The sequence below is a fragment of the Vipera berus genome (genome assembly GCF_964194415.1).
Source record: "Vipera berus genome assembly, chromosome: 1".
NCBI classification, from domain to species: Eukaryota; Metazoa; Chordata; class Lepidosauria; order Squamata; family Viperidae; genus Vipera; species Vipera berus.
In genome coordinates, this window is record NC_138202.1 from 332,257,410 (window position 1) to 332,401,588 (window position 144,179).

The following is a 144,179-nucleotide window of genomic DNA, read 5'->3' on the forward strand; positions in this document are numbered from 1 at the left end:
CTCCATATTATAATGGAAGAATTGAGTCATTCTGTGCCATCAGGTTAGTTTTAATTCTTAGCAACAACCCAGATGGACTTCCACAGGAATACCATATTCAGAGTTGCAGCTACGAATCTAAGCTAACACAAAGATGTTCTGCAGATGGGAAAAAATGTACAGTGATGTAGTCTTATCAATTTGGAATCTATATGAATCAATCCTTATGCACACATAGAATCATCTTACAGATTTCATTAGGATCATGAAGGGACAAGATGGGTGACCTTGATGATAATGTACCCATTTCCTATATTGAGTGTTTGGAGATGTACAGACCAATACCCAGAATTCGGGATGGGGAATTCTGGCACAGGAAATCCACATATCTGGAGTCTGCCCTGCACAAAAGCACGTATGTACAATGTATGATCCTTTGAAACAACTGTGATAGTAATGGAAAATGAATCACAACTGTCAAACGTACCACTAGATGTCACCACTTATTAATCTGAAAGAAAATGATATAGTATAGGTAGTCCTGAATTTACAACTATTCATTTAGTGATCATTTAAAGTTACAACAGCAATGAAAAAAAGAGACTTATGACTTTTTTCACACTTACAACCATTGCAACATCTCCATGGTCACAATGATCAAAATTTGGATGCTTGGCAGCTGGCATGTACTTATGATGGTTGCAGTGTCCTAGAATTATGGGATCACCTTTTGCAACCTTCTGACAAAGAAAATCAATGAGGAAGCCAGATTCATTTAACAACCATCTTACTAACCTTAACAACTGTAGTGATTCACTTAACAACCTTTGTAAGAAAGGTCATAAAAGGGGTTAAAAACTCACTTAACAACTGCTCACTTACCAACAGAAATTTTGGACTCAGTTGTGGTCGTATGTCAAAGCTTTACAGCTTTAACATCCAAAAGGGGTGCACAGCTACCATTTGCAGCACCAAGTCATTCATGCTTGTGCATGTGTGTGTCTATAATTTCAAGGTACAAACTGATTTCTTCACTATCCGTTGTTTTCTTCACTGGTGTACAGATAGCCATATACTGTAACTTCAAAATTATAAGGATGAAAATATATTAGCTAAAAGTAATAAACTTTATTTATTGATTGATTGTTCACATTTTTGAACCACCCATCTCCCTCAGAGTGGGACTCTGAGCAGTATACAGATAAAACATCAAAATATAAAAAGTATATTAAATTTAAAAGATGAGGATGAATTAAAAATCAATGTGAGAATAAATTAAAAGGCAGCAAGGAGGTTTTTGGGCTATTAGCCAACCCTATGGCAGCATAGTCCTATGTGAGCCCCAAGCAAGGAGGGCCCCAGAGCCATATTTTACCCTTTTCTGGATGGCCAGGACAATGGAGGCCCACCTCACTTCTGGGAGAAGAATGTTTCACAGAGATGAATGAGAAGGTTCTGTTCTTGGACCCCACCAATTGGAATTCTTTGGCTGACTGGGTCACAAACACCTTCTCTGCCTAAGAGGACAGGACAAGTCAATGTAATGGGACAAAAATGGTTCTGCAGATAACCTGACCCATGAGCTTTATAACTCATAATAAACACCTTGAATTGGACGCAAAGCAAATGATAATGCTCAAAGTAAATTCTTAAATACAACTTTAGTTCAGTGTAGCAGTTTTTCTTCATCTCATGGATGAAAGATCTTATAAAAATAAAAACAAAGAAAAATACAATGAATTGCAGAAAACAATTAGAAGAAAAATTTGACTGGCAAAAGAAAAGTAGTTTACAAAGAGATGCAAGGAAATAGAAGAGACAGAATGTATGCATGATAATTTCAATTTACACAAAAATAAAGTGAAAGAAGCAGTAGGCCTCTACAAAAAGAAAACCAACAACTTAGTTGACAAAGAGGGGGAAATTATCTTAGATGAGGACAAAAAACTAAAAAGATGGAAGGAATATATTGAAGAAATTTTGAGGACACTAGGGATAATATAGATATGGGAAGTATAACAACTGGATCAAACATCACTATGGAGGTGGTTGAACATGCAATAAAAATAGCAAAAACAAGAAAAGCCACAGGACCTGATGATATCCCAGTAGAAATTTTAAAATTGCTGGAAGACAATGGGAAGAATTTTTTACTGCAGCTCTGCAAGTGAGTATATGAAACAGGAAAGATACCAAATGATTGGCTAAAATCAACATTTGTGACAATCCCCAAAAAAATAAATGCAAAGAACTGTACTGAATACAGAACAATAAGCTTAATGAGTCATGCCCTGAAAATATTCCTGAGAATAATTCACACAAGAATATACAACAAAATTGAGGAGCGGCTAGGTAACACACAATTTGGTTTCAGAAACAATTTTGGTACACGAGATGCGCTATTCAGCATCCAAGTTCTTGTACAGCATTGTAGAGATGTCAATCACAGTGTTTACGTGTGCTTCATTGATTTTGAAAAACACAGCAAACTATTAGAAATCCTGAAACAAGGGGGACTAGATGACAAAGACATCCAAATCAGACATCAGGTAGCAAATGTGAGGCTAGGCCAAAAATACTCAGCTGATGCAGACATATGAAGAGGGGTCAGACAGGGATATATTCTGTCTCCACTGTTGTTACAATAATAGGTAAGTTGGAAGGTACCTTGGAGGTCATCTAATCCAACCCCCTGCTCAGGCAGGAAACCCTACACCATTTCAGACAAATGGCTGTCCAGTCTCTTCTTAAAAACCTCCAGTGTTGGAGCATTCACCACCTCTGGAGGCAGGTTGTTCCACTGGTTAATTGTTCTAACTGTCAGGAAGTTTCTCCTTAGCTCTAGGTTGCTTCTCTCCTTGACTAGTTTCCATCCGTTGCTTCTTGTCCTGCTTTCAGGTGCTTTGGAGAATAGCTTGACTCCCTCTTCTTTGTGGCAGCCCCTGAGATATTGGAAGCCCCTGAGATATTGGAACACTGCTATCATGTCACCCCTCACCCTTCTCTTCATTAAACTACACATACCCAATTCCAGCAACCGTTCCCTACAGTATATGTTTTAGCCTCCAGTCAATATCTACTCTGAATCAATCTTCAATGAGGCACTGGAGAACATAGATGCTGGCATCAAAGTAAACAGTGTTTGGATCAACAATTTAAGATATGCTGACGATACAGTTCTGCTTTCCAGTAAGCATGAAGACCTTCAGCTCCTCATCAACAGAGTCACAGAAATATCTGAAAAATACGGCTTGAAGCTTAACACCTCAAAAACCAAGATCATGGTCATCAGCAAACAACCCAATAAATTCACCAATAAATTCAGAAGGAATACCATTAGAAAAAGTTGAAAGGATCCCACACTTCAGTTCTAATTTACATGAAAGCTGGGACATGACCACTGAAGTAAAGACAAGGATAGAGAAAGCTTGAACAATATTCTTCAAAATGAAAAAGGTCTTCTGCAGTCAGAACATAAGCCTAAGATTGAAAATCAGCCTTGTCAGATGTTATATTTTTTCTATCCTGCTCTATGGAGTAGAGAGTTGGTCTCTGACAGAAGGCCACCTGAAGAGATTAGAAGCATTTGAAATGTGGATTTACAGACGGCTGTTACGTATAAGCTGGATTGACAAGATCAGAAATGAGGGGGTGATAAGCCACCTGGAAAAGCCAAGGGAAATCATCAAAACAATTTAAAAATGAAAATTAGAATATTTCAGACATGTGATACCACACCCAGAAAAATATGGCATACTCCATTTAATCCTCCAGGAAAAGATTGAAGGCTAATGAGGTCCAGGCAGAAGAAGAACATCATGGCTTCAAAATCTAAGGGACTGGTTTGGACAAAACTCAGCAGCAGTTTTTTGTGTGCCTGCTGATAAAAACAAGATCGCCAACATGATCACCAACGTCCGATAATGGATATGGCACAAGAAGAAGAAGCCGTTTGTCCCTCCTGTACCCTCCCTCCATTCTGCTTAATGCACTCTACTATATATCATTTGCTAATCAAGGATCTATCATTATTTGATTAAGCTCCTGGAAGAGAACTTCTTGCCTTTCCTATCTAGTGGTAAGGTCTGCCAGGCAGACAGAAATACCAGAGTCAGCAAATAATTGAGGCAGGATTAAAGTAATCTTAGTGCCATAGATTGGCTTGCATTTATTTTAAAATAGAATTCTTTTAATCCATGGCCTGCTGAGCAACTCCAATTGTGTAGTTTGGACCATGGTACAAATGCAATTGTTGGGTTCACATCAAAAACATAACTTGATCAATCCATATAGAGCAGAGGTCTTCAAACTCGGCCCTTTTATGACTCATGGACTTCAACTCCCAGAATTTCTCAGCCAGGCATGCTGGCTGAGGAAATCTGGGAGTTGAAGTCCATGAGTTATAAAAGGGCCGAGTTTGAAGACCCCTGATATAGAGTAATGGTAAAGTGAGATTTGTGGTCAGACCCATATTGTGCTTGACTGCCTTAATATTTTGTTAATGGGCTATATCACTAAGATTGACCTCATCCACCTGATCTCCTAACAGGGACAAGATCTGGAATATCTTTGTAGCCTCTCAACCATCAATATGAAGGAGGAAAGCTAGAAGAGAGATGGACAAAGAGCTTTCAAATTTCCAAATGCTTTACAATAAAATATCATACCTACCAATAAGGCCCTGGTCACCATCCAGTTCTGGTTTTCAAATTTAGATTCCTGAGATCAGATTTTTAAAAGTTGAATCATGCGTCATTAACATCAAGGTCATAGATTAGGGTCTTGAGAAAGGAAGTAAAAGCAAAGAGAACAAGGCTAAAATCTGAACAGACTTTAGACAGGCAGTCACTGGGATTTGAGGTATGTAGAATAAAAGTTTTAACATGGAATTGGGTTTTGTTGGGTTCCTGTTCTCTCCCAATAGGTATTAGAGACATGGATATTTGTTGCTATGGTGTAGGTCTAAGCAGGTACAAGCAGTCTGGGACTCAAATCCATTCTCAACCACACAAAAAATAACTGGATGACTTTGAGCTGACCACCCATTTGATCAGGAAAATAATGGTGCTATGTATGATACCTTGAGCTCCTGGAGAAAAAGCAGAATCTAATATCAATCAATCAAATAAATTAGGAATATATTAAATCCTTAATAACAATAACAACAATAATAATACTATTATGATTTACTATTATGATTATAATAATAATAAAAAGTTGGAAGGCACCTTGGAGATCATCTAGTCCAACCGCCTGCTCAGGCAGGAAACCCTATACCATTTCAGACAAATGGCTGTCCAGTGTCTTCTTAAAAACTTCCATGTTGGAGCATTCACTGCTTCTGGAGGCAGGTTGTTCCACTGGTTAATTGTTCTAACTGTCAGGAAGTTTCTCCTTAGTTCTAGGTTGCTTCTCTCCTTGATTAGTTTCCATCTGTTACTTCTTGTCCTGCCTTCAGGTGCTTTGGAGAATAGCTTGACGCCCTCTTCTTTGTGGCAGCCCCTGAGATATTGGAATACTGCTATCATGTCACCCCCTAGTCCTTCTTTTCATTAAACTAGACATACCCAATTCCAGCAGCCGTTCCTTATATGTTTTAGCCTCCAGTCCTCTAATCTTCTTTGTTGCTCTTCTCTGTACTCTTTCTAGAGTCTCAACATCTTTTTTACATCATAATGACCAAAAGTGGATGCAGTATTCCAAGTGTGGCCTTACCAAGGCATTATAAAGTGGTATTAATACTTCACGTGATCCTAGACATTACACTGCATGGGAAAGTGGATGTGTACACATGCCCCCATTCTATTATCTTTACATTGGTCTATTTTTTTCTTTCCATCCCTTGAGAGAATAAAACAAAACATGCTTATTGCTTTTCTTATCAATCATAGCTGACTGCTCTCTATTTGTCCACACCAAAAAGTATGATTAATGTAATAATGCAGGCTTGTATCCCTCTGTAATACTGATCACAAATATATATTTTTTTGCTTTGCACACAGTTTGTGTTGGATTAGGCGTCAGTTATTTTAGTTATTTTTCTGATTCACATAGCTTCCCCTGTACCCAAAAGTACTTCTCAGAACTGCTGTGTTAGCATTGAGTGCAACAATGTCACAACTGTTAACTATTTACCATGGAGCAATATCTAAAGAACAAGTCAGCAACATTGTTGTCTTAAGCTGAAACTTTGTCAGCTGAGAGTGTCTTGTGCTCCAGATTTCTTGCTCTCAGTTCCTCTCTATAGACTTCAAAGATCTGCTTGGTCACCAAGAAAAAAAGAGGCAGGATTTATCAGCATTTATCTTCTCACAAGAGAACTCAGAAATGCAACATGTGTGATTGCAATACTGCCCATAAGTACTGAATGTCATGTTAGCTCTCCAGGAGACATTTACATACTGAGACACACTTTGTTTTGCCTTCTTGCCTAATTTGTGCTCTTAAGTAAAAACAGTCAACATGCTTCTCACTCGGTTACATTTCAAATGAGTTTTCCCATTTTCTTTCCAAAGAGCTCCTTTGAAAAGAAATCTGAAATCTTTTCCTTCTCCAATTTCATGATTCAAGCAATGCCTTGGACTTGAATTACTGACTAGAGGCCAGATTTCCTAGCTTGGGTGATGAAAGGTCTTCAAGAAAACAAGCAAGCTCAGAGAGAGCACCAAGGACCTCTCAGATTTCTATCTTACCGCTTCTCTAGTTGCACATGCCAGTTTACACGGGGAATCTCTCTTTTTTCACCCAATGGGAATTCTCTGAATTTTATTCCCAAAATAACAAACCTATGAATAAACTGGGATGAAAGGAAGTGGCTTACAGGGGCTTGCTTCAGTTCTTTTCCAAATAAAGGAAAGAGGAGGTAGAAGAAAGAGAGTTGCAGTTAAGGCTAGATCTAACTAAGCAGAGGAACCACATAGAAAATATGTAAAATGTGTGTTTTCAATTCCCTTTTAAATTCTGGCTTTTAAATTATCTCATCTGCTTTCATAATAGCTGTTGAAGATGAAAATAAACTTAAGGACAATAAAATAGAAAGGAAGGTAAATTAGACATGTTTTCTTTATGTTTCCAGAAGCTGAGCCACAATCCAAACCAGAATTAAATGCGCTAAACAGTGGCCTGAACTGCACTTTCTTCAGGGTTGAATCTGCAGTTGCCAACTGAAGGGGGCAAGGAGGGCATTTGTCATGTGCATCATGTCACCATGGAAATGCTGCAACTTACATACTCTGCTGTTGAAGGAAAAGTCTTCATCGTAGTTCAGTCCAAGCCAGGAATAAACAACATGGCGACTGCTTTAGAAAGAAGCTTGCAGTTTATTGAAGAGGAGAGCCAGACAGAAAGATGGCTCTGGAAAAAAGAGAGAGCACATGTAGGGAGTGGGTTTTTATACCCTCTGGGGCTTTTGTTTGGAGTTGTTTCCTGTTCCTGTTTGAGGCTTTGTATTTCCTGTGTCATGTATTCTGGACCTGAGTCTGGGTGTGCCCTTTGGCATCTGTGGGTTAATCCTATTATGTCCTGTCTTAGAGTTTGCTGGGGTATGTAGATTTTAGGTGTCTTTGTCTTCTTAATCTTTGAGCTGGGGGCCTCCAACCTTCCTGGATTTATATCTGCATTTGTACAGAGCTGGTTTCTGCTTGGGGGAGGGAGACTTGGGGCTATTAAGAAAACTGGACATGCTTTTCTGCTTCTTTAAGATCCTTCGAGGAAAAATAATAACAATAACAATAACAATAACAATAACAATAATAAAAGTTGGAAGGGACCTTGGAGGTCATCTAGTCCAACCCCCTGTTCAGGCAGGAAAACTTATACCATTTCAGGCAAATGGCTGTCCAGTCTCTTCTTAAAAACCTCCAGTGTTGGAGCATTCACCACCTCTGGAGGCAGGTTGTTCCACTGGTTAATTGTTCTAACTGTCAGGAAGTTTCTCCTTAGTTCTAGGTTGCTTCTCTCCTTGACTAGTTTCCATCTGTTGCTTCTTGTACTGCTTTCAGGTGCTTTGGAGAATAGCTTGACTCCCTCTTCTTTGTGGTAGCCCCTGAGGTATTGGAACACTGCTATCATGTCACCCATCACTTTTCTCTTCATTAAACTAGACATACCCAATTCCAGCAACCGTTCCCTATATGTTTTAGCCTCCAGCCCCCTAATCATCTTTGTTGCTCTTCTCTGTACTCTTTCTAGAGTCTCGACATCTTTTTTACATTGTGGTGACCAAAACTGGATGCAGTATTCCAGGTGTGGCCTTACCAAAGCATTGTAAAGTGGTATTAGTACTTCACTTGATCTTGATTCTATCCCTCTGTTAATGCAGCCTAGCACTGTGTTGGCTTTTTTGGCAGCTGCAGCACACTGCTGGCTCATATTGAAGTGATTGTCTACTAGGACTCCGAGATCCCTCTCACAGTTACTACTATTGAGCAAGGTACCACCTATACTATACCTGTGCATTTGATTTTTCCTGCCTAAATGTAGAACCTTACTTTTTTCACCATTGAATTTCATTTTGTTAGATAGTGCCCAGTGTTCGAGTCTGTCCAGATCCTTCTGTATCTTAAGCCTATCTTCTGGAGTATTGGCTATTCCTGCCAGCTTGGTGTCGTCTGCAAATTTGATGAGTTCCCCATCTATCCCCTCATCCAAATTGTTAATGAAGATATTGAAGAGCACTGGGCCCAGAACAGAGACCTGGGGCACCCCACTACACACTTCCTTCCATGTAGAGGAAGGTCCTTCCATTGAGGACCACACGCTGAGTACGGCCTGTCAGCCAGCTATTTTTCTGCCCTTTTAATATTTCCTTCTCGGGGAGGGGGGGTGACTTTCCACACTGCGTGATGTGACTGACACGTTTATAGAATTCCCACCATCTGTGAAATGTCATGATATATATGACAACATCATAGCTTCTATCAAAAGTCTGTGGCTGGCCTTACCTGCTTCTGCAAGCATTTGATTTCAGTAGAATTTTTTTTAATTTTAATCCTACTATCTATCTCCTTTAACTAAGGAAACTATTTAAAATGGAAGAGATTTAATTTACTTGCTAAATCATGGCATATTATGACTTAGAGTGATGTTAAAACCCAGATTCTAGATGAAAATATGACAGCCAGAGTACCTATATAGTATGGTGAATTTTATGTGAATTTACCAAACATGATTTCCATAGAATGTTCAGTACACTTCCTTTGATTATAGAGCAAGAAGGCAGGAAGACCTGCAGAATAGGACTTCTTCATTGCATTACTTCAAATGTTTTGGGCTTTACTTACTTCCCTCTTGTGGCAGAGCACCTGGCAGAGCATGTTTTTGTGATGTAATGAAAGATGATTGGGATGCATTAAAAACATATTTCTCTTTGCTTTGCCTTTTATAATCTGAACAAGCATCCTTAGATTGTTTCTTGCACAGAAATTACAACTATCTTAAAAATGCATAATTAAAAAATACTATCTATTCCAGAGACTGCTATAAAAACCTGAGACAGATAAAACGTGAGCCACCTGTTATGAAAATAAACACTATTAACAGATAATAGAGTTCAGACTCTGTCTATTGCAAAATTAGGATGGCCCACAGAAAAGGTTCTTTTGCCACAACTTCTTTACAAAGCATCTCACTGGGAATTAGTTGCAAACACTTCAAGAAGACCGAGAACCATATTGCTAAAGGCATTGTTGCAAAAAAGCCCAGTTTTGTTTTTGTTTGTTATTTACAAAATGTATATAGCTACCCATCTCACATACATGAGATTAGCTAAGAATTGGAAGGAATCATTTTATTATAAGATATAAGCTTTCTTGACATACAGTTCCTTTGTATCTGATGAAGTGTAACTTACTGAAATATTACGCCTTTTAATAAAAATTCTTACTCTATATTGATTAAAAGGGGAATGTTTTCTATCTCCCTCCCTTAACAAGGAGAAGGGGTCAAGCACTCTTAAAAGAAATCAAAAGAGCAAGGATCCAGTTTGAAAAACATTAGGGACTGGGGAGAAAGAGGGGAACCTTTAAATTATCTTACCTACAGAATTTTAGGATTCTCTAATTCCCTCCTTCAGTGCTGTAGGAACGGTGAACTTTGGCTGTTTGTTGGATGTTTGTGTTTTGAACTCTCTTGTGATATGGTAGATAAACAAAGGGTTGGAAAGCACATTAGCTGCATTTCAAATAGACTTCCTAAAAATAATGGGATTCAATTACTAACTTCAGTTGCATTCATTCAGCAGGTGTACTGTAACTAAGGCTGTGTTTGGATACAAAATAAATATTTCAAAATATCAAGACGTTTTCATTTTCTCAAAACATATGCTGCTTTCCATTCCTTTGGTTTATAAAATTGACAGTGATACTCTGTAGTTCACAGAGCAGGTATTTCCCTACTGTTCGTTGTGCTGTTTCCTATGGCATTTAGTCATACCCCTTCACTCACTGTGTTTTAAGATACTAAGAGAGCAGGATGATTTTTTACAAGAGTGTGTCCTAAAAATAGCTATACAGTAACCTGCATCTAAGGTACGCGGTGGCTCTAAGGGACGCGGTGGCTCAGTGGGTTAGGACACTGAACTTGTCGATCAGAAGGTCGGCAGTTTGGCGGGTCGAATCCCGAGTGCCGCGTAGCAGAGTGAGCACCTGTTACTCGTCCCAGCTTCTGCCAACCTAGCAGTTCGAAAGCACGTCAAAAGGCAAGTAGAAAAATAGGGACCACTCCGGTGGGAAGGTAACAGCGTTCCGTGTGCCTTTGGCGTCTATTCATGCCGTCCACATGACCACGGAGACGTCCTCGGACAAACGCTGGCTCTTCGGCTTTGAAACGGAGATGAGCACCGGCCCCTAGAGTCGGAAACGACTAGCATGCATGTGCGGGGGAACCTTTACCTTTACCTTTAACCTGCATCTGAAATTATTAAACTAGCTGCTACAAAGTGCTTTCCAATTTAACAATAGGATATTATTCAGAATGAATAACTAGAATGAAAGCCTCCATACCTCTTTTACTGACAAGGCACTGATGCTACACTGGCTCATTTGCAAAGATGGGGGCCTTATAAAGGATTTCAGAGCTGACCTTGGGGAAGATATGAAAGAGCTTTTAAAGAGAGACTTGGATAAGAGTTTGCAGGAAGAGTAAAAAAAATAAAAAATAATCCCATCTTGATTTTTTTTAATATGACACGAGGAAAAAAAAGAACAGATTTTCAGAATTTTTTTATTATACCATACAATAAGGTAGCATTCCTGAAATCTCTATTTTTCTTAACCTAGCTTAACCTGAAAGTCTGGCAAGCCTTCTGGAGTTAGGGTAGGGACACTTATGAAATGGTCTATTTCTGAGTTTGACACACACACACACACACCACACATACACATACAAATGTCTTGGCCCAGGTTGCCCATTGATTCAGACAAAGCATAGTGGTAAAGACATAATAACAGTGACAGCACCACACTAATAGGGCTATCATATTTGGATTGAAAGAATCCATATAGTCATAAAATGGCAGCAAACACAGGCTCCCAATTCTTCACTTCCATCAACTAATTTTATGTGAGATTTGTAGTGTAAGATACAGTACTTCTACAGGAGAGGAAAAAGAAGCCTAGGAAATTTTTTAAAAGGAGAAAAAAAAGTGAGTCCACCAGAGATTGGAAGTGGACAGAAGGCAACCTTTAAAAAATCCAGAATGTCAGACATAATTCGTAACACTACTCTGGTTTGCAAGATGCAATGGCTGGTTGCACATAGACCACTTAGACAAATCATACAAGAGCTAAAACAGTTGAGTCTTACTTCTGAAGACAAATATTCTTGTGCAGTGTTACAGTAGCTGTTGACTTATAATATTCTGAAACACTGTTCAAAACTGTACAACTTGGCACAGTTTAAACAAAGTATAAATAAAATTTAACAATAGCTCTGACTTTTTCTGTTACCAATAACTTAGTGGGGACTGAATAATAAAGAGTCTCATTAGGGTAGACAACCTGTAGTGGTACAAGGCAGGATTTTGGGGGAATGTTGTGGGACATTGTCTGTATGCCACATGAAATGACAACCCAAATGAGTGGGACTGCTGGAGTTTCTAGGTCACTGTTTCTTGAACTTCACAACTTTAAGATGTTAGCCGGGGAATTCTGGGAGTTAAAGTCCACACATCTAAAAGTTGCAAAGATGGAAAAAACATTGTTCTAAGGAGATGTTTGCAAATTATATATGTTTGGATGTCATTCCTTTTTTTGCCAAAAGAACATTGAAAAATTATGCCTCCATTTCTTAAAAAAAGTTCTGAAAACTATTTAAAAAAATAGAATCTGGGCCACATGCATCCTATGAGCTAATGAATATTCTGTTCTAAATTCTTAATTAATGAATATCATCATCATCCATTTTAGATTTCACAAAATCCGAATCCAAACTCTTAAGGGATCAAATTAGCTCCCATCTGCCCAGGGCAGCAAGAAGAGTCCCCCTATTACAAGCCAGGCTTATTCTCTGTATCCAATCAAGTAAAAACTGAATTCTCCTAATAATCAGTTCTTCTTTCTATTATTGAAAAAGGGAAGCAGCATCAACAATAGAGTTGCTCAGTCTAAAATTAGATTATCAGATACAGAGCAAAACCACCAACCAGCCCAAGCTTTTTCCACATTAATGACTTTTTCCCCATTCAACATCTGCATAGATCTGCACCTGACAGTACTTACAGACTGTAAATAAACCATCATCTAATGTAATTTAGCTGCCATGGACCCTGGGCCAAATTAGTGACCTTGTCAAAAAATCATGTGATCCATAAGCAATTTGAAAGCAAAACCAATTCTTACAGAAGAACTAGCAAACACAACATTATTTGTTTTGTACTAGTTCACAAACAACCTACCAGCCATTCCTCATGATGCCAGGACAATTAACTAAAAAGACATGAGAGTTCAAAAGTTTTACTGTGTTTTAAAATCCAAATTCTACTTTACATAAATAATCTAATTGATCTCTTGGGGATCTATCTTCCCTTGATACTTTATCTAGAGGCCAGTTATACCCAGCATGTTTCTGCAGAAGTAGTTGGTAGGAACAGATGTCATCTCTATTCTGCTTTCAAAAATTCTGCAGATGTTGAAATTCATTAAGAGGAAATGTATGCTTGGATGATGTTTTCTTAGGCTGTTTCAGTTCATATGAGTAAGAACATGAAAGTGGTCCTGTAGTCCAATTGCAGGATAACTACAAATCTCCTTCATTTTATCCAGTGAAATCACTTGTTTGATAATTAGGATCCAATTTACATTCTTATTTATTGGACAATTGTTAGCCATAGTTCAGGAGTTCATAACATTTCATTTTTAAAAAGTCACTTCTTCAAGACCGTGGCTACAGCTGGACTTTGATGGGCATGCTGGTGGCCTTATTATAAAATTTATGCAAAATCAGAACATTTTTTATTTAATTTCATTTAAATTTAATAAAATATTATTTACGTAATTATTCCCAGTTAAACACATTAAACTGTATTTAATATACCTTTCTTTCAGTCATATTAAACATTACACCTCATTAGCAAATTTCTGATTGGTTCAGCCTCTGGGGCATCATAAACAAAGGGATTATGAGTCATGCTGCCCTTTGGCTTATATGCTTAAAAGATATGCTGCCTTTTAAAGTATCATTCTCACAAGGTGGCTGATGTTGTAAAAGTATAAGATAACAAGAAGATAAGAAGATAAGAAACAAAGCAACACAATAGCATTTGAAAAAGAATAAAGTAATTCCCAATCAAATCAAAGGCAGAGTTGATTGAATCTGGACCTTAACAGTAGAAGAGGCATCAGGCAATGGACTGGGAGATAATATTACAAAATATTCACTTGTATTTTTCCTCAGGCACAGCCAAAGTATCATCAAAAAGATACTATATTTACACACAGCTTTTGTACAGCAAAAATGGTCATTGATTGAACAAAGCCATAGTGTCCTTGTCAGTCACACATTATGTAAACTAAAAGTAGACAAAGTATTGAATGGCATAACAGGATACATCAAGCAGGCTAGTGAGCAAGCATTGCTTAAAGTTCCCTCAAAGCTATGGAGCAGGGGAGTCAAACTGCCAGCCCGCAGGCCAGTTGCATCATGCGGAGGCCGCGCCCACCCCAGCTCCCGCAATGCGAAAACAGTCACGATATGTCAGGACACATCACTGCAGGCAGAATGAATTTGTACATGGTTTTTGTAGGCATCAGGTTACACCTATGGTTTTGGGACATAGGAGCAATGGCAAAAAATTTTTTTTAAAAAAGTAATAATCTGAGAGCATTTCATTTATTTATTAAGAGACCACACTCCAAAAACTAGGAGGAACCAGGATATAAAAGTGGTTGTGCCTAGGTCAGGGGTGTCAAACTGCCAGCCCGCGGGCCAGATGCATCATGGCGAAACTGCGTCCACCCCATTGCTGGCAATGGGGAAAAAGTCACACTATCTCATGACATGTCACATGACATTGGGCGTTTGACACCCCTGGCCTAGGTTAAAAACTAATGTTATTCTGTTGTAATTTAAAATGAATTTAATTATTGCCTTTGCATTTAATAATTTCCTCCATCCATCTTAATTTTAAATAGGTGGCATCTTTAGAAGACACCTGGATTCTCAGGCAGGGCAACTTTGCTACAGATTCACCTTGATTAGGCAGAAAAGGTGAAAGTATAGGAAAATGTTCCTTATATTATCAAAATATTGTGCCCTTCCCAGGTTTTCCTTCCTGAAAAACATGGTTGCCATAGAAGCTTTTGTTCAGGTCCTTGTAAAATCTCATGTCTCAGGGAAGGAAACTGTGCAATGAAAGCTTCGCTTAGCAGTGATACAAATACAGATGCTGGAGCAATCTGGTTAAGGAGTGCAGGGGTTAGAGCAATAAGATGGAAGAGATGTGGCTACATCATACATATGGGGTTTTCCTTGCCTTTTTTCCATTAAGAGATTTTTGAAAAACGTTTGTTCAGATGCTTGCAAACACCAGGTGTCTGTGGGTTTTCCATTTAAGTGGCTGCGATTTTTGTCAACACAGCAACATTTGGCAGAAATCAGATTGCACTTCTGTTGGTCATACACATTTCTCGCTTGCCACTTAAAGGAAAAGTTCACAAACACCCGAAAGGTTTAATAAAATGTTGTTTTTTCAAAAATCCACAAATCGCAAATTGGCTCACTCTTGTTAAAAAAAAAAAGAGAGACACTAAAAACCCCTATGGCAGCATTTATTCCCATGCAAACGTTGAGAGGACTGCAAACGGCAAACCGTGAAGCACGAAACTGCAGGAAGAGCTTTGCTTCTGAGTAAACCGGGGCCCGATCTCAGCCGCGCCTACTGCCCAGGGCAACGGGACTGACCCCCTCCCCCTCCCCGGTTAACCAGTGGAACAGCTTGCCTTCAGCCAAGCTGTGGGAGCTTCATCACTGGAGGTTTTTAAGAAGAGACTGGACAGTCACATTAAATAAATAAATAAATAAATAAATAAATAAATAAATAAATAAATAAATAAATAAATAAATAAATAAATAAATAAATAAATAAATAAATAAATAAATAAACCTTTATTGTCAAAGTACAACATGTGTACATTGAGATTAGCTGAGCCTCCCCCTGTGCTCTCTCCCCCCAACACACAGTGACAACAAACCCTCCATCCCACCACACTATGTGAACCAACTACACCACACACCGGCCTCCCAGTCACATGTCTGAAATGGTACAGGGTCTCCTGCTTGAGCAGAGGGCTGGACTAGAAGACCTCCAAGGTCCCTCCCAGCTCTGATTCTGACTCTTAGATTTACATTGGTCCCAGTCGGGCAAGGTGGAAAGCAGCACGATTGAACTTAAATTCACCATTTCCCCACCTCACCCGACCCTCGGCGAACCTCCCGGAAACAGATTTGCCGGGTTAAAGGAGGGGTGTGTGTGTGTGTGTGTGTGTGTGTGTGTGTGTGTGTTGGGGGGGTGCAATGGATCAGGTGATTCAGGGGAGTGGGAGGGAATCACGTGCCCCAGGATCAGGCGCTGCTGTTGCGGCTGTCTCTGGCGGAGCGGAGCAGCCACGTGGGGGTGAGTCAGCGCGGGGAGGAGCGGCTGAGGGCAGGGCTGTGGAGACGCGGCTTTCGGGGTGGTGGGGAGCGTAGATAAGGCGAGCAGAGCGGGCACAGCTGAGGCCTTTGGTGACTCTTCCAGTGGTGGAAGGTAAGGAAAGGAAAGGAAGGGAAGGGTTTTATTGTTATGGGAAGCCGGAATCCAAGGTTAAACTTAGTTAGAATCTGGAACGAAGGTTCTTCACGCATTTACAGGAAAGGGAGAAGGAGGGGGCGCGGCCGATACGGTGGCTTTTCCTCCCCCCCCCACTCCCAAGTCTGGTGCCCCTAGATCAGGGGTAGGCAACCTCGGCTCTTTTATGACTCATGGACTTCAACTCCCAGAATTCCTGAGCCAGCTTGGCTGGCTCAGGAATTCTGGGAGTTGAAGTCCATGAGTCATAAAAGAGCCGAGGTTGCCTACCCCTGCCCTAGATAAGTTTTTTTGGGGGGCGGGAATAGGGCCCCGTTGTTATCCAGAGCCAGTCGTCGCCGCCGCTGATTTTCAAAGGTGGCCAAGGGATGGACCGGGTTCGCACGTTGCGCTCTTCCCTGGCTTTTTCAAAATTGTTGTTATTCTTCTCACGATCTTCACCGCTAAAGAGGAGGTCTTCTTTTTTTCACGACCCTCGCGGCTAAAAACGAATAGCTTGTCTTTTTGCACGAACAGAGCCGCTTTCTGGGTAATTTGCTCGAAAAGGAAGTTCTTTGATTTCTGCTTAATAGGAATAGAGCAATTAGGGAAAGATTTCCTGTTCCTGGGCGAGCTGGGACGAAAGGAGGCAAGCAGAGTCCGTTTGGTTGAAGTGCAGACGAGATCTATTATGGATCTTGCAAAATCTTGGCCAGAATTTTGAAGACAGCCTGTTTTTGTGTCTGTGTGTGGGTTTGCATAGTCGCCCACTAGTTTTGCCCCAGATTCCACTCGATGGGCCTTGGCTTATGGGTTTATGTTTGTGGGTATAAGCTTTCAAGTACCTTCTTTTCTGCCCTGTTCAGATTATTTCAACCATATGGATTGACTCATCAAAGGGATTTCAGTGGAGGATAACCATCCCCCATCCTGGCCACTTCAGATGGGGTAGGAGTAAAACTCCTGTAGCCCCAAACCAGTGCAGTGATTAGTGTGTGTTTGTATGTGGGTGGGTGGGTCCCATGGAGGAATGAAGGAGGAACAAGTTCATTGCTATGTTGGACTCAAAATCGAAATCAAAACCAGTAATCTACTCCTAGCCAAGCTTATTTATAAGGAAATCCCCAATGACATCTATATGCTGGTAAAGTACCTTAAATTGCATCAGCTGAAAAAAGATGTAAGATGCTTCATTTATCCAAAAGGTTTTGGATCTTTTCGTGGTCAGAATGGCACCAGAGCTCAGAAGTACAGAAGGGGAAGTGGAAATGGCATCAGTTCTTCATGGCATTTCAGAAAGAGTTGACCCCTTTCTGGAGAAGTTTCGTGCATTCTTAAACTGGCAGAAAAATATACTTGGGGAAGAATTTGCTTCCTCACTATTGATACCTATCTTGCTTTTTCTGAATTGGTGCCAAATGAGATCATCCTTATTTACTATGTGTGCAGAACATATAAAAAAAACTAGATGGATGCCCTGCCCATGGCTTTGCTTCCCTCTCCTTCCCTCCCATCAAGCACCACCAGCCAATGGAAACCATACATCAATACATCAGCTGACCAGCTCAGATGGGGGGGGGAGAGAGAGAGAGAGAGAGAGAAGATGAAAGTAGATGAAAGGTGGATTGATTCCACCACTCCTTCTAGGGATCACCTGACTGCTGTTGACAAAGCAGGGAAGTGTGTCAATTTGTATTAGGTGTAAACACTATTAGGGAAATAGTGGGCAATATTTCTTCAACACTTAAACTTTGAAGTGTGAGTTGAGGATCAGATGAGCAATGCCATGTGGATGTGCCAGGAAAAAAAGCTGCTCAGGAACATTTGTTCTTTGGTTAGGTGCAAGTACTGCAAGGAAAAGTCCTTAGCACGACTCTAATAACAAAGAAATTTGTGTCTTTTGCTTTTCTACAGAGACTTGAATTAGAGATTGAATTGGTGCTTTGCCATATAAGCAAACTCTAATGCAATTTCCCTGAAATAAGAGACTCAACAACAGAAAGAGACTGGATATTTTAACAGTGTTCCTTTTTGAAGTGGTCTCCTAATAATATATGCAAGCATGTTATCCCTTTAAAATGAATAATGACTTGTATTTTTTATCATTATGGAAGCTGGAATACGACTATGGATGGCCTGGGGAAATAAAGGAAAATTGACTTCAGTGGTTTTAAGTATAGTAAAATGTAGGGAAATCCAATTGGAATGTTCAGTACTTGGGCTGTAAGAGTTGAATTCTGGGTTGACGTATACATCTCTAAGGGAATGTTCTTTCAAACAGAAATGTACTGTGGAGAAATAGGCCAGAGTTTATTTGGGAATGTAGGCACCTAATATTTTTTAGATTGCTAATCAAGCTCATTTTAAAAATACCTCTAGTGTTGTAACATGTTAAACTTCTTGCAATATCAATTCTGTCTTTGTTGTAAATATTGGTTTGTTTCTTATGGTCTGCAGAAGAAATAGTAATCTTAGAATGCAGGACTGAACATGCAGTATGGGGGGATCTCAAGTATTAGTCCAAAGAGTTCCAGCAATTAACATTATGCCAGAATTTACTCTTTTTCCCACTTCTTTTGCTAAATCCATGTCCTGTAGGTATGAATTTGGTTCTAATTTGTATGACCTCTTCATTATCAATCTTTTAGAGAACTTTAGAGTAGAAGTAGAGTAGGGATCTTTCGGTAAGTAAGTGTACAGCAGTGATGAACATATTGCATTCCACACCTGGTGCATGGATCCAGAAACAAGTGACATTTTCCCCCATTTTGAGGAAGGATAAACACAAAATATATAAAATATATCCTTTGTTGTTGTTAGTTGTGAAGTCATGTCCGACCCATCGTGACCCCATGGACAATGTTCCTCCAGGCCTTCCTGTCCTCTACCATTTTCTGGAGTCCATTTAGGCTCACACCTACTGCTTCAGTGACTCCATCCAGCCACCTCATTCTCTGTCGTCCCCTTCTCTTGCCCTCAACCTTTCCCAGCATTAGGCTCTTCTCCAGTGAGTCCTTCCTTCTCATTAGGTGGCCAAAGCATTTGAGTTTCAACTTCAGGATCTGGCCTTCTAAAGAGCAGTCAGGGTTGATCTCCTCTAGGACTGACTGGTTTGATCGCCTTGCAGTCCAAGGGACTCGCAGGAGTCTTCTCCAGCACCATAGTTCAAAGGCCTCAATTCTTTGGCGTTCAGCCTTTCTTATGGTCCAACTTTCACTGCCATACATTGCAACTGGAAAGACCATAGCCTTGACTATATGCACTTTTGTTGGCAGGGTGATGTCTCTGCTTTTTAGTGTCTAGATTTGCCATGGCTTTCCTCCCCAGAAGCAAGCATCTTTTAATTTCTTGGCTGCAGTCCCCATCTGCGGTGATCTTGGAGCCCAGGAAAATAAAATCTGTCACTACCTCCATTTCTTCCCCATCTATTTGCCAGGAATTGAGAGGGCCAGATGCCATGATCTTAGTTTTCTTAATGTTTAGTTTCAACCCAACTTTTACACTCTCCTTCTTCACTTGCAACAAGAGGTTCTTTAGTTCCTCTTCACTTTCTGACATTAGAGTGGTATCATCTGCATATCTTAGGTTGTTGATATTTCTTCCGGCAATCTTAATTCCAACTTTTGATTCATCTAGCCCTGCCTTTCTCATGATGTGCTCTGCATATAAGTTAAACAGGCAGGGTGACGGTATACAGACTTGCCAGACCCCTTTCCCAATTTTGAACCAATCAGTGGTTCCGTGTCCAGTTCTCACTGTTGCTTCTTGACCCGCATATAGGTTTCTCAGGAGACAAATAAGATGGTCTGGTACTCCCATCTCTTTAAGAACTTGCCACAGTTTGTTGTGATCCACACAATCAAATGCTTTAGCATAGTCAATGAAGCAGAAGTAGATGTTTTCCTGGAACTCCTTAGCTTTCTCCGTGATCCAGCGTATGTATATCCTAACTTAACTTAATATATCCTAACTTAACACAATTTTTTAAACAAAAAAAGGAAAAAAGCCTAAATTAGCCCCAAACCCAGTTTTTAAAAACCAGAAAATCCTGGTAGTATTTGCTTATCATCAATCTGCCCATACCCACTCACAGAATGTTGTTTTTTATCCCTACACATCAGATTGTTTGCCTACAACAGTGTTGCTCAAACTTGGCAATTTTAAAGCATTTAGACTTCCTACAATGAAGGCAAAACTTTCCTGAAATATATAGTGATTAGAGCTCAAGTTAACTGGATGGGATTCAACCAGCCTTTCTTGTCCCCAGATGTTTTAGGATTGGGGCTCCTAGAATCTTCAGCTAGTATATAAAGGATCAGAACTGGTCATGACAATTGAGGCTGTTGGAAATTGCATCTCAAGGTAAAGAACAGTTTTTCTTGTTAAAGGAAATCATGTTCTTGAAAGTCCAGTTTTGATGCACGAAAGACAAAACAAAATATAAGTTGCAGAGGCCTCTGACCCAAGCAACTTCCAGTATGTCCTGTTTTTGAAGAGTTGAAACATTCTGTGCATCTAAAAAACCTTATTCAAGTTATACATTGGACAAGGAAGAAATGACCCTTGGGTCAATGGCAAGCTCCAAATTGCCTCTTGCTGGGTGAGATTAACAAGCCCTACGATTTTAGAAATAAATCAGCAGTAATCATAAACATTTCCAAATCTTTTAGTGGTAGTAACTCCCAAGTTGGCAACTACTGTTTTATATTAAAAGAGGAAAGAGGTACAACCAGTTTCCTGTCTTTCTGTTTATCTAAACCAGTCTGTTGTCTTCCCCTCTCCATCCTATTGATTGTGCAACCAAGTGCTTTTTCTAATTCTGTCAGATGAATATCCAAGGAATATTCCCCCTTTCCATATCCCAAGGACATTTATCATGTAAAATTACTGCATGTCACATCTGTATCCTATCTTTTATTATGTTACCTCACTGTTTTATGTATGGAGATCCTTCTCTAGATACAGAACTGGAATCTCATGAAATAGATGAGCCTGTGGCACTGGCTGTTCAGATCTTTGTGGTTGAATAGGGCTTTGAATTTCCCTAAGATGCAAGTTCAACTAGGCAAGACTTATTGCTTTGGTTTTAGTAGTGAGATTCCAGCCCTCTCAAGGGTATGAGTGGGTAAGATAGCTAATAGAGTTTCTGTAATTGTGTAATAGTTTGCAGAATTGGAAGGCCCATTTTCTGCTGTTGTTTTTAACAAACAATAATAGATGCTTACTATAGCATCTGGTTTTCTTTCAGGCTCCCTCCCCACTCAACATGTCTATGGAGATTCTCAGTCATCCAAGTCAGGGTTGTCACAAAGGTCCTTTTCAGGAGGTATCTGGATTTTTTTTCTTTGAAGATGTTTTGCTTCTCACCCAAGAAGCTTCTTCAGCTCTGACTGGATGGAGGGGAATGGAAGGATTTATATTCCTTGCAGACAGCTGGTCATTTGCATTATTTTAGAGTCCTAGAGACCATTTGGAGGTCTGTCTGTGTCCTCAGCGTCACCTGAGTAGGGCAAATGTCTGTGGAGGCTTCCTGGCTGCAGGATGTTTTCTGCCCTGTGTTCCTTCAGTGTTGAAGACAGGCGTAGGCTCTTGGGGATGAGTCTGTGTTGTCTACCTCTCAAACTGAAGCACAAGTGGTTCCAGTAGTCTGCAATGGAAATCTGTTCATACTTCCACACCATTTGAAGGATGTTCATCCCAAAGTGCATAACGAAATGTCTGTGGAGATTCTTAGACATCCAGATATGGTTGTCCCAAAGGTGCTTTTCAGGAAGCAACTGGACTTTCTCAATACTCAACACACACTTCATTATCATGTTATGAACTGTTGGATCTATCCTGATAGAATTCAAGCAATAACAAACAATAGGTGGAAACAGGCAGAAAAGAAGGGAAGGAAGTAAGAATTGTAGCCGCATTCTAGCCCATGACTTGTTTAGTTAACTGTTGGCAGGGTTTTACTTTGGGAGGGTTTGGGGATTGTTTGGGGTTTTTTTGTATCAGCTGCCTAATATGTTGAAATGCAGGAATTTGGTAGAGCTTTCATGACAAGTTTCTGAAGCAAACAGCTAGTATAGCTATTTGAAATTCTACAAAAGAAAAGTCAAATATTGGGAACATTTGTCTCCCAGCAATAAGATTTTGCAAAGTTGTTTAAGATAACTTTAAGATCAGCCAGAAGATTGTATTTGCTTTCTGTTGTACCATCTGAAACAGGTTTCTTACTTCAGAGAGAGCTAAAATGTGGATCATATGTTGTACAAGTGAAGAGTGATATAATACTTATAGTGCACTGATACTAAAGATAGTCCTTGACTTACAACAGTTTCTTTAGTGACCATTCAAAGTTACAACAGCACTGGAAAAAATGACATTTTTCACACTTATGACCATTGCAGCATCCCCATGGTTACAGGATCAGAATTCAATTGCTTGGCAAGTGACTCATATTTATAATGGTTGCAGTGTCCTGGGGGTCATGTGATCCCCTTTTGCGACCTTCTGACAAGCAAAGTTAATGGGGAAGCCCAATTCACTTAACAACCATGTTACTGACTTAAAAACTGCAGTGATTCACTTAGCAACTGTGGCAAGAAAGATTGTAAAATGGGGCAAAATTCACTTAACAAATGTCTCAGCAAGAGAAATTTGGGCTCAATTGTGATTGTAAGTTGAGGACTATTCATATAATGACCTAAATAACCATTATTTACTGAAAAGACTACAAATATTTGTACTCTCATGGCATGCAAAACTATGAGTCATAGTTTACAAAGTACACTGACCAGGTTTCTGCAACATGTAGGCCTCAAAATGTCAAGTTTGATTTCACAGTCTGAATGTAACATTCAATAAGTTCTTGACGCATTGCCATAGCATGAATGTGCTAGCTTTCTAGAATGAAAATCATTCTCATTGACTTCCAAAGAGCATCTAATTGGTGCTATATGTTGCACAATTCTGTTTCAGATGCTGTGGTTTGGCCCTGGAAGAGAATAGGCCTATATTTCTCCCCCATCCTGAGTCATATCTAAAGTGAATATAGCAATATTTTCTTTTATGACTAATTAATCTTAATTTTCTGGCTTGGCAGATGGTAAGCTGATATATTGGTAAGATGGGCAGCATATAAATTAAATATAAAGCAAATTGCATTTCTATCTTGGTTAAGTTTTTCCCTTTGGGTTGTACCCAACAGTGTTTTTCTAAGCTTGCTGGCAGCCCAAATTTCTGTACTGAAACTGAACCAGGGGAACAAAGGGCAGGACCTCCACAACCTAGCTTTTAGGATGCAGGTTTAAAGCATTGGACCTTCTGTTTGATCCTCTGACATTTGAAAATGGGGTGGGAGAGGAAGATCTTTCATTATGAACTCTGGAGTGATTTGGACTTGGACACTTTCATGAGTTCACAGCCTTTTGTGTTTTTGTGGTGTATAACGTTAGACAGACAGATAGAGACTTCTTCATTCTGTGCTGGAAGCTTGGCAATTTTCCTGTTCATATAAGTCTGGCAGTGCTTGCACAGAGGTGGATTTGAAGTGCACGCAGCATCTGTCAGGAATATCTTAAATCCTCAGAACCAGCTGCCGGTAGTAGAAGGCATCTGCAGTAGCCCAGGAAAAAAACATGGCTGCTTTATTCATGTTGCATATTTGAATCGCTTTATGGGACTAATTTTGTCAACACTGCAACTGTGTAAATTACTAATCTCTCTCTCTCTCTTCCAGGTGGCACCTTAAGCATCCATTATCAAAATGTGGTGCTCTGTGGTAATTCTGGGCCTGCTGGCGGTCTTCACGAGTGCCCGTAATGTTCCCTACTTCCCTCCCCTCTCTCCTGACTTAGTGAACTATATCAATAAGCTCAATACCACATGGAAGGTGAGTAAATTTTGGGATAAGGGCCAGCTATGCAGGGTGGTGGCAAGTGGTGACTGCTGTCTTCCGAGATACAGCTTGGCAAACTTAATATTAGTGGATTGATTTCTCTTACAATTTGTTGACCTGGCATTGAATAGATAAGTTGTGGCATTTTCCTTTTTGGGTGATAAAATATCTTTTTAACTCCTTTTCCCCCTTCCCTCACTGTCCTACAGTCACAGAAGCAAGATCGTAATTGAGCTGGTACAATAGAGATGCTGCTTGCTGAGTGGCTATTCTGTGGTCATCTTCTTGGGACAGTATCTCTTGGCCTTGGTCATAAGATTCAGTTTCTGTTGGGGCCACCAATAGCCTTTCATTAGAGGACACTGACCAAGATTTTTAAACTTCCAGTTGACTGGCAAATACTATATTTCCACCCTCCCCCAAAGGGTCAGCTGACAGACAACTATTTTATTTATTTATTTATTTATTTATTTTAATTCCATTTATATCCCGCCCTTCTCCGAAGACTCAGGGCGGCTTACAAGCTTAGCAGTAGCCTTCATTCTATGTATATGCCTGCTTATTAGGGCTTTCACACACACACCCCCAAGCGGCATTATTACAAAGTCAGCTTAATTGCCCCCAACAATCTGGGTCCTCATTTTCACAGCCTTTTCACAGTAGCCCCTGCTCTGTGGAATATTCTCCCCCCACAGATTACAAGGGCCCCAACTCTGCTGGCCTTTCATAAAGCTTTAAAACGGGTGTCTAACCTTGGCAACTTTAAGATTTGGATACTTCAGCTCCTAAAATACTTCAACTCTTAAAATGTATATGTCATGGGCTGGGGTGGCTTTGGGCCAGTCACTCAACCCAACTCTCATTATATGTGGTTGGCATAGGGAAAATAGGAGGAGGAAGGCGTATTAAGTATGTTTACTGCCCTGAGTTATTTATAAAAATAATAAAGGCAGGATTAAAAAAAACTATTCTGCTTTAAAAGTAAATTGTTAGCAGTGGCAGGAAGAGAGAATCTAGCCTTTCATCCAAGTAAATGCAGCATTTACTGAAGACACTATCTTATCAGACATATATTTTATCTCTGCCTGCCGTAAAGAAATAGTGTGAGTGTGCAGATTGTGGGAGCATGAGTTCATAATCATAATCATAATAGTAAAGTTGGAAGGGACCTTGGAGGTCATCTAGTCCAACCCCCTGCTCAGGCAGGAAATCCTATACCATTTCAGACAAATGACTCTCCAGTCTATTCTTTAAAACTTCCAGTGTTGGAGCATTCACAGCTTCTGGAGGCAAGTTGTTCCACTGGTTAATTGTTCTAACCGTCAGAAAATTTCTCCTTAGTTCTAGGTTGCTTCTCTCCTTGATTAGTTTCCATCCATTGCTTCTTGTCCTGCCTTCAGGCACTTTGGAGAATAGCTTGACTCCCTCTTCTTTGTGCCCCTGAGATATTGGAAGCCCCTGAGATATTGGAACACTGCTAACATGTCACCCGTAGTCCTTCTCTTCATTAAGCTAGACATACCCAATTCCAGCAGCTGTTCCTTATATGTTTTAGCCTCCAGACCTCATTTGTACCAATGTGTTTAATTATGTTTTTAATTAGTAAGCAGTAGTTGTGGTTGGGGTGAAAGGTCTAGATTATAATATGTGTTGTTATTATTTTTACTTTTCTTAAAGGCTGGACACAACTTTGCCAATGCTGATATGAGTTATGTGAAGACTTTGTGTGGCACTTTCCTGCATGGCCCCAAATTGCCAGAAAGGTGGGATATTTATGTGCTCTGTTTCTAATCTTGCTGCATATGTGTTCTTGAATGTTTGGACTCTTCAGATAATGGCTATCTTGCTTTCTACTCTCAGGAATGGCTTCCTGATTACAGTTGTATTAAAGTTGCTATTGGATATAAAAGAAAAGACTTATTTTAGTAATATAACAACTGTTTTTATGGAGAAAACGTGCCTGGGAGACACTACTGCTGAAATTCTGAACTGAACTGTTGTTATTACTTTTATATTTAAAGATTAAGGTAGATGAAGGCCAGGTTGATGTATTTGTTAAAGTATCTCACTGGAAACTAGGAGACTTTGAGTTCTACTCCCACCTTAGGCACAAAGCCAGTGGATGACCTTGTGGCAGTCACTCTCAGCCCTAGAAAGGAGGCAATGACAAATCACTTCTGAGAAATATGGACAAGAAAAGTGCAGGGACTTATCCAGGCCGTCTTTAAAAATTTGAGCTAGGTAGATCCAGCAGTGTGAGTTGATATTAGACAGCTTTCCTATGTTTTTATTTAAAAAAAAATAAAAGAGCAAGGAAATAGTATGCCTCACATTAAAATAAATGTAGTTGGAATTTATATACAGTCATCCTTTTCAAAATTTGGGTGGCTATCTTGAAATCTACAACAATAATTTGTTGATAGTCTTGCTTTTTAGTGGAATGAATTAATCTGGACAGATGTAGTTCCAGATCAAAATATTACTAATACGTTCATGAGGAGTAAACTTTGACATTATTAAATAGATCCCTTTTATATACAGTGTCAACTCTGAATCATATGTATGCTAGTATTTTGTCAACATGCTGGAAGCAAAATTGAAGGTCTGACATAAAGAGATTAAATCCAAAGATTTTGGTTGAAAAAGACCTTAATTAGAGGATGATTCTGTCTCTTTTTCACTCAACTTCTTCCATATTGCTTGAAAGGTTTGAATTTGCTGGTGATTTGGTCTTGCCAAAAAGCTTCGACTCAAGGCAACAATGGCCAAACTGCCCAACCATTAGTGAAATCAGAGACCAAGGCTCTTGTGGTTCCTGCTGGGTAAGTTCCTTTCCTAAGTCTAGAAATTGATCCAAGAAGACAAGACATGGTGCCTTTGCCACAGGCCAGAATTCAGCAGATCTAGTAGTTCGTATCCAGTTCTCCAGCTTTAATAGAAGCATCTGATGCTTGAGAAAACGCTAAATTCATGCATGGCACTAATTTATGCTTGGTGTGAACTCAGTTGTAGTGGCATACTCTATAAACTACACACACACACACACACACACACACACTGCTCGGTGGTGGTCGGAATGGGCATTAGGATAGTCTACAGGTCTCAAGAGTCCCACTGACCAAACTTTTGGATTGTTTTTGTAGGCATTTGGTGCGGTTGAAGCCATGTCAGATCGTGTTTGTGTCCATACTAATGGCAAAGTGAATGTGGAAATTTCTGCTGAGGATCTGCTCTCTTGCTGCGGATTTGAATGTGGGATGGGGTAAGTCACTTCCTACCTTGTCACTTGTTTTTTCTGTTCATATATTCAGGAATGACACTGGAAAGTTCAGTGAGAACACCCACATATGTCTGATCAGAAGGCTTTGTTTTGGAAGGTTGATTTCTAGCAAGCCCTCAGACCGGTCCAGAATAGCTGGAACTGTGTAGTCTGAGATTAAAAATGAATGTCTTTAACATTTTTCAGATCATTCTATTCCCAACACAGTTTGTCTTCTACTTCATAGTAGGCAACAAGAAGACTATAGAAAGTAATCGGGAGTCAAGCTCAACTTGAAAGAATTTTTTGTTTTGTTTTGAGGCTGCATGATACCATGAGCCCAAAGATCACAGTAAACACTTTACTTGGTGCCTGTCAAATTTCTTCCCTATTTCCTTAAAAAAACCCTCTTTTAATTAAAAACATTGCAGAAGCTGTTTTGCCTTCTAGTTTTAGCTTTTAGCATTATTTTTATTTTCAGAATGCTTCCAGGCCCTATAGAAAATTTTAAAAGTGGGTGCCTGCTGCACAGTGCTGTATGGAGAAATCAGTATAGAGCAAAAAGAGGTGGCAACTAGAGATGAGAGCAGCCTCACCATTTACTTCATGGTAAATGGGTATTTTGTGAATGGGCCATGTCTGCTGTGTCACTTCATGGGAGCCAGTTTTTAAATTACAGTGTGTTGCCAACATTTTGGAGAAGTTGCCTTTCACATCTCTATTAAATACCTCTGGATATCACATGGATAATCAACACTCCAAAGACTCTTCAACCTTTCAGACTGTAACCCCCAGTTAAAATGCATTTCCCCTAAGGAGTTATTTTGTGATAGTTGTACATCATTTTCTTGCAGTTGTAATGGAGGTTACCCTGCAGGAGCCTGGAAGTACTGGACTGAAAAGGGCTTAGTGTCTGGTGGCCTTTACGACTCACATGTTGGTGAGTTTTCTTCTGAGCAAAATGCCTGGGACCAGCATTGAATGGTGACAATGGACCCCTCTAAAGCTAGTTATGACCAGATTTTGAAGTCCTGACATTTCCTTCCCTCTCTCACATGACCATATTTTGGACATTCGGCAGTTGCCTCTCATTTACAGCAGTTTGCAGCACCTCATGGTCGTGTGACTGTTATTTACAATGGTTCTGCCAGAAACTGGCATTTACTTCTGGTTTCCCGCAAACTCAGGCCATAGTGAACAATGTCTTCACTTTATGACCATTATATGTCTTCACTTTATGACCATTATGGGTGTCACAAAAAGGTCATAAAATTGGGTCAGTCACATGATGACTCACTTACAAATGTCATGACTTAGAACCATAGTTGCCAGGCTTAGTTAGTCATAAATTGAGGTTTATCTGCAAGCTAGTTCAGATTTTGGAGTGAACGCAGAGAGCCTGGTTCAAGTTCCCAATCAACCACGGTACTCACAGGTGGCTTTGGGCAGGTCACCAGTTCTAGCATTATATTTGATCTCAAAAGCTTACTGTGAGGATAAAATGGATGAAATAAATTGAACTCCCAAGAGAAAAGCAGGATGAGCCATTATCTAAATTAGTGGTTCATAAGAGGGAACTGCAGAATGAAATATTTTTGAATATAAGTGAAATTCTGTAGATTAGCATGGTTTACTTTGAGCTTAGAATAGAGACTTTACCCAACTGTCCCTTAAAAGATTATTTTCAAATGGCATTTTATTCTGTATTGAATCCAATAGGATGTAGGCCATACTCTATTCCACCCTGTGAGCATCACGTCAATGGGACTCGCCCCCCGTGCACTGGAGAAGGTGGTGACACCCCTAAATGCATCAAAACATGTGAAGCTGGTTACTCTCCTTCATACCACAGTGACAAACATTATGGTAATGCATATATGAAACTGCATGTTCAGGTTTATAAGAAACCTGCAGGCGTTAAGTTCAGAATGTTTAAATGATAAAAATTTAATATTCTGTTTTAGATACAATAGACTTTGAAATGTAAATAAAAAAATAGCAAACAATAAGATCAGTATGAATTGCTATTATTATGGTTGGTCGCATATGCAGCCACATATTATTTTTTATAAGAGGAAACAAAGTGGCTCCTATTGGGGGGAGAAGAGGCAAAGCTTTGCACATGGCCTTTCATATGGATATTCTGGGTAAAGTCTGCAGCTAGGATGTAGACCCCTTTTCAAGCCAAGTGTTACATTTGGCCTTTCAACAGCATAAGTAGGCAAGGGTAAAATTATTTGTACTTTTGTACACTTAGAAAATAAAATTATTTGTACATTTTTATTTTAAGTACCTCCCCAGGTACTTACTAATTTCCCCTTCTGTCACACTGTTACAAATCTGCAACTTTTTGAAGCTCGCTGACCAGGGATGTACTCAAGGCTTTGGTGGATATTGATTAGGCTGAAAGCTGTGAAACCATGGCTCAGGACCATATCGGTTTATAACTAAAATTTTATAATTAAGTTAAAGATTCCCTATTGCCACCCTAGGATGGTGTAGCAGAGATGGGTGGTATATAAATTGAATAAATAAATTACAAATCAATGCAGATACAAAAATCAGCTGTAGCATAAAAAGTACAATGTGCTGTACAGGCTGGATTCATCTACGGCACTGCCAAAATTTGTAAACCAGGGTTTCTTAAGTGGCTGTTGACTTTCAGACAACTTAGATCACTTCACATAAAAAATTTAAGTTAAATCAGACAGATTATATTCTTGTTATAAATTGATGTTTATTTTAAACGTATTCTTCTCTGATTCATTGAATGACTGTTAGCATCAGATTTGAAAACTGATCAAATCTTAAGTAAGCGATTCAAATGCTTTCTAATATAGAGATCACTTTCCCCTTTCCCTGCCTAGGAATGACTTCGTATAGTGTCCCTGGCAATGAGAAAGAAATAATGGCTGAGATTTACAAAAACGGACCAGTGGAGGGAGCCTTTACTGTTTATTCTGATTTTCTCATGTACAAATCAGGTAAGTGTTTTTTATGTAACTTCTTAAAGTAGACATATTTTTTAAAAAGAACAGTTTTCATTTTTTAAAAGTCTTGAATTACAGTTGTAATTTGTACAGTTGTAATTTGCTTTAACTTCAATTTCAATGATTTTGATTTAATGTTCTGATAGGACTGGCACTGCTTCTGATTAAATGTGATATTCGGAAGGTTTCGGGCATAAAAAGTTGCTTGAATTACCGTGTGTTTGCAAGGCTTAAAGCTTGAGATCTCAAGTATTCCCGAATATACATACATACATACATACATAAAAGGTAAAGGTTCCCCCGCACATGCGTGCTAGTCGTTTCCGACTCTAGGGGCCGGTGCTCATCTCCGTTTCAAAGCCGAAGAGCCAGCGCTTGTCCGAGGACGTCTCCGTGGTCATGTGGCCAGCATGACTAGATGCCAAAAGCGCACGGAACGCTGTTACCTTCCCACCGTAGTGGTCCCTATTTTTCTACTTGTATTTTTATGTGCTTTCGAACTGCTAGGTTGGCAGAAGCTGGGACGAGTAACAGGCACTCACTCTGTTACGCGGCACTTGGGATTCGACCTGCCAAACTGCCGACCATCTGGTCAACAAGCTCAGCGTCCTAACCCACTGAGCCACCGCATCCCCAATATATACATACATACATACATACATACATATATACATACGGTAAAGGTAAAGGTTCCCCCGCACATGCGTGCTAGTCGTTTCCGACTCTAGGGGCCGGTGCTCATCTCCGTTTCAAAGCCGAAGAGCCAGCGCTTGTCCGAGGATGTCTCCGTGGTCATGTGGCCGGCATGACTGGACGCCAAAGGCACACGGAACGCTGTTACCTTCCCACCATAGGGGTCCCTATTTTTCTACTTGTATTTTTACGTGCTTTCAAACTGCTAGGTTGGCAGAAGCTGGGACGAGTAACAGGCGCTTACTCTGTTACGCGGCACTCGGGATTCGACCTGCCAAACTGCATACATACATACATATAAATACATAATGGAAATATCAGCAACATTGTGTCATTGATGAATGAAGCCCAGCTTACCTTTCTTAAGGTTTTTCTTAGATCACCTCCTCAGAATTTGTTAAGTTTATCTGTAGTAGGTATTCCTTGAATTCACATTTTCCCCTTCCTAGCATTCTAGAGTTGGAAGGAATCTGGGAGATTAATTAATCCAATAATTTGGAACAAAGTTATGTTAGGACTATTGGACAGATAACTGTCCAGCTTCTGTTTGAGGACCTTCAATGAAGAACAATACAGACAGTCCTCAATTTATAACCATAATTGGGACTGGAACTTTTATGGCTATTTTGCACAATGGTTATTAAGCAAATCATCATGTTTAGGTGAGTCATGCAATACTTAAATGAATCCGGCTTCCCCCGTTGACTTTGCTTGTCAGAAGTCAGCTGGGGAAGGTTGCAAATGGCAATCCTGTGAGACCTGTAATTGTTGTAAATGCGTGCCAGTTTCAAAGTGCCTGAATTTTGATCATGTGACTGCAGGGTTGCTCCAACTGGCCATAGGTGCAAAGAGCAGTCATAAGTCACTTTGTAGGTGGGGCATGGTCAAGGCAAAATACAGGTAGTCCTCAACTTACAACAGTGACTGTTCAAAGTTAGAACATTGAAAAAGTGACTTACGACCAGTGGTGTGATTCAAATACCAGAACAACCGGTTCTCTGCATGGATGCAGGCCTGGGCCTCTGAGACCTAGAACAGACTTCTGGAAGTAGCATCCACACACTTCCAGCGGTCCCTTCTAGGCCAGGGAGGCCTCCTCCAGGCCTCAGAGCCTAGAATGGACTTCTGGAAGTGGCATCCACACACTTTCAGCGGACCCTTCTTGGCCTGGGAGGCCTCCTCCAGGCCTCCAAAGCCTAGAATGGACTTCCGGAAGGAGTATGCATTCAGCCGGTTCTCTGAACTCAACAAAATTTAGCTACCGGTTCTGCTGAACTGGTGCGAACTGGCTGAATCACACTGCTGCTTATGACTATTTTTCACACTTGTGACCGTTGCAGCATTCTCATGATCATGTGATCAAAATTCAGACATTTGGCAACTGATTCATATTTATGATGGTTGCTTCTAACAAGCAAAGTCAATGGGGAAGCGATTCATTTAACAGCCGTGTTACTAATTTAAGAACCACAGTGATTCACTTAACAACTGTGGCAAGAAAGGTTGGAAAATGGGGCAAAAATCACAACTTTCACTTAGCAACAGAAATTTTGGGCTCAATTGTAGTCATAAGTTGAGGATTACCTGTACGTTGCATTTGCCTTAGCAGCTGCATGACCCTCTTGACTCAGTGTGCATGATATTCCTATTACTGTGTAAAAGCTAGGAATATGGAATGCAATGAAAACCAATTATTTTGAATTCAGAACAGAATTAACAATTCCTGAATTTTTCAAGCTTAAATTGGCTCCATATTTCATTCTGCACTTGAAATATATATATTTGAGCTACGCCTCACAGGTTGCCTGAGTCTAAAATGTGAAAGTTGGGATTCAAAGCAAAAGGCTCTCACAAGCCATTTATATCTATGGTTTCTTCACAAGTTTAAATTCCAAGCAGAATGTTAACTGAGTAGTGATCTTAGCAAGGAAATCATAGCATTTATATTTGAGAATAGAGTTAATGGTTTTTCCCCTGCAGGTGTCTATCAGCATGTCTCTGGTGAAGCAGTTGGTGGCCATGCAATCCGAATTCTTGGCTGGGGCGTCGACAATGATACACCTTACTGGCTGATAGCTAATTCTTGGAACACAGACTGGGGTGAAAATGGTAGGTGATCTCTCTTCCTTTGATGGGTCAGTTCTCTTTCAGGGATGCCTTTGCTGTAGAACTCCCAGGAGCTGTGGATGAGCAACATCTGGAGATCTAACGTGCTCCTTTTCAGTTATCATGTGACCTGAGCGATCATGTTGTTATGCATATCAGTACAAATAATCCTCAAATTACAAATATAATACAGCCTGCCAATTACAGTAGTACCCTGAGGTTCACATTAAATGAATGCATTTGTTAATTGAATGCACAGTTTGTTAAATGCACGTGAAGTATCTAAGGATGGAGAAGACCATGGAAGAGCCTAGTGCTGGAACAGGCCATCTACTTCTGATCACTCAAGGCCTCTCTCTACCCAGAGATATCTCATGCTCCGCTTACAATCCCTTGGGGTTCCCATGGTTGCTTCCCCCCCATCCTCCCCTACCGGATCTCCACAGGCACTGGGCCTGCTTTGCTAGCCCTCCAGATTACACTTGCTCCTCCCCACCATTTCCAAATCGCTCATCTTTCGAAGATCTTCAGAGTGCCAGAACAGGCTGATCCACATGGCAGAAAAATGTCCTTCTTTTACTCAGGCTGATGAAGTTGTAAGGATGCGAGATCCAAGGAAAACAGCTTCCCCAGCATCTGAGTAAAAGACAGATGCTTTTCTATCACAAGGCCAGCATCCCCATAGGCCTCATTAGGTCCCAGCCTGGGCAGGGCTGTGGGCATCTTCTGCTTGCTGCTGGGGGCTGGTTTGAATGAGTAATTTGGTGGATTGAAGTGTGCAGGCAGCAGCGGCAGCCAATCAGTGTGGAACTTGTTTCATTTATCTCATTGGGCTGAAATCCGCCAACTGCAAGTCCAGAACCAAATGAGGCCTGCAGGCATACTGGCCTCGTGGTAGAAAAGCAGCTTTTACTCAGATGCTGGGGAAGCTGTTTTCCTTGGATCTCGTGCTTACCGCTTCACCAGCACCTGAATAAAAGGTGGCTACTTTTCTACCACGTGAGTCAGCCTGTTCTGGAACTCTGGAGATCTTCCAAAGGTGAGGGATTGGAAACAGGGTGGGGAGGTGGGTAATCCGGAGGACTAGCAAAGCAGGGCCAGGGCCTGTGGAGGAGGAGGGAGGATGGAGGGTGGGAATAGGCAGGGGCCATTTGCAACATCTCTGTGGTCGGTCATAAGAGAGAATGACCACTGGGGTGCTGCAACGTATATAACTTCAGGATCAGGTCATATTTTTTGCGGGGGCAGGTCGTAATTTTGAACCATTGCTAAGTGAACTGTTGTCACTCAAGGAATATATGTACACACAAAAAATAAATACAGACAAGCCGGTTGGCCTGGATTTGTTTCATTTTATTTAGTCTTGAGAATTTTTTGCAAGATTTTTCTCTCAACATCTTCTAGGTCTCTTCCGAATCCTCCGTGGGCAAGATCACTGTGGAATTGAGTCTGAGATTGTAGCCGGAATCCCTCGCACAAGCCAGTACTGGAAGCAGCTGTGAGAATCCTGCCAGTTGAGTGGCACATAATCATACTTATGAAGATAGAAGGCATGGTGGCAATCCTGTGATTTTTTTAAAGCCTTTAATATTTTTCATTTTTTTAAAAAATACAGAATAGATGTCTCTGGCAGGCTGTCTTTGTGTCTGAAGCATGAGGTTTTCTAATTTTCACTCAATAATTTTTCATGTTTGGCAAGACAGAATGGCAAGCAAGTTATTGAGATGGAACTGTATTAAATGAAATACCTCTAAAGGAATCAAAGTACATTTCACCAATAGATGGGCATGATTAGAAACAACCATCTTAGGATGTTGAGGATGCTACTTGCAGTGGTATTTAACTTTACCTTCCACATATTGATGGCACAATCCATGTAGGATCATGTATCACAGGGGAGGATTGTTGTGAGTTAAATCCTTAGTAAAAATTATTGTGCAAAGTGGTAAAGAGGATTCTCCCTCTCCCCCCTCCCCCGCTTACAACCACAAATTCACTTTCAGAAAATAGAAAGACTGAAATAGTAGCTTATTTACTGTATGGATGCTGAGGTCTATGCCTAAATTTTATTTTTTTAAAAAAAGATGTTCTCATGGCGGTAGCAGTCCTAATTCTTCTCTTCATAAATTCTCAATTTCAATGTATGCCTCCATAGTTAGGCATATATTAGAAAAGATAAAAAGTAGAGGGAGGGTCCTTTTGAAACTGAGCAAATAGACAAAACAGACAAAACTCCTGAATCTGTCATAACTCTATGCATTGAATTTCAGTTCTCTGATGGACGTGGCTAGGTGGGATTATAGGACATGAAATTTCACATTAAATTTACCTTGAATTTCAGAAGCAGAAACAAAAAAGTATATATAGACATAAAGAGAGAGGCTTTATGTGTGACTGTTATTTAAGCTTGATTCCTGAAAATATTTGGGCAATTGCACTAATTGGTCCTGCACATATGCATGAATTATTTCATTATTTTTTTATAACTGTGGAAACAGATAAGCAATAAGCATAAAAATCTTACATGTAAAGCGGACTATGAAAATGGCTCAACTCTAAATCAACCTCAAATTAAAGGAACTTCAGTTTGCTGTCATTAGTCTTTCTGACTTCAGTGGTTCTCACCTAGACGTGATAGAACTGGATTTGCTGTTATAGCAAGCCATTAAAATGTTTGCTTTGCCTAGGTAGGCTTAAATAGTTTCAGCAAACTTTTTAAAACAAAACATGGGTTATTTGAACCCAATCTAAAATTGAACCTAACCCATATTATGTGATTGGCTTCTGGCTTCAAATACAAAGTTATTGTTAAATGCAGAATATTTTATACACTTAAGACTTATGATTAGAATTTCATACAATGTATGCTCTCATTCTTCCCCCGTGGACAGAAAGGATTGCATTGGGGGAGGGGGGGAGGGTAGAACACATTTATTTCTGTATATTTTATAGTATATCTTCAGTATAACTGACTGCTTCAGTTTGGAAAATAGACCCAATGCATATTGTGTCATGGCTACGAGATAAAACTTTAGCTGGTGGCTGTTTCACACAATATATTTTACTGATCCTTGAAGTTCTGCATTCTTTGAATTTGAGAATATTGAATTTGTGTGTATTGCTGAGATCAAATGTAATGGCTTTGATAATATACATATATATATATAGGTTTGCATCCTGCGCTACAGTATCTTCACTATGTACCTTGAAGGTTTGATGATTAGAAGCAATAATGGTTTTATGCACATCAGAGGGTTCTAAGCTTGAATTCCATACAGCCTGGAGATACTTCTTTCCCAAAGTCTAGCTCCTATGTAATTCTGATTTCTGGACTGGGATTAGAATAATTTATATTAGTTTTGGGTTTAGTTTACATGCCTTAAATTGCTTTAAAGTACTTTAAAAAAACACCTAGGAATTGCATAGATAGATAGATAGATAGATAGATAGATAGATAGATAGATAGATAGATAGATAGATAGATAGATAGATAGATAGATAGATAGATAGATAGATAGATAGATGATAGATAGATAGATAGATAGATAGATTCCTTCTTGACCATGAAAGTGCCTAGCTGCCTAGAATCATTCTTCAAAATCCTCTATGGTTCATGACTCAATCATCCACCATGAAGCATTGCTTCAGTTTAAGGCAGAACAAAATTTTGCCTTCCATGGTCTTCCATTGTTTTAAAAATGCTTTTCTGTAGTTCATTGCTGTGGTTCAAAGGGTGCAAAATAGACTAAAATATACACTGTTAAGGTGTTCAGTATATACAGACTTAAACTGTGATGCCTTTGTGGAAAGCAAATCAAGAGCTATCTAGCTCAGAATTATTTGCAAAAATCCCAGTAATCCGATCCAGCTTGTTTGCCTTTTAGCCCAGGGGTCACCAAACTTCTTGGATTGGCGGCCCTGTGGGAGAGGGAGGAGCAGGAGCCTTAGGCGTGCATGCGCAAATGTGAATGTGGCCACACATGCAAACGGGGCTGTGAGCATGCACGCGAGGCTTTCGATGATGATGATCTGAGGCTTGTGGCGCTGCTGCTGCCAGGCTTGTGGCGATACTACCACCAGCGCGAGGTTCATGCTGCGGCCCGCAACAATCCACCCCGGCGCAAGGTTCACACCGCTACCCCTGCACAAGGATCACACTGCAGCCCGCAGCAATCCCACCCTGGCGCGAGGCTCATGCCACAACCCCTGCCAACCAGCCAACCTGCCACTTGCAGCACTGCCGCTGCCCACATGACGTTTGTGGCAATGCCACCTGCGCACCGCCACCCACCTGCCACTCGTGGCACTACTGCCCCCTATGCTAGGTTCATGGCAATGCTGCTGCCCATGTAATACTAGCAGCACTACCACAGCCTGCCCATGACAACAGTGGCATGGGGGGTGAGCATGCGCACGCACACACCCAGATAATTCACTTAGCCCGGTGGCCAAGAGGCCACAGTCCGGTAGTGTGCCGCAGTCCATAGGCTGGGGACCTTTAGCCTCTTGTCAAGTTGCATAGAACAAAGCCTCCAGAATCTGTTCTGAAGGTTATTCACCATATCCAAGAAATGGCTTTTAAGTATTAACTGCTGAAGGCCATTACAATAGGCCCTCTAACCTTCATTTATAATTCAAGAAAATTCTCAAGTGATTTCCCCTTCATATAATCAGGGCCTCAGGTTGCAGAGAAAACAAGAATTCCATGCTACAGGTGAAACTCGAAAAATTAGAATATCGTGCAAAAGTTCATTTATTTCAGTAATGCAACTTAAAAGGGGAAACTAATATATGAGATAGACTCATTACATGCAAAGCAAGATAGTTCAAGCCGTGATTTGTCATAATTGTGATGATTATGGCTTACAGCTCATGAAAACCCCAAATCCACAATCTCAGTAAATTAGAATATTACATGCAATCAATAAAACAAGGAGTGTACATAGAACAATATCGGACCTCTGAAAAGTATAAGCATGCATATGTACTCAGTACTTGGTTTGGGCCCCTTTTGCAGCAATTAATGCGGCGTGGCATGGAAGCTATCAGCCTGTGGCACTGCTGAGGTGTTATGGAAGACCAGGATGCTTCAATAGCGGCCTTCAGCTCTTCTGCATTGTTCGGTCTCATGTCTCTCATCTTTCTCTTGGCAATGCCCCATAGATTCTCTATGGGGTTCAGGTCAGGCAAGTTTGCTGGCCAATCAAGCACAGTAATCCCACGGTCATTGAACCAGGTTTTGGTGCTTTTGGCAGTGTGGGCAGGTGCCAAGTCCTGCTGGAAAATGAAGTCAGCATCCCCATAAAGCTCGTCTGCGGAAGGAAGCATGAAGTGCTCCAAAATCTCCTGGTAGACGGCTGCATTGACCCTGGACTTAATGAAACACAGTGGACCAACACCAGCAGATGACATGGCTCCCCAAATCAACACAGGCTGTGGAAACTTCACACTGGACTTCAAGCATCTTGCAGTGTGTGCCTCTCCATTCTTCCTCCAGACTCTGGGTCCTTGGTTTCCAAATGAGATGCAAAAGTTGCTCTAATCAGAAAAGAGGACTTTGGACCACTGAGCAACAGACCAGGTCTGTTTTTCTTTAGCCCAGCTGACGTTTGTTGTTCAGGAGCGGCTTGACAAGAGGAATACATTTGAAGCCCATGTCCAGGATCCGTCTCTTGTGTGGTGGCTCTTGATCCACTGACTCCAGCCTCGGTCCACTCCTTGTGAAAGTCCCCAACACTTTTGAATGGCCTTTTCCTGACAATCCTCTCCAGGCTGTGGTCATCCCTGCTGCTTGTGCACCTTTTTCTTCCACTTTTCCCTTCCACATAACTTTCTATTAATGTGCTTTGATACAGCACTTTGGGAACATCCAACTTCTTTTGCAATTACCTTTTGAGGCTTTCCCTCCTTATGGAGGGTGTCAATGATGGTTTTCTGCACAACTGTCAGATCAGCAGTCTTCCCCATGATTGCAATTCCTACTGAACCAGACAGAGACCATTTAAAGGCTCAGGAACCCTTTGCAGGTGTTATGGCTTAACTAGCTGATTAGAGTGGGACACTTTGAGCCTAGAATATTGCACCTTTTCACAATATTCTAATTTTCTGAGATTGTGGATTTGGGGTTTTCTGAGCTGTAAGCCATAATCATCACAATTATGACAAATCATGGCTTGAACTATCTTGCTTTGCATGTAATGAGTCTATCATATATTAGTTTCCCCTTTTAAGTTGCATTACTGAAATAAATGAACTTTTGCACGATACTCTAATTTTTTGAGTTTCACCTGTAATTCCAGAGCAGATGGGTGATCTTCAAAATGCTAAGTAGGGTTGATTGTGGTTGGCTATTGAGACCACCTGGAAATACTGGGGCTTTAGATTAGGAAGTCAACCATTCTAGAACAGACATGTGAAACTTGCGATGTCATGTGATGTCAGGCGGCGTATTGGAGCTTTTTCTCCATTGCCAGCAATGGGGTGGGCGCAGTTTCTTCATGATGCATCCGGCCCGTGGGCCGGCAGTTTGACACCCGTCTAGAAGGCAATAGTAAACCAATTGTGAGTTTGTTGCCAAGAAAGCAAATGCATACATTCCAGTGACACGAGGAGTAGAGCTCAACTTGGAGTCTTATTATCAGAACTTGTAAAAGCTCTGCATCAGTCCACATAACTATTCCTCACTGCCATGGACATATACTTTTCTAGATTGATTTCTTCATTTTTGAGATTTAACTTTATGAATCTCATTCTAAAGCATTTGAACAGATGCTTTGTAAAGCACCCTTCTTGGGCTTCTTTGGGACAGTGCTTTAGTGTTTGCATGCAGACAACAGATTATTGGGAGAACTAGCGAAACAAAATTGTAGGCCATGTGTTTGGGCAGATACCTGGGATGAAACTGCAAAAGGAAACAGCTATGTGAAGATATTGGGAGGATCTCTGGCCTGCATCTTCTAAAATTCTCAGCCCTATTTTACATGTTATCCCAGACTAGATCTAGAACTTCTCCAAGGTTGCTACAAAAGCTGTTAAAAGTATACTGATTCTCAGTGCCAATCTTTGCTTCAGGAGCGGGCAGCTTTACTGTAGATGACGCCAGAGTTTTGTCCTATCTCACAGATTTATACTATTTTCCTCTCTGTTGACTCCCCAAATCCCTTGCATATTACAATATAAAAACCTTTCCAAGAGGCACAATAACATTTATGGAAAGAAAAAATAACAACCATGTAATAAGACAAATATCTATCTTCAAAGTTAATTGTCAGGAGAAATTCCTAAATTAGTGCAACGTAGGACAGTACAGGCTTTGGAAATTTTTTGAACAGAAAATGCGGTGCTTGAATTACAGCAGGACTTAGAGGAGCGGTTTTATCACCACATTTTTACTGTCAAAATTCACAAAGACTTCAAAACATCAGAGTTAAAAACCATCCTACATCAAAAAACAAATGCAGATCAAACTGCAGAAAAGAAAATATTACGTAAGACTCAAACAAAATTGGCTGTAGCTAGTTTAGCTGGAAAAAAAGCAAATGTCTCCATGGGAAACTCTTTGTTAGAGGCTTCAAAACCAGCAGCAGATGCTTTCAAATGAAGGCTTCCAGTTCAATCAGCTTGCAATGAAACATTCGCCGTCTTGTTCCTTACATTCCTGAGACTCCAAAAAGTTCTCCCATTTCAAAATATTCTCCTTCCAAGCGCAGTACAAGAGAGCTCCACCCTCAGTTCTCACCAGTGTGCACATATTCTTCTGCTTTTGAGACAGTGTTCAGATACTGCCAGCTCAAGGCAGCCAAAATCATAATGCAGGAAAAATAGAGGGGTGAATAATGGGTCTGGGAGACCAGAGTACCACTGGGTAAGCTCATGGATTGGACAGTGTTGACAATCTGTTGAGTTTTGGCAGAGGAAGGGTCTGTACTTGGGACCTTCTGGTAGATCTAGTGAGAGAAAGAAGTCATTCAGGATAACATAGCTACAGAACGATAATAGAAACTAGAGATAAAACAGACTAATCGGTAAGTTAAAAGAAGGAATTTCAGTAAAACTTCAAATACAGTTGTCACAAATAACACATCACAGATTGATGGAACGATTCCAGGTGGCTTTTCTACTAAAAATACATTTATGGATTGTTTGACTCTCTGCCAGTTGGTGCCATCTCACAATCTAATTTGAAATAATAAAATATTAAGTTTGCCATTTTTAGATCATCGTTAGAGCCCCATTTTGGGTTTCCATAGGCAAAGCTTGGCATATTTATAATTTTGTTAAAGAGTGGAAAAAGAAATTGCATTACTAGGAGAAGAAAGAAAGGAGTTGTTAAACAAGCCTGTACACAGGGTTCTGTGGGTTTGTGGTACTCTTTAGTTTTTTGGCCAAGCCAGAGCTTTTGCTATGTTTCCATTACATGTCTGTGAAACAGTCACTCCCCTCCCTCTTCCTTAAAAACAATTCCCATGAAAAAACAGCAACCCTTTTCCATTTCTTTCTTTCTTTCTCTTCCTCTTCTTAGCTAGTAAAAAAAAAGAGAAGCTGCATAGGGAAGGAATGAACAGATAGCATGGAGGGGATTCAGGGGAAAGAGGACTTCATTATACCAGTTCAGCCCTTTTTGCTCAATGACTTTTCCAAATCCCATATATACTGAAACATTACACATTTTAGTTTGTTTTCCTTTGAAGAAATTCATAGCAGCAAATATATGGAATAGCCCAACAGATGGTCCTTGCTTAATGATTGCTTGTCAGCACTATTTAAACATATAATGGTGCTAAATCAATGGTGGTTCTGAGGAGTCCTCATATTGGAGCAGAGTTCCCAGTCACACAATCGCCATTTGCAACCTTTTTTGCCAGTTTCTTACAAGCAAAGTCAGTGAGGAAGCTAGCAGGAAGTCACAAATTAGATTCAGTTTCAGCATGTTATGCAAATCCAGCCATCTGAATATCAAAGCCAGATCATCCTAGACCAGGCATGTCAAACTGCCGGCCCATGGGCTGGATGCATCATACTGAAACCACGCCCACCCAATTGCTGGCAATGGGGGGAAAGTTGTGATATATCATACGACGTCACATGATGTCCTAGACCAAATCCAATCTCCTAAGCCTTACATCATGTTGTGCAAAATTTGCTCTCCCACTTCACAGTTTCAAAGTAAAAAGACAGGTCCTGGTGATTACCATACATCTGTATGGGAATACATGCTAACTCAAGTAACGTCTCCCACAAAAAGGCATTTACATCAGGAATCGAATATCTAGACTTTTCAAACTCACCTCTTCCATATATTGGTACATGATGGTTTTGACAGCCTGTATGTTAGTAGCATCCATCATCAATGTGACTGCTTGTCCCTTTCTAATCTTCACCACACCTTTGAATATCTGTTGGTTGTTGTAGCAAGCTGCCAAGGTGGCTATAGCCATCACCTGGGCAGGAAAGAGGATAATTAAGAACAGCAGGTATTTGTGTATTTGTACACAAGCAGACTCCAAAGAAAAACACAGAGCTATTTTTAAAAAAATAATTTATAAAGATCAGCATGCTGCTTAAAGGCTTTGAGTTTTATAAAATAGTCTAGTTATGTCACATATGTCAGAAGGACAGCAATATAAATGTGATAATTTTTTTTTCCTTCTGTTCAGTTGTGTCCAGTTCTTGGATACTGCCTGGATAAGTCCCTGCAATTTTCTTGGCAAAGTTTTTCAGAAGTGTTTTGCTACCACCTTTTTCCTAGGGCTGAGAAAAAATGACTGGCCCAAAGTCATCCAGTTGGCTTTGTGCCAAAGGTGGGAGTAAAACTCAAGTCTCCTGGTTTCTAAGCCTGATGACTTAACCATTACAACAAACTGGCTCTCGATATACATACATACACAGAATACCCATGGCAACAGTGAATTAATGATAAATGGCCCAGATGTTCAACATACAGAAAGGAAAGCTGTGTTCCTGGAAAGGGAACATGGGCCTGCATGGACAGGGCATCATCATCATCATCATCATCAAGTGCCTCAAGAGGAATGTACCTTCTTACAACAAACCAAAAGCCCATAAAAGTGTGTCTGGTTGTTTTGATATCACTTCCTAAGTAAGGCAAAACCAGGTCTTTTTCAGCAAGTTGTAGGAATCTAGCAACTTTCTTAACAAATTACATGAACCAAGTGTTATACCATACAAGGTTTTGTATAAGGTAAAGGTAAAGGTTCCCCCGCACATGCGTGCTAGTCATTTCCGACTCTAGGGGCCGGTGCTCATCTCCGTTTCAAAGCCGAAGAGCCAGCGCTTGTCCGAGGACGTCTCCGTGGTCATGTGGCCGGCATGACTAGACGCCAAAGGCGCACGGAACGCTGTTACCTTCCCACCGCAGTGGTCCCTATTTTTCTACTTGCATTTTTACATGCTTTCGAACTGCTAGGTTGGCAGAAGCTTGGACGAGTAACAGGCGCTCACTCTGCTACACGGCACTCGGGATTCGACCCGCCAAACTGCCGACCTTCCGATCGACAAGCTCAGCGTCCTAACCCACTGAGCCACCGCGTCCCTAGGTTTTGTATACACAGCAACTATTTTTAGTTAACTTAGTTTTACAAAGGTAATCCCAAGAATAGTGAAAAGCAGAAAAGACTATCTACAAGTGTCACTCAAAAATGTATACCCAATGCATTTTTGCATCCTTTTTCACTGTTTTAGACTATGACAAATGAATAAACTAATGGTTTATCATACTGCTATGACAATGGGTACCGATCACATGATGAATCTCATATTATCCAAGACTATTTTAAAATAGCTTAATTAGTCTTCTAATTCAGTGATGAACAAGCTCATTATCTACAAGTCAAATTATTTACTGCCTTTTTCCAGGATATTTCTCAACCTACAATCCTACCCTTTCCAGCAATCCTTCATTTAAAATACATTAACTAAGTTTGAAGTTCAAAGCTTTTTAAGATCAGCCAGGTTAGGCTTCATCTAGCATTCTAGGAGGCATTGTTGATTGGCGCTCACTCATTTGAAAATGAGATTAGTCCCCTTTTTTATTCATGATCCAGAAGATTGTTAAGGAGCTGTTCCTGAAGGCATTTAGTAATTAATTTTGGTATTACTCCAACTCATTATTACTTTATTTACTGTGATTATTTTAACTATGTTTTTTGAACTATTGTTGCTTTGTTAATTGTGAACTGCCAGGAGTCCTTGATAGATTTGACAGGGTGTAAATGTAATACATCACAGGTGTCAAACTTGATCACGTCAGTGGACGTATTGTGTATCGTGACTTTTTTGCCTTTGCAGAGCTGGGGTGGACGTGGCCTGCATGTGACGCATCTGGACCACAGGCCGCCAGTTTGACACCCCTGTAATAAGTGAACAAAAAGAAAAAAAGACAATACAATTTACCTGTGGAATAGCACAGAAATTGAACACACTTTGATTCTTCAAGTGGGACAAATATGTCAAGACATCAGGAACATGATGTAGGGCGTTGGTAATGAGCTCATTCATACACTGGACGGCTTTGTCAATGTTCTCTGGCTTAGCGAGATCTGACAGCTTCTTCACATACTTGCTCCAAACCTAGGAACACCAAGAGGTCAGGGTTGCTGAAGCCACTTTTGCAGAATTTCAAAGAAACTGTTACTGAGCAGCTGAAATTTGCTAGTTTTCACACATTAGTTTTGCAGGGATTATGCTTATCCAATATGTCTTGTAATGAAGGCTGTTTGAGCATATCACTGATGCTACTAACTAGCAATGAAAATTTCCAACAGTGTCCCAACGTTATGTAAAGTACAAGATTAGATCAGAGCAATGCAAAATCATCCTTGCTTTGTCTAACTGGTTATTCCACTCAACTAAGCACAAAACGTTATGCTCATCCCAAGAGCAAAGTTACTCTTTTGTTCACCCTCTAAAGCTTGCATGCTTTAAGTCAGGGGTCCCCAATCCCCAGTCTGCATCCCATTGGGAACCTGGTCATGCAAGTGGGAGGCGGATACACAAAGCTACATGCACATGCAAAATCATCCCCTCCCCCCTCCCAGCTATCAATTCGCAGAGCCAGAAAGGTTAGCGACTGCTGCTCTAAGTCAATGTTTCACAATTTCACCAATTTTAAAATGTGTAGACTTCCAGCCATGGGGCAGGGAGAAGCAGCTACTAAGAAGGCTGAGACTCCAGGACCGTGGCAGCTTAGCAAGCACTGGTGGCCCACCTGAAACAGTTGAGATGTGGGAGAGAAATGGGGGGGGATATTACAGCACTCATAGTTATAAGGGAAGGTATGCTGCCAAGTGCCCAAATTTTAATAAAGCGACCTCAGGGATCTTGCAGTGGCCATAACTGCTGTAACTCCCTTCATTCAGCACCATTATAATTTCAATCAGTCACTAAACAAATGGTCATAAGTCAAGGACCATCTAGATTAGTAGCCATTCTGGGAGGTATTAGGAGACCACTAGCAGTTCGAAAGCACGTAAAAATGCAAGTAGAAAAATAGGGACCACTACGGTGGGAAGGTAACAGCGTTCCGTGCGCCTTTGGCGTCTAGTCATGCCGGCCACATGACCACGGAGACGTCCTCGGACAAGCGCTGGCTCTTCGGCTTTGAAACGGAGATGAGCACCGGCCCCTAGAGTCGGAAACGACTAGCACGCATGTGCGGGGGAACCTTTACCTTTACCTTTTATGATCAATTACTGAGTTTTCACAAAGTGCCTGCCAGAGCAGCTTCTGAAAAAGGTTTCTCTGACTCTTGTGACTGTTAGAGAAGGCTCTATGATCTATCAGACTGTCAAAGCGCCAGTCAATATATCCTTCTCAAGGACTATGCAAACCTATTAGCAGCCATAATTTAATAACAAAAACAGCAGTAATAACAGTTATAAAGAGACAGAGGATATTTCCCTGCTGCAATTAACAATAGGGAAGCATTAGTTCTGACTGCAGGAGACAGAATTCAATTTTTCTCCACCAATCTTGGGGACAACTGGAACATTTTACATGTGAATGAGACCACCTTATGTGTAGATATATGCAGCCTCAAGCTATCACTGCATAGGATCCTTGGGCAGAAAAAATTGCCCACGCATTCCACATCAATTAAACAGTAATGATCAGGATGGAACCTAGCAGCTTTTGCATGCTGTACACATTCATACCACTGAGTTAAGATCTCTTTCTCACATCTACCATACTCTTTTTCGTTTACCTCTTTGGGCCAGAATTCTCTGCCTTCAAGTTGGTCCTCCAGATAATCCCTAATGATGTTGGTTTTCTGCAGAAAAAGTCCCATGGAGTTGGCCAGTTCTACGTCTTGACCGACAACAGGATCTTCTAATTCTGAGGCAGAGAAGAGCCGGGAGAGGCCAATTCCCACCAAGCCAGCAACGTAGTGGCAATACTATAGGTTGGAACATTCAGAGCTTTATTAAGATGTTTTTTTAAAAAAATCTAGTTCGCTCCATAAAAGCTGCAGCTACTGAACTTTACAATTTCTTTTCTTGAATTACTTTTGCTAAAGCAATATATATCATGAAAGAAAGAAAAAAAAACAATGTAAACTGCTAGGAACATTTTATAGCCACTGTTACAAATGGGGTTGTTTTGGAATGAGTTTAAGGGCCAAAAGTTCAGCATTTAAAACCCCAGAACCTTGACCATATAATTATTAGGCCTGTTCATTTTAAGAGCATGAGATTATATGTCACTCAGTCTGCAACAGATTTTGAATGATGAAATTCTTTATGCCAGCCTTATGGTTATGAGTGAATGAAATCCATACCAAAGACCAGCTCCAGTTCCAAGATACCTAAACTGCAGAGATCAGCTCCTCTGAGCTAAAGAAACATCCCTAATATCAGTCTGAGTACCACTTTTCCCTTATGCTATAGAAGCTATTCACTTTTACTGTTTCTTCTTAAATATTCTGTCCCCATGCTGATGGGCATTATACATTAAAAGCCTCATTGAACAGAAGTTTTTGAGGGTCTCTGTACTGTAAGCTTAATGGTTATAGCTAACATACAGGTTTTCCAGAATTCATACCTCCGCAACTCACTCACCTTGTCCCACTCTTCGTTAGAATTCACCTTCTTTTCCAAAAACTCTGCCATACCAAGCCCCATCTTGTGACAAATGTCAGCAATCACATCTTGATAGACTTTTGCCAAATTCCGAAACTCCAGGGAAATCTAAAGGCAAGAAAAGAAACAGGATTATAAAAAATGATACATGTGTCTCTTCCTGCCACCCCCACCCCCCAAAAAAAACTTCTGAATTGATAAGGAGCTCAAGAGTGCTAGCACATTTCAGGTTCCATGCATGTAAACTTAAAAATATGATTTCAGCAGTCCTTTAATCTTGAATTTACCAACAGTCAAATGTCATATATATGAGCAATACTGGAAATATCCTTAGAAGAAGATACTTGGGCAAGTTATTTCTATCCAGGAGGACCAAAATCAATGCACTCAAGTTTAAACAGATCGTATTACTTCCAAATAAATAATGGCGAAATGCTATGTGATTTTTCTTAGCTATATAATTAGTTCTGCAAACTTCACTAGCAAGGATACATAACTATTTGAAAGCTATTCCTTAATTGTTACTTCCTTTCCTCTTGAGCGCAATACATACAAAGCTTGATCACCTTCTGAAGGGCTACAGTTATTTAAAAGATTAAATGAGTGTCAGAGTTTAATTTACACAGAACACATCTACACAGCATGTTTTTGGCACTTTGCCATGAAAGTAAGAAACTGGCAGCTTCAGGCTAACTAAAAGCCCATCTAGCAACCAGCCACAAATATTCAAGAATCTCCTAAGTACAAGCATGTATTTCAGCTGTTGCCTCCTAGCAGTTGTAATTTAACATTTACCTAGGATTCTGAGGCTGGCAATAACCTTTAGATTAAAACCACTGCTAGCCCAATTCTTCATACATTTATCCTATTTACTTTTCAACTGAGAACCCTACTACACCAATGGTACAAATATCCACCTAAACCCTGTGATGAAATATCTGTCTCCTGTATCTTTTAGGACAGGAAACTTCCAAACAGATGTTACTATATCTGATTTTAAGACTGATCCCCTCCCTCTTACTAAAGTCAGAGAAAAGAGCCTTAGAGCTCTTTATACCTTAACTGCATAAATGCATGAAATTTGGAGAAGCACCACTCACCGTTGGAAAGTCTTCCAGCACCTGTCTGTCCTTCTCTTTGCTCTCCATAAATTTCCAGTCTGGCTGATATAAATAGGAGTGAAAATTGTGTAACATGGGGACCTTAGCTTCAAGATTGATAGTCATGTCATCTTCTACAGTATCCAGAGCTCGGAGAACCAAATAGAAAATGCACACTGCATGGCTACAGAGAAAAGGAAAAGGATTGTTTGTGACTTAGATGCCAGAGGAAAGAGAAATTTGTCCCGTTTGTGATAGCTGAATCGTATTTTTCCAGGCACCCACAAAGGATTAATAATAAGAAGCATATGTTCTTCCAGATCAATGCAATAGGTATGAAAGAAAACAAAGGAAACAGCCTGGCTCTGATCCTGTTAACTGTTGCTAATAGATTGTACACTAAAAGAATTGTAGCCTCTGCAATGAAACCTTTCTTTAAAGTTCTGTGGATCATAAACTATAATAAATACAGTGGTAGTATATTGCATATACTATATAATATAGTTTTATAATAAATGTGAACATCACAGTAATAATAAACCCTGAATTTGCTTTTTATGAGTTTTATATAAGCATTCTCAATTTAGAAGAACTGGGAAAGGGTGGACTGAAGTCCACTGACTACTTTTTGAGCACCCAAAAGTTACAGTTGATGAGGCTTCAAAATTCTAAAAGGCTTTTCTTCTTATGGGTAAGGTCATGGGAGACATAATAAAGTAATTTATTTTACAGCAGACAGTAGTGGGAAAGCTTAAAGTCGATGGATAATAACTACAGCCAGAGCTAACTTCAGGAGATGCACATAGCTTATGTTTCTGACTCTTATCCTAGGGCAGATATGTCAAACACAAGGCCCGGGGGCCGGATTCGGCCCGCGAAGTGGTTTCATGTGGCCCGCAAAGCCATCCTGGAAACAGTGAGGGAACGGCCCCCGCTGCCTTGGCCCCGGCCCAGGCTGGCCAGGAGCCAATGTACAACTTCATGGTGGTCATCTATGCTGAAATACATTCAGTCTTAGCTCCACAAGGCCATCTGGAAACAGCGAGGGACTGGTCCCTGCTGTGTCGGCCCCGCCTCCTGGGCGCACGCTGGGGAGGTATCACCCTTTGTTAGGAATGAAGAAATGAACCATCGCCTGGAAGTTGCCAGCACATGGCCCTGCCTACTTCAGGCAGGCTAGGGGCTGGGCAGCGTTGCACTTCTCTTCAGATTCGTGCCACCCAGCTCAACCTTTCGACACTATGAGGAAAGTGCCCTGCTTCCTACCAAAAATGGGCAGGCTAGTGGCTGGGCGGCATCGCACTTTTCTTTTGATTTGTACTGCCTGGCTCAGCCTCTTGGCGCAGTGAGAGTGCCCCGCTGCCTGCTGAAACTGGGCAGGCTGGGGCTGGGCGGCATCGCACTTCTCTTCGGATTCGTGCTGCCTGGCTCAGCCTCTAGGCATTGTGAGGAGAGCGCCCCGCTGCCTGCCAAAACCAGGCAGACTGGGGGCTGGGCAGCACTGTGCAGGTAACGTCACCTCTCACGTTGCTCATGGCATCCTCTCCCCCAGAGCCCACCAAGCCGGATATGTGAAGTAGGTGAGGGCCATGTGCTGGCCACTTCCAAGCGATGGTGCATTTCTTCATTCCTCGCGAAGGATGACACTTCCCCAGCTGCGTTTCTTGCCTGCTTTTCTCCCTCCCTCATCTCAAATATTTTCCCACCACTTTGTTCAAAGGAAGGAAGGAAGGAGAGGGAGGGTCTGAGGGAAGTCCTGCCTTAGTCCTGCCCTGCTGCCCTTTCACCATCCCCTTGCACCCTCCTTCTGTCCTATCCAGGGGGGTCTCCCATCCTATTGCTAAGGAAGCTTTGGATACAAAGCTGGGTCTCCTCACTTTGCCCTCGTACCCATCATGAGCAACCTGGCTAAGGAGAGCAAGCACAGCAGCTGGGCGCCCCCTTGGGGAAGTGGGGCTGGGCTTAGTGCTGCGGGTGCTTGAGGGCCAGTCTGGGCATTTGACCCCTGCGCCACTGTCCACCCCACCCCCCCACATGGCCTGAGAGGAACAGTGAGGCTCCTCCAGTGGACCATGCCTTGGCACTTGCCCTGGCCCCATCTCCTTCTGCCAGAGACCCTTAGATCTGTCCCACTCCTGCCCAGCCCCATAGGTAACCTTGACCTGAACCATGTAGAGCTGGCCACGCCCACCCAGTAGGCCACACGCACTCCAGCCATGCCCACCCTGGCCACACACACCCCCAGGGCAACCGCAATGCTGATGCGGCCCTCAATGAAATTGAGTTTGACACCTCTATCCTAGGCAAAAGCTCTAGCATCTCCAGTTGAAGCTATGCCAACACCAGTTAGCAAAAACAAAGCTGGTACAAATCAGAATGGTCCGATCTTGTAAAAAGTAGATGTTCTGCTTTTTGCTATGAGCAGTCCTTCCCAATTACAATTAAACCTTTTCAGATCATTTTCTGAACTGCAACTGGTTTAGCTTTCCTCCCCAGCCGTGGATTCTAAGTGATGAGAACCTCAGTATCACGTCGGTGAATAGTGTCCCAAATTTCCTAAAGTCACTCCGTTATTTCCTTTTCCCAGCAAGGAAGTAGGAATCACAAAAACTCACCGCAACTCCCCGTCCAGAGCTTGGATGACCGCGGCGAAGCTCCGGCTGGTTTGGTTCAAGTACTTGTAACATACCCGGAGGCTGTCGCTGAGCGAGTCCTGCAAAAGGAGCACAGGCGGAGGGGCAGCCTGAGCAATCAGAAAGCGAGGCCGCGAGCGCTGCGGGAGCCGAGGGGTGCCGCCGCCGTTCCGCAACCGGCCACTGCCAGTCCAGCAGGAACTCGACCCGCCGCCACCTGCACGCGGCGGAGAAAAGGCCAAGGTGCGCTTGAAAAGGGACGTGGCGGCCTTGGAGCTGCAACTGGCCATAGAAAACGGATTCAAGGCCGGAGAGGCGCACGGCTAACTGGCCGCCACCCCTTCGCCCCTCGCAGGACCCCCTGAGCCTGGGGGCTACGGGGCATTGAATTGGTTCCGGGGCGCCACCGAAGCGAGACCCGCCCACCGCCCTCTCACGTTTGGACTGTTTTGTTTTCTTCTCCAAGCGCGCAGGCCCCGCCCGCCAGGCAGGCCGAAGGGGAAGTTCCGCAAAGGATCTGCAGGGAGCGGGCCGCAGTCCAGATAACCGGAGCGAATGCCGTACGAGCGCATTGGGAGGGAAGGCTCGATACGCGCTTTTATCCATTCCTTTGGAGGCAAATCCCGCTAAGCCCGAAGAACCTCCGCGTCGGGGAAAGAAACCTTACCGCCTATTGAGTTCACATCACGTAGAGCAGCGTTTCCCAACCTTAGGAACTTGAAGATGCGTGGACTTCAACTCCCAGAATTCCCCAGCCAGCTATGCTGGCTGGGGAATTCTGGGAGTTGAAGTCCACGCATCTTCAAGTTCCTAAAGGTTGGGAAACGCTGACGTGGAGGCTTACTGAATATCGTAGTATTTTTTTATTGAATAAATGCAACGAGCAAGGTTTTTATCATAAAGCACGGTTTGCCAACCACAATGCCAGTCCTTGTGATGAATGCTAAACCATAATGTGCTTTGTTCACATTACTTGATGTGGGGTGTGAAGCTAGTAGCCATGATGGCCTTTTCAACAATGAATAAAACAAACCTATCTTAGCACGGTTTGTGAACTGTGCAGTCCAAAACGGTTAAGGACTGATCAGCAAGCCCAGGGGTCTTCAAACCTGACCCCTTTTATGAGTTGTGGCTGAGGAATTCTGGGAGTTGAAGTCCACAAGTCATAAAAGGGACAAGTTTGACAAAAACCATCGTCCTTGAACTGTTTGTAAAGGCATACTAGAGTATACAGGAATAGAGTAATATTTTTATTGTCACTTTAAATGTACACTAATCAGCATACATTAAAATGAGATTTCGTTGCATACAGCTAAATAGTCTAAAAAACAGGGGTGTCAAACTGCCGGCCCACGGGCCGGAGTGTCACGGAGAAACCGCGCCCATCCCATTTTCGGCAATGGGAAAAAGTTCTGATACATCGTGCAACGTCACGAGTTTGACATGCCTGGTCTAAAAGGTTGTGCGCAAGGAGATGAGCTGTTTTCTGTTGAAACTGACAAAAGAATAAAATGCAATCTGTTGAAATTAAAGGATATCACCATTGACTTTGGGAGGAATTTTACCTCGTTGCAAGTAATGATGTCTTTTATGTTTATTTCAGTGATTCTATTAGAGAAATCATATTTTCTATATCCCGCACCCCTAGAATGCTTCTGATATATTCTCACACCACTTACAAAAGTTCAAAATAATGGCAATGAATTATGCATATAGACTATAATTTTGAAACTTCTAAACCCAAGTTTTCGCACCCCTTGGAATATCGTCTCGCACCCCTGGTTGGGAACCTGCTCTAAACCCACCTTAAATAACATTCCAAGTCAGTATATTCATACTGCATTTGAAAGCATTTTCATTACCTCATTGTCTCTCAGTATTATCTGCTTATGAAGAGTAATGATCCTGCTATGGGATTGTTTTAATAAGAAATTATATTATGTTTATGTTATGTTATATTAATTACATTATATTATATATGTATGTAAGGACACGGTGGCTCAGAAGGTTAGGACGGTGAGCTTGTCGATCAGAAGATCGGCAGTTTGGCAGGTCAAATCCCAAGTGCCGCATAGCAGAGTGAGCGCCTGTTACTCGTCCCAGCTTCTGCCAACCTAGCAGTTCAAAAGCAAGTAAAAATGCAAGTAGAAAAATAGGGACCACTATGGTGGGAAGGTAACAGCGTTCCGTGCGCCTTTGGCGTCTAGTCATGCCGGCCACGTGACCACGGAGACATCCTCGGACAAGTGCTGGTTCTTCGGCTTTGAAACGGAGATGAGCACCGGCCCCTAGAGTTGGAAACGACTAGCACGCATGTGCGGGGGAAACTTTACCTTTTATATATGTATGTGTATTTATGCATATCAGCGAACTTGAGCCACCATGTCCCATATATATACATACACACATACACACACATACACACACACACACACACATATGAAATAAAGGAATGGTTGCATGAGAGGACAAGGCTGTTTCCCTTCTCATGCAACTATTGCTTTATAATCCATTGTCATTCTGCTTTATTTTTTCGTTTCTCCATCTGCCTTATCCATTAAAAAAAGAAAACCTCTTGTTCTTGTGCCACAGTAGAAAACAAAATGAAAAAATAACCAAAGGAATAAAATATTCAACAAGAAGCCCCACTCACTTGGTCCATCTTGGGCATCACTGTCTTGTATCCACCCATTTTAAACTTCACCAGATTGTAGATCTCCTCTGGGTGACCGAGCCATTTCTTTAGCAGCTCCATTGACTTTTGCGTCGACCTAACAAGGCAGGGACGGTGTTGCTGTTTCAAGAGAAGATTCCTTCTCCCTTCTCCTAACCTTTTTTTCTAACTACCTTTTCCACCTGCCTTTGCTTTTCCAGTAATTCCTTCCTCTCGCCCCCACTTCTAATTTTTGACGTGTCCGTCCCCGCTCAATTTATTCCCCTCTCTCTCTGTCTTTATATAGCTGCTTCTTGCTTCTTTCCCCGCCTAGGGGTTTTCAGCAGAGAGGTAATTCCCCCCTCCACGACACGCCACCTGTAATTTTATTCCACTTCTCCGGCCGTGGGGATACTTCCATACAAAGGCATCTTCCAACCCACACCGGTTCCACTTCGTTGCCTCTCTGCCTGCGTTAGTCCCCTAGCAGCAACCAATCAGCAGGCAGCACCCCCGATTCGGTAGGTGATAGGAAACTGAGTAGCCGCGCGGTTCTCGCACCAGGAAGACGACAGCCAATTAGACCATTTCGGGCTGGTGTGACGATCCGTCGCTTTCTCTTGGTTGGTCAGTGTTCGGCCATAGGCGACGTAAAATGGCAGGATTGATTTCGAATCGCCGGGTTTCTTAAAGGTGCCGTACGATCTTTTCTTTGTGCAAGGAAGCCCTCAAGGTGTCATCCTTACAAGTCCGGTTTGGTTACTGTTGTAGTAATAGCAATTATACCTCAAGGTGGTTAAGATAAAGCTCAAGGTTTTGCAGTCCAGATTTACATAGTACACGGAACAAGAATTTCCAGATACACAAGGAGCCGTCAGAAGAGGCAGGACCCAAGAGTTCATATTGCAAACATCAGTTGGAAAATCAAAGAAGCAAGATCATTCCACAAAGCGGTTTTTTTCCTGTATCATTTTTATTTGTGCATAGACCTCAAATGTGGATGTACCAAGCCACCTCATCTGTCTACTGAAGAATTTGTATAATGGCCAGAAAGTCGCAGAATGGAATCTAGAGCAACTAAGTGGTTCAAGATTGTATAGAAGAATGGACTTTAAAAGTTTCCAACCTGGCGGAAATGGCAAAGATCTCAGCGTATTTGAAAGACCATTCGCAACAGAGATATATTGTGGAGTGGAAAAAATGGATTGATTACATCCAGAATAAATATGGGACTAAAAAGTTTCATTTAGCATTTGAATAAGTATTGATGTGATATCTATATTGCTTGTAGTTATTTTATAAGAGTTAAAGTGCGATAGATTTAATAGTTTATTGTTGTTTGCATATGGTAGATTATGATTGTTTCTACTTTTATACCTTGTATTTAGCTCTGGGAAGTCGGGGAGGGGGAGGGAGGGAGGTGTTGGGGAGGGTTGGGAAGAGGGGAGGGGGTTGGGAGGGGTTTTGTTTTGTTTTGTTAAAAATAAAATGTACTGTAAAACTTCAATTAAAAAAAGATTACGATTAATAATAATAATAATAATAATAATAATAATAATAATAATAATAATAATAATAATAATGAGGAGGAGGAAGGGGGGTTTTCTAGTCTAACCCCCTGGTCAGGCAGGAAACCCAATACCATTTCAGTCTCTTAACAACTTCCAGTGTTGAAGCATTCACAACTTCTGGAGGCAGGTTGTTCCACTGATTAATTGTTCTAACTCAGGAAATTTCTCCTTAGTTCTAGGTTGCTTCTCTCTTTGGTTAGTTTCCATTCATTGCTTCTTGTCCTGCCTTCAGGTGCTTTGGAGAATAGTGTGACTCCCTCTTCTTTGTGGCAACCCCTGAGATATTGGAACACTGCTATCATGTCACCCATAGTCCTTCTCTTCATTAAACTAGAGTCAACATACCCATTTCCAGCAACCATTCTTTATATGTTTTAGCCTCCAGTCCTCTAATCATCTTTGATTTTCTCTGTACTCTTCTGCCATCAAGTCACTCTGGACTCCTAGAAGCTGCCTAGATTTTCTCTATGATGAAAGATTGATTACTGGCACCTCATTTTTTTAACTTACAAATGGAATATATAATGAGAAACATTAGAAGAATAGAAATTACAGTTAAAATTACTGGGCAAAGTAGCAATCACCTGAAATGTTCTGATGACACTTTGATGAAGGGAAAACCTAGGGAATAAAACATTGTAAGTATGCTAAGGGAATGTAAAAATTGGCTTACTGCTCCATATTCAAATAACAATACTGTGTTAAAAGGCAACACCAATCCTATGCAAGTAGATGAAAAAGTAAAAATACCATCAGACTCTTAATGTTCCTGAAATAAGTGGATAAATAATGTATTTTCCCCCCCTTGGGAATAAATTCTATGGAACTCAATGAAAGAAATCTCACTAAGCCATTTGTTTTAATCAAGTTATTCAGTTATTAGTTACTATTATTATTTATAAACATGCACTATATGACTTAGCATACATTAAACCCATTTCGCCATCCATACCCTTGTTTGTAATTTTGCTACTTGAGGTCTCCTATTTGGTGTACTCCAGATCAGTTGACCTATAATTTTCAGCAAGCCTGATGTCTGAGAATGGTAGAAATGGCAGATGCTTTGTTTTGACACTCTTCCCATGACCAGAATGATGGACTCACCCTCACATACAAGCAATCTCAGCCATTGAGCTGCTTAAAAAAATTAAAATTTAATACAGTTTACTATTTATTTTACAAACATTTCTTAGAAGCTGTTTCTTGCTTATAGCAGGGGTTGCTTATAGCAGGGGTTCCCAACCAGGGGTGTGAGACGATATTCCAGGGGGTGCGAAAACTTGGGTTTAGAAGTTTTAAAATTATAGTGTATATGCATAATCAGGTATTACTTTTGTAAAGGGTGCGAGAATATATCAGAAGCGTTCTAGGCGTGCGGGGTATAGAAAAGGTTGGGAACTGCTGGCTTATAGGTACTTGATTGGCCACAAGTTAGTAAAGCAAATGGATAATTGGACCTGCTAGGCTACATTCTTTACCTCATATCTACAAGGCATATGTTTCCAGTAACACTAAAATATTTCACTTTAGATTTCATAAGTAGTTATGAAAGAGGCTTAGAAGGGAAAACAAAACATTTTTCGTTGCTGATTTCCAATAATTGGTTTCAGTGACATTCTGTTGTTGAAGATGGAAGTTCTCCATTAGAGCCCACAATAGATTGCTCCTCTAGTAAAGCCTTCCTCAATTCAGACTACACCAGCGTGTTGAGAGCATCCCTTTTATAAGGAAGCAAAAACAGATAGTGCTCTACAACATCATCTTGTAGCAAAGGTATGAGGGTGCTGATTATGATAAAACAGATTGGATTTACCCTAAACTAGAGGTCCCCAACCTTTTGGGCATCAGGGACCGGTTCCATAGAGAAAGGTTTTTCCACATGGACTGAAGAGGGGAGTGATTTCGCATGCTGTCTGCATCCGACAGATGGGGCTTCACTTGTTTGTGGCCCAGTTTCTGGCATGCGGTGGCCCAGTGCCGGTCCATGGACCGGGGGTTGGGGACCCCTGCCCTAAACTATAATGTGGTTTGCTTGCTTGTGGACAATATTGTATGAACCTAAGCAATTGTGGTTTATACAATAAACTATAGCTAAGCGCAGCTTAATGCAATGTGTGAATCCAATTGCAGACAACCTTCATTTTATCTCTACCTCTGGAAGCTGGTTATGTTGTCCCTTTGTCAATTTCAAAGAGCTATTTAGAATTTCCTTCATACACCCAATTCTTACCACTGTACGTTTAGAGAAAAAAAGTAAAATTGTCAAGAAAAATAAACTTTATAAAGAGCCTCAGTTCTTTAAGTTCTTGTACTTGGCCGAAACACAAAATTAGGCAGATTATAACTACTCTTTTGTAGTCATTGAAAAGCCTTTCGCTAGATGTCCACTAGAAAGGGCATCTTGATTTCACAGAAAAATCTTTTTCCTAAAAATATGTTTGAGTCTCCTAATGTCAGTTCATTCCGCCAGACAACACCTTTAAAGATTTAGTTACATCCTAATAGCCTCGCTCACAAATTCCTTCTCCAAACCATTTAACCTCTATATGGGAGATAGCAACAGGTTCTACATTCCTTTGTAGACTTTTTTTTCACTTTTTTACCCTATGTCCAAATTCAGCCCATTCCATCATTTCCCCAAAATTCTGTTTACCTCCTAGCCCAGACATGTCAAACACAAGGCCCGGGGGCCAGATCCGGCCTGCTAAGTGGTTTCATGCGGCCCACGAAGCCATCCTAGAAAGTGAGGGAATGGCCCCCACTGCCTTGGCCCTGGCCCAGAGACCCTCCTCCTGCCAGAGACCCTCAGATCTGTCCCACTCCTGCCCGGGCCCCCATAGGCACCTTTGATGCGAACGATGTAGAGCTGGCCATGCCCACCCAGTAGGCCATACGCACTCTAGCCACGCCCACCCAGTAGGCCATGCCCACCCAGGCCACACCCACCCGGCCCCGAGGGCAACCGCAATGCTGATGCGGCCCTCAGTGAAATTGAGTTTGACACCCCTGACCTAGCCAAAAACAAAAGAGAGATCAAATGTCTGCCTACTATGCTGCAGTAAATGAAGAGACCAGAAGTATACAACTGTAGCATTTTCCTTACCAGTGAAATACTGGAACACGATAGGGTTCTTCCCAATTTTTGCATTTGTCTGTTGCCAGGTCTCGTGTAACATTTGTGTAACAGACAAAAAGATTCCTCGTGATTTTGTGCACACATCATATAATGATCTTGGCAACAATAAGAAAGTGGATTTTTCCCTGGATTATTTTTTTAACATCCATGTCTAGTTTGGATCCCTGTGATTCTCTGATAGTCTTCCATTCAGATGTTAACCAGACCTAATGCTATTTAGTTTCCAATCCCATAATAGGGTCATTGTTGTCATCTGTTTGAAACTGTTGTTGCATAGAATACCCTAAGCTCCTACAAGAAATGTGGTATAGACAAAGAGATAGGAAATACATAATAAAAAGAAACAGGGGCTCTTTTCAGCCTCTCCTAGAAATCTAATATGTTTACAAAATACTCCTGGTTTTCCATCCCATTATTTTCTTCAGCAAACTTCTAAACATGGGGTCTGACTTCTAAATTACTATTTTGATTCAATCTTTGCTTGAGACCAATAGCCTTCCTGCACACTAATGACAGGTGCCAATATAAAAGTAAAACACTAATTTTTTGAAAATTGTCAAATCTTACTGGGTTATGTTTTATGATTTAAAATTCCATAGTATCAGGCAAGAGAATAAAAATGTGGTCAATAATAATAATATTTCTGGTCAAAAATTAATGCCTCATTCTCAATTCTTATTTAAGTGATGATGAACACAAAAAAGGGACAAACAAATACCAGTTTGAAATTATTTGAAGTGTCAAGTACTTTTCCCAAAATAATTTGAAATTAATCTCATGATATGGCAAACTTTGTTACAAACCCATTTGTTGCTCTACTTTCACTACCCCAATCATGTAAAAATCAGCACAAGAAACATTTCATTCAAACCCACAAGCCATATTTTAATGAAATTCAGGAGTTTCAATGTACAAGAGAGTTTTCAGGTTTCAAATAAGCAAGATTCTAAGCCTCTTCTCTAAGCCCTACTATATCGAGATATATATTGAGTAATTGAGAAAGTGGAGCTTTTAAGATACCATCTCTCTGTTATTAGTAACTTCAAATCTTTGGTTTGTTTGATCTTAACATTAAACATTCAAATTCTAGAATAAGGTTGAATCTTCCTGTTGCTCAAAGCCAAATCCCATGCCTTTGTTTTAATGGCATACCAATATTTTAAGTCAACTATAAATAGATTCCTCATTTACAAATCAACTCATTTGCATTATCTTGATCCTTAATCCTACCTCAGAAAATTAAATATGATGCAAAGTATTATGTAATTGCAATGGTAATTATAAAGAATTATTTTGATATGAATCATTCGTATAATAAAGGAATATTGGAATGAGAATTTGAAAAAATTGTATTGTGTAAATCCAATACAAGCATGGTCCAAGCATAGAATATTCCTGACATTGTAGGTGGACGGGAACCATTCCCTCTCCCTCCAAATAGCTTCATCATTGGTAGCAAGTTTCATCTTGGATGTTGCATTTGCAGATCTTGCATCATCTTCATTAATCACAAATATCCAGGTATTACTTGGACTGTGAAAAGTGATGATTCAAGTGACTCAATCAACAGTATGTAATTGTAAATCTTAAATCCCTTTAAGGGGTACCTGTGCTTACAAGTTCTCTGTTGAATCCTAAACCTGTACCCTGGTTTCCACATTATCTCCTGAAATCACACAACCAAAGAGATTATGCAAATCAGGTGCCTTGTATAAGAGGCATATCCATCTCTTCAGGTGACACTAGAGGCTGGCATTGTGGACACCACCAGGTAAGTCTTTTCAAGCCATTTGGAGGTCCAAATGTTGCCTTCTTTACCTCATGCCCTTCGGGGCATTTATCTTTCATATAAATCTGTAGCCGCAATCTTTGTCTTCCCAGCTTATTGTGGAGCCATGCCAAGCTGAACTGAACAACATGATCAAGCAAAGATTTGAGATCTGTAGATTCCAAAGAGGAGCCAAGGGACAGCGGATGAATCCTTGCTAGATACAGAGCCTCATTCTTAATGATATTTCCTGGAGGAGAGAAGAATTCAGGAGAAATTGAATATTGGAGAGCCCGTAAAGAAAGTAAAGTGAAAAAAAAAGCAATCCTTATGGATTAGCCTTTCCAAATTGGAGTCCTTAAAGGAGTCTTCGAAAATAATTCCCATCATTCCTAACAAATTATCATGGTGGTTGGGAATCACAGGAACTATAAATATTAAGAAAGGCTGCTGTAGGTCATGGTAAAAATGTAAAACTAGAAAACTAGAAAATTCAGGTTCAGATCTGAACTCTGTCATGAATTTTCATTGCTAATCTTGTATTGGTCGTTCTGTTTAGCTTGTCCTATCTCGTGGGATATCAAGTGGGTAACATGAATATGTTCCTTCTTCTCATTGTTAGTTTAGGAAGATATACAGATAGACACAACATACACTGCTGTCAGCTATTTAGGGAACTGCAGGACAGTTAGAAAACATTTTAGGCAGTAGGCATCATTATGTGATTTTACACATTCTTGTTGTCTTTGTTAGAGGTTTTATGAAATTATAATTCCATTTAATTGTACCATGGTTGATTTAATTTTACAGTAAGCCACTGAGAGTTATCAGATTATAGTTTATAGTTATCAGATTATAAACTTAATAAGTCAGTTCATTCATTATTCTGGATGTAAACAGTTTTTAAAAATGAAACATGTAATTGTCATATTTTTAAAATGGCAGAGATGTGGGTGTTACAGACCCTGTTCCTTTATTGGCCCTCAATGTAATGTTTAAATAGTTGTCAAAGATCTCTTTTTAAGTCAATTCATGTGCAAAATTCAATCTTCTTTAATAGAATAGCCTCTGCTGCCCTCCTAGATTACAACCTCTGCATATTTAGCAACAATTCCCATTATACATCTCAGACATTAAGCATGTACGTTTTTTTTATTTTGGTATCTATTTTGAACCTACCTATTCCTGAGAAATAACTTTGGTTCAGGAGCATGTAGCACACAGGAGTATCTTTTGCAAGGACCTTCAAAGCCCGCTCCCGGTCAAACTCTTGGCTCAGGATATCAATTGCTGGATCAGTGCTAGGAGAAGAGCATTGCTGAATGCGGCAGTTATAAAATACCAGAAAGTTTCCAGCATCAAAATGGAGAACCAGCCTAAATATCCAAAATGAAAACAAACACTGAATTAATTTAGAGCAGATGAGCTGAGCCTGAATTTCATGGGCCATATGTGACCCTGAAAACTTACGAGATTATCCCCAAAACCTTTTTTAAATTGTAGATTTTAATGTGACTGAAGAGGCAAAATAGTAAATGCATGATGGAGAATCTTAATTTCTTAATAACTTAAAATTTAACTGATTGACTAAATGCAAAGAAAATCTAGCTTTTTTCCCCTGGCCCCAGCATACCATTTAAAATAAAATGCACTTCTTGGCCCAGTTACATGTTTTTTCTTTATAAAAAAAAATATGAACCCCTCTTGGGTTGTTTCCAGAGGAACTAGTCCAGCTGTAAATAGTCCTCGATTTAAATCCAGACATTTAGTGACTGTCTGATGTTATGACACACCCTCCCTCCCAAAAGCTACTTACGACCGGGTTTTTAAATTGTAACATCGGCCCACATTTACAGCTACTAGCAGCACCCCTTAGTCATATGACCATAATTTGTGATGTTTTTTCTGGAAACGAGTTTACTTCTGATTTCCAGCAAGACACCCCATTGCGAACAATGGTGTGCTTAACAACCGTGGCATTTGCTTAATGACCACCAGAAAAAGAGTTGTAAAATCAGCTCAAGTCATGTAGTAAGCCACTTTATGACCATCACGACTTATGGTCATAATTACAAGGCTCAATTACTGTTGTAACTCAAGGACTTCCTGTATAGTGGTAGGGTAAAACTTCCTTTGTAAACCTCAAAGTGCTAACCTGGGAATTGGATCTTTCCAGTCGCCTCTTTTGTTTGCTTTATTCGCCCTTGCAAACTCATTGGCTCGCAGGCTTCCATACAGACCAAAGTGGAAGCGGAGCCATTTCCAACTCTGCCCATTATTATTATCCATATCAGATGCCAACCAACTTGCTGACTCTTCTTGTTGATAGCATTCAGTGCACATTTCAACTTCATTTTCTTTCTGGCCCTGGAGTGAACTGCTTCCAGGCATTTCCAGTCTTTGTTCAGACAAATCCGAGGACATGCTGCCATGGCTGGGCATTAATTTCTCTTTGGTGCCAAAAGCCAAAAACAAGTTCTTCCCATGGACCTGGAAAAAAACTCATTTTAAAAATCTCACATTCTATTTCATCCTCTCCAGGTTAGTAAACCCGGCAGCACTCCTTCCTTTTTATTCCTTCTTGTCTTTTTTTGTTTATATAACTTATGTAATGTTTAATAATTAAAGTGCAGACGAGAGAAACAGATGAGCCTGTTAACTTACTAACAGAAATATTTGAGCAAGTCTTTAGCTATGAAGCAAGAAATCAGGATGGGAGAGCTTACCTATTAGAGCTCCCATAAAATATAGGCCCAGAATGGAATTCTTATTAGGATTTCTTAAGCCTAAGGTCAGCAACATAGCAGCCAGAAGCAGCAGAATGTACATAGCCACCCTGCATGGCAGTCTTAGACATCCCAAAGTGTTATTTTTTAAATTAGATTTCAGAAATATCTGACATCTTGTACAAGCAAGATGGGATTTACATATACCAACATGAGATCTTGTACACAGGTATTAAAATGTTGTCACAATTTGTGTCATTTTTTAAAAAAAATTGGGGGGAATACAGTCTCCAAAAGGTGGCCAATTGCCAAATTGCCAAAAACCATACACGGAGTACAGGGATAATAATCAAGTCTATAATTTGCCTGGAGCAAAGAGCTATCTTCTGTATCTTTCTTGGACTGTAGTATTTTCTACTGTATAGAATAATGATGTCATATGCTATCTAAAATTTTACCAATGATAATGTTGGCAAAATAGCATTAATTCAAAATAAGCCAAGATTGTTATATTAAAAAAGAGTTAATTATTTATTACACAGCAAAACTCACTTGGATATCCCACAGTGTCAGTGTTTTCAAATCATCTGGATTGATCTGTCTAGTGCTTCCTCCCACCCTGGATACCATCTTCCCTACATAGGGAGAACACAGAAACTGGAACTTCTTTACAGAGGGTCCTTCTGGCATTGCTGCAAGAGCACAAAAACTGGGGATGACAGCCGGGTTTGTGAGATTCCAGACAATCAACTTCAAGGCTGGAAAGAGTGTTGGGAAAAATGGTTAAAAATGCTGTTCTGTGCCACAAAATGTCTATTCCCAGGATGGCCTCCAAGCTTTTGGCCTGAACAACGATGTCAAATATGTACTAAGACTTGCAGTAAAGTGGCAGTCTCTAACATAAGAGGATATTAACCCATTTTAAAAGCTTATTAAGGATTTCCTTTGACTAATATAAGCCCCTTTAATTTGATCAAAATTTAAGTATGATTAAGCTTTTAATTAAGGGACGTGGTGGCTCAGTGGGTTAGGACGCTGAGCTTGTCGATCAGAAGGTCGGCAGTTTGGCGGGTCAAATCCTGAGTGCCGTGTAACAGAGTGAGCGCCTGTTACTCGTCCCAGCTTCTGCCAACCTAGCAGTTCGAAAGCACGTAAAAATACAAGTAGAAAAATAGGGACCACTATGGTGGGAAGGTAACAGCGTTCCGTGCGCATTTGGCATCTAGTCATGCCGGCCACATGACCACGGAGACGTCCTCGGACAAGCGCTGGCTCTTCGGCTTTGAAACGGAGATGAGCACCGGCCCCTAGAGTCGGAAACGACTAGCACGTATGTGCAGGGGAACCTTTACCTTACCATTAAGCTTGTAATTAACCTACACAATTGTGTGGTTTTTTAAAAAATTTGAGACACTTCAGTGAGACCCTTGGGGAGGCAGAAATGTCATTTTTCTGTCATTTTCTCACTAATTCTCTATTTTCTAACATATAATAAAGTACATTCAGGCAGGAAAGACTGTTAAAAGTTAGAGGGTAAAAATGAAAATACCAGAACATAATGAACAGCAAACTGTTATATTTTGGGAGTTTTGCAGATTGCACATTGTTTAGATTATACTTTTATGAGAAGTATAGTCTAGCCATTGTGTCTCAACCTCGGCAACTTAAGTTGTATGGACTTCACCTCTCAGAATTCCCCAGCTGTATGTTAGAGTCCACATATCTTAAAGTTGCCAAGGTTAAGAAACACCTAACTAATATGCCAACCTTTAGCAGTGGCAGCCTCAACAGAGCTTTTTTTTCTTACTAAGTCTACAGGTAGTCCTCAATTTACAACTGTTCATTTAGTGACCATTCAAAATTACAACAGCACTGAAAAGTGATTTATGAGTTTTTCAATCATGATATTTGCAGCATCCCCATGTTCATGTCGACAAAATTCAGATGCTTGGCAACAGGTTCACTTAACAAGCAGGTTACTGACTTATCAACAGCAGTGATTCACTTAATTGTGTCAAGAAAGTTCGTAAAATGGTGGAAGACTGAATAAATGTATCACTTAAAAACAAATTTTGGGCTCAGTTGTGGTCGTACGTGGAGGACTACCTGTACAAGAATGATAACACACCCCACCTCCAAACATGGCAAACGTCTGGGTTTTGATGTTGCTCTTAACATTTTTAACAGAAATGTGTCCCAGCCCCTAATACAGACCATCCTGGGTTGCTTGTCGCCAACTATTTATAGGTATTTGCATGCTTCCGATACCATAGATTTTTTGTTGATCAACCAAGAGCACACTGAAAATACAAACGGAGTATATTCAATTTACAATAGATATTTGGAGCATTATAGGGGAAGACATGCATCTGCAACACAAATCGAAAAACGTACATCTTAAAACTGGAGGCTCCTGAAAGTTGTAATAAAAGAACGAAGACGCGCGCTCACGTCTAGTCGGAAGAAAATAAAATGCAATAGTACGATCAATGATTTTTTTTTTAAAAAAAAGTTATTTTCCTCTGTAAAATTTAAGTAGTGGGACCTGAAGCCACCAAAACTTTCTCGCTTCTGATCGCCTCCTGCCTTCTTTCATTTCCAAGCAGGGCTTCTCGCTCCCGCTTCGCCCGTTTTCCTTCTGAAAGGAACTATCTCGGCAGACCTTTTAGCAGAGAACCGAACGGCTGCCCTCCATCGATCTCTGCGCAGCCCATCCTGTCCTGTGAAGAGCGCGTTAATCAAGCCTGGGTTAGAGCCTTGGGAGGCTACTTAAGTTACGCCTTCCAGTTCTGCATTAGCTGCCTTGAACTGTGAGAGAAAAAGCGAGGAATAGGCGCGATCGGTGTAATCGTGCACCGTTTTTTGTTCCCACAACTCGCTCAAAGACGAAGTGCAAATACATTTGCACAAAAAGCAAAATGTAGTTAATATTAACTTTGGTTAGTTTTGCAGTTTGCGCGAATGTAACCACGGCGAGAGAATAAGGTATTCTTTTTCAATAAAGGAGTATATTTGTAAGTCAGGGTTGAAATGAAGGGATCCTTGGTGCTCTGAGCTTGCAGACATTTCATTACTCATATTAGGCAACATCGATTTCCGGAGAAGATCTGCTTAACTTGTACATATATTAATCTTGTGTTTTACATTTTAAAATTTATGTCATATAGTATGCCTTATTTTAATTGTAGGGCTTCTGATAAGAAAAAAACAAACCTAGCTTGGGTAATGAAACGTCTGCAAGAAAACAACCAAGCTCAGTATCATTTTTCCTTGCTTGATAACCTGTATTTTCAAAAATTTTGGCAAATCGGGCAGAATTTCTGATTTGCAATATATTTTCTCATAAAAAGGAAAAAAAACCTCATTTTTTAAAAAATAATGCTAACTTTATGAGTTTGCAGAGATTTCCTTTTCTCACAGGAAGCTTTTTTTTTAAAGTTTTCAGGATTCACACAAGATTTGAAAGGCTCATGCTGGAGAAGGCTCTTAAGACAACCCTGGATAGTGAACAGGAGCATCAAACAAATTTACACAAAGTTCTTATTCAGAGTCACAAATTACTAGGCTCAAATTATCCTACTTTGGACATATTATATATAGAAAAAGCTTTAATGCTTAGAAAGGTAGAAAAGGACAGCCCAGCAGCAAGACGGATGGGCTCATTGGAAGATCACTAGGTTAAAGGCAATAGGTTAAGAATAGATCCAGGTCTTCTTACATTACACTCAGATTTCTTGCCGTACAAACAGTGGTAGAACTAGTTACAGCAAACCACAGGTTTCACCTCCAGTACCAACCTCCTATTTTTATTCAGAAGCCAAATGCTTTCCATTCAGTGGGCTTACTCCCTAATAAATCAGCTTCAGATATCCCAGTAGGAATTTATTGATGCTTTGTGAACAAAACAGAGACATCAGATGTCTCAGAAGTACTGTATTTTCTGGTGTATAAGATGACTGGGTGTATAAGACAACCCCCTACTTTTCCTGTTAAATTACCGTATTTTTCAGACCATAAGACGCACCTGACCATAAGACGCACCCAGTGTTTAGAGCAGGAAAACGAGAAAAAAAATATTCTGAACCAAATAGTACCGGTATACTAAAACAGGGCTTTTCAACCTTTTCATCCATTGTACCACTTTTAGGACAAAGCATTGTCTGAGTACCACCAGTCGCCCAGCAAGGTGTTAAAAACTTGACACCCCCCCCCAAAAAAGGAAAAAAATAATAAAGTACAGGTAGTCCTTGGCTTACAATGATTCACTTAGTGAGCGTTCAAAGTTACGACTGCACTGAAAAAAGTGACTTATGACCATTTTTCACACTTATGACCATTGCAGCATCCCCAGGGTCATGTGATTTACATTCGGATGCTTGGCAATCGATTCATATTTATGATGGTCACATTGTTCCAGGGTCATGTGATTGCCTTTTGCAACTTTCTGACAAGCAAATTTAGTGGGGAAACCAGATTCACTTAACAATCATGTTACTAATTTAATTTCTTTCCTTCTCTTTCTCTCCCTCTCTCCCCCTCCCTCTTTCTTTCTCTCTCCTCTCTCTTCTTTCTCTCTCTCTCTCCCTCTCCCTTTCTCTCCCTATTTTTCTCTTTCACTCTATTTCTCCCTCTTTCTCTGTCCCTCTATTTCCCTCCTTGTTTCTTTCTCCTTGTCTCTCTCTCCCTCTTTCTCTCCCTATTTTTCTCTTTCCCTCTATTTCTCCCTCTTTCTCTCCCTCTATTTCCCTCCCTTTCTTTCTCCTTCTCTCTCTCTCCCTCTTTCTCTCCCTCCCTATTTCTTTCTCCTTCTCTCTCCCTCTCTCTCTCTCTCTCCCTCCCTCTCCCATTGTCCCTTCCTTCTTTCCTTCCTTCCTTTCTTCCTTCCCTCCCTCTTTGTCCTTCCCTCTCCACATTAGAGCAGTACCTGCAGAGGTGGCCCTGCGGTCCAGCTTTCTCTTGCAGAAAGCAAGCTGAAATGGAGCAAGGGAGATTGCCAGGAACGCGAATCGGCTGATCTCGCGCTCCTGCAATCTCCCTCACTCGGTTTCAGCTTCCCTTGCTACAAGAGAAAGCAGGCTGAAACGAGGGAGATTGCAGCAGCGCGAGATCAGCCGATTCACATTACTGGCAATCTCCCTCACTTTGTTTCAGCCTGCTTTCTCTTGTAGCAAGGGAAGCTGAAACCGAGCGAGGGAGATTGCAAGAGCGTGAGATCGGCATTTCTCAGCACGTGCCGTTTCGTGCTCCTGGCAATCTCCCTTGCTTTCCACTTGTGGAGGTTGGGGCTGGCCATACAGATCAGCTTCGGACCATAAGACGCACCCTCATTTTCCCCCCTACTTCTTGGGGGAAAAAGTGTGCCTTATGGTCCGAAAAATATGGGTATAGGGTTTGGGCTAGACTCGCCGTATAAGACTACATAAGAACATTTCAGGTGTGTGCAATTGACTTTATTCTTGCTAATGTCAGCTAGAACTAGAATACAGAGCTGCTGATTATCAACCTCACTTCCTGTTCCTGGCATGGCAAGCATTGGGAAATGTTTACAGAAACTTGCAGTATGTACTGGGTTTCAAAGTGAAAACAAATAAAACTATAACTTAGAGATACACTTGCTCCTTCCTTCTCCAAATCAGTTCTATGCACAAGCTAGCACAAAGTAAGATAACTTATGTAGGTGTATTGCATGTGCAAATTGGGCAGTCCTGTTTGGAAAGGATTGCTGAACTGTATGTTTTAATTAGATTTGTATGTTTATTAGATACCAATGTAATATTCAATCCTGAAAATATTGTTCAGAGACAGAACTGCTAATGCTAATGTTGCTATCTTCTACTCCCTGTTGCTGGGGCCTTGTTACTACAACTAGGACAAATAAAAATAGAATATGTGTGTGTATTTGGAATAGAACAGTGCCAGAATGTATACATGAACATTTCACAGTAAAACTACATTGATAGTTTAAAATAAAAATCTTTACATGTCCTACGAAATTGCACTGATCCAAGATGAGCTACATCTTAGAAAGAATAGGGATTTAGGAAATGCCCTACACTGGTGACTTCTTTCACCACATAAAAATCAAGGGCTAGGCAAACTAAGCTGATTTTAATTTTCAGAGATATCAACCTGAATCAGGAAACTATTACTTCAGATGGGATTCACAAGACTGAAATGTCAGGGATTCTCAGTCCCTGAATGAATTAGGATTCTAAGTTTGTTCATGTTCAGATTTATAAGAGGTGTGTGCGACATTCTAGACAGGTTTTGGTATATAAGCAATGGAGTCTGAAAATAATCAAAATGAATACCCAAAATCTGAGTCAAGCCAGGGCAGCCATATTTAAACATAAAGATATAAACATCCACCAGATAGTAGCAAAGAGATTTTTGAGAAAATCTCAAAACTGAAGAAGCTTCTTTGGATGAGAAGTGAAATGTCTTCAAGGAAAAACAAAGTCCAGTTGCCTTTTGAAAAAGCACCTTTGGGACAACCATAACCTGGATGAGTGAGAATTTCCAAAGAGATTCAAGGAAAGTTTTAGCAAAATCCCCCCATCCATAATTTTTCCATCATCCCCTTCACTTTTAAATTTGAGATGCTCGGAATAAAATCAGGGACCTTCTACATGTAATTTATGATCTAAGAGTCATACTTTATCCAAATTTATTGATTGCTGCTCATTATAAATACTTCAAAACTATCACAAACGTTCTGAGGGTGAACATTACAATTTTACTGATGATTACAGACAAAGCTTTGTTTCTGTTAAACAGAACAGGAGCTTCAGAATTTTGATATTTTGCAGTGGTTTGATTATTTCATCATGGGGTAATGTCTTTCAACACTAATATTTAATGAAGACAATCCAAATGTCAAAACACATGAATTACTACAATAAATGACGCTATGATCCCTTGCATCAGGGTGGAGTTGGGGTGACGAGCTAAGCATGTACTGGCTGGATACCCTTCCTGACACCTACCAGTTTGCACCATAAGATTTCTCTTTGCTCTCAAATAGAGAAATATCTGCCTCTACCAAGGATTGAACTCACAGTCTCCTGATTGTGAGACAAGAGCACCACCTCTAAGCTACCACACCATTCTTACATGAATAGTGCTTTTATCTATCATTTTTTTCAGGCATTGTGAAAATGAGCGTTAGCAGTATCTGGATTCAAAACAGCTATTAAAAATAAAAATGACTATTAAATGAATGAGATTGAGTGAAAAGAAGTGTCAATCCTACCACCGGGTCATGTTCACCTTGATCATAAGCATAACTCTTTTAAGTTTTATTTAGTACTAGTTTTATTTATTTATGCTTAATATTAGACAGAAAGGAGACCTTCAGTTCAAATTATTTGCTTACCCATTACCCCTGCCATATTCTGAAATGGGTGTTTGCTAATCTATAGTCACTCATTCCAGTTGTGCTTCAGATTGTATATAAATCATAGAGAATCCTTCTTTCAACTGGAAAACCACATAGGTAAAACACTGAGTTGGTTGCTTTGAAAGGAAAAAATAGATTTATTAATAGCAAAGGAAGGGGGTTAATCAAGTTGACAGAAAAGCAATTAAATTAACACTAATGTGCTGCTGGCAGTCAAAATTGCTGGATCCACGAAATTCCTGCAAGAATCCACCAACCATAGTGGATTGCAGCTATGTTTGAAGACAAAACCTGTTGCTTCTGTTCTATACTTTAAAAAAACTCTGGAGTCTTCAGTTCACCATTGATTGCAGAATTTGCAGCACCTCCATTTTCTTCGAGATTCTTGTGGGTCACTGTCCTTGAATATTCATTTGAGTTTCTTACTATCAATAATAAATTTTGGTCAGCAGTATCTTTGGGGGAGAATATTTTTTATAATCAAAATGGGAAATAGGGAACCAAAATCCAAGCTTTTGCCAGCAATTAGCCTGTTTTCCATTCTTCTCTGCATATGCTGCTGGTTCTTCTCTTCTGGCTTTGAATTAGCAATGGGATGGGTAGCTATTACATCCCAGGAAAGGAAATCAGATCTTTCATAAAAGCTACCAGCCACTGATCCCCATAATGCAAAATTTAGGAATATTGCTGGCTTATATATTGGTTTTTGTTTTATTTTTTATCTTTTTTTAACCTCCATTCTGTTTTTATGGGCTGGCTTATACATTCCTTCATTTTTCAAAAGATGTCCGAGGACAACGTGTGGAAAGCTGCAGTTACAAATTCCATTCAAGCTCATACATACCCTTCACATATACACACACATTACAAACATACTACTTGATATTACATTTCTGAATATCATTTATGTATAAACATGTAATATTGATGTCCAAGTTATCTGGAGGATTTTTTAAAAATAGAACTTGGCAGTTTTGATTGAACAGGTCAAAGCAATTTGAAATGGTTCTTCTAAGACCAGAACTAGACAAAACAAAAGATGAGAGGAAGAAACAAGGGAAAAAAAAGAACAAATAGTATTGCTTGACAGTTGCCCATCGCCTTTGAGTCCCAAGGTTGGTAATTCCCTTAGAAGCAGGTGAGGTGGCAGAAGATTATTAAGCTGTGATGATGTCTCCATGTGTTTCCCCTAAGACTAGGCTGTTCCAGGAATCTTGCTTGGAACTAGGCTGGGGAGACTGGTTGATGGTTCCTTGGTAAGCCTGTGGGGAAAGCTTGAGAGTAGACACAGTGGAGTGAAGAACAGGTCCATGGCCAGACATTGCTGCAACAGAGAATGTCTAGTGGGCAGAGGGAAAAGAGGAAAAAAACCATAAATAATGGGGAAGGGAAAGGGAAAAAATGCTATTTTATCATTTGCCTGTAACAGTCCCTTAAAAACTGAACCATGACAATCTGGGTCCTCATTTTACCTACCTCGGAAGGATGGAAGGCTGAGTCAACCTTGAGCCTGGTGGGACTCAAACCTGCACTAATTGCAGGCAGCTGGTGTTACTTAAGGAGGCATTAGCCCACTGCTCCACCAAGGCTCTTATTTGATAAATAAATAAACAAAAACTGGTATCTTTCAGAATATATTGTGTCTACAATTTTACTACATTGGAGAACTGAATTAAAAAAAACAACGCTCCATAAATTTGTATTATTTTGTTTTGAAATCTCTGAAACGTTGGGTAAGATATATAGCTGAAATATGGAGTAGGCAGCAAACCAAACTTCATAGCAGGGATACCTCGGCTGTTCCAGGCTAATAGCATGGAATAACTGGAAGAGTTGCTCTTTAATCCATTCTCCAAGTTGTTGGATGAATGGATTAGATTAGGGGTCCCCAACCCCGGTCCACAGCCAGTTCAGAACCGGGCCAAACAAGCTGCAGGCGAAAATGTGTGTGCAGCTCCATTTGTGTGAGTGGTGAGCACTTGCATGCAAAGCTTCATCTGGGCAGGTGGCAGGCAGAGATGCCTGCTACTTGTGCAAATGGAATTGCGCACGTTCATGTGTGCAATCTGCTGCTTGCACAGAACCATCCCCTCTCACCTTGCTGGTCCACCAAGCCAGAAAGGTTGGGGACCACTGGACTAAAGTAAAAGCTTTTTAGAGTGATGGGTACTACTCACCTTTGTACAGTCTGGGCTTAGTGAGATACTGAGGTGACTGGATTTTGGTTTTTAAAGTTATAAATAAGGTCCCCCCCCTATTTTGTTTGTTTGTTAATTTGATTTTTTTATGTGGCTCTGTTTCTCCCATTTCCCTTCAAAATGGTCACAATATAAACCTTAGGACAACATTATTGCATACACTTATACACTTTGCCCTAAATTATTAAATTATCAAAAGGGTATATTTTGCAATTTCATTGCAGGTGTGTTTGTGATCTATGGTTAATTCTGCCTTCTTTGTAGGAGACTCCATCCTGCTAAAAAAGTTGCCACTGGAACTGAAGCCTTATAATTTAAGAGGCTAAAAACATATTTGTTTATTGAGGTCTTTTAACAGTTTCAAACATCCCACTTATTTTACCTATTGTAAAATGTGATAATTGTCTAAACATTGTCTAACTAAATCTAAATCTAAAGCAATGATACTTTTAGATTTATCTTAATTATATTTCTCTTGTTGCAGCTGTATTTCTGTAACAGTATAGAGCCATCAGCAGCATACAAATAGTTTAAATAAATTTAAAATTCAGTAAACTTTCAGAATTCCCAGCCACACAGCCATTCAGTTGAGGATAGCTGTTCTACAATCTTTCTTTCTACTCCACTCAGCTTACCAAACATGATACAGTGGGACACCCCTGCCCCCGCCAGCCCAGCAACCTATGGATACAGATAATACCGTAAGAACTATGATCTGCCACATATGGAAGACAGTCAGTTGAGAATGGAGAAGGCTGCCATAGTGGTTACCTGAATTCCCTTAAGTTTCAGAAGCAGAATAACAGAATAACAGAGTTGGAAGGGATGTTGGAGGTTTTCTAGCTAATAACTTGCTCAAGCAGAAGAACCTATGCTATTTCAGACAAATGGTTGTCCAATCTCTTCTCAAAAGACTCCAGTGTTGGAGCACCGATAACTTCTGGAGGCAAATCGTTTCACTGATTAATTGTTCTAACTGTCTGGAAATTTCTCCTTAGTTCTAGGTTGATTCTCTCCTTGATTAGTTCCCATCCAATCCTTCTTGTTCTGCCTTCAGGTTCTTTGGAGCATAGGGTTATCTATTGTGGCAGCTCCGTAGATATTGGAACACTGCTATCATATCACCCAAGCTTACTAGAATTCCCCAGGTTCAAGTTAAAGTACACCCTTACCCTGGAAACTCACTTTGGATCTGTCACTCAATCTTAGAAGGATGTCGATGTAGATAGATGTGCTATACAGTAGTGGCCAAAATTGTGGAAACCTTTTGGGAAAAGTGTACATTTGAGGTTTCATGGCTAATAACACCACCTTTTTTTAGTAATACCATAAAATTATATATCAATGGAAAGATAATTTAATCAAGAATGTAATGCAACAAGGTTTGTTCAATTATCTGTATTCTATGAAAAGTTATAGCCAAATAACCAGAAAAAGGAAGCAGAGCTTGCTTAGATTGATATCAGGTAGCTTTCCTTCATCTGATTGTAGCCAATGAGCATGAGTGTTTAGAGAGCCAATCAGGTGTCATCTTGTTTTGGCAATGAGCCAATTAGATCACAGTAGGATTCAGTTATTGATATCATATATTGAAGCTGACAGGAGGACATTGGTCAGTGTTATGTGATCGCTATCAAGTTGGTTGGGTTTTTTTGTTCTTTCATTTAGTGAGCTTGTAAAACGTAATAAAATTAAAGTAATAGTGCAAACAGTTGACTGGTCACCCAAAAAGCAATGTAAAATAGTATTATTAAGTGAACAAGGCTACAGTTATAAAGAAATTAGAAGAAAAATTAGTGGAAACTTAACCAAAGGTGGCGTTTCTAAGTTTTTGAAGAGGTATAAGAAGACTCAGTCACTACAAAACCACACTGGTAAAGGCAGGAAAAGGTGTACAACAGCAAGTGATGATAGAAGAATTAAGAGGCTGTGCATAGGTGACAAAAGAAAATCATCTGGGTGTATACAAGATGAAATGGCGCAATGCAATGTGAAGTTGAGTGCAAGGCCTGTTTGGTGCAGACTGCAGGAATTTGGCCTAAAATCTAGAGTTCCACAAAAAAAGCCACTTTTATCTCTCAAACGAAGGTTGAAAACTGGGCTAAAACCTACGTTACCTGGACAAAGGAACAATGGGACAGTGTTATTTGGAGTGATGAGACCAAGATCTCCCTGTTTGATAGTGATGACATAAAATACATAAGGAGAAGAATCGGAGAAGATTTGCATCCTGATTTCATTACATGTACCATGAAATACCCAGTCAGTGTTATGATCTGGGGTTGTATGACATCAAAAGGTATGAGGATATAAATGGCCAAAAATACATTAATGAAATACTTTAGCCCAAACTGAAGCCTTCCACACATGATCTTTTCCAAGACAGTGAAGCATTTATATTTCAACAGGATTCAGCTCCATGTCATGTTGCTGCTGTGTGCAAAAAGTGGTTTCAAGATAATCATATTGCACTGCTGGAATGGCCTGGGAATAGCCCAGACCTTAACCCAATTGAAAATCTATGGAGCCAACTAAAGAAACTTGTTAGTCAGAAGCCTCCCAGCAATAAAACTCTGTTAATAGAAGCAATCATTCAATCTTGGTTTCACATTATAACAGCTGCAGAACTAAAGGATTTGGTTCACTCCATGGGAAGATGTTGTAAGGCCATAATTCATGCTAAAGGTTACCCAACTAAGTATTAACTGACACGGTGATAATTTTTGTATATCTCATTTTTTCTTATGGAGATAATTTTTTTATATATCTCATTTTTTCTATGTGTTTCACTTTCCTTCTTTATAACTGCTATTGTAATAGCAAATCCTTCATAAAAGTTATTGCATTACATTCTTGATTAAATTATCTTTCCATCGATATATAATTTTATGGTACTACTCCAAAAAAAAGTGGTGTTATTAGCTATCAAACCTCAAATGTACACTTTTCCCAAAAGGTTTCCACAATTTTGGCCACTATTGTATATGCTATCTTTTGCTTCTGGATAAAAGATAGAATATAAATCAATTAATAAAACATCTGAAGAGTTTCTTGCCCCAAGTTTAACCCCAAGAAGGCACAAGAGGGCTTTTGAAATGGCCGATACCCATTACTCCTGGATAACATGAGGATGTATATAAATCATATGGTCACAGTCTTCTCCATTAGAGAGAAATGTCTTACATCAGGAAAGATCCAGAATATGAATAGTTACTTTAATGTTAAAGGATTCTAATTATGCAACCTTTGCTTTACAAGCTTACAAGTACCCAGGTGGGTGCAGGAGTTTTATTAACAAGCGTGCCATGGAATGCTGAAGCTTTAACTCAATTCTGTTCTGTTAGATTCAGTACAGGATTGTTAAGAAATTAAAATAAAGAGAAAGCCATGTGTGTCTGACTTTCAACTCCTTGATATAGAGTCAACAAGCAATGAGAAAATGTGACTATTCTTTTGCATGATAAAAAGTTTCACCTGAGGAATAGGGCTTGGGTGTCCATAATGAGATGAGATCCCTGGTTCTGTCTTGATGGGGCGCATCTCTTCAGCAGTAGTAGTGGTAGTTGTGCTGGTGCAAGTGGCTGAGCTAATGGCAGTGGGAAGGCTTTCATTGGTGGCTGATCCTAGGGTGGGGGTGAAAAAGAGAGAGAGATAAATTATTAAACTATATCTGTCCTGAGACTTTAGCCAAAATTTAAAATATTGGCTACTGTTGCTGCTGTAATAAGAATGAACGTTAAATAAGAAAAGGCCAAATGGATCTTCATCAGGAAGGTTTTTCAGAGAAAAACACAAGAACCTTGCTGCAGCATGCCGGAATGTATTGACATTCAGCTCCTAGGTAATTACATGAGTTGATGCCCAGGTACCTGCAGGATCCCCTTCTCCTATCTGAACTGGCCTGTGCAATGCACTCTTGGGGAATTCACCTTAGAATTCAGGCTAGGTTCTTTCTAAGGTTCATTCAAGGTAAAGGTAAAGGTTCCCCCGCACATGCGTGCTAGTCGTTTCCAACTCTAGGGGCCGGTGCTCATCTCCATTTCAAAGCCGAAGAACCAGCGCTTGTCCGAGGATGTCTCCGTGGTCATGTGGCCGGCATGACTAGATGCCAAAGGCGCACGGAACGCTGTTACCTTCCCACCGTAGTGGTACCTATTTTTCTACTTGCATTTCTTATGTGCTTTCGAACTGCTAGGTTGGCAGAAGCTGGGATGAGTAACAGGTGCTCACTCTGTTACGCGGCACTCGGGATTTGATGTGCCAAACTGCCGACCTTCTGATCGACAAGCTTAGCATCTTAACTCACTGAGCCACCGCATCATTCAAGGTAGAATTATTCCAAAGACCACTTGATTAAATACTTGGTTCTCATCAACTTTATTTCACTTTGGATTACTTATATGTATTTGTGTATACATAGAAGTTTTGTTGATTGTTCTCTTAAATTGTCACAAAGTCTATTTTGAATTGGTGGCACCTGTTAAGGAATTTGTTGTGCAGAGGTCTCCTTGTGTTACCAAAGAGTTGCACAGACAAGGAAGGGTACTGAGAGCAGCAAGAGTCACACAGTAAAGACAAGAGTACACTGAGTTGTAAAAGCAAAAAGTAGTTAACTTTTGAGGTGGTGTAAAAACAAAAATGCACAGTCAAAAATAAACAGTCCAGGTCATTCACAATAGCAACAGTCCAAGAAGTAATCCAAAATACAAAGTCTTCTTACCGGTCCAGAGGTCAATACACAGTTCAGGTTTACAACAGAGCAAAAACAGTAATAGTAGAGAGCAGTGAATTCAGAGAGAGAGAGAAGCTACATTACTAGCTCCCTCTTATGGCCATGAGAACATTTACACACCCATTGGCCAATTAACATCTTAAAGACATAACATCATGGTTAATATATTTTCAACCCAACATTGTAGGCTAACACCATATGCCTAACAGCACCCAAGGGGAATGAACGAAAGAATGAGTAGTGATGTGTTTTATTTGAAGGACCACAGAATGCTCATATTTGATTATGGTATATAATAATACTTTTTCCAACTTTGGCAGATGTTAAGCTTAAGTTGTAATTACAAATGGATCATATTAGCTAAGAAAGTTTTTTCTAATTGTACTTACCTGCTGATGTCTTGGATTTGCTCAAGTTCTTTGGTTTACGCTTCCTGGTTTGGATCCCTTCTTTTCTCATAGCTAAAGGTCTTGGAACCTATGAAGATGAATTAGAGATCAATATTAATCTCCTAGAAAAATCTGCAATTTTTGAATGTACAAAATTCTGGGAGTAGCTCATTGTTTTCTTAACTGTGATTTATGTTGTGCTTCCACATGTTGACACAACAAATGCAAAAAGCTTGTGTGCTGTCCAAAAGATTTTCTTGGAGGCAGTTTTTAAAAAGACAAGAAATTGGCAAAGTGTATTTTTATTACCTTGTGACAGGCAAGTCAGATTCATAATGTGAGGTGTGCAATGTACTCATGTGTATTATAAAGAAGCCTCTTTCAGGCTAAAAATAGAAGTATATTTTTGGTTATTGTTGTTCATGGGCTTTTTGCTATAGCTTTAAATTTTTAATGGGCTCACTGAGGCCATTGTGCTGCCAAAAACCTATAGTCCACCTTTACTGATTCAAATACAAATTTAAAACATTTTTTAAGAATTATTTCTTTTGGAAATTGTTTTACAGGTTGGAAAATAGATAGTGGTTAGCATAATCTACTTCTTCATCTATTTTTGCAGCATGCAAAAGCTGTTTTCACATCTGCCAGCCCACATTGGACCACCATGGCAGATTATGTTCCATTCCTTCCACATGCAAATACAACCTCAAAAACGGCCCTCATTTCCCGGAGGCCCTAGGGCAATTGCCCATGGCAGCAGGAAGACCTGCCCAAAGGCAGAGGGTGCTAAAAAAACCCTGGGTTAAATCAGGTTAGCTTTGGACTTTGGACATAGGAACGGTCAACATTTGAACAATAAAAACGGATACTCAACTAGAAGAACTGCTGATTGAACTCAACAGTATGCATTGAAGTATTACTGGATTATGCAAAACATGACGAAAAGGCGAAAATTTAGTTGAATTTGATAGGACTGGGCATTTATTCTATACTAGAGGTACAGAAAATGGATGATGTGGTGGAGTTGGTTTTTCCATCAACCAAAAGCTAAAAGACTACTACTACTACTACTAGTAGTAGTAGTAGTAGTAAAATTTGAAAGTATATCAGACAGAGTAGCCCAATGCATCATTCAGTTGAACAAACAATACAAGCTTTCAATCATCCAAGCTTACGCGCCAACAATAAGCTATAGTGATGATGAGGTCGAAGAATTTTACAACGATGTGACCCACCTTCAAAACAAAGAAAAATGCCGATACAATATACTAATGGGTGACTTTAATGCAAGAATAGGAAAAACAATATCTGGATAAAAAGCATCTGATCCATATGGAAGTGGTGAACAAGATAATAGAGGTGACAGTGCAGTAGATTTTGCTGAAAGATAGGAACGTTGCATCATGAACTCCTTTTACAAGAAAAAGGTTAGCAGAAAATAACATGGAAAAGTCCAACTGGGTACACGAGTGAAACTGTCTACATCACATCTTTGGCTTCAAAGTAATGCCCAGAAGGGGCAGTTTCTCTGCACTCTTTATTAACAGGAAGCCATAAGCAGGGAGAAGTAGCCTGATGCCACCTGCTTGCTCTATTTCTTACAAAGCAGTCTTCCCAAACTGGTGCCCTCCAGATGTTTTTTGCATTCTCAGAATTCCCATATGGCATGACTTTCAAACTGGGGAAAGTTGCCATAGATAGGTTATGCTTTGTTTTCTCCTCTCACCCCATGGAGCTTCATGTATAAACCACAAGCATTGCAGACTGGCTCTCCTTCGGCGTTCCGGCGCCACAGTGTGGTTGTAGAAGTATGGCAGTTTGCACATGACAGTCCAATCCGACGGGAGGCTGACTGTGAGAACAAGAGTTCAAAGCAAGAATAACTGATTAATTCACTAGTGGTGTTATCTATCAATCTTTTTTTTTTACTAATAATCATTACTTGCTATAAAATACGCCAAAACAACTTATTTATTTTTTATTTATTATTATTTAGATTTATATACCGCCCTTTCCCGAAGGACTCAGGGCGGTTTACAGGATATTTAAAAGAAAAATCAATACAAAAGTTAAAAACAATTTTAAAAGATTAAATCAATCCCTGAGAAAAAAATAAAAACCCCAGTTAAAATTAAAAATTCTCAGCCTGGGCCAGAGAGCTCGAAGAGCCAGGTCTTCAGGTCCCGGCGGAATGAACGGAGGTCGGGGGCAGTCCTAAGCTCTGCGGGCAGCTGGTTCCAAAGGGCAGGTGCGCCCACTGAGAAGGCCCTACCCCTGGGTGTTACCCACCGGCAATCTTTAACCGGCGGCACCCTGAGAAGACCCTCCCTGTGGGAGCGCACTGGACGAAGGGAGCTTGATGCTGGCAGCAGGTGTTCCCTCAGATATCCTGGACCCTCGCCATTTAGGGCTTTATAGGTCATCACCAGCACCTTGAATCTCACCCGAAGGGCAACCGGAAGCCAATGCAACTCGCGGAGTAGAGGTGTTACATGGGAGTATCGGAAACCCCCATCACAACCCGCGTGGCCGCATTCTGCACCAGCTGAAGCCTCCGGGTGGTCCTCAAGGGCAGCCCCATGTAGAGAGCATTGCAGTAGTGTAAACGGGAGGTCATGAGCGCATGAGTGACTGTGCATAGGGCATCTCGGTCCAGGTAGGGTCGCAACTGGCGCACCAGGCGAACCTGGGCAAAAGCCCCCCTGGTCACGGCTCCTATGTGATCTTCAAAATTGAGCCGTGAATCCAGGAGGACGCCCAAGTTGCGAGCCCTATCAACGGGGGGTAACACCTCACCCCCCATCGTTAGAGATGGAATAGTCTGGTTGACCCGAGATGCCAGTATGCACAGCCACTCAGTCTTGGCAGGATTGAGACCAAGCCTGTTTCTCCCCATCCAGACCTGGACCGCTTCCAAGCAACGGGACATCACGGCGAGGGCATCACTGGGTTGGTTCGGGGTGGAGAAAAAAAGTTGGGTATCATCAGCATACTGATGATACCCCACCACGAAACCACGAATGATCTCACCCAGCGGCTTCATATACAGTACATGTTGAACAGGAGGGGCGAGAGAAACGACCCCTGAGGAACTCCACAAACGAGAGGCCTCGGGGCAGACCTCTACACACAGAAACAGTTTTTCTGTTTTTCTTTGCTAAATACTTCATTCCCACAGCACTGACTACAAAAAGGCGCTTGACTCAGAATTCCAGCAAGCAATAATTAATGCATTGCTCAACCAACCATGTAAACACTGCTTACATAAACTTACTACAATCAATATATGAAAAAATAATGGTGACAGTTTGCCTTAATGATCTTTAAGTGGAAATCAACATAGAACAAGGTGTACAAGGCGATACAATATCACCTATCCTTTCTCAGCCTGCCTTGAAGAAGTATTTCACAAACTAAACTGGGCCAAAGATCGAATAAAAATTAATGGTGCCTATTTAAATCACTCAAGATTTGTCTTATACCTAAGGGTATTTACCCATGCAGTGGGGTTGTATTGCTATTATACTTCTCTTTCCTATTACATTCTCCTATGGTATCTTAGAATTTATTATTGTATCTTTTTATTTATGATTTATCATTTGTTGTTTGTATGTAGACTGAGAGCTTATACACTTGAGACAAATTCCTTGCGTGTCGGAGGAGAAGGAGCAATAAGCTTCAGAGCCATATCGAAACTGTGTTATACAACCTTATAAATGTTGCAGTTCTGTCTAATTTGCTTTTTACAGGTCAAGATTAATAGTGGACAGGTGGGATTGAATCACAAAGGAGATTCTCACAGCCTGTGAGGGTTTGCATCACATTCCTTACCAGCCTCCTCTGGGGCTTGATCAGTGGCCGGTTAATGCCATTCATCTTGTGGTAGAGTCCACATGCATTACAAAGATAGTGGCCGGTGCCATCTCTTCGCCACAGTGGGGTGGACATAGCACCACAGTTGACACATTCCCGACCTTCGGAATAATCATCAAAAAACTCTGTAGGCACAAGGCAATAAAATGAAGTAAGTCAGCAAAGGATTTTTTCATCTAGCCATTTCAAAAGTCTTTAGTGAACTTGAATACCTTTCCTTAATCTACCAGGGTGGTGCAAAAAGCCGAAGGCTGTTATCTCCTCTTTTTTATTTCAAGTATTTTTGGTTTGTCTTTCAAAGGATAAAACCTTTCTACCACATTTCACATAAAAAGATAATACATGTCAATTTCATGAATTATTTCTACTAGGAATCTGCAAGTGGCCTACACAGGGAATAGCTTTGCACAATTTTGTACATTTGTATGTGTTGGATAATATCTATCATTTCCAGCTAGCCTAAGCAGTGGCCATGCTGGCTATGACATTAAGAGAGTTTAAACCAAGCACATAACAGAAACCATCAGGCCTCCCTATTACTGTAATTCCTAAAACTGAACAGTAGAGGGAGATCTTATTTCAATCTATGCCAGAACAAATGACAGACCTGTATTATTTATGCTGGTAACTTCTACAAGGAGGGAAGACTTGGATGAATTTATCAATTATTTAAAGATCTGTTGTACTTAGAATGTACAGCAGATAAACTGTTCTGCTTCTGTGTCCTTACTGAAGTCTGAAAGTTGGTCAAGGGATTTGCACACAACACATTAAACCTAATAAAAAACACAATTGCAGGATTCCTATAATTAAATTATGCCCAAACCAAAATAATAATAATCAAAACATACTGTATTGCTAAACATAGTAATTGGATTCAAATAACTTATTAGGACAATGGCTGGATTTCCATAACAAACTGACCCACAAAGACCAAATGCCCAACCTTGTTTTAATTTAGACATTAATATATTGTGTGAATCCAGGCACTGGGTGATCATAGGCTAGTTAACTCTTTCCGCACATAGCTTACCTTCTTAGCTTATTGCAATAATAAAATAAAAAACTCATTCAATTTTATTCTCCTTTTTTATCTAACCTGCCTCTCCCCTAAATAAGCTTGGTCCATGTTGAAAATATATGCAAGGTTAGATTTGACCATCTTCATAAGAGATACCCTGAAAACTTCCAGAGCTGTACATTATTAGATTGGGACATTAAAAAAACACCCCAAAGAAATAATGAAAGCCATTACTGAATTGCCAGAAGAAAATTAATGGATATTTCCAGAATTTCAGTTTGAACTGGTTCAAGAAAAGCTCTTGGTCTGATATGGCATTATCTCGTTTATATTTCTGAGGAAGTTTTCACTCAGACAAAACGTGGCTCAGTTGCATCTGGACCAGGTTGCGGGATTTATTCACTGTTTTCTCTCTTCTCTCTATACTGAGACCTGTTTAATTATTTTGATGGAAGGGTTTGGATGGCAGAAGTGAGAATACTCCTAAAAAGATAAATAAAGAGATAGGCAGCTTGGTCTTGTTCTTTGATATTTTAATTCAGCAAAATCTTTAACAAAAAGATATTTTTAAAAGAATGTCAGCATTATTGCTAGCCCAGAATTATATATACACACATTTATGCACATCACAATCCCATCTGGTGCAATAGTTGTGGCAGAACGGAGATTTGAGTCCACTGTTCCTCCTCATTTCTCATTATGGCTGTCTGTGCACATTATTCCTCCCAAATCCTGCACAGCACAGCTCATTTTCCCCAGCATAGCTATTTTAGTGCTGATATTAGAATCTGTATTTTGTTAACTTTATCTAAAAAAGGATATCATCAGAAAATTGACTGAGCAACTTGGTTCAACTAGAGTATAATGATTGGTCATGATTTTTTTGAATTGACCACACTGGCTGAGTTCAGAGTGTTATACATCCAGTCAGTGATTGTAAATGTGCCACACCACCCACCAACAGGCATTTATTGTGTGTTTGAGGGAAGGGTGAATGCCATTAAAAAGACATGTTGCTAAAGGAATACGAAGTTAATTTGCATTTGGCATTAGCTGATATTGTGAAGCAAAACCCTTTTTTAAAAAAATATCGTTTTATAGCATCTGCACTGATTATATTTAGAGGACCTTGGGTTCTTAAAAGCAAGAATTTGTACACTGAGGAAACTGAATCTTCCATAGATGTCAGAATGATGCTCTTTGGATAAGGTTATTAACCTTGCGAGGAGAAAAAAGGAACAATATAGACGTCTGAGTTTTCCCTCAGAAGGTCTAGTAGTAGAAGTTTGGAGGAGGATTTCAGAAAAACTCACACATATATCCCAGGGCACCATTGCTTTGATCAAAGTAGAGTGCCAGCCCTAGTATCTCCCAAGCAGCTGTTTCTAAATTAAGTACAATGTTGGGAACCACTGTGATCAAAAAATTCAGAGTACCATCTGTTATAGTTGTGGGGTTTTGATCCAAAGGAGGAAGAACCATAGGAGATACAGTAGCTCTTCGCCTCCAAATATAGCTTGCAAAATTGTAAACAAAGCAAATACTGTGAAGGTGCTGTAATCCTCCTCCCTGTTCCATAGAAAATGAAATGTGGAATGTCTGAATGCTAAGAAGGACAAAATGTAACTGCACTTTAAATAATACCAACTGAAATTGGTTCAGATTCTCTCTCTCTCCCTCTCCCTCTCTCTCTCCCTCCCTCCCTCCCTACACACCACACACACACACACACACACACACACACAGCACACAAAGTCCATAATTTGTCTTCTAATTAGGAGCAGAGATTATAAAACACAAATAGTTTATATATGAAATAGTGAAAGAGAAGTATCCCAAGTAAAAATTGGAGGAGGGCAGAGAAGAACAAGAGCGGGGGAGGGGGGGGAAAGAGGCATCCTTGCAGTCTGCATTATCCTGAATTTATATGTGGTACACAGTGGGGCTGCCTGTGATTTATCATGTAGGAACAGAGGGCTGTTTGTGCTGAATGTTGGAATATTGAGACAGAATATATACATAACATCCAGGCCTGGGTAGATAAGCAATGTATTTTTTTGGAAGACCTTGGCTGTGCCAGACAGAAGCTGGAAAGCTTAGAAAAACTGCCTGGAGTCTTTTTGAGAAACATCATTTGTTTTGGAGAGTCTCTAAATTTTTTTATCTTCTGAGTGTGCTGGAATAAGCTAATTTTGCATTACTTCAGTAATGATTTGGAAGAATGTCTTTGGACCTTGAAAGAGTACCTCACCTCTTTAATATTTACTAAACAGTCACATTGTAACCAGATATATGTTTTTGGCATATATCTGGTTAAAGATGCAGCTGCTTTAAGGAGACAACTTATCAAAATAACTCATAAAATAGCTTTGCCTTTTTTTCAGCTTAATTGGTTTTAAAATAGGAGGATGTTTTGTTTACATGAGGTTCAAATAAGTATTTCTATAGCATACCAAAAACATGCACAGCCATGCTGGACACATATTGTATTATACGGTAATTGTTGATTTTCTATTAGTTTTACATACTAAAGGTTTTTTAGCAGTTTTACTTTGAGTGTGCAAGCATTTTCAAACTTCATACAAACCTGTACTTGAAGGTGTTGGGAGAGGCACACCCCAAATAATGATCTTGGCCAAGAAAGAGATTAAATTTGATTTAATTCACATTTAATTAAAATTAGTTTCAACACATTTCATATGGTCATTTCACAAGATTCTAATCATTTTCCATATATCTCACATTAAAAACAACAATTTAGAGGGAATTTTTGGAAGTGTTCTTAGAACCACTCCAAACACTTTGTGGGAGACAGATTGTACTTTTTGGCAATACCATGATGATGCACTTCTATTGTGCTTTGTACTTTCACAAAGAAGGGCTGTATAAAAACCATATTCAATGGAGGATCAAAAAAGCCAACACAGTGCTAGGCTGCATTAACAGAGGAATAGAACCAAGATCACGTGAAGTATTAACACTACTTCACAATGTCTTGGTAAGGCCACACTTGGAATACTGCATCCAGTTTTGGTCACCATGATGTAAAAAAGATGTTGAGATTCTAGAAAGAGTACAGAGAAGAGCAACAAAGATGATTAGGGGACTGGAGACTAAAACAGATAAGGAACGGCTGCTGGAATTGGGTATGTCTAGTTTAATGAAGAGAAGGACGAAGGGGGACATGATAGCAGTGTGTTCCAATATTTCAGGGGCTGCCACAAAGAGGAGGGACTCAAGCTATTCTCCAAAGCGCCCAAAGGCAGGACAAGCAATGGATGGAAATTAATCAAGGAGAGAAGCAACCTAGAACTAAGGAGAAACTTCCTGACAGTTAGAACAATTACCCAGTGGAACAACCTGCCTCCAGAAGCTGTGAATGCTCCAACACTGGAAGTTTTTAAGAAGAGACTGGAAAGCCATTTGTCCGAAATGGTATAGGGTTTCCTGCCTGAGCAGGGGGTTGGACTAGATGACCTCCAAGGTCCCTTCCAACTTTATTATTATTATTATTATTATTATTATTATTATTATTATTATTATTATTATTATTATTATTATTATTATTATTATTATTATTATTATTAGTAGTAGTAGTAGTACAGTAACAGTTTTCAAATATTGTCAGCTTCTGCAGCTCATACTTAAAAATTATTGTTCTGTTCCAGCCTATGACTGGCCCTGTTTGAATGTCAGGGACAACCCCTTTTTATAGTCAACAGACTTGAAAAACCCAACCAAATTTATTTACAAGAAATCAAAAGTTCAAACAAGAGTTAAACCAAAAGTTCAAGCAAGAGTTAAACAGGAATAACAGACCAGGACTCTAGCAGAAGGTCTTCAAACGGTTGCCTTCAGCAACCAGCACCTCCCACACCTTCCCCTTTTATCAGCAGCCCCAAGGCGTGGCTTCTCATTGCCTTCTCCTCCTCTCACTGAGTTGCCTCATGGCCTTTCTCTGTTCTACTCTGCTGGAATGCCTCCTGCTCCTAGCATCCCTGAATAGATCCAGCTGTGAATCATCTACGTCCAATACCTCCGTTCATCCCAACGGAGTTTCCAACATTGTTTTAACAGTTTTCCCAGCACCTCTCCCTTTTGGAATAGTTTGTGGACAGTGAAGTGTTGCAGCACACAGCCCTGAATACAGATTGTTCAGTTCAGGCAGTGGCTGCAGTAGTTAAAACATCAGACTTGGACAAACAACAACAACAACAAAAAAAAAAACCAAGATCCAAGCACTTGAGGACAGTCATTCTAGCTCAGCAAGAACATAAAAGGATGGACAGAGGGATAAAATGAAGGAAGACCTTCATGAATGCTGCTTTGAGCTCTTAGTAAATGGAATACAAATGTGATAAATAATAACACTATTAAAGGAATGGATGTTGAGAAGTTGCTAGGTTATTGCCCATCTTATTGTGGAGCACAACTGCTGAAAGCATCTTGATTTACAGCTTTCTGCCTCCAGCAGCAGCTGCTCTATATTCTGCCATTATGGGGCCTTTTGACACCGATTCTTTCCTGTGGGCATCTCAGCAATTTGGAAAGGAAATAGTTATTAAGGCAGCAAAAGGCCTCAGCGGCTCCTGCCTGGAGTCAGAACAATAGGTCAGCAAGCCACTACATCCCATTCAGGAAAGATTTATGTATTTCTGATAATGCTTTTGAAAAATTCCTTTTGTTCACTTCAAGGGATATTTATATTCACTCCAAACATATATGGTAGTTTAGGCTGTCAATCTTGTTTGACATAGGATCGTGCCTTATATGAAATCTGGCCCTTGGAACATCAATTTCAGATCTGCCAGAGCTAACTGACCATAGTTATACAGTAGAAGTATGCAACTTCTGTTGACTGAACAACCACACTAGATTTTAAATAGAGTGGACCAAGGATTAATTATACTCGTGCTCTTAAGGATTTCCCAGTCCTATCTGGAGTACTTAGAGACTTAACTCAAGAATACCTCTGTGTGCATAATTATGTTTCTTCCAGAAAATCACATTCTGAAAACTCTCAGAAAAACTTCAGGCATGCTTTCATTTTAATAGAAGCTTAAATAGAAACAGTCCTGAATCTTCTGAACATAAACAAGCTCTTTCTACAATACAATGCCCTTGAACTCTCAGCATAAGATTTGCAATCCAAAAGACTGAGGACAATGAATGTGCAGTAAAACACACAATAAAATTACAGATTAGAGTAACAAGAAAACAAGTGGCAAAAATCCTGCACCATTTACCAGAGGTAAATCCAATAATGAATTAATTGTCATTGACTGAATGGGTGGCCATAGAAATTGAATGAATGAATGAATGAATGAATGAATGAATGACACAAATTAAAATGTGTAGGTACAGTTGCTGGTTTTGTATGTTGCTGGGCATCTCAGTCACAAGGGTTAGAAGAATTTGCTTTTCAAAATAAGCTACCATGTTTCCTTGAAAATAAGACCTAATATAAGGTCTTATATTAGGGCTTATTTCCAGGGAAACACAGTACTAAATGTATCCGTCTGGCTGACGATCTTAACTGGGGATTATTTTTGGGATAGGGCTTATATTACGAGCATCCTGAAAAATTATGCTAGGGCTTATTTTCTGGTTGGGTCTTATTTTTGGGGAAACATGGTATATTTATCACAATCAAAAATGTACTAGCAATTTTATCATAACTGCTGAAAGGAATACACACAGAGAGAAATGTGCATTTCTGGGGAAAAACCGAAAACAAAACTCCCCTTCCCTACCATCATGCTTTTAAATCTGATGTAACACACTGTGTACACTTACAATGACCCAATTATCTTAGTCCAGCCTACCTCTCAAGATCGTTTGGTAAAAGGAGAAATCATTCCAAGTACTGGGATCTCCAGAGCATAAACACAGAAAAGAGAAATGTAAGAAACTGAATTTAGTTTGTATTGTTCTTTGAGGTGATGTAGTGGTTCAATTCTTCACTTTTGAAAAAATTATTAGGTTATAAATCATCAAATGACAAATTATAGGTAGTCTTTTAAACAGTAGCTCCTTCTCACTTATCTAGAGTAACTCCAAATATATTCAGTCAGCGTTACTGCTAGACAGAAATGCCTAACTTTGCATTGTTAAAACAGAAGGCTTCTACGTGTTGCAATTCGAAAGTCAATTCTATCCAGTTCATTGAGGCTTATTCCTTGATAATCATGGCTTGGGCATCTTAAGCTTGCTCATATAAATACAACAATAATACCCAATACCTGTATTGGGGCAAAATCATCATACAAATTCTCATTAAGATAGCTTAAAGCAGATATGTCAAACTCGCAATGTCATGTTACGTCGCACAACGTATCGGGACTCTTTTGCCATTGCCAGCAATGGGGTGGGTGTGACTTTCACGTGATGCGTCTGGCCCGCGGGCTGCAGTTTGACACCCCTGGCTTAAAGAGTTAACATCACTCAATAGTGATTGTGATTAGAGGTTTCCCTGTTGTGGGGAAATCGAAAACTCTTGAGGGTGAAATAGAATAAATTGAGTATCTTGCAAAAAAAGAAGTCACAATTATTTCTCAGCCTGGAATCAGGAGCAGGCCATACTGTTATAGCATTTTCTAGTACATCCAGGTATTGCTCATTATTATTTCCTAAGCAGCAAAAAAACCCCAACAACCTCTGTTTCACGTACCAAGTAAAACCAAATTATGTTTGTAATTAGAACTCCACTGGCCAGCCAACAAAGTAGGATAAGAAGCTGCCCTCTGCTACCCAGTCAAGACATGTTTGGCATAACCTGCCAGTTCCATCAGCTTTCCATCTTGCTTTCCTTTTATCTTCCCAGCTCCTTTCATCTTCATTCTGCAGCTTGCCAGATGGCAATGGGTTCTCAGTCATCCTGTCCCAGTGCTCTGTTTACAGGCAGAGGGAAATTTAATATCAACATTCCTAGAGTTTGCAAAGCAGCTTGTCAGATTGCTGCAGCACCTCTGCAAAGGCAAATCTGTGTGTTGGGCAAGGCACTTAGAGGCTGTAAACAAAACTCAAGAGAAAGCCTCTTCCTCCCCCTGCCCTCCACCTGCTGAGCAGAGCTTTCCTGAAACAATTTGTTATGAAAAAAGATGGCTTTGATAAATCAGTGTACCAAACTGATCAAGTGAAATTCTACAAAGATGAAGGAGGAGCATCTTCCATGGGAAAGGAAAGGAAAACTCTATTAATGCAAGGAGGAAATCTGAGTCATTCAACGTTGCCACACCTAAAGTTTCTTTCCCTCTTGCTTCTACTTTAGCTAAAAAGGCAATTATTAATTGTCATTTAATAAAGACAATTATTAATTGCAAATACACCTACAATTTAATATATATATACATTCTTTTCATGACCTGTTTTCCTTGTTACCTTCTGGGAGGAGGCTTCATGGTATCCGAAGGAGAACATCCAGATTCAGTCACAGTTTTGTTCCACACAGTATTAACCTTGTGAACTCTCAAACTTCCTCTTTCTGCTATGTATTAGTAAATAGCATGGGAATATGTGTGTTGTGTATGTGTATGGATATATATTTTCTTTTGAGAGCAGGCAACCGAATTTCATTTTTAATGTATGCCAGTGTGCCCACAGTAAAAAAAATGACAATAAAGTTTATCTTAATCTTAATCTCTTAATCATAAAGACATGGGAATGATTTTCTCTGGAGCAGCACCCAGATTCTGCAACTTCCTCCTGTAGCCATTGATGAAATTTCTCCTCTTCTATTTAACAGTGCAGCATTTAGATAGAAAAATATCACCCTTAAAAACAGGATATAATTGCATTTAACACAAAATAGGATCCTGTATAAATTATATAAATTAAATTATATAGGCAAGAAAAACCAAACGCACAGGTATAGTTTAGGACAGGCATGTCAAACTGCCGGCCCGCAGACCAGGTATGTCACTCTGAAACTGCACCTACCCCATTGCCGGCAATGGGGAAAAAGTCACGTGATGTCGCGAGTTTGACATGCCTGGTTTAGGAGGTACCTTGTTCAATAGTAGTAACTGTGAGAGGGATCTCAGAGTCCTAATGGACGATCACTTAAATATGAGCCAGCAGTGTGCTGCAGCTGCCAAAAAAGCCAACACAGTGCTAGGCTGCATTAACAGAGGGATAGAATCAAGATCACGTGAAGTATTAATACCACTTTACAATGCCTTGGTAAGGCCACACTTGGAATACTGCAACCAATTTTAGTCACCACGATGTAAAAAAGATGTCGAGACTCTAGAAAGAGTACAGAGAAGAGAAACAAAGATTTTATCAGGGGACTGGAGGCTAACACCTACAAGGAACGGTTACTGGAATTGGGTATGTCTAGTTTAATGAAGAGAAGGACGAGGGGGGACATGATAGCAGTGTTCCAAATATCACAGGGGTTGCCACAAAGAAGAGGGAGTCAAGCTATTCTCCAAAGCACCTGAAGGCAGGACAAGAAGCAACAGATGGAAACTAACCAAAGAGAGAAGCAACCTAGACCTAAGGAGAAACTTCCTTATGTTAGAACAATTAATCAGTGGAACAAGTTGCCTCCAGAAGCTGTGAATAATCCAACACTGAAAGTCTTTAAGAAGAGATTGGACAGCCATTTGTCTGAAATTGTATAGAGTTTCCTACCTGAGCAGGGGATTGGACTAGATGACCTCCAAGGTCCCTTCCAACTATTATTGTTGTTGCTGTTGTTTTTTTGTTGTTGTTGTTAACATATTTTTTTAAAAAAGTTCAATTTGAACTTTTAATTTGAATGTCAGGCATGGTAAATGTTAATAAATATTTTTTAAAAAGCAAAAAGGCTTTTTAGTTGCAATATTGTTCAGTATTAAATCTCCTTTCCTATCTTTTAGTATATAAATTGCAGTATGGTACTGGGTGGAAAAAATGTTTTTTGTCTGTAGGGTACATATGTATATAAACTTATATGCATGATTATTGGGGATAGCTCCAAAACATTGGATTTTTGCAGCACTGCTGCATTATATTTGTACTGGACTTCTGCTCCACTCTTCTAAGGCCTGTACTGATGATTGTTTGAGGATTGTGGGAAGCCAAAACATCTGGACAGCATCTAGTAAAGAAAACTAAATGACAATTTAAGGTAACCAGATACTTAGATTATGTAATAGCAGTGATTAAGACCTTGAATGGCAACCTTGGCATAAGCAACAGTATGTAAAAAAATATTTATTTATGAAATATTGTTTGTGATAATATATTTACATCAGATTTAACTAGTTTTTAATCTATTATAGCCTTCCACACCCCAGGTCTGTGTATCAGATGTCCTTTCTGGGTGCCTTCAGCTTAAAATGCTAGCAGATTATGATGAACATGAAGGTTGCTTAGAAGCAGAGAAAAGTTGAATAGAAAGAAATTTATCCCTTTTGCTAATAAAATTAGAACTTGAGACTGTTCATTAAACTGAAGTGTAAGGAGATTGAGAACTAATATAACACATCTTATAGTTGAATGTCAGCATTTGCTGCCATTTTAAGGGGTATTTACCAATTAAAAAGACAAATTCACTGAAGAGAGGCTTATCAATCAATACCTTCTAGACTGGGTGGAAGTATCTAAATCTAGAGTTTATACATTTATTTGCAAACATTTATATACTACTTATTCACTTTAAGTATCTACTGCTAAGGAGCAACAATGAAATAAAATGTTGTTTCATGCTGGAACTTCCAGAATGCATCATTATTAGACAAAAAGTTTGGACAAGTGGCCATTTGCCCATTCCATCAGACTTCTTATGTTTTGCAAATATCTAACGTTTGTTAACACAAATGATGAAATAATACAACTCTATCTATCTATCTATCTATCTATCTATCTATCTATCTATCTATCTATCTATCTATCTATCTATCTACCTATCTATCCTGCTTTATTACTTTTATAAATAGCTCAAAATAGGTGAACATGCCTAATATTTCTTCCACCTCTTATTTTCCCTTTATTGGAAAAAATAAAATAAAATCTCATGGTTCCCATTTTTCACTGCCTGTGCAACAAAATAGAAAGGAAACAAATTCTGGGTTCTATCATTAGAACTACTTATCTGTCAATAGATAGTACTGCTGAGTTATTTATTTAATTATTTGTATCCCATCTTTATTATCTGAACAAATAATTCATGGCAGTGAACATATCCAACAGAACTTCCTCCTCCCCACAACAACTCTGTTTGGTTAGCTGGAGTGAGAGAGTGTGAAAGTCACCCACCTAGATTTCCTGCCTAAGGCAGAACTAAAACTAGAACAGTCTGCTTAGCTTCTAGCCTGGTGCCTTACAAGGGTAGGCAACCTTGAATATTTTATGACTCATGGACTTCAACTCCCAGAATTCCTGAGTCAGCATGGCTGGCTCAGGAATTCTGGGAGTTGAAGTCCACGAGTCATAAAATAGCCAAGGTTGCCTACCCTTGCGTGACTAGACCAAATAGCTCTCTCTCTGAGTTACAAAAACCTGGAAGGCTAATAGAAAGCAGGAAAAAGATGGAGAATATTATTGTTTTGCCAAGCAATGGTTATACCAAAGGCTATTGAGGCAAACCTCTGCCTTTGGTTGTTGGCAATATGGCTATTTGTAAGTGTTGCTAATATTTCCAGTGCAACCCTTACAATTTTATTTTACCTATCTCCATTATGATTTGCTTTGGAAACATTATAAATTCAAAGGTGGCATCTCCATTTAAAGCTAGGAAGCTGAAGCAAGGTAATAAAAATAAAGAAAATAAAATTTTAAAAAGTTATTTGGATTAGCAACGTTTCGACGGAATCCCATCCGTCATCCTCAGGCTGGTGGGTTCAGCTTCCTTCTTCTGGGAGAAGCATGTGGTAGTGGCTGTTTGTTCCTCTTTTTTAAACTGCCAGAGTGGGTGTGTTCTGTGGGTGGAGGTGTGCTCTGATTGGGTGGGGGATTAGGTGTGTTCTGATTGGGTGGGAGTGTGTTTTGAATGGTGGGTGTGTTCTGATTGGGTGGGGGTGTGTTTTGAGTGGATGGGCTGGTCTCAGCTGCCAGCCTTAGACCTGAGCTGGTGAGTTGTGCTGCTTTTGTTCTGCTTCGTGTTTGTGGTGGTGCCATGTTTTTATAGTGGGTGTCAGTTTGCTTATTGTGTGGTTTGGAGGGGTTTAAAGTGGCTGATGTTGCAGCTGTAGTTAGGTTTCTGTTTTGTGATTGTGCGTCGTTATCATTGTGGGTTCAGATTTGCTTTTTGAATGGTTGTGTAGTGGTGATGTCATGTGATGTTATCACAGCCCATCCACTCAAAACACACCCCCACCCAATCAGAACACACCCACCATTCAAAACACACTCCCACCCAATCAGAACACACCTAATCCCCCACCCAATCAGAGCACACCTCCACCCACAGAACACACCCCCTCTGGCAGTTTAAAAAAGAGGAACAAACAGCCACTACCACATGCTTCTCCCAGAAGAAGGAAGCTGAAGCCACCAGCCTGAGGATGACGGATGGGATTCCGTCGAAACGTTGCTCTTACACCTTCAATTCTACGTGGGGAAAAACCCGAATGACCAAAGATCCACATACAAACACCCGCAAAAACCTCAGAAAACACACACACACACACACACACACACATATATATATATATGTATATATATGTATATATATGACAGAAATAATACAAATCTAGAAAAAAAAATTGTAGATGTTTCGCTTATTGAAAAAAAATCCCATTACTGTTCTAAGTACATAGCACAATTATAGCATAAGAATACTGTTTTCAATATAAATAGTATGTAAAAATGAAAATAAATGAAATAAATGGAAAAATGAAATAAACCTATTTGAATAAAATAAAAGAAATATAGGTTGGAAACCACCAAAATAATTTAAAGTTTCAGGTTCACTGGGTAAACTTATACTTTCTCTACTCTGGAATCTTTGTAATCTTTTTAAAAGCTCCTGGTTCATTTGAAACATTTATCAACTAACATTTTGAGAATATCATTTGTTTTGGCTTTAATTGAGAGCACCTATATTTAACTGCTATGGCTTCATCTCACAGAGGTTAGTAGCACATACCAATTATCCATTAATTTCCAACATAGGTATTCAACAAGTCTCCAGCCTGGTTTTCAAATCATTAGGTTTTTTATTATTTAAAGAATGCTTTTAAGTTTCTAAATCAATAGATTTTAAGCCATCCTTTAAGCTTTGTTTTTCTGACTGCACGGAGTGGAAAAAAGATAGATGAAAGCAACAATGCAATCACCTAATCATGGGACTTTGGCTGGGGGTGGGTTGAGTAAGAGACTAGCATCTGAAAAGTCTGTAGGACAGCATTTCAAGTGAGGAGCCCTTTATCCAAATCAACTGCTTATGCAAAGCTCCTTGGCCAGATTCCTACCAGTCAATCGGGCAGGGTCCTGGGGCATAGCAGGAGTTGAGAGCTCAGACTATGGTTCAGAGGCTGCAGCAGTTGAAATTTAACTAGCAGCAACAAATGTGATTCCCTCCCTAAGCCAAAGCCCATCAAAGTCACTGGCTCAGGAGCAATAAGTGAGAAGCTGGCTCCATGTGAGAGTTCTTTGATAGCAACAGTTCTGGAAGGCTCTTCAGCCTTTGTATATAAAGCAAATATAATTATTTTCAGCAGGGTCTGTCTTTGACTATCTTATCAGGAATAGTTCGCATATTTACTTCTAGTATGCACTGCTCACTCATAAAGGTATATTAGATCCTCATCCATTAAAACCCAGAATTTCAGTTTGAAAAGTTTTTTGAGGTCATCTAATCCAATCTTCGTTCAGGCAAGTATCTTTTTTTTTTAATCCCATTTATATCCCGCCCTTCTCCGAAGACTCAGGGTGGGTTACAATCTAAGCAGAAATCAATGTGCTTAGCAATAGCCTTCATTCTATGTATATGCCTGCTTATTAGGGCTTTCGGGGGCCCCCAAGCGGCATTATTACAAAGTCAGTTTATTGCCCCCAACAATCTGGGTCCTCAATTTACCTACCTCAGAAGGATGGAAGGCTTGAGCCTGGTGGGATGTGAACCTGCACTAATTGCAGGCAGCTGGTGTTACTTAAGGAGGCATTAGCCCACTGCTCCACCAAGGCTCTTCAAATGACTGTCTAGCCACTGTTTAATTATCTCTAGTAAAGAACATCCCAGTATTTCTTGTGGCACTCTGCATATATCTCGCAATCATATGATGCCTCTTATTCCCTACCTGCCCCCCTCCCCATCTCTCTCTCTCTCTGTACTTGATGGCGTCAATGGATGAGAGTAATTAGTTCCATCAAGTCCAGCCCTGTTTTAACAGAAGAATTTATGAGTTTTCTCCATTTTATAATTAAATTGTTCAAACAATTAAGAAAATCTTAATGGGTATGGTTCACAGCAGTTGTTCTGAAGTTAAAAACACTATAGGTGTTTACTTATAGTGAATGAACTAAGTTCAGTGTAATAGAAAGGAAATATCTAAAATGAGGCCCTAAGATTAAAAAAAAATGACTGTGGGGGTTAGCATTTGCCATTTGCAATATTTAGATTTGCATTACATGTATTATTTTTAAATATGCAGCTAGAATGATTAAGTGTACTTTTTGAGTTCATTAAGATAATCTGAGATTTAATACAGTTTAGAGAAAGGAGTGGAATATACTCCCCAGTGTGTTTGTTTGGGGCTGGTGCTGAACATTTTGTGTAAATTAATGTTTATTTAGAAGTGTAATTAATAGAAAGATGGTATCTAATGCTTCAGACAGCAATCCTCCTTTTGAAAGGTAGACTGGCTGAAATCTAGTTTGAAGAGAAAGGAGAGATTTTGAACCCAGCCACCCACAGTTAAAAATCAAGGATAGCAAAAGGTTAAGCCAATTCATCCCTACTATTCGAAAATGTACTGAATTTCACTCAAATTTAAATACATTAGTGCATATACATTAGTGTATTGAAGACCTTAACAAATCTGTGTCCCCTTTTTTTGGTAACGAGTATCTGGCTGTCTTGACTACATTAAAACAGGTCAATGGCATCATGGTTGCAAAAATCTCCATCTTTTACAAAATGGTGGACAACAGCAAAATACAAATATATGCAAAAATTTCCTACAATGCACAGTCAAGGAACTAGGTCTTACAGATCAAGGCAAAAGACATATCCTGTTGACTTCCTGTAATGGGAGGAAAAAACATTTTTAAGGAAATCCCTCTGGTGCCTGCCCATGAACTCTGACAGCCTTCTGGAGCATTTCCTGTGTAAGATTTGGAATAAATAATAAAAGAATTTTTATACTTTAGAATGTAGACAAGACTTGCAGAGAAAGCGGCAACACAATATTACAGAGTAATTCAACTTGCCTAGCTCCCAACATTTTAAATTGATCTCTTACTATTTTCATATAGTTGCTTGAAAAAAAATGCAACTAGGTGCTTCAAGATAGATAAAGTGGCATGTCCATCGCCCATGGGCATCCTTTGCTTCTTCTGGTGTTTTGCTCAATCTTGACATGGTTAATACTTGACATGGTTAATACTACAACAGCATCTGAAGTCAATAATTGTTTGCTCCATTACCAATGATACATTTCTTTTGAGATTTTCCTTCTTGTAGAGATTTCACTAGGGCCTCACATATGATCTTTTCTCAATTTTTTGTAATCCTTCTAGCAATCACCACATGGTATTTCAACAGATGTCTTAAACTGATATGGATATGATCCAAATGTAGGAACATTTTGACAGCAACAGCAACAGAATTGTTATATAAAGTCAAGCATGTTATGAATACAGGTACTCCTCAACTTACAATCATTCGTTTAGTGACCATTCAATGTTTCGAGAAAACATGATTAGAAAAAATGGCTTATGATCATTTTTCACACTTACAACCATTGCAACATCCCCACAGTGACATGATCAAAATTTGGCTGCTTGGCAACTGCCTCCCATTTTTGACGGTTGCAGTGTCCCGGGGTCATGTGATCACCTTTCGCGACCTTCTGACAAGCAAAGTCAATGAGGAAACCAGATTCACTTAACAACTGTGTTGCTAATTTAACAATTTCTGTGATTCACTTAACAACTGTGGCAATAAAGGTTATAAAATGGTGCAGAATTTACTTAACAACTGTCTGGCTTAGCAATGGAAATTTTGGACTCCATTGTGGTTGTAAGTGCAAAATTACTTGTAGTTCATTTCCAACTCATTTGAAAGGGAGAAACCACTATTGGGTTATTGAGAGCAAGGACCATACAAATACTTCGAAATTCTTAAACAGATAATGCTTTCTGTCCATGGAGTCCTTGTATTTTTCTAAAGTTCTTACTCTTTGTAAGGCAGACCTTGTGACTTTTCTATTTGTGTAGAGCTTTTGCTTCCTTTAAATAGCAGTGAATGAGTACTGCCCTAAATCACATGAAATATCATAAGTCACAATACATTTAACACTCTTGCTGAGCTTGCATAAAGGATCTCCAAGCAAAACACAGTTGTGTAAAGATGATCAAAAGATCTCATGCATATATACATTTCTGCTGCCTATTTGGAGCTGAAAACTGGATGTGACAGAAACTATTACACAAGTCAGAGTTCTTGGAGAAAGCATTATTACAACCATCACTACCATGACCAGAGATTTTTTAACAGCCATTGATAAAGTATCTGCAGAGGTCACTTCCAAAACTCAGCAGAGTCACACAAAAACCCTGACCTAGCTGATAAAATTGCAGGGAGCAAAGTTATCAGAGAGGAATAGAACTTGCCCGGTTTCTAAATCTATTGATTGGGCTTTTTATCTAAAATAACAGACATTATAAGATAGGCAAAAAGTTCCAGATAAGGAAGAGAATTGAAGCAGTCTTGAATCCAGATCAGATTGGTGAGAGGAGAGAGGCCAGGTTCAAACTCCTGCTCTCCCTCCACAACAATCAATGAAAGCCTCTGACGTGGTCCCAGGATGGGGGGAGGGGCTGAAGCCGGATGAACTTTGAAACCTCAGAGTTTATTTTGTGATTATCATTAACTTTGTCTATTGATCAAGGCTCAGATTGGAAGTGACAAAGTTTGAATAATTTAGAAGAAAGAAAAACAGCTGAGATGGAGAGAGAGGGTGGAGAAAAGATGTTGGAAAGCAATGAAACATGGGATTAATCACTTCAAATCTCATTGTAATAAATGGCCAAGATTGATGGCTGGCTGATTGCTATGACAATCAGAAGACTGATGCAGAAATAATATGGAAAGGAAAAGATTTGTAAATGAGCAAACATAGAAGATAAACCTGAATCTCAAGTGATCCCTCTACCTTGCTCAATGGAAGCTAAGGGACAGAGGAACTACAGTTTGGAACAAGAAACTGAATGGAGAGATGATAAGAAAAGGCTAAGAGCAATAGCTTAGGATGAGAAAGATAACTGCCGGGAAGAAAAAATGGCAAGAAATAGAATTAACTAATTCTAGAAATTGCACAATAAAAAGCAGGTAGTATTTTGAAAAGGCTCAGTGGGTTAGGACACTGAGCTTGTCGATCAGATGGTCGGCAGTTCCCGAGTGCCGCGTAACAGAGTGAGTGCCTGTTACTCGTCCCAGCTTCTGCCAACCTAGCACTTCCAAAGCATGTAAAAATGCAAGTAGAAAAATAGGGACCACGATGGTGGGAAGGTAACAGCGTTCCGTGTGCCTTTGGCGTCTGGTCATGCTGGCCACATGACCACGGAGACGTCCTCGGACAAGCGCTGGCTCTTCGGCTTTGAAACGGAGATGAGCACCGGCCCCTAGAGTTGGAAACGACTAGCATGCATGTGCGGGGGAACCTTTACCTTTACCTAGTATTTTGAAGAAGATAGGCCTCTGGCAGAAGATTTCAAGGCACACATATACACACGTTCTTGCATACATATGGAGGGGAATAGAGGTCACAGACAGACACACATACATACACAAATTCTTGCATATATGGAGGGGGGGTAGAAGTTAGCATGAGCCATCCACAAGTTCACTTTTCAATTACTGTTTGTGTTTAGAACATATCACAATTTTTAAAATTTCTCATCATGTCCCTACCCACTCTCAAGGGGTTCCTGAGTCTTTACCTAGCAAAACCATCAGATATTCTAGGGGAAAAAATACTCAATGTTAATTTTTCCCAAGGCTGTTCTACACATTTTAAGAGCTATTTTAGTATAATTCTTAGCCATGTATAAACTGGCATGCCAATGTTTTGGAAATGGAGATAAGATGAATTACTATGCCAGAAGCAGAGCAGGCAAGTGAGTGGGTTCAATATTTGTGCCCTGGCAAATGTAGAGGCCGCTGGATTTGTGTAAATCAGAGCCAGTTTTGTTTGGTTGTTGTGATTGCTGACTTAATTACATACAATGACATGCAACCTACGGTTCTCTCAAAGCTGATCTATCCTCAAAACTCTGATAGATAATTTTAAATGATAAATGGTGACTGACCTAAGGTCACTCGAAAAAGGTTATGGCTGGATGGGGATTTGTAATAAAATCTTCTGCAATGCTAATTTGATACAAGAAATATTACAATATGTAGAAACCTTATAGCAAAGCAAAACCTAAGAATGTAAGATAAGCCTGGATGGAGACTAATGGCCATCTAGCAACTTATTTCAAGTGGTTAGTCCTCAATTCAAAAGTATATTCCCATTATATTTGGAGACACAGTGTGAGTGTTTTAAACTTTGCTAATCCAGGACCTCACAGACATGGAACAATACAATCAGAGAACTGATTTGGTTATTTTGTCTCACGTGAAAAGCTTCGAAAGAAAAATATTCACCTTCCAAGTCTGTCTGTCTGCCTGTCTGTCTGCCTGTCTGTCTGCCTGTCTGTCTCTCTGTCTGTCTGTCTGCCTGCCTGCCTGCCTGCCTATCTATCTATCTATCTATCATCTATCTATCTATCTATCTATCTATCTATCTATCTATCTATCTATCTATCTATCTATCATCTATCTAAACATATATAATACTCTTTCCTCCTACTCTCAAACTTCTCTTATTACTAAGCTAAGTAATCCCAATATTATGTTCCAGTTTCCAAACCTGAACATAGATTCAAGTTTCCAATATTCCACAATATGTTAATGTAACTATTCACTGTATCCATCTGTTATTCTTCCTGGTTCCTAACATGCATTTCAAAGGATATCAGTCACAACTGAAGTTACAGTGAACTTCACTGACCATTTGGCTGGGAAGCCCTTTGAGTCCTGGAGGGCTGCTTCTTCTTAAAAAATGTAGTGTCATTTGCTGTTACTTTTAGCTCATTGGTAATCAATTTAAACTGAACTAGTTGGGGATCTCACTGCTGCTTATGGATTTATTTATAAATTAGCTAATTTATATACCACTCAACTGAAGAATGTCCTGAGGGTAATTTTCAAATAATTTACAAACTAAGAACCACTTATAGGAACCAATAATAAAGCCAATATAAAAGTTTACAGGTCAGCAGATAATATTAATTCTATTGCAGTAATACTAATGTTAAGCAATAAGCAGCATCAATAGTAATAATCTCAAATAACAGCCAATACAAAAATTTACAGGTCAGTAGACAATAGTACTAATACTATACTAATAATACTAATAGTACCATAATACTAAGTATAAAGCAATAATCAGTAGCAATAGTAATAATCTCAAATAATATGTACATGTTTTGTTTAATACAAATATTTAAGTATTAAGTTTAACATTAGTATTTCAACATTAATGTTAAAATTAAATATTACAGCTAATTGCTTACTGAAAAAAGGAGGTCTAAGCCAATCACCTTAACAAAGGCAGTGAACATGCCAGACAGATTTCCCTATAGCTTCCATTCCAGAAGCTGGAGTAAGGTGGCCTGGGGTGGGGAAGGCAGTAATGGCAAGGGAAACAACAACTTTGGGGTCCACAAGAACTGGCAATTGACTAGGCTCACTCTTACCACTGAGCTTTGAAAAAACTTGCTTCGGTAGGTAGCATTAGGGGTCCCCCCCCTTCAATTGTGTCTGATTCTCAGAAACTGCCTGGAAAAGTTGCTGCAGTTTTCCTGGGAAGATTTTTCAGAAGAGGTTTGCCATTGCCTCCTTCTTAGGCCTGAGAGAAAATGACTGGTCCGAAGTCATTTAGGGCTTTGTGCCTAAGGTAGAGTTAAAATTCAAGGTCTCCTGGTTTCTAGGTGCTAGATAGGTGTTAGTTATTCGATAGGGCTATGCTATCTGGCCTTTAAAAATCCTGACAAGCACTGGATGAAAGCACAGTTCAGGAGCTCCATCTCTTTGCTACCTGGTCAGATTTTTGCAGCCCAGATTTTATAGACCAAGCACAAAACCCCAATAGGAGACAATAGCAATATGAAGAAAGAATGGATTAAGGGAGGTAAAAGTCACTGCTCCCAATTGAACCATGCCTAACTCGATGGTAGTGGAATGCAAACAAGTAAGAGACTCTTGGCCTGCGCATAGTTGATAGCATTCAATTTAAGTACTGGAAGTTCTAATTTACTCCTCCCTTCATATTCTTTATATTCTTTAAATTCTTTGATAACGTTCCCTGAAATGGCTCATTCTGTTAATGTACCTTTGTACATGTACATTAATTTCAAAGGCTCCCACACCCACTTCAATTAGAATGCTGTTTTAAAACATTTAAAAGCAATTTCTAAAAAGAAAGTATGGAAAAGGCAGATCTTTCAATAAGGGGTTGGGGAGTAGAAGTTGGAGAAATGAAAAAAGCTGGGGAAAGAGTAGCAAAAGCTCCTTAACTGGGAGATAGTATAGTAATAATAATAAGTTGGAAGGGACCTTGGAGGTCATCTAATCCAACCCCCTGCTCAGGCAGGAAACCTTATACCAATTCAGGCAAATGGCTGTCCACTCTCTTCTTAAAAACTTCCAGTGTTGGAGCATTCACCACTTCTGGAGGCAGGTTGTTCCACTGGTTAATTGTTCTAACTGTCAGGAAGTTTCTCCTTAGTTCTAGGTTGCTTCTCTCCTTGACTAGTTGTAAATTCTGAAGCTCCCTTTAACTACTGAGATTAAGACTTTCCATTTGCAAGTCAGAGTCTGCTTTCTTGAAGAACAGAAAAAAAGCCCTGCTGGATCTGGGCAGGATCTATCAAAACATTCCAAGAAGATCACAAAAAAAGGCATGAAGGGAGAGCCACCTCTCAAGCTTCTCCTACTCAAAAACATATTATCCCTGAACAATAACATTACATTCAGCAATCATGACTAAAAATAGGATGGTTAACATGATCATTTTTCAAGTGTCAAAAAAATGCAGGGGAATGTAGGAACACACAAGTTATTCCTATTCTCCACCATTCAATTCCATTGTCACACAGCCAGCAAATGTCTCTACTATCTGCCTATTTGGGACACAGAATTTGCTGCGTGCCTACATCCACGTATAGACTAAAGTATCTCCATGCACGAAATGACAAGATTTCCACAGTTAACATTCTTACATTGAGGAACTCTATAGTCGTATATCAAGGTGGGTGAAGAATCTTTTCCACTGTTCTCCTAAGACAGATGCACATTTTTGCCATGAGCAGCAGTGAGCACCGGCTCATTTGACCTGATAACCCCCTCCCATTTTTTTTATCAAGAAGTGTATACTGGGTCACAGCATGGGTTCACCCATCAGGTCTAGTTTCCTGTTGCCAATTTCCAAAGTTTAGTTTGAGCTATAGCTCAGTAGAATTTATCCCCTCCCAAATCTAATTTCAGTGTCAAGGTTTAACCCTTGAAACTGAAAAGTCACTATAAATATAACTGACGGCCATTTACTCAAATAACTTATACAACAAAAGGAAGAATAGATGTCCCAACATTCTCTCTTTTTACAGATGAAGACTTATACTGTGTACTCATTAGCAGTTTACTTTTAAGGCTCCTAGGCGAAAGGATGCTAATGAAGCAGGACTCAGAACAGTTGGCACCTGAGTATTAAATCTGGCTGGCACCTTGATCTCAAACGTCCATCCTTGGTTCCATAAAGCTTAAGGTTCAACTGTTCATTAACGCTGGAAGAATCAAACCCTGCTATTAACACAGTGTCAAAATCCCTCCCATTGTCTTCTGGTTTATGGCAAAGGGCTGAAGCCATCCATATAAATGTCACAATCCATGGAAATACAAGCTACAGGAGCCACTGCTCCCCTGCTGCTTATAGAATGGCTAGGAGTTCACCAACGGTGTAAAAGGAGCAGAAACATGCAGGGAAATGCAGTGGGGAGACTCTGCTTAACAAACAGCAAAAATATGGTTACACACAAACACACACATTCAAGCCCTGAGGGGAAGGTCACCTCTTGTCTAGCTTTCTGATTTCTCCCACTTAAATTGCTTTGGTAACATGGAACTTACAAGCTACACTTGGTGACTTTTTATGCCATAGTACCTCAGTATACCTGTGATTATAAGAGGATAAAACAACAGCATCTGAAGAAAGCAATGGCAAACTACTTGGTATTGTCCCCAAGTGGTTGATTCATAAGGAAACACTCTCAACTCAAAGGAGATTTTCCCCTGTAAAATATTAATATAATATTAACTCCCACAAAACACGTGGACTTCTTTGTTAATGTTATCTCTGTAAGGTTACTGCTTGGGAATGAGTATGTTGTATATGCTTGTATTTATAACTCGTTTTTAGCTTAAGTTTTAAACTATGTTGTTAATCTGGAGAGTATGTGTGTGCCTTGAAGAGCAACAGAAAATGAGTGAATGAAAAGAGGGTAACTACAAAGCTCTTGAACATTTCTAAAAGCCAGTTAGTATTAGGAGTGTATTGGAGAAGGAACAGGAAGATTTAGAGAGTCTGCCTGGATAATTTATCAGACAAGTCAAGCTATCTCACAAACTTCTCATTGCCAGAATAAAACTGAATTAAGAAACTCTATATAGGCACCTTGAAATTTCCAGGAAAGATGGGTCAGAAAACTAAAGTGACTAAACTCAGCTCTGGTGCTGCAGAAGAGTGCCTGAACCAGACAGACATTTACAGCAATTCCTTCTTTGTTCTGAGACACTGCTCTTGTCTAACAGACTCAGATTAATGATCTTCCTTGAAAGGCACAAGTGCTCAGGATCTTGACTTCTGAAGTCAAGTTGTTCCAAACTTTAGTCACCTACCAGAAGGTCAGGGTATTTGAATAACCCTCCATACCATTCTATATACATATCAATGTAACTCATTTAAGATGTTATCAACATATAATTGGTTTCTTAAAGTCCTTCATCTCATAGTCTTACAATAATTCTGGGCATCTAATGATCTAGGCATCTAATACAGTGATTCTAGGTATGCTATTGGATCAATTTATTCCATGGAGTTCTGAAGGATACATGAGTCAGAAGATATGACATGCTACTTACATTCTAAAAATGAAATAAGTTATGAATTAGAAAATAAAAGCAGTCTTTTGAAAAATAATAAATCAGCAAAACAGAAAGTGCAGATTAGAAGTAAATAAATTAGTTAGCCAACATGTTGGGTGTTAGATTTTTCAACATTATATATACGCTGTTGCTCTTCCAATACAATGAAAAAAAGCCCCCAATCTAAACCAACTCCCTCCTCCCAATCTTCCAACCCTCCTCCCAATTCAGTCAGAAGTGAAGAAGCTTCTGGGATGAGAAACAAAATGTTTTCAAAGACAAACTAAGTCCAGTTGTTTGAAAGTGCCCCTCTGGGACAACCATGACGTGGATGACTGAGAGTCTCCATGGACACTCCCAATATGAAGTTTTTTAAAAAGTGTTAGATTATATCTCCCAAATAATCATGCTGCTGGAGGATGATAGGAGTATAGTCCAACATATCCAAACAGCACCAGACTGGGGCATATTGATTAAAAGGAAAAATGCAAAAAAGAAAAAGAGTCAGGGAGGAAAAAGAAAAAGCTAATCACATCATTACATTACAGATAAGAGTTGGGTTTATGGTAGAGGGGGAAATTTTCCTTTGGGATAACTAATCTTATATGTATAGAAAGAGCTTCCATGCATAGAGGAAGTCTTCCAACCTTTCTATACATTTGCAATCAGGCACCAAGGCCCTTTTATATGTAGCTACAAAATTTGTCTGTTGAACTGGCAAACTAATTTATATTTTCATCATAGTGCCTTAAGACAATTTTTTTGGGGGGGAAAATGTTAAATGAAAGCATTTTATCCACATATTTCCTGCACTGGACTTTCTGAAATCTTTGGAGAAGTGCTTGGCATCTTTCATTCAGCATAGCTGCTACAGTCTCTCATTCTTCCTGTCTTCTCTGTTGACATGCTCCATGCAATATCTTGAGACTCAGTTGTAGAAGGCCTTAGGAACTGAAAAATATAGCGATGCTTATAGCAGTTCAAGGAGAATGAAACTACAAACTGTGATTGTTTTTGTGATTCTAATCTACCTGGAGTCACCACAAGTCCAAGATGTTTTAAAAAATATATACTGTTCAATAAAATATCTTTTAAATCAGTGAATATAACTTATCTTCACTGTAGCTATTACTTTTTGGAAAGCATGTCCTTCACCTGGAAAAAAATGTTACCCTGTTCTGAGGTAATTCTTAATTTGGAAATCATAACATTTGAAAAAGCACATTTTTCCCAGTGATATGTAGACAGGTAGCAATTTGCACATTATACAGTCCAAGCTTTTCATGTACTTAAAATACCAACACTCTGGTACTGTTCTCACATTAAAAATCTTTGTTTTATTCACTCCTGCAGTCATTGCTACTACAGTTAAAAATGCTAAAATATAATTTCTTTTCATTTACACTGCATGAATCTAATGCAATATTAAATTATACCCTTTCCTTCGGCAGATGCACAGAATTAAGGAACTATTTAGCTAATTAGGCCATTATTTGTAGTTGCTTAAATGCAGTCAAAACACACACACTACACACTGACACATGTTAACAATATAAGAAAACAATTGATACATCAGTTATTAAAAAGAGCATTGAAGCAAAATTGGCAATATACACACACAAACCAAAAGACATTCAAAATCTATTGTTTGACAATATTTGGAAAAGCGGAGGGTCTATTTACTGCCAAATTTGAAACTATATATTTTACAAGGTAAGAAAAAAATATGTCCTTCATGCACAAATATAATTCTGAAGACTGATGCTGCTCAGTGAATATAACTTGTGTTTAAAAAGATCACTACTGATTCAGATATATAAATTACTGTCCTTTTTAAAAGAACAAGGATTTTGAAAAATCACTGCCAAATTCCAACTATATGGAATGTTCCAATAGGACCAGTCTTGTATTCTCCTTGATTTGCTTTGTATTGTTTGCTTCTAGTGCAGTTTTGCTTTCACATATTAGGTTTAAAAAAATTGGGCAACTGCAAAGAAAAGTGGGGGAGGAAACATTTGCAACAGAAAGCAATTGAGCTTTGTTTACATTATTTGCAAGGCTGAACATTCCTAAAAGAAACAATTTCCAACCATAAGTAATATGGAAAACCACTTGTTTGCAAACCAGCAAAAATAGAACTGGGCATTTAGTGCTGAGGATATATGGATACAGAACAGTATAAAGAGCAGGAATCTCTGAGGGATATTGTATATGGGACAATTAATGTATTGGCTGTATTGTATTTATTTGCCTGTTTTATGGATTGCCCAACTCCTAAACAACTCTGAGAAGTTTACAATATATATTAAATATATATTAAATATTTAATATTTACATTTAAAAAATGTAAAATCCAAATCAAAAGAACCACATGTTTTTGTAAGACACACTTCTATATGTTTTTGTGGAACTAAATTCATACATTGATCTAAAGCAGGGGTATCAAATTGGTGGCCCACAGGCTGGACATGTCACATGTAGGCCACGCCCATCCCGGCTCCGCAAAGGCAAAGAACATCATGATATGTCACAATAACTCACGTGACGCGATCGAATTTGACACCCGTAATCTAAAGTATGCTATATGCAGATAGTCCTCGAATTACAACACACTTAGTGCCGGCATCAACTCCCCTCCGCCCTGTGCGTTCCCACAGAGAGGGCCTCCTCAGGGTGCCGCCAGTCAAGGAATGCCGACTGGTGGCCCCCAGGGGGAGGGCCTTCTCTGTGGGCGCTCCGGTATTATGGAACCAACTGCCGGTGGAGCTCCGGACGGCATCAGACCTCCGAACTTTCCGTCGTGGCCTGAAGACCCACCTATTTGAAATGGCTGGTCTGGCCTGACGGGGGATTATGGGTTTTAATTTGTCGTTTTAGATTTGTATTACTGTTTTTAACTGGGCATGGGTTTAATCTTTTTTAATTTTTGTATTGTCTTTTTTATATATGCCCTGTGAACCGCCCTGAGTCCCTACCAAGGAGAAGGGCGGTATACAAATTAAATAAAACTTGAAACTTGAAACTTAGTGAATGTTCAAAGTTACAACGGCACTGAAAAAGTGAGTTATGACCAGTTTTTCACACTTATGACCATTTCAGCATCCCCATGGTCACATGATTTACATTCGGCTGCTTGACAACTGACTCACATTTATGATGGTTGCACTGTTCAGGGATCATGCAATCACCTTTTGGGACCTTCTGCCAATCAAAGTCAATGGAGAAACCAGATTCATTTAATAACCATGTTACTAATTTAACAATTTCAGTGATTCACTTAACCAATGTGACAAGAATGGCCATAGAATGGGGCAAAATTCTCTTAACTAATTTCTCTCTTAGTAATATAAATTTTGGGCTCAACTGTGGTTGTAAGTTGAGGACTACCTGTACATGATCTGAACTGGGCCTGTTTTACCCTACTTTGGAATGCCAGGAAAAGAGGAATAAAATAAGGCAGCACCTCTAGCAGATACCAAATGCATCCTTTAGTCACTGCATGACTCACAAGCCATCTGGGATTAATAATTAGATCTCCAAAACAAAGGATAACACCATGAAACAAATTCAATTCCTTATTGAATACTATTCATGTTAAGATTTTTTTTAACCTTTTTTGTTTTTGTTTTTTTTCTTTTGATAATGTACACAGGGGTCTGATGTCAGAGCCATTCATGTAAACAGAGTACTTACTACCTGAGAACAGTGATGTCCAAGGTCATGTAGGCATTGGTCCAGTATCAAGGGATTATGTGAGATGGACCAAGTCCTCCACAGTCATTCAGCAGGATTTAGATCAGGGTGGGCAATTAATTTTCCACATGAGAAATTGGGGCTGCTGTGGAAGACTGCCACCGCACCCCACCACCACGACTGCCCCTTCCCTTCCATCATCAAGCTGGACAGAGACAGACAAAGGGTTGGAAGTGACCCACAGACCCTAAAATGCCCAGGTCTGATTTAGATTGTGGTGCTAGTAGAAACTAAAGCTTAACATTCTGGTTCATTCTGTATTTTAAAAAAATCTGATAAAGATAATCTCAAATTTAATCTGACCTAATAATGCAGCCTTCAATGACGACAGAGACCAAATTCTATCCAGAATGAAGTTCTCAATATCACTGATAAAAGTCTCTTAAAATGCAAATAATTCATAGAATTGTAAAATAGTATCAATCCTATCTAAATAAAATTCCATTTAAATCTTCCCATAAAAAACAAACAAACCAAACCCCTAATCTTTCTTCTCTTCCCCTTAAATCCTTACTGAAGAAAAGCCTGTGATCTTATTTACACCTCTGCCTGGCTGCCCAGGGGCTCCTGGTGTTTCATTTAAATATGTGTAAGTGAAGAAGAAAGGAAGGCTTTTCCACAGAAATGTCCCTATTCTTCTCAGTTTGCAAAAACAAACACACGTGTGTAACTTTTGCAAAGCTCAGCCTCATTTGAAGACCAACATAGTGCCCCAGGCACAAAAAAAGACAATTTGCTGGCATAGAGGTCCCTGTGCTGGGTGTGAATGGAAAATTTGACCTACTACATCACACAGCAAAGTACAAAGTCACAGATATTGCCCACTGTTTAGACACAGACCAAGGAACACCAGTAGTAAGGTGAGAAGGAATAAAATCTCCTTCAAATTAAGTTCAATTCCTGGTAATTTTGTGGACACAGTTATGTAGCTTACTTGGTAGCAGTATAGAAATGTTTTCTCTTCTGAGACTGTTTTTTTCACTTTCCAACTTAGCCTATAATTGTAGTATTCTTCCTATTGCAGTTGTTTCTGAACTCAAATCTCATCAGAACTTAATTTCATTGTGTTAAATGCAGTCCTTGATTTCTACTCATCTAAGTCCAACACTTTCAGCAGCTTTGGGCAAGAATTGCTGAACATAAAGAACAGCATATTAGATCAAATCAAAGGCCTATCTAAACCAACTGGGATAACCAGCCAGATGCTTCTTAACTAGGAAATGAACAAATTATACACCCCCCCCAATGTTTATGTTCCCCACTACCTAATATTGTGCTGCTCTGATCTCTAAAAGACCACTGGCCTGACCGAAAGCTGAAATTGTAGTTTAGTCTCACTCGGAGACAACTGTAAAGTTCTCCAATCCACTATCTAAAAAGTTAATTGAGAGAGAAGATTCAAAGAAAACCTAGCCCTGACCTCCCCCCCTCTTCCCAATTTACAGCATGTGTAGTTTCAAAGGGTTCACCTTAGAGGCCAACTGTGATGTCCATTTGGCACCTATCAACATTATCTTGTCTTGCCCCTGAAGGCATGCCAGCATGTAGATTTAAGCAACTTCCAGTATGGTTTAATTGCTGACAATCCATGCTTCTTTATACTGAGTTTTACTAAGCTGCCAGATTGTTTCTGTATTTATTTCAAAAGTATGATTTTATATTGACCTATTCTATAAATCATTCTAATTCCTGCTCCTGGTGAAAAATAAAATAAAAATATTTAGGAAAACTAATTTAATTAAATGAATCAAATTGTTTTAAAAAATAAGGTAAGTGTAACAGAAGTTTAATGCAATTTGTTTATTCATGTAAAAACAGACTTATGTAAAGATGAAAAGAATCTCAAGGAAAATGAGAGCTGAATTTTTCACTCCTCTCCACCCTTTAGAATTATTGCCTCCAATCAATAATCATTTTGTTCCAATTTCCAAAGGAGGGCCTGTATGGGGGAAAAAAAATCTCTGAGGCAAATTGATTTGGAGGTACATAAAACTATCCATCAAAGGATGGCTGAACTGAACTCACATCAAATTCCAGTGTGATCTACTGGTCAGAATAACAGGCCAATTTCAAGAAACTAAGATTCAACTTTCCACCTTATGATGAGGACCTGTGGTTAACCTTGAACCACCCTTAGCCATTTCTGTTTCAATCTAACCGACCTCTTAGGTTTATTATAATGTTTTGAAAAAGCAGGATTTTAAAAAAGGGACTGGGATTTTAGATTTTAAATTTTAAATTTTAGAACATGTTTTATTGTCTAGGGCTACTTGGTTTAATTTATTTTAATTTTTGTATATTATGTGTTGTATATAGTGTTTTAATTGCCCTGTACACCGCCCCGAGTCCATCCAAATAATAAATAAATAAATAAATAATTATCTTGTCTCCTGACCTTCTTAAAAGAAAAGCAAAAGAAAAGAAGCTAATAGGAAAACTGACGGCATCATCACAAGAAAGTATTTCTAGAAGCCTTTCTCATTCTGCTGCCCACAGGGTTGGAAGAGGATTATGGGACTCAAAGTCTAATACATCTGAAAAGCTGGGAAATTCTACCTTATAGGACGGTAACCTAATCAAATGAATCCTAACTTCCTTTTTCTTTCTCCTCACTTCCCTCTCACCTTCTCTATGAATAGGAGCAGAAACATTACTAAATACTTGAATCAGAAGAGAGGGAGAGAGGGAGGGAAGGAGGGAGAGAGATGAAAAAGTATGGCGATTGATTCATTTTTTGGCCTTAGTGATAATAAATTGCAAATCTATAAAGTGAAAGTCCAGGAGGATTTCAGTGTTTTATACAATAACCGTATTGCACTAGTAAAGCAAAAATGTGAACAAGCTACTAATATTAATTAAATGCAACAAAGATGCTACAAACTTACTATGTAGTGTTGTCAGATTTTCAAACTATTTAGGCTATGGATCCTGTTAATTAAAAAATAAATTTCCCGAAATTCTAATCAAGGGGCAAACTTCTAGTGATACAAAATGGGCAATAAAATGAAACTTATTAATCAAATTACCGGTAATCAAAAAAAATCAAATTTATGAATCAAACCTGTGCTCATTCTAATCAAGATATACATATTTATTTACTGAAGTTATCTCAATCATACAGATTCACCCCAAAACTTCCATTTCACCTTTCTCAGGGGAGGGGGGAAGGAAGCAGAGCTGGGACAGGACGACTTTGCAGAAAGCAGTCTACGCATTCACCAAAAGATGGCATGACTGAGGTATTTTCTGAGGGAAAAATTGTGGCAATCATTTTCACCCTGCCACTGCCTGCCTCTCCGGCTCACACAGAGTGTGATGTGACACTGTGAGAGTGTTTTGAATGTCAGAGGAGAAGCCCCACCTTTTCCACTATACCTTGGCCACCCATGGTTGTATCTGGGTGAACTATCCTTTTCTCCCTTACTCTTTCTGCAGAACAGTTTGAAAACCCTGTGTTGTAACTTGCATATCCTTCCTGGTCCTTGTCCATGGGCTAATTTAAATTTCAGGTTTATATTTACTCCCTCTGTTCTACAATTGTGTTTAATCAGCAAGAAAACCTTGATCACTCTGAACTGAAACCAAAGTAAAATCTCATCTCGTAACTAAAGAGTGTTGAAATTAGATCACAACAAGATTTCACAGGTATTACCTATATATAGGTGAAATCTTGTGATATATATACATATACACACATACACACACACCCTTGCAAAATACTAAGCACATCATACCAAGTAATGGATTGCTCAAAACCCTCAATTTATTTTTCCTTAGAACATCTATACCTGTCGCCAGCTTCTTCTAAGAAGATTCTCATACACATCCTATTCAGTTTTTAAAACATCAATGGAATAAATTTCTGCAGAAAAACATACTATTGAGTATCAACATTACAGATGGTGAAAAAAAAAGATAAAGAAACACACAGAGCCTGGCTGACTGGGAGATTAGAATGGCTGTGCTTCTAACAGTCCATAGCTTACCAATTTATCACTGAATGTGTGAGTATAATAATTTCTAATTTATTTTTTTAAAGGGATTCCTGGGCAAATATACATAAAGCACTTTAACCTATTTACACCTGAACAGGCAGTGGGTGATCTAGGAATAATTTTGCTCACAAAAGGCAGTGCCCTTCTACATATCTTCCAAAGCAGTGTTTCTCAACCTTGGCTAGCTGGGGAATTCTGGGATTTGAAGTCTACACATCTGGAAGTTGGCAAGGTTGAGAAACACTGTCCCAAAGAATATGCCTTCCTCAAATCAACTGGCAACGTTTGCAATGCTAACAAAACATGCTATACAGATTACTACTTTGAGCCTTAATTGTTTAATCCACATCAACTAAAGCTTTAAAGTTAAGATTTTTATGCAATACAATTTTTAATAGTAGATTAAAAATTGCTTAATGTAGCAAAGACCTCAAAGGTTAGACAACACCCTCTTTTGGCATCAAATGATACAAAGTAATAAACAAAGCTACGACTCTTTTGTTGCTTGTATCCTAAGCTAAACAAATAGCAGATCTTTTTCAGTTCAGAATTATAGGATGGAGGAAGATCATGGAGACAAGAAGACATAACCAGAAACAATTCCCAATGTATTTATAAGGACTTCCTCCCAGTCCCAATGTGACAGAACTGCAATTGCAAAGGAATAAAGTTTATAGGAAGCAGTTCACATACCAGTGTTCACATACCAGTGCAGTAAATTATAAATAGGGTAAAAACAAGAACTATGTGGAATTGGAAGTTACAGAATTTCCCTGACATTAATCTTAGGTGCACTTTTTAAAATACAGCTCCATCACAGCACTGTTGATTCTTGGACTTGCCTCGCTTTAAAAGACACATTTGATATTTATGTTATTGGGACCAATATTGCTGGCTCCTAAAGCTGATGAAGAAATTGTAGATACTATCTCCCTGAGTTCTTTTGTTTATGAGATCTGCTAAATTAATTTCCACTGAAGGAAGTAAAAGACTTGTCACACGAAATTTCTGAAAAAAAAGGATCCTCAAAAGACTACCTCACTGACAAAATGTGAAAAATGCATTTTATTGATAATTATCTATGCAACTGTTGAGCAGCCCAGTATTTTTTTTATCTTTTAAAATTTAATCAATGTCATGCAATCCATCCCAGATTGAAAATAATATTACCATTCTTGGCATGATAAAGTTTAGAAGATTCATTCTTACCTATGTTGGTATGCCTTGAAACTCCTGGAGTACCCCGATTCTGAAGGTTGTGGAGCATGGGGCTATCAAAGGGAGATGAAGTCCAGCTCGTGCCCATTTCTGGGGTCATATAACTTGCTGGATATGGACTGGAATAGGACCCACTGAAACTCCGAGCATATTGGTCTCTGCTATTGGCCGAGATACTAAGAGAACTGTTATAAGCAGATGCTTCTCTGGAAGTAGTTGCTGGGATGGGGGTGCTGGTAGCAAAGGAGAACCGTGGGGATACTGATGGATGAGAAGATCCAGGGTTGTAAGCAACACTCTCAGCTCCAGGCTGAGTCCAAATGGAGTGGCTGGAGACTGGGCTGCCTTGCTGGGACGAACCACTCCCTTGGAGGTAAGGCAGGCTGGGAATCATGGTAGTGACCCTTGTGGTGGGTATGTAGACAGGAGAAGCAGCAGCTGCAGTGTGCATAAAACTACTGGTCCCTTCATATGCTGGTGGGCCATGGTTGGCTGCCATGGCTAAGCTCTGGTACATCTCTGAAGGTGCAGACTGGGCCTTGATTTGCAACCCAATCACACAGACAAGTTATCTCCAGAGATCCAGGTTTGAAGACAAGTATGGGCAGGATGGACCATACAGTTTCAACTCAGATCCAGCGAGTGGCTTTCCAATCCAGAAAATCCCTAACAGAACTGCCTATGTTCCACTTTAGATGTTTCCTGACTTATTTGAGTCATCAGGGATGGTAGAATCTTCTTCACACAGCTCACACCTACAACAGAGGTAAAAATAAAATGAGATTGTATACAGAATGAAGAAGAGAAAAGGCAGTCAGAAAGCAGAAAGACCTCCCCATTAAAAGTATTTTCAGTCAGGTCAGGGAAGACCAAGGTTAGAGATAGATACAGGTAGTCCTTCCTTTCAACAACAATTGAACCCAAAATTTCTGTTGTTAAATGAGACACTGGCTAAGCGAATTTTGCCCCATTTTACAACCTTCCTTTCCCCCAGCTGTTAAATGAATCACTGCAATTGTTAAGTTAGCAACACGGTTGTTAAGTGAATCTGGCCTCCCCATTGACTTTGCTTGTCAGAAGGTCACAAAAGGTGATCACATGACCCTGGGATGCTGCAACCATCATAAATATGAGTTAGCTGCCAAGCTGCAACAGTCATAAGTCACTTTTTTCAGTGTCACTGTAACTTTGAACAATTTACTAAATGAACTGAGGCTAACTGTACACCTTAACCAAACCCCTCTTCTGAAATCAATCCTTTTCCAGATAACTTACTCCTTTTGTTTTAGTTAAACTCAAAGCTATTATTTGATCAAATCACATTAGGAGATTCAAAATCTGTACTTGAATTCAGGAAATGTGAAGTGGAATTTTAAAGGAGCTGAGATCTTAGTGACTACAGGGACACAATCATGCAGTTAATCAGCTCCAATCCCTTACTAGCTTCTAAGCTAAGGTCAATTTTTCTACCTGCTAAGCAGAGAGGGAGGGAGAGAAAATCAAAAGGCAGGAGTGATAGTAACATCTTATTCATGCAGGAAAATGAAAAATGTTGGGCATAGGGATGAGTAATGGTGAAGTCAGGTGTATACTACTGTTAGTGTTTTTCCCCCTGTTTGGTGCCTTCCAGATGTGTTGGACTACAACTCCCAGAAAACCTAGGTTACATGAATAAAAAAAATTCACAGAAGCCCAATGCTTTCTGGAGGACAGAATAATGAAAATAAATTCTACAAATGATTGGTCGTCAGTAGTGCTTCCTTCTTCAAAAATGTTTTTAGTTCAAAATTTGAAAATATCTCAGAGATTCAAAAAAAGAGGAATTTACACCATAAATATAAGTTCCAATGGACTAAGACTGACCACGATCTGGATTCACATAGCAGCATTAATTTTCAGACACACATATCAATGACAAGTTCTCACCAAAGGAATTCATAAACAGCTAAACATATCAGAATAGGAAGAAATGTTTGCACCTGCAAAAACAGACGGAAATGCAACCTTTCAACACGGCCTTTCCCAATCTGAAACTTGCTAGATATGTTGGGACTTCTACTAAAAAAAATATTCAGTTAACAATATTCATATCCAGAGTGCATCAGGTTGGAGAAGGCTGTTCTTACTTCTGTTCATGCAGGAACAAAGTGAGCTTGTTCATTTCCAGAGGAGAACAAGGCTTGCCCTTCCAGTTGTCCTGATAAATTATTTGAAAACTTTTATGTCCCAACATAAATTGCAGCTGGCCTAGTTTAACAAAACACAAAAATATGCTTTGCTGAATATACATTTAGTTGCACATCCCCCAAAGTTTAGCATTTAGCATTTTGGCAAGAACATTCCTGATATATAATCTATATGGCCATGATGGTTGACTTCACTGTTGCCTAGCACTTAATGATCTGTGGCTACTCTAAGTAAATGATGAAGAATTGAGTGTTGTTTGCAAGCATCGGGTAGGTATGCATTTAAAGATACATCACATGCACGTGTATACACAGACACACACACATACCACTGTCACCAAGTGGAATTTTCTAAATAGGACAAAAAATGGCAACACTTTCCTTCCATCAGAGCTGCTTTTACAGGGATATTAAAAAATTCTCCCTAATTTTAGTGAATACACAACTATTAGATCTCAAGCCTTTTCTTAACTTAAATCCTATGCTCCCCCCCCCAAAAAATGTATGTCCTCTGGAGGTATCGAAGTGCAATTCTCATCATCCTGATCCATCCAGGCCACTTAGCCATAAAAGTCTATTTGTGATCTGTTTTCTAATTTTTCTAGTGTGTGACAGTTTTATATAAAACCATGGTAGTTTCAAACAGCTATTAGCCAGTTTAACCATTTTTAAAATACTACTTTAAAGCAAATAAATGGATTGCATTCACACAATATATAATATACAGGTTAACAAAACAGAATGTGTGTGCTCACATATATGCTATGCGAAAACAAATATTTGCTTAACATAATTGCCTGTTTTATATAACCATGCTAAAACAACAGCTGAGTTCTGACAACACACTGCATCATAAAATGCTTAATCCTGCTTTAGTGTGGTCTTGTGCGAATCCATACTGTATATAATATGGTTTTGAGATCAAACCAAAGAGAGAGAAAGTGCAAGAGAAAAACTCAAATGTTTTTGACCTATAAATCAAATGTGTACAGACAGACTTTGGCCATTCAGTGCCAAAGAGTCTCAGAAGTTACATTTCTGTTCATTACTTCCTTTTTATAAGACAAACTCGTGGCTTTGAAAAAAGATCTATGATCAAGAAACTGATTGAGGTGTACATACATTGTAGATTTGGACAAAATTCCTACTTACCAAACAACGGAAGCCAAAGTGAGATTCAGGGGCTACCAGTCTTCTACATGCACCAATGCACGTTCCAACTAAACTACTAAAACCTATGCTTTTGGAGACCCCAGGTTACATCACATTAAACCAGTGCATATTGTCATCCTTCCCCAAATCTTTCCATTCCCCATCGTCTTCTAGACCCCAGCAGACCAGAACAGATTACCCAACCTGAGCTGGCAAGACTACCTAGAAGGTGAAGCTATTTCGCAGCAAAGAACAAAGCACTAAAGTTGGGAACACTCTTTCACTATCAGGAGCATTTGTGTGTGGGAAGGGGTGCTCTCCATCAAGGATTGCAGAGGAGACCAAGGGTTGCTTGATTCTACAAAGAATCACCCAAAAATTGTTTTCCATTCGTAGAGCTATCCTGTGCAGGCCTAGACTGAGGGTGACCCTGCTGCATTTAATGAGTCTTACTCTCTGGGAAGCAGGCCTAGGATCACAACCTTCAGGAGTCACTAGTTTTTCCATGGAAAGGGATCTGTTTTGAAGAACACGTTTTCTCTAGGATATGCACCAGAAGCTTGGCGCTTTTTTATAAAAGTGAAATGGGGGCAGAGCTGTATTTCAGCTACGGATTTTTAAGTGTGAATTCAGATTGCCTCCTCCTCCCTCTCTCCCATCCTTTTCCGTCCCATCCCACTCTTCAATGCCGCAAGCAAAACCATATTCATCAGACTCTGTCATATACAGGGAGGGAGGGAGGGAGGGAGGGAGAAGAAAGAAAGAAAGAAAGAAAGAAAGAAAGAAAGAAAGAAAGAAAGAAAGAAAGAAAGAAAGAAAGAAAGAAAGAAAGAAAGAAAGAAAGAAAGATCAAAATGTGAAATTAACAAAAGAAGTGTGAAAGGAAACTGTTGAAAGACATCTAGGACAAAACTAGAAAAAGCTAGTGTCCCCTCCCCTGCAGTTTCTAATTTATTTCCAGTGAAATAAAAATCACCTAACCCAACTCCCTTAAAATCATCTTGATATCAATTACTAATGGACTTGAGAAAATATGTCTATTGTTATATTCCAGTGAAATTATTTGATGATAAGCAAGCAAATCTTAAATAGCACAGGGGCTGCCTATAAAGCAATTGCTCAAGTGAAGTTGGAAAAAAACATTTCTAAAATACTACTCTATAAAACAAAATAGTTGTATTTAGGCAGCATTTGCACCTTTCATACATATCTATAAAGTAGTTACTACTCCTGGAATATGGTCACAATCCAACAAAGGATGATCAGGTTTTAAGTTACACGGTTTACCTACTTCCTACCTAATGTGTATTATTAATCTTCCCATCAAAATCAATGGAATTGAAAGTGATTTCTACTGGATAATGGATTCAATTAATTCAAAATATAGATCTAAGGAATGCAAATATGAACTCTTAACACTAATGTCATCTCTTTGTTGTAAGTAAATAGAGAACAATTAATAATTTTAAAAGTAAAATCAAAGTAGTATAAAGATACCAGAATTATACCAAAAGGCATTATTTCCACCCATCATTTTCTAGAAATATTTACACAAAGGTGTGCAACCATTTTATTAATGTAGTTTCAAAGCAGATTTGAAGAGAAATAAGAAAAAAAACCGTGTTAATATTTGAAACTATTTCAAGTAGAAATAACTGATTGTAATAGTTGAAACAGATCCACTGTTTCCCTCTGGCAATTTTTACCTGCTCAGGTTAAAATAATATATTACTTCACAATACTGTTTTAAAATAATCACAACAGAATAAAAAAGGACATGATAGAATGATAATAATAATAATAACCCGGCATAGTACATTCACCCATTCTGAAAGCGCCAAGATAAAAAAAATGGAGGCCTATATTTGTAATCTCTCCTCCTGTTTTTTAATGTTTCTAATCTTTTTGCAACTCCTTTTGAAAACCAGAATTTTGTTCTTTTTGAACCAAAGAATATACTACGCCCGCCCGCCCCCCCCCCGGCAGATTTTCTCTGAGAAATCCCATTCATTCTCTTAGGAAAAAAAACCAAAAACAAATGGACAGTAGATGGGATAAACAGGAAAGAAAAGCAATTTTTTAAATCTCAAAATATCTTACAGACTTGAAGTAATCAATGGCAGAAAAGGAACAAGAGTAATAATAATAATAATACCCAATGGAAGTTCGGCGCTATTTCTTCTTACCAATTTAGCGCAAATAGAAATCGAACTGAGATCAGGGAATTTTTGAAACCTCTTTACCTTTGATCGAATTGTGAACGCTGCTTCAAAAACAACTGACGCTATTCCAACCAAATAAAATAATTTGCACCCCTAAAATCCGGAATACAGTTACAGGACTCCCGCCAGGAAGGTTTCCAAAACTATCGAGAAAGTATTATTACAGTATTATTTTTCCAGTTCGATAAATAAAGGGATGTTGAACGCTACGCCCGATCCTTTTTAAAAACAAAACAAAACAAAACTACATTCGTTAGGATTTCTTATGCTGGTAGATAAAGGGTCTGTTTTCGAGATCTCTGTGCCCAGAAAAGCAGTGAAGGAAGGAGCGATGCCGGCGGCCGGGAGAGGAAAACCTGGGCAAGAACATCTGCGAGGCTCGCTCCAACCGGGGCTTCCTTCACTCCCGCGGCGCGCCCGGAATGAAACGGATAAGAAAACCCACTCGCGACCTGGAGGGGGAGGGGGAGGAAAAAAAAAAAGCAGCCTTGCGACATTTCTCCCGGGAAAGGGCTGCTCGGACGATAACCTCGGACAAACACCAAGAGCCGGGAAGGGCAAAGAAGGAATACGAAAGTGACGAAAAGGTGTGTTGGGAGTTCCGGAACTAAAGAAAGGAGCCAAGAATCACTTCGAGTTGCCCCGCAGAGCCAAACCGACCTGCTTCAAACGTCTCCGCTCGCCTTCTTTGGCTTCTTCCTCGACGGAGCCCCCCCCCTCCCCCGACGGAACCCTGGAAGGGGCGCCTGTCGAGAGAAACAGGAGCAGCCGAGACGAAGGGAAAGAATCGCCCGGACGGCTTTGGCAGGCTGAGGCTGAAAGCTCGGCTGCCCGTGCCTACGCCCGCCGCCACCTCTAGGCCACGGAGACGCCGGGAGCGGAAAGCGCCCCCGCCCGCCCAGGCCGGGCCTCCTGGGTGCCCCGGGCGCGGAGCCGAGTCCGCCTCGCCTCCTCTGCAGCCCTGCCTGGACGCCCGGGAAGCGGGCACGATGAGGTGGCGCGTTGCCTGGCCCGCCTCGCTCCCGCTGACGCCGCCGCTGACGCCGCTCTGAGCCTTGGGCAGCCACGGATGGGACGCTTTGCTTTCCCTCCCTGGCTTTTCTCTTTCTCTAACCCCCCCACCCCACCCCCCCGCTTCGTCCCTCGTTCCCTACACTCTTCCTTTCTTGTCTCCACCCTGGTGACTGGTCTCTCCACACCACGTGGCGAGGGACGGGATGAGCTGGTGGTGGGTGGGGGGGGGGGGAACGAGGGTATCTGTTGCACCATCAGCCGGCGCCAAGCTTTATTCCTGTGGGGGGGGGATATATACGTATACATACACATATACATACACGCACACACGTATAGACAGGCACTGTATGTTGGGGAAGAGAGAGGGAGGGAGAGAGCGAGAAAGAGAGAACATAGGTAAGCACGTTTGTGGGCAACTGGGTGCAGCTGTAAGCTCAGAGTGGGCGAAGCCCAGCTTCAACCTATGCCCCCAAACAACAGCAGTAGGGCTTTAACTATTTCTGCCTCAGCTTCCTTTCCTCCAGATGTGTTTCTCAAGTGCCATCATCACTGCCACCGTGCCGTATCCCAGCCTCTGGCCTCGGTAGTCCGTTTCGTCTGGCAGGCTCCGTGTCAGAGGAGCAGCAGGAGCCCTTACAGAAAGAGAGGTCCTTCCCTTAATTATATCCCATGCATACTTTTTATTGCTTCCACGTCAGGGAGTGTTGTTACCTATCTTTAGCAGTGAGTTCTGCTGCTATGCAGATTTCCGTCTGGAATCCCCTTCTGATTCATTTCACTGAGAAGGATGAAAGAGCAGGAACGTCCACAACTAGAAGAATGACAGCTGCAGGCTCTACAAAACAGGGCTGCACTTAGGGGCAATTCAAATCACTGCGTAGGTTTTGATCAGGTGACTTACTGTTGCGGAGAAACTCATCCATGTGATCAAACGATCAAGTGGGTAGAAGTGCACGGGAGCGAACTCCATTTTGCGAATGTATTTGGACATACAGAACTGCTGGATTTAAAGGAAGGAAAGTAAATTTAGGTGAAGTGTTCTGAGAAACTTCAGAACAGGAATTTCGTGATGTGTCCAGTTTAACAAGGCAATGTGGTCAATTCTCTCTTGCTGGAGTTTTCACACTGACAGGATAGCAGCGATAGCCGGTTTTGGAAATGTTACATCAAAGAGGAGGAGTGAGATTGGATGATATAACATACAGGGGCCCTTTAAGTTAGTGAGTTTTCTTCTTTTTATGTTTCAGGTTTTCCTTCAAAGCTCTGAAAGCAGCCTATCCACAACTTCCCTCTCCTTTAATTCCTTCTGCAACCCTATGAAGCAGCTCCTGAACTTTTTTTTTGTACAGCCTCCTCATTTTCCAACTGCCTAAACCAGCTTCCACTATTCTGAGGTCAGAAACATTTAAAAACCAGAATATATGGTGTAAAATAGGTTTAATGGTCACCAAAACAAAAATCCCCTTCTCCCCTGTGAAAATCCTGATCCAGCCAGAAGTGTGATATGATCCAGTCCCCTTTGCAGTATTGGTTTGGTGGCTGCAATCCCTACCTTCCCCCAAAATAATATTTACTACCACAAGAAATGACTACTGAGTTGAGAATCAAGTAGCGGGGTTGAAGGCTAGGTGGGGGAATTTGAAGTTGCACCTTCTCAGCTGCAAGCCAACGTTGTGAATTCCCTTTGGTAATTGCTTTCCTTATGTCAGAAAAAAAAATTGAAAGCATTCTGTCCCCTCATTCCCCCAGCTCTGCTTTCTCTCCATTTGCATTCTCCCATTTGTGAATGGGAAGGTGAACTTAAGAAGGAAGGAAACTCATCTATTCATGGAAACTCTCTGCTGGCTCAGATTCACTCACTAATCACATTCATACAATGGGTCACACTGGGCTGAAATGGAATTGATAATTTTGAGGTCCAGCATATTCTGAGAAGTGAAGTAGGCTAATTTCGTTCAACCATCGAATATAAACCATGGTGCATATATGGCATACGGTATGTCAGCATATTTTATTAATTTGGTTTTACAGGATATTACACTGAGAATTCAATCACTAAGTTACATGACGGGGAAGCTGAACATAGAACTCCCAAAGTCAGCTCAATTTAGTTGTTCTGTGCTGCAATACTACCTACACTAGCTATCCTTGAAGAATAGACCTTGGTCTCTCTTCCTTGAGTCAATCAGATAAGTTTGGTTGGTATGGTTTATCTCCGCTTCTGGATGGAGGCCATCTCTGGAAGGGCAGCTTGGTTAGAGAGCTTCTAATTCATCTCCAGCCTGGTGTCTTCCATTTTTAATTATGATTAATGTTGTGTCTGCCTGTGAAAGTATCTCACCAAATTGTTTTGGAATTGTCTTTGATATAGATATGGGATTTTTGCATCCTTGAAAATGGCTTTCTTGCAGCTGGCACTTTGCAATCAGTAGGCAAACCTCCTCATGGCAGCCATTTTTTGAGACGTTTTTGACAATTTCCCAACATTTTAAAGATATCCTTTGGCTCAGAATAATTGCAGTCCCACATACCGACTCTTCTCTAAATGTCATCTAAAATCTGACCTCCACCATTTTGCCTGTTACCTCCTGCTTTGTAGCAGTGAGTTCCAGAAGTTGTTTATAGCTCGGATCCAAATTTTATAGTATTTCTGTTCTATGAACAGAGTTTGCATAACACTTCAGTTGGTTGATTAATTTATTAAACATATTTTGAGCATTTACATTTTGCAGGACAATCAATCAGGATCCAGGTTATGTTCACAGAACATGGTGTTAAAACAAAAGAAACAAAAACGCTACCAGTACTCACACAGAATACTACATTTGGTTAGTTTTAAAAAGTAGTGTTTACCTAGCAGGCAATGTATAACATTTATGGTGAGTCTGTACAATGAGTTAAATTTGATGCATTGCTTGTAGCTTTCTCTTTATGGAAGCAGATGTAATTCCTCCTCCAGTTATCTCCTAATTAAAATCTCTATCTTTATGCTAGTCATGTTAATAAATAAAATGAGGTCCCAATTTGATGTTCTTCAGATATTTTTGACTACAGTAAATTTTCACCATTCTTGATCCTTGGCCACCATAACTGGGCTGATGGGAATCATGTAAATGCTCAAAATATGTTTAATAAATTAATCAACCAACTGAAGTGTTATGCAAACTCTGTTCATAGAACAGAAATACTATAAAATTTGGATCCGAGCTATAAACAACTTCTGGAACTCACTGCTACAAAGCAGGAGGTAACAGGCAAAATGGTGGAGGTCAGATTTTAGATGACATTTAGAGAAGAGTCGGTATGTGGGACTGCAATTATTCTGAGCCAAAGGATATCTTTAAAATGTTGGGAAATTGTCAAAAACGTCTCAAAAAATGGCTGCCATGAGGAGGTTTGCCTACTGATTGCAAAGTGCCAGCTGCAAGAAAGCCATTTTCAAGGATGCAAAAATCCCATATCTATATCAAAGACAACTCCAAAACAATTTGGTGAGATACTTTCACAGGCAGACACAACATTAAAAAAACACCAGGCGAAAGATACCCATCCTTACAGGCAAAACAGACCCTTATCAGGAGCTGGCCTTCTGGCATTACCTTTTTCTTTTTCTCTGGGTAGTTGGACACTCTCCTCTCTGACTTGCTGCCTGGCACCCAGCTACTATTGTTTAGGGTTCATATGAACCCAATGACATTCTTAGCACTGGAGCCTATTTCTTTGTTTAGCAACATTCCAGATGGTCAGTTTGGGTCAAGGAAGAAGAGAGATTCAAAAATGAAAAGAGAAAAAACAAAGTGATAATAAATATAAGGGGGACAATAAACCTAGTGGTTATAATAGGTACCATATTAAGCGACCAGTGTAATGTAAAGAAGATCTTAAGTGCCATGACTCAGTTGGAGTCATCAGTGGCTTTGTGGCATTGACTTTCACAAGTGGTCAATGAAAAACTTTAGTGAGAGGAATCTCTCTATTGCTTGCCAAATGACTAGGTGGAGAGGAAGACAGAGGAAGAGGAAGAGAGGGTCATATTCATTCACTCATTAAATAAACCATGATTTACTTTGTGGGTCAGTACAATGCACTAAATCACAAATAAGCCAACCTCTTTTTAGCCTAGATTGTATGCAAACCCATCCAGAGAGGGTAGTGGCAGCAGAAAAAAGGAGAACTTGAGAAAGAAGTGATAGTAGGCCTGGGGGAAAGAAAGAGGGAAAGAGAAAAGGGAGGGATGACCTCCTTAATTCATTGCTCTGATCTCACCCATCACTAGCTTTGACCTTGTGCCCACCAGGACACTTCTAGTAGCAGATTATCTTCAGGGGCAAGAATATGTAGTCTTTGAACAGTATGAACATTTTGATCCAAAAAGTAGATGTGGCAGAAGAAAAACTATCTTGAATATAATTTAATTAAATATAATTCTAAAATTGGTGTGCTTCCTCCATACAACTAAGCTGAATATTTCATATGCATTTATTAATGTTCTATATCTGTCACATTAATTAATGACATTTCTGGAGTTGCCTTAAGAGTCCGAACCAAATTAGGAGCCACTTGTAGCTCCTAAGGATATTAAGGGGATGTGATCATCAGTGATGGAATCCAGGATGGAAGACATTGTCTTTGGGTACTGTAGATCACCCAGTGCTCCTAAGTATCCATTTCATTGCTTTTGTTAGGAGAAAATTCACAATTAGAATATGAGCTTGTCAATCAGATGGTTGGCAGTTTGGTGGGTCGAATCCCAAGTGCTGCGTAACAGAGTGAGCGCCTGTTAGTCATCCCAGCTTCTGCCAACCCAGCAGTTCGAAAGCACGTAAAAATGCAAGTAGAAAAATAGGGACCACTACGGTGGGAAGGTAACAGCGTTCCGTGTGCCTTTGGTGTCTAGTCATGCCGGCCACATGACTACGGAGCCTGGCTCTTTGGCTTTGAAATGGAGATGAGCACCGACCCCTAGAGTTGGAAACGACTAGCACACATGTGTGGGGAAACCTTTACCTTTACCTTTAGCCGCCTGAAGTTTTATGTCATTGGTCATGATGGTTGAAGGAGATGAAAATTGTAATCCAACATTTCTCAAGAAAGTTACTTGAGGAATTCTGGAATAGCCACATCTTTCAACTTTTGAAACTCATCTAACAGTTCCTTGCAGATCTTCCATGTTACTGTTTTGTCTCCATTACAACTCCACCAAATGTGAAAACCTTTTGCCTTAAGACACGGGCTTATAAATATGAACCCCATTACCCATAAAGCTGTACTCCATCTCTTCAAGTTGGCCTTGGTTCAGCAAGCAGGGAGAAGAATCAACTGGCAATTAGCCATTTTGCAATGAGCAGCATAGGCTGCTATAAGAAAACAAGTAATAGCTATCTGGTCAAAATTGTTTCTGTCCATCTAGTCTGAACATTTGAATGTGCCTTCAAAGCCTCCCTCCTTCAAACAGTACATCAGATTTGGGTCAGGTATCAGCCTCCTTAGAACCATGCCCCAGCCTTGGAAATGCCTCCTGGGAGGTACATTATGCAAATTATTTAACACGTTGTTTTCCATTGTGCCTTTGGCCCTAACTGACTGATTGTGTGTCTTCCATCATGATATGGATATCTCTGTCTTGTTTTCTTTAATTTGTTCTTTGCCTTTTTTTTCCTACTTTGTTATGCACAGCCCAGAGTCCCATGACTAGGACATTCTACAAATGCAGTAAATGGATAAATACATTAAAACAAAATGGCCATTTTGTGTGACAGGAAAGCTTGGAAAGATCCCTAAATCCATATCTGTAATAATATATGCACCCATGCAGAAGGATGGGTGACATGGGCCTTTACACTGGTAAGCAAACCTATTTCTATCAACAACAGACACACATTGACATGTGTCAGTAGTTCATTGGGTAAGTCTTCTAGGACTGTAAAAACTGGGCTGTAAAATTCCAAATGTCTACTAGATGGTTGCATAAAGTTTTCTTGACCTCTTTGTTGCTTCCTAAGATTATCTGGATTTTTGCAATCCAGATCTGATAGCCCTAAGAGTTCCCTAGGAGCATTTCATTTCAACATTAATATCTCATCTAATTTAACATAACCGAACAATTAATTATGTTCTGTCATTAGGACTGCATGTAAGAGCAAAGGTTCTCAGCAAAAACTGGATAATTGGAGTTGGAATGTGCCATGTTTAAGGGAAGTGGGATTAGCATTAGCTTTCAATTTTCTGTTCAGTGTCCCAAACTAAGATCTTTTTGTGGTTGTTGAGATTGGCATTGTTGCTTTTTCTTTTCTTTTAAAATTAACTTTATGAAGCACGAGACGTGCAAAACTGATGCCTTATCACCAAAAGTGTGCATGTAACTAATCAGGCACACATCAAAGTTGTGCAAGGGATGACAAATGAAATTAAATAAACAAGTTATACAAACAATGAACAAATGGAAAGGGAACTACCAAAGACCCTTTGTGCTGGGGCGCCATTTGGTCTCCGGCTGGCCTTGGCCATGATGATTGGTTTAAACATAAAGTGTGCTTAGTCAATGAGTACATCAGAATCAGTCATGCTACTCACAACTTTAATGAATTTGGTATTTCTAAGCAGGAGAAAATTGGATTATTTGAGGCAGATGAGCTTATAGAAACAGACAGACTTCCCAACCAAAATACTCAGGCTGAGGATACATCAGAACCTAGCACTCGTGTATCAAAGATGTCCCAGGACTATGTCCAGGCTGCTGAATCCCTTTGTTCCACATGTTTGTTATTCCCACATCCCTCAAAATTTCTCTTTATTCCTAATTTATTTTGCCAGAACTTTGGGGGCAATTTGTTTTTATTCATGAAATCAAATGTTCTGACAATTCATCACAGCATGTAACAATCAATCATATTTGTGAGCTAGCCTATTAAGCCCTTTCCAAGATCCTCCATAGCATTTTCTCTCCCCTCTGTTGACTCTGAGGTCCAAGGGTCAGCTAGCAACCCACACCTTTCTGCTCAGCTTGCCCTGGATTGCTTGCTTTGGGGATTCCACTCAACTGAATGATGTTGGTTGCTCAATTTTAAAAATTATATTAAAAAAAATTATGTGACTTCTCTGGGCATGTGATGTCACTGTAGCAGGACGTTTTGAAGGTTAATAAGGCAATAAGAGAGCACTGTCGTTATATTAAAAATAATAACCCATTACGATGTAGCTTTTAAGGCTGATAACAGGCAAGCAAACATAGGACTTGGGCCTCCAAGATCTATATTCTAATGTTCTACAACTGATTCCCTTTCAGTTGACAAAACGCCCTACAGAAACAAATGTGGGAGACTGAAGTAATAAATAATTAAATGTAGCCTTTGTGTGCATTTCCACAGCAATATGCCCTACAGAGTTCAGTAGAATGTTATTAGGAAAGATGTGTAAAATGGCAGCTTAAACCCCAACTGCTTAAAAAGAGCATGTGTACAGAGGGAGAGGTTCAAACTATGTAGTTACAGCTGATAAAAGAGCTTAATTCAACATCCTATAAAAGCTACCTGCTTTCATTTGGGCATAAACCATCAGTTGAAGTCTTTAGCAGAGGAGCTCACAATTTTCCTTTCTTTCTCTAAAGTCCAAATAACTGGATCCATGCTGCAAAGGATTTTTTTTCTGCAGCACTGTCCAGACCCTGGAATTCCTTCCCTTGACCTTTTACCAAATAACGGACATTTTTTATCGCTGATGGTGCTGCTGATGATGGTTCATTAGCTCCTTAATATCTATTTAGTGCCTTTAAATGTGCTTATTTTTTTAGCATTCCTTTAGTATATTTTGTTGTCCCTTTATAGTATTACATTTCATTTTGCATATTAAATGTATGAGTCTTGGAGGCATGTTGTGCAAAAGGTAACACTAAAAATACTTGTCATTTTAGCATGGTGACTTAAAACATGTTGCACATAATAAAAGCGGGATGGTGGTTGTGCTCTTTGAATCATCATCATTCTAGCCATTGTCTATTGTAGGATGAAGGCGTCTTCCACATGTTTCCAACCAATATGGTCCTGAGCTTTCTTTTGCTAATTGGGCCCACAATATTTGCTGATGCTGTTGATCCATCTTGTTTTAGGTCTCTTTCGTGGACACTTTTTATCAAGCAGGATCCATTCTATGACTACCTTGGTCCATCTGCCATCAGTTCTTTTTGCTATGTGATCAGCCTATTTCTGTTTCAATTCTTTTACTCTCTGAGCCTTTCGCTAAAAGGCTGAAGAAAATGTTGCTTCCTCAATCATATGGACAGCTTCTTTTCATAATAGAAAGGAGTCCATATGCATTGGCTTCTCATATGTAGAAAATATATGTTCTTGTCCCAGATTTCAAAAGGATGCAGAGTTTGTGATGAGAGTTAGAAAAATTGGTTTGATAACATCTATTGGGTATAGTAATATTCATTTATTTTACTTTATTTCATTATTACCTTTATATCCTGCTGAAGGTACAGACTTTCAGCCTCAATAAAACTGTGGATTTGTTCTCCCTATTGAAAGTAATAGTGAAAATAATAGTGAATAGTAAAAAGTCAGTTAATTTAAAGAAAGCCTTTGGGATTAATACATTAAAATCTGTAAGGCAAGCACAAAAATAAAATAAAGCAACATTTCAGCTATTTTAATCAAAATAGGAAGGAGCAACATTTTAATGGCAGGGATGCCAAGTGGGATGGACTATGTTGCACATGTGAACTTTGAATTGCCTACTCCCGCATTTAAAATTGCTAGGAAGAGAAAAGTAACATCTATCATGACTGCTTCAAGACAGTCATACCTGATCCAAAGTCACCCAGTGGATCTCCTGGCAATCCTATACCAACATTCTGCATAATCCAGATCTCTTTTTTCTTTAGCCCAGGATCTAACATAGATAGATGGATGGATGGATGGATGGATGGATGGATGGATGGATGGGCAGACAGACAGACAATTACCAGCACCATTTTCACTTTCTGAAAAAGTTATTATCTGTGGAAGGAATTATGCAGAGTAAAAGAGACAAAAATTCACATATATCTATCCACTACTAATATTCATATACTTCTAGTGGTTTATTATTTCCTGTGCCCTGACAACAAAAAGTTACTGCTTAGTGTTCACATAGTGTATAGTTAAGAAATGTACATATTTCTCCCAGACCTTGGGGTAGGGCAGATTTTCCCCACCACCACTTTAGATGAGTCTTTGTACATTGAATGCATTGTTCGGATGGAAGCTATCTTGTTTATTTATAATGTATTGTGTTTTTTATCTTGTTTGTTTGATATTGTCAGCTACCCAGAATCCTTCTGGAGTCAGGCAGAAACTCTTCGGCTTTGAAACGGAGATGAGCACCAGCCCCTAGAGTCGGAAATGACTAGCACGCATGTGCGGGGGGGGGAAAACCTTTACCTTTATATCTAGTTCACAAGTACCAAAACAGTACTTTTTCCTGTCCCAAAGAGCTTACAATCTAAAATTTGACACCACCAAAGCAAAAAAGAAAAGAGAAGGAAATCAAGGCAGCAGGAATTAACAGGGAAGGATTTTTTGGGGAATAATATAATCTATTTATGATAATGACATGTCTGCTGTACTGAGTGATCAATGAATATGATATAGGTTGTCCTCTTGCAAAGGTTGGTACCAGATAAGGAAAGTTTTATATAATGTGTATGACAAGGAAAGAAGAAAAAGAATGAACCTATAGAGAATAAAACATTCATATGTTTCATTGACCTCTGGTGCACCCTTTACCAAACATGACCCATTACACCACACTAACATGGAATTAGGGAATGATGGATGGTTAGCCCCGTATTGAAGGTTCCTATGTGAATTGAATTTCTATAATGAATCAGAAACAAAACTCAGCCTTTGTAATACAAAACATATGCAAATATTTATTTTATTTTTTTTATTTTAATTCCATTTATATCCCGCCCTTCTCCGAAGACTCAGGGCGGCTTACAAACTTAGCAGTAGAACAACTGACATACAAAAGCACAAAAGCAGTGGCTGAGGCCACACAATGTACTAAGCATTAATCCCAGTTAACAAAAATACTTGCTATTATGTCATACTCATTAACATAAATAAACCTGAATATGACATAACTTGATGTCCTGAACATGACATAACAGGATGTATCTTGTTTTAAAATAATAGTTGGACTCCTACAACTAATCTCAACTAATCTCTTCATTTTAGACTTTTGTGACTTACATGAACACAATCAATGAGTGGATTTTTCTATCCTGTTCAACAGTGAACCCCAAATATTTCATTTCCAAATCAATGTGCAATAGCCAATTTCTGTAGCTAAGATTTGAGGGCCCAAAGTAATGTCTCCTGCCAATCAATAATCATTTTGGGCCAGTCATAGGCTTTGTTCATACAGCACAAAAAATCTTGATTGCTGCATGCTGCTGTTGATATTCTAATCATATAGAATGCTCAAATAATAACCATATAGTGTGATTCCTGGTTCACTTGACATGTTGAGACAATGATTAGGTTTTCACAACCTACTTAATCCATCAACTACAAGGTTAAGCATTAATTTGAAAACAAACAAACAAAAAATTGCAAAAGTCATGTGGTCCCTTGCAGTCTATAACATCTTTTTGCTTCTGAATCTAAATCACCCATTTTAATTTAATCTAACATGTTGTTGAAATTTAGCCTGTATTTCTCAAGTTAGTCTATCCCACAAAATTGTGGAGATAAAAAAATGTGGCATGAATGAGGTATCAGCTTACACAAAACCATTGGAAAAGAAGATCAGACATAGCTATTAACACAGTTTAATATTCAACTGCCAGTAATGAATTGTTGGTCAGTGGCCATGTAAAATCATTAATCAAAATATTTTACATCTTATTATTTTCTTTAATCAGAATGTTTTACATACTTCTTTTTATTTGCATTAACAAAGCAGTTCTTAACAGATTACCTCCATCTATACAAATGTCTTTTTGGTCTGAAATTTGAATATGTCTGTTTAAAAGTTCATATCTTAAAATAATGTGTTTTTTTAAAAAAATATTTGCCTTAGTGCCTATTGATTGATGCATGGTTTATTTAAATAAAAACTTACATGAAAAGTGAAATGAAACAGAAAGATTAGCTGTTTAAGTTGCTTTTGGTTGTAAGATGTTTTTGCTGTTCCAAGATAACCTTTCTCAAAGCACCCTTGAGTTTAATGGGGTTTCCTCTCAAGCTGTTGTACAAGACTGGAAAAGTTGTGGAAATGTCTGGTCTCTGATTTGCCTCTGCTGTGCGCCAGAGAGATGGTCTTGGGCAAGGCACCACCAGTTTCACAGCTCTCCCTTCCACTGCAACATGACTTCTCGTGATGATGACTAAGTTGATGCGTACGAGTGCTTGAAACCCTTATAAAACATGATAGAACTGCCAAGTATTATTAGGTATGTTTATGTAAGGAGCATAGTATCTGGACTTTACTTAATGTGGCCAGAGGTTCTTATCTAAATGGAGATGTATTTAAGAGCAGAGTTTAAGGCTGCAATGTCTTTGCGTAGTGTACTCGGTACAGAGCCCCAGACATACTTCTAAATAAATAAATACATACAACACTGACCTGCACATTAAGCAGGATTCTCTCTGTGTCAGTATCATTCATTTCTGGATGCTGTATGTTGATAAATTCATGTTCTCAGCATCAGGAGTCCAAGTAAAAAAAGACTTTGTAAATTGATTCATTTAAATGGGAGGACATAGGTGGTCTAGACGGCTTTTAATTCTCCTTTGAAGTTGAAGGTTCTTAAAAGTGCATAACTTAGGCTGAATGGCATGATTTGTATTTGGACAAAACTAATCTATTCATTGTATACAGTATCATTATCTTCCTACCCGAAAGTAGTTCCCTCTGAAACAAATTGGATTTACTTGCAAGAGAGGGATTTAGGACTGAGATCCAGAAATTCATCAAATTAAAATTAAATATAAATGATATATTGTACATTACATACAAACATTCCACACGTGATCAGTATGGTTTGTAACTTATTTATATTATTTTGGAAGTTTTTTTTATCCCACCTTTATTATTTTTATAAATAACTCAAGCTGGTGAGCATAGCTAATGCTCCTTCCTTCTCCTATTTTAGTAATATATTTTCCATAAATTCCTTTTCTATATTATTTATTTTACTCCTTCAAACAAAAATCAGACTGGTTTATTTGTATGTGAACACATACATGCAACCATAAACACACTAACATTTGTCTGTAGTGGATGGCCTGATGGGGGGATCGGGGGCTATTTATTAGGTTTTAAATATCTATTTTAGTATGTGGGCATTTATTTAATTTAGTTTTAACTTTTGTAATTTGTATTTTTATTCTTGCCCTGTTCACCGCCCTGAGTCCTGCGGGAGAAGGGCGGTATAGAAATATTATTAAATAAATAAATAAATAAATAAATAAAATCATTCCAAAGGAAAAGATGCAAAAACAATCAGGTGAATCCAGTTATTCTACTTGAGTCTCAGTTCTGAGTTCAAATATGAGACCATCCAGGCAGGGTTAGAATAGTCATCCTTAGCTTTAATTTACCAGCACGTAAAATGGAAATAATTAAGAATTTCTAATTGTTTTTTTTTAAGTATTTCTTTTGTACTTGCTGCATTTCCTATGACCCTATGGAAATCGTATGTTTATATTTACTGTTGTCATTTGCAAATTTATTACCTACAACATAGGGCGGTGGGGTTGGTTTTTTTTTTTTTTAAGAAATTGCAATTGGAGAGAATTAATGTCTCTGTTGTTTCTTGGGGCTGAGGTCCTTTACTGTAACAGTATTGGGGCACGCAGAATATTTTTAAAAGCTTTTAATAGGTGGAAAAGCGCGCTTGGTGATAGGGGTGGTCGGTGCCTGTTATTTATGAAGTTAACATGTGAAGAAGAAAAAACACCCCGTGTTACAATCTTTTTGAGATAAACAGGCAGAGAGAGAGAGAGAGAGAGAGAGAGAGTCTGCCGAGATATTGAGGCAGACTTTTGTTAACAGCCACGAAGAATGGAAAGAATCTCGGATTAATTCGACGTGCTGCTTCCCATATTCGAGGGGGATTTTTCTACATATATTTTTCTTTGCAGGAGGCTCTTGACAAAGCGAAGTGTCGAAACCGCGACCGAATCCCAGCGTCGCAATTGATCAAGGTAACTGAGCAGGGCTTCTAACACCCGGGAAATGGGTGGATTTCCTCTCAGTTATAAGAGTGCTTAAACTGTGTGAAGAAATGGCAATTGTTTCCCTCAGATTCTTCTTAAATTAAAAGGCGGGATTGTCGTAGAAGTATACAATAGCCATACACATGTACACCAGGAATGCATGGTGGGCGTTTCTAAAAGTGTATAATTGTGGGTTTGTTTTTTAAATCCAGTCTGCCCATTTGAATATTACTTGCAAGTTAATTCCACTGACCAAATGAAAGATTTTGTCGTGAAAATGCAGATAAGATTACAGCCTATAAAGCTATTTCCACTACATAAATATTTTTGTTGTTGTTAAACATACATTATTAACTAACACCCACTTCCCACCGAGTAATTGACTTTAGGCTTCAACCGAATTCATATCACTGAACAATGTTATCAATATGGCTGTTTTCTCATAGAGATGCATATCCTAACCATCATATACTGTGTATTTTTATTTCTGAAACATGTCAAAAGTAAAACCATTGAATTCAATGGGACTCATTCCCAGGTACTTAAGAGCTTGGAACCACTATGTATGTTTTACTTCTATAAGAATATACATTTTCTGATATGGAAAAAAAGATTATTAGCTGTCGCTCGATAAAAAAAAATAAACAGTTTCATGTTTGTTCTTACATTTAGATATATCTTTTATTCAATTAAAGACACTTGGTAGTTTCTAGGCACATATATAAAACATTTATTCTATGTTTTATATTTCAGTATAATAAGAAACCAATACAAAATCCTTTTGTTCTTCCCCAATGCAAAACTTCCTTTACAATTTCTTTTTAAAAATTATATCTTCTAGCAGACCTCTTCTTCTTTTTTAATAAGATTTTTTTTTAAAAAAAAAAAAAAGCATCAGGAAAGAAATAATATTCTACATCTGGTCCATGGTGGCAAGGTGTTTTAAAAAGGTCTTGTAATAACGGAAAGAATATTTGATTGCTTGTACGAAAAAGATGTGGAAACACGTCTCTCACACCCCCACCGGCATTCGAAAGGAGTGAAATTCTGACAGGAAAAAGAATTAACGAGAGGTAGGGCAATATTGGAAGAAGGACTGTCTGCCTACTATAGAGGAGTGGACGCTTAAAGTGTCAAATTTAGCAGAAATGGCTAAGATTTCTGCTTACTTGAAGGATCATTCACAAGAAAGATACATTTCGGTTTGGAGAAGATGGATAGATTATATTCAGAAAAAATATGGGACTAAAAAGTTCCATTTAGCTTATGAGTAAATTTTAGATTGTTATAATTTAATTTTTTTATAAGTTGGATATTTTAGTGTGTTTGTAATTATGTTATAGGCGGGTTAAAGTGTATTATGTATTTGGTTATTTATATAGTCGATCAATGTTAGCTAGATTATGATTACTATATATTTGTAATCCTGTAACCAGCTTTGGGAAGAGGGGGAGGGGGGGTTGGGGGGGTTGGGGATGGGATAACATTGTAACCTTTATAAAACTTTTCAATAAAAAAAGAATTAACGAGAGAGAGAGAGAAAGAGAGGAAAGAAAGAGAGGAAAGAAAGAAAGAAAGAAAGAAAGAAAGAAAGAAAGAAAGAAAGAAAGAGAAAGAAAGAAAGAAAGAAAGAAAGAAAGAAAGAAAGAAAGAAAGAAAGAAAGAAAGAAAGAAAGAAAGAAAGAAAGAAAGAAAGAAGAAAGAAAGAAAGAGAATGAATCCTAATTTGGAACGTTTAACAGAGTTCTCTGCCTTCCAAGGAGACAAGAGGAGACTGTTGAGAACGCGGGAAAAGCCGCTTGCACTGTTTCTTCGGGAAGCCGGACCTGCTGGAAACAACCGCGGGAACTCGGTTTCTTCCCAAGCGAAGGCAGGCAAGACGTGCGCAATCTTAAAAGCGAACTTATGTCCCTCTCTCCGGGATCAACGGCGGGTGGTGGTGGTCGTGATTTAGTACCGTGGGGAGGATTTTCTCCCTTGGGAAAAAAAGGATGTATATAATGGAAGCTACGTTTCATCTTTCTTCCCCTCTGTATATAATAAAATACATTCTCTATAAATATGAAAAGGCAGGGCGACCCCACCATTCAAATCCAGGTTCGCGTTAGGCCTCTTTCCGCTGCTCCGGCTTCTCCCCGCTCCCGGCTTGTTGACACGATTTAACCGGTGTGAACGTTTCAGATGCTTTAACGCGGCTTGTTGCCTTTGAAAGAGAAGACGGCCTCTGCCAATGTTATTCCGCGCACAGAGGGGCTAGGCATGAAACTTTGCATATATCGCCAAAATATTCACTCAAGAAGGGCAAAGAGAAGCAGGATACGTCGAGACCCTTTAGGAGCGAAACCGATTTCTTGCTCGAAGGGTAAAAAAGGAGGAAAAGAGAGTTGGAAGACTTCCGATCAGGTGTTATTGAAAGCCACGCAGCTTCCTCCCCCCCCAAAAAAAATTAAAACCTGCTCTTCTTCCCCTTCAATTATAAAGGGAACTATTCTGTTACTCCTTTCCAAAATCTAAAGCGTGGGACACGCTCGTTCAGCCGGAGATCGCCTTTGCTCCTTCTCCTCGCTCCCCCTGACATTTTTTTTCCTGCCTCAAGGCTTCCTGCCGTCGAATAAACAGGCATAGGATCCGGCTTGGAAGTTGGTCCGTGGTTTCTGCCTCTCTTCACTCAGAGTCGGCTTGTTCCCTTTGAATTGCTGCCCACGGAATCGGAAGCGAAGCCGCTTGCCCTCCACGGGACTTAAGTTCAAGTCAGAAAATTAGGTGGTAAATCTGAGTGGTCCTCAGACTACAGCATAGGTCGCGGGTGGGCTTACTAGCGAAGAAGTGGCGGTGGTATCGGAGGCTTTACTAGGTCGCGCTCTAAATCCCCGAGGGGATCCGATCTGGAGAAGGTTTAGGATTGAGTTGCGCGGAGTAATGCTTAGGGTGGTGCAATCAGGCCTCCAGCCATCAGGCACTTCCCAGCGTGCCATTTACACCCAGCCGGAATGAGTTGTCTACTATAAGAAGGGAGTCCATGGAGGTCGCGCAGCATTCCCCCCCACACACACACACTTCCATTGCATTTAGTTTTATTAATCATCCGATTAACTGGGATCTTCACTTGGACACATTCCCTTCCATGATCAAAAATAGTTGTCTTTACTAACCGAACTAATTGTTGTAGAAAATGTTGCATGTTTGACTATCTGTGGTTTTTGCTCCCCTATTTTTGAGCTGAAGTTTCAACTACAACCACCTTATAAAGAGGGGAGGGGATAAATGCCTTTCTTCTCTAGAGCTTCTCTTCATTGGTTTCAAGTCAACAAACTTAAAGCTCAGTCATATCCATAGTTATGTAACAATAAACCCCATTAAAGACACTGACACATTTTAGGGCACAGAAGCTAAAGCTGTACCGTTTGCCAACATTTTTTCAGCCCCAAAGACCAAGAAGGCATTGCGATCTCTCCTTGTTGGTCTTCTTTTATTAGTTTCTATTTCTTCACTGGGTTTATACACCTCTTTTTAAACAGAAGTCCTTTACAAGACAACATTTCAGTAATAAAATAACTAAAACCCTTTGTTCATCTTAGTAGTGAATAGCTTACTGCTTTGCTGTACAGCTTATAGCACACCCCATTAGTTTTGATATAAATTATAGTTCTTTATGAGCTGGCTGTAGCAATGTGAAGTTTTGAAGAGTAACTGTGTTGCAGTGAATGCAAGACATTTTAGGTTAATAATGAGATCTGTTTACTCCTAAGAGTGCAATTTAGGATGCTGCTTGTCAGAAATCCTACTAAGGTCTGGGAGACTTACTTCCAGGTAAGCATGTAAGATGAATTTGCAATCTGCCCTTACATCAGGGGGAAAAAATCAGTATCAAAGGATGAAAAGTTCAAATTCAAATCCTCTAAAAATATAAACTAGGTGTTCAAACGCACTTGTGCTAAGCACACTCTTAGGCACCCTTAATTTCAGTGCGGTTTTGCAGAAAAATCTACCTAAAGAGACAGCAGGTAGAACAAAATGGAGCACTTCTTCAGCTGATACATCACCCATCCCTGGATTCTCAATGGATCCCTCTATTCACTGTTTTGTATTAGCCAAGTTATCAGAAACTAGCTCAAGTTTGTGATGAAAAGCATTTCCAGACTCTACATACAACTTTGAATCATGTTTTTCTCAGGAACAACCCCTATTTGAGTCAATGGAGCCACATTCAAAACTGCTTACTTTAGTGCAAAACAGATGGATGTTTCTCCCGATAGATTGAAAAAGGAACACCTCGACCATCTGTGGGGGTTGCCTGGGATTCAACTTCATCTGAGTCTGCATTGGTGGAGTCAGGCCAGACTCATATGCAACTCCTTCTGCACTGTTCATTTAGAATAAATACAGAAACTCTAATCCTGTTTTGTTCAGTTTTTCTTTCACATTATATAGGTGGTTTCTTTTCACTGATATTTCTCTCAGTGCTCAGTACAGGAAATATATATCCCTAAACCCATTCTGCACATTTTCTCTTTCAATGCATATTGGTAATATAGTTCCCTACCTTTTCTTTCATTTTTCTTTCTCTGGCTTTTCTTCCCTCTTTCTCCCACTTCTAATTTCTTCCTCTCTTCTGGCTGCCCTTGCCTTTTCTTTTCTGAAAAAAATCTAATCCTCCAGTTGCTAAGAGCAGAGAGATCATTTCAAGGACCTCCGTATGTGGAATTGTATCCTCCAGCTCTTTCCAGGACTGCCAGAACTTCTTAGTTCAAGGCTGAGAAACATTTCCCGGCTATCCTTAAAAATAAAGGCAATTGATATGAATAGTTTGGGAGGCTGAATTCAAATGGGTGGGGAGAGAAATGCCTCTTCTCACATAACAGGGACCCTAGACCATTTCTGAGAATGGAGCCAGCCAGCTTCACATACCTGACCATATAGATTCACTGACACAGCAGAAGAAATTACAGAAATGATACTAGGCTTTGACCTTGTTTAAATATGACAGGAAGGGATGAAGATCAGCCTCCCCAACAATGTTGATTGAACTGATGTCCTCCAGATGTGTTGGAATATTAACCCTGTCATCTCTAGCCAGGCTGATAGGAGTGATGGTATTTGTGATCCACCACTTGAGGAAGACAGTTACCTCACTGTGGAAATTGAATTTCAGAATAGCTAAAGGAAGATTTTTATTTTTATTTTATTTTTACAGTTGGTTATGCTAGAACAAAATCAATGCATTTTCAGTGTGGTGAACAGAAGACATTACACAAATTCACCTCACTGAATCATAAATTGTAAAATGAGGAAGCAGCGATCTCAGTTTGCCTCAAAGTCTCTGCAGGAAAAATGGGATTCTGAAGCAGTGTAATTAATCAATATTGTCTGATTCACTCTGAGCTAATTCTTCTGTTAACTTTAAATTCTCATTGTGGAACATGAAGTTTGCAAATGTACAGTAAGTCAAGTTTTCCACACTCCAGGTATTTATTAAGTTTGAGAAAATATTGTAAGAGCACATCAATAATGGGCAGTAGGTAAATTTATCTTCAAAATTGAGTACACTAGGATACGGGAACTTTGTTCTTCATTCATAATGAAGGCTCTATTGGTCAAATGACTAATTAGTTCAAGAAAAAATATATGCAAAAGACCCACTAATTCCCAGACTCATTGAATAATTCTATGAAGTTTGAAAGTTTATTATGTTTTTGCATATAATCAGAGTCCATTCTAACATCTAGTCCAGCTTCCCTGGTCTAGATCTTCCAAAAATGGCAGGCTACAAATTCCTTCAGTCTTCACCCAACAAATTAAAGAAATTCTTTCTAAGGAGTATAGGAAATGTAGTCTAACGTATCTGGAGGGCTCCAGCTTGTGGAAAGCTTTGCTAATCTTTCAAGGCAATTAAACATCTGATACATGTTTCACTCAGATATTTAATTCTGGCCAACCAACAGAGCCCCTGACCTCAGTGGAGAAATATTTAAGTGAGTTTAGCATGGCCTCGGCATTTGAACGCTGGGACTATTCAAGCCATCTGTATTCTAAATGTGTCCTTTGATCCTTCCCTCTCCAGAAAATATAATTCCCCCCCAAAAAGAAAAATGCATCTTTCTGGAGAGAAGATCAAAGGCATACCCTTAGGATTCAGATAGCTTTGTCAATTAATACTGCTAATGGGTCTTCCTAGCAAGTCTGAGTAGGGCATTTTCTAAACAAAGATAAATCCACATCCAAATTTTGCATAAAGAAACAAGGGTCCTAGAGTATAGGCAGGTCACTTTAAGGATGCTGGTAGCTTTGACTAATAGTTGAAATAAGATTATTATTAAACCTGCCAGATTATTATTAAACCTGCCCATGCAGCATTTCCTAGAGAATGGTTTCAACTTCAGATCATACAGACTATACGTGCGACTTGGCTCCTGCATTCCTGCATGCATATTCATCAAGGAAGAGAAAATAATTGTCATCTCTTAAAAAGGAATGTCTAATTACAAGATTATAAACATTTAGGCACAGCAAGAAAAAAAGGAAAAAAAAAGAACCGGGAAGGAAGATCAAAGTAAACATTGGATACCAGCTCTCTTGTTATAATCACTGAAAAAGATCACAATTCTTTCTACCTTGTCCTTATCTTATTTCAAGGGAACGGAGAGTGGGGGAGTACAGTCAGTCTTCCAAAGGCAGTGGTTTCCTTTGCTAGTAGAAGGAAGAGCAACAGTTTTCCTTCAGCCCAGTAACTGAGTTAATATTGTTAGTAGAAGAAAAGAGAGAGAGCTAAGTCCTTTTGATCAGGTAAGGTTTTAGGTGTGTGTTCCACTGCTGCATTTCAAGCTTTGGCTCTTCCGCTCTTTGCTTTCTTGTTTTTCAGTTAATCTTGGGGAGTTGGGGAATCATTGGTACAGATGAGAAAGAGAATAAACAAACAAACTAGCAAATGAAGAAATGTAAGTCTTGGAAGCCAGGTTTCCAAGTTTCATTTCTCCCTACTGTATTCTCCCTACTCTTGGATAAGGCTGAGGGAAAGAAACAGGAAGTGAGCATCAGCTGAGGAGGAAGCAGGAAGCGGGAGCTAGACAGGTATTTAGAAACTGGGGGAGGGGCAGGGATTTTACAGGCAAGTTGGAAGTTGGGTGAGGTGTTGTTTATTTAATGCTTTCTATTTTTGACTCCCTTGAATATGAAATCTGATGGTAGAATCCTATGTTCTCTGCAGTGTTTGTCAATGGCTATGCATGTATTGAGCACCAAATAAATAGAAAGGAATCCTTGCACCATGATTTTGTTTTAAATGTTTGCTTAGAGGCCAGCTGTCATTCTGTACAACTCATCCAGTATCACTTTTCAAGCTTACTATGAGTATGGGAAAGAAAATCTGTGTTAAGAGTATTATTTGCAAAAATAAAATATGAATAGCCTACTTAGTGCCTATAGCCATTCATACTCAGCAAATTGTTATGCAGTGGGCAAAATTTACCTTGTGTGCATACATGTGCAAATCATGACTGATTATAGTAATTCACCTTCTTCCCCCAACTCTTATTAAAAATATTATTCTCTTTAACCAATATAAAATAACAGCCATACATTTGGCAGCACTTGGTGTCTTAAGTGGTTTCTGATGGAGCTGCGAGGTGGAGAATGACTCATGTTTGTCTTATTTTGGTTTTGCTCACATGTCATGCAATCACTCAGCATTAAGTTATTTTCTGAAAGCAACACAAGTTGTTCCACTTTTAGTCCATATTGATTGAAAATTCACGAGGACCATGATAACATGTGTCTGCACCTTTTATGAATTCCATAATCTTAAAATCAAATTATCATGTGATTATTAGAGGGTGGTTGATATTTTATTTTTTTATCGTTGTGTATGCACATATTTCTATAATTTATTTATCTCACTCATATACCACCCACTCCCGGCGGCTGTTGGCAACCTTCACATACAATGCCCTTCGCATTATTTTTAATCTCAACGATTACGCCTCTTGTAGCTTCGGCGGAGTGAAGCTCTTCGCACCGCCCTTTTCCACTGACACTGCTTCGCTTCCAGGCCACGGAAGCCGACCCCGTTGCTCTTTCGCCTCCTATTTACAGGCTTCAACGTCCTTCCGCCCCGTGTAAACGGCGCCTGCTGCGCCGATTCCTCTTGCTGCGCCGGAGCGTTGCGCCTCCCGGGATATTAATGAGGTGTCCGCTGATAGGGAGCTCTGCAGGGTCGCCGCCGGCCTGTCTCTGCTGTTCGGGCGTAGACTCCCCGGCGCTGGGTAAGGGCAGAACCCGGCGGACCCCGATCGCTCCGTGCGAGCCCTTGTTTCTCTGCAGATTACAGCAGCGAGGGAAGGAAGGAGCAAGGAAAGGAAACGGGCATGGCTTGACCGGATCTGCTCCCTTCTGGACGGGCAGACCAGATGGGCCCTGAAATCCTCGCATGATCCATCCTACAGACACCTGGGTCGGGAACGTGTCAGTTGAGAACGAAACCCTGAACGTGGGTACCCTTCCAGCCCACGTCAAGCCCTTCGGTCGCGCTTCTCTTCCAATCCCCAGCTAACGAGGGGTTTGCCATGTGGGCTGGGGAGAATGGAACCAATGGCCAATATGTGGAAGACGCCAAGTTGGGGAAGGGGGAAAAAAGGCCGCTTCTCAAGGCCACGGGTGAATCCAACCCGTTCGTTTGGAAGTTGTAGGGAAACAAATTGGCACATACCTATCTAGACCCTACTTTCCTCAAATACAAACAGAAGGTTCTGCAAGGAAAGACAATGAAGAGTAAAGAAAACATCGTGACTGGGGTCTTTTCTTTTCAACCTTCTGCTGGTGATCTCAGCTTTTCAGGAATTCGGAATATGTGAAAGTATGGAGATTGCACAGTAGTCCCAGTAGTGTTCCTGGCTGCTGCCTTTTAAGAATCCTTGTTTGGGCTCAGGGCTGGTGTGGGGTGGGAACCCAGCCGCCTTACAAGGATTGAGCAAGGCTTCCTTTGTGCAGATAGAAAGACAGGCTGCATAATCCCATCACACAGCAATGTGACCATGAAATGGAAGGCAGGAGGGTGAAGTATTTGGATTGGAGCACCACAGAATTGCATTAGCTCTGTTGGTGAATTTGCTGTGTTGCAATTCATCTGCAATGAGGACTTGCTTGTGCTGTTCACACAACTCCCTTAACCGGCTTAACTGAAGAGCTAAGGCATTTGCACAACGTATTAAGCCCGGTCAATGTTAACTTTGGTTGCTTAACATGCTTTACAAATTTGCCTCATTTATCCAATGCTGAGGAGTTTTCAAACAGGCTGTGAATAGTCATTTGTAGGGGATGGTGTGAATCATGCCGTATGCAGGGGGTTGGAATTGATAACCTCTTGGATTCCTTCCATTTGTTCAACTCTATGAACCTATGAGCTTGTACTAACAGGCCGTGGTCTACTTATCTAAAATTCTGATGTTTTGCAGGGAGAGGCAAGGTGATCTGTTCAGTTTGGGATGAGCTGCCAAGAACTGCACTGCAGAACAAATGGCTTTACCTTTGAAGATATCTGGTATAGGATCCAATCTGAGTCGGTCACTGGGAGCAGAGGTTTTGTCTTCCGAGCCCAAACTTCTGGTCCTGGTGACCAATCCAGATTGGGTCCTGCAACATTCTGGGACATGTACATTCGCCTTCATACCTGCTATAGATGCTAGTGAAACATTGGAATACATACCACGACCTATTAAAATGGAAGCTCACAGGATCATAGAATTGAACCCTTGGAGGTAAAAGCCTTCATGCATATGTCACTTCATTTAGTTAGTTTATAGTTCAAATCTAGTAATAAAAGTAGTAAAGTCTTATGCAAATCCAGAAAATAGATTCATTCAAGAGCTGGATTAAGTGTAGTTCATGAATGCAACCATTTGCTTCTCCTCCTAAGCACCAGGCTCTTTTTCTAGGCTGGATTTAGAGGTAGATGACCAGTTCTCAGACCATGTTTGGGAGATGCAAATTCAGCTGAAACTAACCATCCAATAAATATGTCTGCTTCTTTCTGCAAAGGACATTGCTGACTTGAATGTGGCTCCTGATTTGCAAGAGGATTTACAAGAGTTTGCAAATTGATCTTGTCATACAATGGATATATATTTTATTGATAAACAGATTATAAATGCAGTGAAGGCCTCTTGGTATTTACAGGTAGAATGAATGATTAGGGAAAGGGTGTCAAAATTGTTCTATACCACTTGGTGTAGTTTCTACAATACAAGCTGCCCTGAGTTACCCATGTATGAGTTGGGCAGCTATATAAATTTGTTTAATAAATAAAATAAATAAATATAAAAACCAACCAACAAACATACTTTTGTATTCTGTAGCTCTATATTAGTTAAATTCAGGATTTTGAAACTACTCTGATTCCTAAATGTAGTTTCAACTTATCCCACTTTAGCTAAAAATATGTGACCCCCAAAATTACTATATATCAAAGGGTGAGGTATCAGTGGCATTCTAGATGTTGCTGAACTAAAACTCCCAGTAACACCAATCAATGATGAAGAATGCTGGGAGTTGTAGACTAGTAAGATTTAGAGGG

General features: G+C 39.7%; 4 protein-coding genes and 1 long non-coding RNA gene across 8 annotated transcripts; 2 read left to right on the forward strand and 3 right to left on the reverse strand.

The window, feature by feature from the left end:
• The first annotated feature begins 16,086 nt into the window (after window positions 1–16,086).
• CTSB (cathepsin B) lies at window positions 16,087–35,767 on the forward strand. Its single transcript, XM_081346052.1, has 10 exons — window positions 16,087–16,219; window positions 23,970–24,122; window positions 25,806–25,891; window positions 26,836–26,950; window positions 27,272–27,390; window positions 28,242–28,327; window positions 29,107–29,253; window positions 30,255–30,371; window positions 33,051–33,179; window positions 34,581–35,767. The coding sequence occupies exons 2-10, from the start codon at window positions 23,997–23,999 to the stop codon at window positions 34,676–34,678; spliced, it is 1,023 nt and encodes a 340-aa protein (XP_081202178.1). The 5' UTR covers window positions 16,087–16,219; window positions 23,970–23,996; the 3' UTR covers window positions 34,679–35,767.
• Window positions 35,768–38,688: 2,921 nt separating this feature from the next.
• FDFT1 (farnesyl-diphosphate farnesyltransferase 1) lies at window positions 38,689–54,002 on the reverse strand. Of its 3 annotated transcripts, none has more exons than XM_081346028.1 (8): window positions 53,659–54,002; window positions 50,988–51,085; window positions 48,373–48,556; window positions 47,252–47,380; window positions 46,399–46,590; window positions 44,589–44,765; window positions 42,464–42,616; window positions 38,689–41,122 (listed from the first exon to the last, which is right to left on the reverse strand). In XM_081346028.1, the coding sequence occupies exons 1-8, from the start codon at window positions 53,758–53,760 to the stop codon at window positions 40,904–40,906; spliced, it is 1,254 nt and encodes a 417-aa protein (XP_081202154.1). In that variant the 5' UTR covers window positions 53,761–54,002; the 3' UTR covers window positions 38,689–40,903. The 3 variants fall into 3 exon arrangements, with proteins under 3 accessions (XP_081202154.1, XP_081202153.1, XP_081202152.1); XM_081346027.1 differs by lacking the exon at window positions 53,659–54,002 and adding an exon at window positions 51,832–52,557 and having other exon boundaries at window positions 50,988–51,667; XM_081346026.1 differs by lacking the exon at window positions 53,659–54,002 and having other exon boundaries at window positions 50,988–51,703.
• LOC308678841 lies at window positions 42,611–44,436 on the forward strand. The gene is made up of 2 exons (XR_014028684.1): window positions 42,611–43,365; window positions 43,733–44,436. It is a non-coding gene; the product is annotated as an uncharacterized lncRNA (long non-coding RNA).
• A 5,241-nt stretch (window positions 54,003–59,243) lies between the features above and the next one.
• On the reverse strand, window positions 59,244–65,427 carry NEIL2 (nei like DNA glycosylase 2). 2 transcript variants are annotated; one of them, XM_081315072.1, is made up of 5 exons: window positions 65,254–65,427; window positions 63,412–63,617; window positions 62,289–62,623; window positions 61,313–61,509; window positions 59,244–60,383 (listed from the first exon to the last, which is right to left on the reverse strand). In XM_081315072.1, exons 2-5 carry the CDS (start codon window positions 63,547–63,549, stop codon window positions 60,064–60,066), a joined length of 990 nt encoding a protein of 329 aa, XP_081171198.1. In that variant the 5' UTR covers window positions 63,550–63,617; window positions 65,254–65,427; the 3' UTR covers window positions 59,244–60,063. The 2 variants fall into 2 exon arrangements, with proteins under 2 accessions (XP_081171198.1, XP_081171197.1); XM_081315071.1 differs by lacking the exon at window positions 65,254–65,427 and having other exon boundaries at window positions 63,412–63,796.
• A 5,988-nt stretch (window positions 65,428–71,415) lies between these two features.
• GATA4 (GATA binding protein 4) lies at window positions 71,416–114,353 on the reverse strand (the record flags this gene model as incomplete). The annotated part of the gene is made up of 6 exons (XM_081314871.1): window positions 71,416–71,598; window positions 75,931–76,079; window positions 77,578–77,665; window positions 79,304–79,429; window positions 81,409–81,575; window positions 113,828–114,353. The coding sequence occupies 6 exons, from the start codon at window positions 114,351–114,353 to the stop codon at window positions 71,416–71,418; spliced, it is 1,239 nt and encodes a 412-aa protein (XP_081170997.1).
• Window positions 114,354–144,179: the final 29,826 nt, after the last annotated feature.

Coding starts and splice junctions, on each gene's coding strand:
- CTSB (XM_081346052.1), top strand. CDS start 23,997: ATGTGGTGCTCTGTGGTAATTCTGGGCCTGCTGGCGGTCTTCACGAGT. Junction 24,123..25,805: donor AGCTCAATACCACATGGAAG/GTGAGTAAATTT, acceptor CTTTTCTTAAAG/GCTGGACACAACTTTGCCAA. Junction 29,254..30,254: donor CCACAGTGACAAACATTATG/GTAATGCATATA, acceptor TTCCCTGCCTAG/GAATGACTTCGTATAGTGTC.
- FDFT1 (XM_081346027.1), bottom strand. CDS start 51,295: ATGGCCAGTTGCAGCTCCAAGGCCGCCACGTCCCTTTTCAAGCGCACC. Junction 48,557..50,987: donor GCTCTGGACGGGGAGTTGCG/GTGAGTTTTTGT, acceptor TTTTCTCTGTAG/CCATGCAGTGTGCATTTTCT. Junction 46,591..47,251: donor CTAACGAAGAGTGGGACAAG/GTGAGTGAGTTG, acceptor TCCAACCTATAG/TATTGCCACTACGTTGCTGG.
- NEIL2 (XM_081315072.1), bottom strand. CDS start 63,549: ATGCCAGAAGGACCCTCTGTAAAGAAGTTCCAGTTTCTGTGTTCTCCC. Junction 62,624..63,411: donor TGACACTGTGGGATATCCAA/GTGAGTTTTGCT, acceptor GTTTTTTTCCAG/GTCCATGGGAAGAACTTGTT. Junction 61,510..62,288: donor TGGAAAGATCCAATTCCCAG/GTTAGCACTTTG, acceptor TTGGATATTTAG/GCTGGTTCTCCATTTTGATG.